Source organism: Hemitrygon akajei, chromosome 11 (assembly GCF_048418815.1).
Source record: "Hemitrygon akajei chromosome 11, sHemAka1.3, whole genome shotgun sequence".
NCBI lineage: Eukaryota > Metazoa > Chordata > Chondrichthyes > Myliobatiformes > Dasyatidae > Hemitrygon > Hemitrygon akajei.
The window spans coordinates 162,514,926-162,634,888 of record NC_133134.1 but is presented as its reverse complement, the minus strand read 5'-3'; the positions used below and the strand labels follow the sequence as shown (position 1 = coordinate 162,634,888).

Below are 119,963 nucleotides of genomic sequence, written 5' to 3'. Positions count from 1 at the left end.
TGGCAGTCAAGGTGAAGGATAATGCAAAGAGCTTCTACAGGTATATTAAGAGCAAAAGGATGTAAGGGATAAAATTAGTCCTGTTGAAAATCAGCATGGTCTGCTATGTATGGAACCAAAAGAAATGGGGGAGAACTTAAATGAGTTTTTTGCGTCTGTATTTACTAAGGAAACTGACATAGAGTCAATGGAAATACAACAAACAAGTAGTGGGGTCATGGAACATATACAGATTGAAGAGAAGGAGGTGCTTGCTATCTTGAGGCAAATCAGAGTAGGTAAATCCCCAGGACCTGACAGTGTATTCCCTCTATACTTCAAGACTTCAAGCAATGTACCGAGTCAGCTGTACTTAAAATGGGCCTTCCCACCGAGACTCAAGGCAATGCTTTTGTCAGTTCAATCTCACCAGTACCCATCTCCAGGCTAGTAGGTGTGACACTCTGAAGCCAGTACAATCTTCTGGCCTTCAATATCTGTTAATGAAAACAGACATCCCACCCTGCAAGAGCTCATTTCAGGGAGGTGACACCCCTGCCCCCCACCAGTCGACCTCCATGGGTGTATTTAATACTTTGTTTAGTGATTTTGTCTAATCTGTAAACCAAGTTTTGGTATATGCAGAAAATATGACATTAAAATATGTACTTATAATATTATATTATCATGGAGTCATTTTTTTATTCCATTACAACTTTAAGCAAGTCTACAGGGAGTTTGGCCTCATCACGTAGGACATCAATAGAGTAGCTCCTTAGTAGCTAGCCAGCTAGTTTAAATAATGTTAGCTATGCTAATGAATGCACGACACCTGTTAAACTCACCTCAACATGTCTTTTACAGTCATTTAACCCACCACGGGCAATAGAAAAGTCACTGTTGCGAACAGTGCAGTGAGCAACACTGTCATTATTTTTGACCCCTATTAGGCAGGGGTACACTCTAGTGTAGTCTGGGGTGAAGTATGTTTTATATTTTCTTTTTTTGGAACACTCCACCATGGCGCTGCAGGACACTAAACTGAACTGATGGACAATGAAAGAGAGAGAGAGGTCGACTGTAAAGCCCACCCACAGAGAAAGCTGATAGGTCTACTTAGCACAAAGAGAGACCAATCAGGATGCTCCCTCTCACTCTCGCTTTTCCTCTTCCTCTCACTCTCAAAAAAAAATTGATTTCCGGGATATTATATATAATTTGCGGGCGTCAGGGAGTTGCTATCAATATGCGGGAGCCTCCCGGAACTGGTAGGGTGGGATGTCTGTGAAAAGCTTTGAGTGTGTATCAGTGCCACACAATACAGCAATATGTTTTCACTCATGGTGTGGATGTCATCTGTTTAGCCCAGAGGGGAGGAGACACTGGTAATAGCATGAGGCATGTCAATACTATCTCATTCACAGACAGGCCTGTCACATGACTGAGAGCACAGCACGTAGTCATGAGAACCATGTTACAACTGTACTGCTGTCACAAAGCAACAACATTCATGATGTTTGCAAGAGAATACGCTTGAGTGTTTCCTTGAATGATGACAGTTCCTTGTTGGATTGTACTCCTGTGACCAGTAGTAATTAGAAAAGGAGAAGGCCATTTGGACCCTCAAACCTCATGATTGATCTGATTTTGGCCTCAGTCCCTTCACTCTCCACCCTGAGGCCAAAATCCATCTGAGCCTTGAATCTATTGAATGGCCAATCCCACAGGTCTCCAAGGAAAACGTTCCAGAGACCCCGGAACCTCAGAGGGTGAAACAGTCCTGTTCACCGTCTTTAGTAGTAATCCACTTCATCTGACTGGTTGTGTTAAACGACACTGTCGTCACTGCTACAACACAAGAACTGTACCGACAAAGTTACACACAATAAGATATTGATCAGATTAAACCCGACTTTATTGCTATTCCACAGTCGTTAATGACATTTTGTAAGATTCAAGAAAAAGGCAAAACATTAAATATTTGAAAAAGAAAACCCAAATAAAGGGTAGGCAAAGAAGAGAAAATCTGCTGATACTGAAAATATGAGCAAACTACACAAAATGCTGGAGGAACCCAGCGGGCCAGGCAACATCTATGGAAAAAAGTACAGTTGACATTTCAGCATGAAACCCTGCTGGAGGTACATTTTTCCAGTGATCATATAAACTCCTCCAGGAGACACATCTTAATCAGGGCTGACGAAGCTGTATGATCCAAAGTCAGATGTCACAAAAATATTTGCCACTATCCAAAGTGAATTCAAATCAAAGTGAATTTATTTTCAAAGTACCTATATGCCATTCTTATGAGATTCATTATCATGCAAAGACCCCCTAAAGTGAGTCCACAGGTTGTGGGTTCAGCTCAGTGTCGGATAACTTCCCTCACCCTAACACTGATCTGATTCCAAAACCTATCACTCCTTTCAAAGACTCTTACTCATGTTCTCGATATTTACTATTATTGTTTTTTTTTGTAGTTACAGTACTTGTCTGTTTCACACCGGTTGTTTGTCAGGCTTCGTTCTCTGCAGATGTTCATTGATTCTATTGTGTTTCTTTATCTTTACTATGAATGCCTGCAAGAAAGTGAATCTTGAAATGAAGAAAAAATATAAGGAGTGAAATGACATTCAGTTGTCCAATCACAGAACACTTGTACATTCATACTCCCCTGAAATACCCCAATTAGGCAATTTATTACACAGTGTTGCAGCCTGTGCCCCACCAGAGATAATACTCTCCCACTTCCCACAATAAATTGTGCAGAGTGGCAGAATCCATTCTTGCAAAAATATTTCTTTCTCTCTCTCTTTCACTCCCTCTCTCCCCCTCCCTCCCTCTCACCCAACCCCCACCACCCCTTGGGCATGGGCCGTCTTCACCTGGGGAACACCTGAGCTCCAGTAAACAACTCACATTTATACAGTAGAGTTAAATTCACCTGAGACCATTTGGAGTGGGGGAGGGGGGGTCAAAATAACTTCAGCTCTCCATTAAATGTCAACAGGACTACGGACAGCATAATCAGAGACATTACCAGCTCCTCAGTAATCGATTGTACACCACAGTGTATTTCCATTGTCTACAAACCTGACCTGTTATCATTCAGACCACCCACAACATTCTTGTGTTGGCCAATCAGCGCATTCTCCTTTCTCCCACATGCTTTGCCAAAGCAACTAAATGAACTTCCATGCTAATGTGGGAAAGGATGGAGTGGGGAGCAGTTGTCCATCGTTCACACCCATCAGGAATTATCAGTGGGGACACCGGACTTCCTAGTTGCAAGTCCATCACAGAATTAGTTCTGTCCTTCCATTTCCCCAACTCCCTGAATTTCACAAAAGCCCAAAACATTTTTCTTCTTGACTGTGGATTTAATCAATCCTTTAGTCAAATGTACTACAGGTACTTATATATTTCTCAACATCACATTTACACAATGTTACAGCTAGAGGGTCAGACCCTTGTTCGGTCACAGAGATGGCCAGGCAACGTGCACAGCTTGCAGGCAATCTGGTAGGTCTGAGCAGTGACTGAGTATGGATTTCAGCAAGGCATTTGGTGAGGTACCCCATGCAAGGCTTATTGAGAAAGTAAGGAGCTATGGGACCTAAGGGGACATTCTTTTGTGGATCCAGAACTTGCTTGCCCACAGAAGGCAAAGAGTGGTTGTAAACGGGTTATATTCTGCATGGAGTTTGGTGACCAGTGGTTTGACTCAGGGATCTGTGTGTTCTGGGACCCTTACTCTTCGTGATTTTTATAAATGACCTGGATGAGGAAGTGGAGGGATGGGTTAGTAAGTTTGTTGATGACACAAAGGTTGGAGTTGTTGTGGATAGGGTGGAGGGCTGTCAGAGGTTACAGTGGGTCATTGATAGGATACAAAACTGGGCTGAGAAGTGGCAGATGGAATTCAACTCAGATAAGTGTGAAGTGGTTCATTTTGGTAGGTCAAATATGATTGCAGAATATAGTATTAATGGTAAGACTCTTGGCAGTGTGGAGGATCAGAGGGATCTTGGGGTCGGAGTCCATAGGACGCTCAAAGCAGCTGTGCAGCTTGACTCTGTGCTTAAGAAGGCGTATGATGTATTGGTCTTCATCCATCGTGGAATTGAATTTGGAGCCGAGAGGTAATGTTACAGCTATATAGGACCCTGGTCAGACCCCACTTGAGTACTGTGCTCAGTTCTGGTCGCCTCACTACAGGAAGGATGTGGAAACCATAGAAAGGGTGCAGAGGAGATTTACAAGGATGTTGTCTGGATTGGGGAGCATGCCTTATGAAAACAGGTTGAGTGAAGTGAGCCTTTTCTCCTTGGAGCAACGGGGGATGAGAGGTGACCTGATAGAGGTGTATAAGATGATGAAAGGCATTGATCGTGTGGATAGTCAGAAGCTTTTTCCCAGGGCTGAAATGGCTAACACAAGAGGGCACAGGTTTAAGGTGCTTGGGAGTAGGTACAGAGGAGATGTCAGAGGTAAGTTTTTTTTTTACACAAAAAGTGGTGAATGTGTGGAATGAGTTGCCAGCAACGGTCGTGGAGGCGGATACGATAGGGTCATTTAACAGACTTTTGGATAGGTACATAGAGCTTAGAGAAATAGAGGGCTATGGGTAAGTCTAGTAATTTCTAAGGTAGGGACATGTTCGGCACAACTTTGTGGCTGAAGGGCTTGTACTGTGCTGTAGGTTTTCTATGTTTCCATGAGTACAAGTGAGGAAACAGTGCAGCTGAACTGTAGGAAACTGCTTCCCAACTATGCCACAACAGGAGTTCAGTCAGCACCTGATTTTTCCCTCGTTACATTCTGCTGATGTACAGTAGATAATATTCTAGAATTTTCTGACTGGCTGCATTACCGCCTGATATGGAGGCTCCAATACAGAAGATCGAAAGAGGATGCAACTATTTGCAGAATCGGCCAACTCCATTCACAGGCAATAACTTATTGAGGACATCTTCAAATGGCGATGCCTCAGGAAGGCAGCATCCATCATCGAGGATCCTCATTATCCAGGACATGCTCTCTGCCCATTACCACCATCAGGGTGGAGGTGCTGGAGCCCGAAGAAGTGCAATCAACCTTTGAGGAATAGTTTCTTCCCCTCCACCATCAGATTACTGATTGGTCCATGAATTCTTGAACTCTAACTCACTATTTCAATTTAGCATTTTTTTTTACAACTGATCATAATTTTTAATTATGATTACATGGTACTGCTGCCACAAAACAACAGATTTCTTGATGTACGCGTGTGATAATAACCTGCTTATGTTTCTTTGAATTATGACAGTGCCTTGTTGGACAGAGTTGGGTATTCGGCTCCTCAAACCTGATGATTGATCTGATTTTATCCTCAGCCCCTAACTCTCCACCCTGAAGCCAAAATCCATCTGAGCCTTGAATATATACTCAGTGGCCACTTGACGAGGTACACCTCGACAAGAGAATGTGAATGCAAGTATCTGATCAGCCAATCATCTGGCAGCAACTCAATGTGTAAGAGCGTGCAGACATGGTCAAGAGGTTCACTTGTTATTCAGAATGGGGACAAAATGTGATCTGGGTGACTTTGACGTTGGAATGATTATTGATGCCATACGTGTTGGTTTGAGCATTTCAGAAACCGTTGATCACCTGGGATTTTCATGCACAACCTTCTCCAGAGTTTACAGAGAATAGTGCGAAAAACAACAAAACACCCAGTGTGCCGCAGTTTTGTGGTCAAAAATAGTTGGTTAATGAGAGAGATTAATGAGAATAGCCAGACTGGTTCAAGCTGACAGGAAAGCGATAGTAACTCAGATAACCATGTGTCATGACCGTGGTGTGCAGAGGAGCATCTCAACACACTACACATCGAGCCTTAAAGTGGACGAGCTACTGCAACTGACAAACGTGAACACACACTCAGTGGCCATCAGGGGCCCCCTCTGCCTGATACAGTGGCCACTGACTGTATTTGATGGCCACTTCCACAGTTCTCTGGCAAAAGAGATCCAGGAGATCTCAGGTTGTGAAAAAGTCCCATTTGTAGGTAATGACTGGATCTGATTGATTGTTAAATTGACTTTAACTGTCGTCACTGCTACAATACAAGAACTTACCAACAAAGTTACACACAATAAGATATTGATCAGATAAGCCCAACTTTATTGATATTCCATTGTCATTAACTGTATCTCCATATTATTCTAGACAAAACATTAAATATTCCACTATGACAAAGAAAACACAATTAATGTCTAAATGATTATGCAAACTCACTCCAGGAGAGACCTTTTAAACAGGGCTGATGGAGTCATGTGATCTAATATCAAATGTCACAACAATATTTCCCACTATCCAAGGTAAATTGAAAGTCAAAGTAAATTTATTATCAAAGTACATATTTACCACCAAATACAACCTGATTTTCATTATCCAATTAAATGAAGAAAAATATAAGAAAAAGGAGTGAAATGACATTCAGTTGTCCAATCACAGAAAAGTTGTACATCCATTTTACCCCTGAAATACCCCAATAAGGCAATTTATTGCACAGCGTTGCAGCATGTACCCACCAGAGATAATACCCTCCCGTCTCTCACAATAAATTGTGCAAACAGAGTGGTAGAATCCATTCTTGCAAAAATATTTCTCTCTCTCTCTCTCTCTCTCTCTCTCTCTCTCTCTCTCTATTCCCCCTTGGGCATGGGTCGGCTTCACCCGGGGAACACCTGAGCTGCAGTAAACAACTCACATTTATACAGTTGATTTAAATTCACCTGAATGCATTTCTGAGACCATTTGGAATGGGGGAGAGGGAGTCAAAATAACTTCAGCTCTCCATTAAATGTCAACAGGACCATGGGCAGCATAATCAGAGACATTACCAGCTCCTCAGTAATCGATTGTACACCACAGTGTATTTGCATTGTCTACAAACCTGACCTGTTATCATTCAGACCACCTACAACATTCTTGTGTTGGCCAATCAGCACATTCTCCTTTCTCCCACATGCTTTGCCAAAGCAATTAAATGAACTTCCATGCTAATCTGGGAAAGGATGGAGTGTGGAGCAGTTGTCCATCGTTAACACTCATTAGGAATTATCAGTGGGGACACTGGACTTCCTAGTTGCAAGTCAATCACAGTATTAATTCTGTCCTTCCATTTCCCCAACTCCATGACATTCACAAAAGCCCAAAACAGCTTTCTTCTCTTAACTGTGTATTTACAAAATTCTTTAGTCAAATATACTACCTGTATATTTCTCATCATCATTATATTTACACTAACTTAAGCTTGTGAGAAGACTGTGGGTACAGATGGCTAAAGTTATGTAACGCCCTGGTTAAGACTTTTACTGCTATGCTGTAGGTATTTCATTTCAGTAGTTCTGTAACAGCAGTCTGTTTGGGTCTGAGCTGAGTAAGGGGCTTTACTGTTCAACTTAGGAATCTGGCGCCTGCCAATCAAGATGATGGGAGAAGGTTCTAGAAAACGCTGGGCAGAGAGTTTTTGGTGTGGATTGAGGTTTTTGTTGGCGGCAGCTGGGTGAAGACAAGAGGGAGACAGGCTGAGGATTTTGTCCCTGTTACACGAGGTGCTTTATGCAGATGAATGGCTTTGAGGAGGAAGGACCAATACTGCCGTAGGAAACCCGTTTGTTCGAGATGGATTACAAGCATCATTCAGAAGGTGCCATTTGTATATCAAAGACAATGGTTTCTGGGAGGTTTGAGTTCCACTGTGCACACATGACAGTTTTGGTATAATGGGCACTTTTGTGTTTTTTCTTTCTTTCCTTTAATAGCTGGTTGCTTAAGTTAACATTCTTAAATATACTTCTTTATAATTCTGTGTAGTGTATGATGTTATTTCTTGCTGACGGGCGATTGCTGGGGGCAGGAAATCACACAGCATTGACACAAACTGGGGTTTGGGTGGGCTAGACATCTCAACATCACGGATTTGGCAGGACCAAAAGTCATACACACCATCGACACAAGGAGCCTGAGAAAGATGTGTTTCTCGCTGTGGAGTCCAGTGGCTGTTAGTGACGGTCTAACGAGTTATTTCTAGAGACACACAGTAAACAGGGGATGAGTGGCTGGAGGGAAGGGTGAATGGACAAGGGAATCGCAGAGGCAGCGATCCCTGCAGAAATCAGAGAGTGGGGGAGGTAAAGATATGTTTACTGTGAATGCTGTATTCCACACTCTGCAACGTTCTGCATGGTGATACAAACTACATGGTTTACAATTTGAAGTTAGATACCAACTGGAACAGGGAGCAAGCGATCAATAAGATACTGTGTTGAAAAAGGAAACAATTCTTCTCAACTAACTTGTTCCTAAGTCATTTAGATTTCAATTTCTTTGCATGAAGATTTCTTTTCAACTTTGAAGCAAGCGCTCTGTAAACTGGGAATCAGAAAAGAACCAAGGAAACTAGGAGATTAAACCAACAAGGACGAGAAATAAAACAATTGCATGATAACTTCAGCAAGGCCTTTGACAAAGTTCCACATGGAAGGTTAGTTAAGAAGGTTCAGTCGTTAGGTATTAATGCTGGAATAATAAAATGGATTCAACAGTGGCTAGATGGGAGATGCCAGAGAGTAGTGGTGGATAATTGTTTATCGGGATGGAGGCCGGTGACTAGCGGGGTGCCTCAGGGATCTGTTTTGGGCCCAATGTTGTTTGTAATATACATAAATGATCTGGATGATGGGGTGGTAAATTGGATTAGTAAGTATGCCGATGATACTAAGGTAGGAGGTGTTGTGGATAATGAGGTGGGTTTTCAAAGCTTGCAGGGAGATTTATGCCGGTTAGAAGAACGGGCTGAATGTTGGCAGATGGAGTTTAATGCTGAGAAGTGTAAGGTTCTACATTTTGGCAGGAATAATCCAAATAGAACATACAGGGTAAATGGTAGGGCATTGAGGAATGCAGTGGAACAGAGAGATCTAGGAATAACAGTGCATAGTTCCCTGAAGGTGGAGTCTCATGTAGATAGGGTGGTGAAGAAGACTTTTGGAACGCTGGCCTTTATAAATCAGAGCATTGAGTACAGAAGTTGGGATGTAATGTTAAAATTGTACAAGGCATTGGTAAGGCCAAATTTGGAATATTGTGTACAGTTCTGGTCACAAGAACTGATAAGAAAGATATCAATAAATTAGAGAGAGTGCAGAGACGATTTACTAGGATGTTACCTGGGTTTCAGCAGTTAAGTTACAGAGAAAGGTTGAACAAGTTAGGTCTCTATTCATTGGAGCGTAGAAGGTTGAGGGGGGATTTGATCGAGGTATTTAAAATTTTGAGAGGGATAGATAGAGTTGACGTGAATAGGCTGTTTCCATTGAGAGTAGGGGAGATTCAAACGAGAGGACATGATTTGAGAGTTAGAGGGCAAAAGTTTAAGGGAAACACGAGGGGGTATTTCTTTACTCAGAGAGTGATAGCTGTGTGGAATGAGCTTCCTGTAGAAGTAGTAGAGGCCAGTTCAGTTGTGTAATTTAAGGTAAAATTGGATAGGTATATGGACTGGAAAGGAGTGGAGGGTTATGGGCTGAGTGCAGGTAGGTGGGACTAGGTGAGATTAAGAGTTCGGCACGTACTAGGAGGGCCGGAATGGCCTGTTTCTGTGCTGTGATTGTTATATGGTTATATGATGCACAGGAAATTCCTCACCCTTCCTACTTGAAGAGCTACAACATTATCTACTTAAACAGCTTAAATCGCTCCACGCCTGACGATGTGATTGATCGTCACTCCTGGACTGGTACCAACATTGACGCAGGGTCAATATCATCATGATCCTGCAGGTAGACACAACATGCAATGATTAACCACCATTCTAAATGGAAAAGAATATCACATCACGTTATTTAAACTTCAAAAGGGCTTAAGAAAAACAATTTCCTTGCACTTCCATACCATGCTGCCACACATCCTCCAAATCCACACTGCTCTCACCTTTCAACGAAAGCCCCTTCCACCCCCTCAGGTTTCAAATCCCTCCCACCCACCCACCTCCTCCTTGCCATTATTTCTGAGGAAGGAAAGGGGACATTTCCACAGTCTCCTTGCATGACAAACGTCAATAAAACCGACACTAATATTCCCGGAGTATAACAGCCAAGGAGAGAAAGGATTGAGAACATCTGCAAGAGGCAAATGTCTCAGGATGATGAGATCATTCAGCACCTCATCCCTGTTCCTGTTGTTGCCATTTGGCAGGAGGCTCAGAGCAGCGAAAAGCTAATTTGTGGCATCTATATGCAGGGTATGTATGCCCATGATAGTCACATGACTTTACAGAACTGAAACAGGCCCTTTGACCCATCCAGTCCATGCCAAACTATTAAGCTGCCTTGTCCCATCAAACTGTACCCGGACGACCCTTTCCATCCATGTATCTATCCAAATTTCTCTAAAATGTTAAAACTAAGTTTGAATCCACCACTTCATTCCACACTCTTACTCTTCATTCCACATTCTCACACTCTGAGTGAAAGAAGCTCCCCTTCATGATCTCCTTAAATATTTCTCCTTTCACCCTTAACCCATGACCTCTGGTTGTAATCTCACCCAATCTCAAAAGTCTGCTAGCTTTTACCCTATCAACACCCATCATAATTTTATCTTACGACTTTGCAGAAGCTATTACAGTAACACTGTGGCATCTTACTCTTCTTACCCATGGCTTGGAAAACTTCGTGGTGCGACACCATTCAAAAAACCGTCCCTTTGCAGCTTCCACACTCTTCTTGTCGGTCTTCTTACAGAATACTTGGATTAGCAGTTCTAAAAACTTCTCTGGTAGTATCTGAGATACCTGGGTGGGCACCAGAGAGAGAGAGAGATTAATACCCACAACCATGAGGAGATAAACAAACATATGAAGTAGTTGGCCACACAGTCCCTCGAGCCTATTGAACTTTCCAGTAAGATCATGACTAATCTGTTGTAACTTCCAATCCACCATCTTGACTACTCACAGTGACCACCCACCAGTTTATCATGCCTTTGTCTTGAAAATACTCAAGTTCTCTGCTTCAAAAAAAAAGTTCCAAGGATGCATGATCACTGAGAGAAAAGGCTTTACCTCACCTCTTAAATGAGCAACCATCTATTTTTAAAAACTGGACGCCTAGTTCTACAGTTTCAAAAAGAAAACATTCTTTCCACTTCAACCCTGGTAAGCCCTGTTGTACTGTATGTTTCAAACGATTCTCCTCTCACATTTATAAAGTCCGGGAAATGCATGTTCAGCCTGTCCAGACTATCCTGTTATGACAACCAGACCACAATGAGCTTCCTAGAGCAACCGAGCAAGGTTCAGATCGCAGACACACCAAGTACAGGCTGAATCCCAGGGAGATGGCCAATATCTCCAGAGACGATGATGGCTGGGAAGCAAACTGAAAACAGTGGAAAGCCCACAACGAGAGCCCCAGTCACAACCCCAACAGTGGCCGGTGCAAGGCTGGAAGGAAACGAGTTCACACGCTGCTTCAGTGGCCAGACGTGTTTATACCTCCGATGCTCGGGAGGTTACCTGCTCTCTTCTGATTTTGAAGGCCTTGTCAGGGTCATTCTTGCAGTAGAATCGAACATTATTAATGGGGTTTTTCTCTTGCATCCCGTAGTTCATTGGAATAACCTAGTGTGAGAAATTTTAGTTATATTTATTCATGGTAAAATACAAATTACTCTCTCATAAATAGCCACAAAATAAAACAAACTGTATTTTTTATGACATTGGTCACAAGCCCATCGATTATGACAGTTACTCTTTTGATAGAAGTGCAGCCTGTTAGTTCCACAGCGCAGGCTCAATCCCAAACTCCTGCACAGAGATTATACAATTTCCCTGTGAATACGCAAATTTCTTTGAGGTGCACCAGTTCCTCCCACATCCCAATGACAAGGGGGTTAAATGTCTGTGGTAAATTACACCTACAGAGCGGGTAAGTGATAGGATCTGGGGGGAAATGAGGGAAGATTCAAATGCCACAGAGTCAGTAACCTGGCTTTAATCCTGACCTCAGGTACTGTCTATGTGGAGTTTGCATGCTCTCCCTGTAACCAAGGGGAATTCCTCGGGGTCTCAGATTTTCTCCCAAATCCCGAACTGTGCACATTTGTAAATTAGTTGACCACTGTAACATACCCTTGGTGTGCAGGTGAGTGCTGGAATCTGTACTGAGTTAATAGGAACATGTGGAGAATAAAATAGATGAGGGTAGGATTAGGTAAATGGGTACCTGATGACTGATCAAAGGTCTTGGTTCCATAATGGCACAATCTGCCAGATGTATGGAGAACTCTCCTCTCCATCATTAGCAAGCCAGTACTCACATTTACAATGAGATCTTTTGCCTCGAGCTTAACGTCCACTTGTTCTGAGCGAAGAGCTTCAACCACTTTAGCCTTCAGATTAACAATCTCCTCCTGATGGAGAGAGAACAGTTCAAGTGAGTTTGATTAAATTTGTAAATGTACAAATAAAATCCAATGTACAATAAAACATCGCCTGCAGTCTGTGACAGTAAACACCTACAGGGATTTTAATGTTACAAATGACTGTCCAGGGAGAGGAAAAGGTTTTTGGGAGCATATGCCCAAATTCTCTCAAATGCCATTATAATTTTGAGCAGAAATTATCAATGATTGATGAATTAGTAACAATAATTATGGACTTTTTTCCGCAAGGAAATATAATGCTTATTTATGTGCATTCATTGTGTAACGCCCTGGTTAAGATTTTTATGATGCTCTAGATATTTCATTTTAGCAGTTCTCTTCTTCTTGTTCTGCTTCTTCTTCGGCTGTCCATCAATTTTGATGTTGACTGAGGCCTGGGCAAGGTTGTATGGAAGACCGGCAGTTGCCCATGCACAAGTCTGTCCTCTCCACACCACTGATGTTGTTGAAGGGAAGGACATTAAGCCGATACAGCTTGGCACCGGTGTCATCGCAGAGCAATGTGTGGTTAAGTGCCTTGATCAAGGACACAACACGTTGCCTCAGCTGAGGCTTGAGCCAGTGACCTTCTGATCACTAAACCAACACTTTAGCCACTTGGCCACGCGCCAACACAGCAGTTCTCTAAGACCAGTCTGTTCTGCTTTTAGCATGCTTGGGCTTGAGCTAAAGTTAAGAGGCTATATTATTCAACTTAGGAATGTTGTGTCAACCAATCAGGATGGTGGAATTGGGAGAAGGTTCTAGAGAACACTGCCTGATAGGTTTTTGTGATGGACACAGTGGTGTGGGTTGAGGTACTTTCTGGGGGGAGCTGGGAGAGGACAAGAGGGAAGATGGCTGAGGACATTGTCCCTGTTGCACAAGGTGCTTTGTTCAGATGAAAACTTCAAGGAGGAAGGACCAATACCCCCCTGAGGGAGCCTGTTTGTATGAGATAGATTTTGAGCGACATTTGGAAGACGGTGTGTGCTTTCATGCAGACTGTGGTCCAGCACGTGAGTTAAAGACAACTTCAAGATGAACTCCAACGGATGTGCACATTTTGACTGGGTTAACTGTAATCGGCCCTTTCTATCTTTTTTTTTCTTTTCTCTACTAACTGTTTGATAAAGCTGACATTTGTAAATATTGTAATTGTATGGAGTGCATGATCTGTTATTTCTTGTTGACAGATGATTGCATGGGGGCAGTATTTGCACAGTATTCACACAGATCGGGGTTCCGGTGGTTCAGACATCCCAACTTCCCAGTTTTGGTGGGGCCCATATACAGAGTTTGAGACAGGTGGTTTTCTCATTGGTGAGTCCACTGGCTGTCAGTGAGGGGCTAATGATACTTGTTAAAAAGAGGTTTCAATTGTTTTACTATTAATAAATGTATAACAGAGAGAGATTGGGAAAAATGAAGCATTTCAGAAAATCTGTTCAAAAATTATTGTAGAAGCAATATATCAGTTCTCTCTCTGCTTTGCACTTCTGTGCTCTGGGGTTTATTATGTTTATGACGGTAACTGGCTACATGAGTGGGGGTGTGGTAAATTTACGGGAATAAATTACGCATTCTTGTTTATTTCATTGCAGTTTAGAGGTATGGAGAACTCTCCTCTCCATCATTAGCAAGCCAGTACTCACATTTACAATGAGATCTTTTGCCTCGAGCTTAACGTCCACTTGTTCTGAGCGAAGAGCTTCAACCACTTTAGCCTTCAGATTAACAATCTCCTCCTGATGGAGAGAGAACAGTTCAAGTGAGTTTGATTAAATTTGTAAATGTACAAATAAAATCCAATGTACAATAAAACATCGCCTGCAGTCTGTGACAGTAAACACCTACAGGGATTTTAATGTTACAAATGACTGTCCAGGGAGAGGAAAAGGTTTTTGGGAGCATATGCCCAAATTCTCTCAAATGCCATTATAATTTTGAGCAGAAATTATCAATGATTGATGAATTAGTAACAATAATTATGGACTTTTTTCCGCAAGGAAATATAATGCTTATTTATGTGCATTCATTGTGTAACGCCCTGGTTAAGATTTTTATGATGCTCTAGATATTTCATTTTAGCAGTTCTCTTCTTCTTGTTCTGCTTCTTCTTCGGCTGTCCATCAATTTTGATGTTGACTGAGGCCTGGGCAAGGTTGTATGGAAGACCGGCAGTTGCCCATGCACAAGTCTGTCCTCTCCACACCACTGATGTTGTTGAAGGGAAGGACATTAAGCCGATACAGCTTGGCACCGGTGTCATCGCAGAGCAATGTGTGGTTAAGTGCCTTGATCAAGGACACAACACGTAGCCTCAGCTGAGGCTTGAGCCAGTGACCTTCTGATCACTAAACCAACACTTTAGCCACTTGGCCACGCGCCAACACAGCAGTTCTCTAAGACCAGTCTGTTCTGCTTTTAGCATGCTTGGGCTTGAGCTAAAGTTAAGAGGCTATATTATTCAACTTAGGAATGTTGTGTCAACCAATCAGGATGGTGGAATTGGGAGAAGGTTCTAGAGAACACTGCCTGATAGGTTTTTGTGATGGACACAGTGGTGTGGGTTGAGGTACTTTCTGGGGGGAGCTGGGAGAGGACAAGAGGGAAGATGGCTGAGGACATTGTCCCTGTTGCACAAGGTGCTTTGTTCAGATGAAAACTTCAAGGAGGAAGGACCAATACCCCCCTGAGGGAGCCTGTTTGTATGAGATAGATTTTGAGCGACATTTGGAAGACGGTGTGTGCTTTCATGCAGACTGTGGTCCAGCACGTGAGTTAAAGACAACTTCAAGATGAACTCCAACGGATGTGCACATTTTGACTGGGTTAACTGTAATCGGCCCTTTCTATCTTTTTTTTTCTTTTCTCTACTAACTGTTTGATAAAGCTGACATTTGTAAATATTGTAATTGTATGGAGTGCATGATCTGTTATTTCTTGTTGACAGATGATTGCATGGGGGCAGTATTTGCACAGTATTCACACAGATCGGGGTTCCGGTGGTTCAGACATCCCAACTTCCCAGTTTTGGTGGGGCCCATATACAGAGTTTGAGACAGGTGGTTTTCTCATTGGTGAGTCCACTGGCTGTCAGTGAGGGGCTAATGATACTTGTTAAAAAGAGGTTTCAATTGTTTTACTATTAATAAATGTATAACAGAGAGAGATTGGGAAAAATGAAGCATTTCAGAAAATCTGTTCAAAAATTATTGTAGAAGCAATATATCAGTTCTCTCTCTGCTTTGCACTTCTGTGCTCTGGGGTTTATTATGTTTATGACGGTAACTGGCTACATGAGTGGGGGTGTGGTAAATTTACGGGAATAAATTACGCATTCTTGTTTATTTCATTGCAGTTTAGAGGTATGGAGAACTCTCCTCTCCATCATTAGCAAGCCAGTACTCACATTTACAATGAGATCTTTTGCCTCGAGCTTAACGTCCACTTGTTCTGAGCGAAGAGCTTCAACCACTTTAGCCTTCAGATTAACAATCTCCTCCTGATGGAGAGAGAACAGTTCAAGTGAGTTTGATTAAATTTGTAAATGTACAAATAAAATCCAATGTACAATAAAACATCGCCTGCAGTCTGTGACAGTAAACACCTACAGGGATTTTAATGTTACAAATGACTGTCCAGGGAGAGGAAAAGGTTTTTGGGAGCATATGCCCAAATTCTCTCAAATGCCATTATAATTTTGAGCAGAAATTATCAATGATTGATGAATTAGTAACAATAATTATGGACTTTTTTCCGCAAGGAAATATAATGCTTATTTATGTGCATTCATTGTGTAACGCCCTGGTTAAGATTTTTATGATGCTCTAGATATTTCATTTTAGCAGTTCTCTTCTTCTTGTTCTGCTTCTTCTTCGGCTGTCCATCAATTTTGATGTTGACTGAGGCCTGGGCAAGGTTGTATGGAAGACCGGCAGTTGCCCATGCACAAGTCTGTCCTCTCCACACCACTGATGTTGTTGAAGGGAAGGACATTAAGCCGATACAGCTTGGCACCGGTGTCATCGCAGAGCAATGTGTGGTTAAGTGCCTTGATCAAGGACACAACACGTTGCCTCAGCTGAGGCTTGAGCCAGTGACCTTCTGATCACTAAACCAACACTTTAGCCACTTGGCCACGCGCCAACACAGCAGTTCTCTAAGACCAGTCTGTTCTGCTTTTAGCATGCTTGGGCTTGAGCTAAAGTTAAGAGGCTATATTATTCAACTTAGGAATGTTGTGTCAACCAATCAGGATGGTGGAATTGGGAGAAGGTTCTAGAGAACACTGCCTGATAGGTTTTTGTGATGGACACAGTGGTGTGGGTTGAGGTACTTTCTGGGGGGAGCTGGGAGAGGACAAGAGGGAAGATGGCTGAGGACATTGTCCCTGTTGCACAAGGTGCTTTGTTCAGATGAAAACTTCAAGGAGGAAGGACCAATACCCCCCTGAGGGAGCCTGTTTGTATGAGATAGATTTTGAGCGACATTTGGAAGACGGTGTGTGCTTTCATGCAGACTGTGGTCCAGCACGTGAGTTAAAGACAACTTCAAGATGAACTCCAACGGATGTGCACATTTTGACTGGGTTAACTGTAATCGGCCCTTTCTATCTTTTTTTTTCTTTTCTCTACTAACTGTTTGATAAAGCTGACATTTGTAAATATTGTAATTGTATGGAGTGCATGATCTGTTATTTCTTGTTGACAGATGATTGCATGGGGGCAGTATTTGCACAGTATTCACACAGATCGGGGTTCCGGTGGTTCAGACATCCCAACTTCCCAGTTTTGGTGGGGCCCATATACAGAGTTTGAGACAGGTGGTTTTCTCATTGGTGAGTCCACTGGCTGTCAGTGAGGGGCTAATGATACTTGTTAAAAAGAGGTTTCAATTGTTTTACTATTAATAAATGTATAACAGAGAGAGATTGGGAAAAATGAAGCATTTCAGAAAATCTGTTCAAAAATTATTGTAGAAGCAATATATCAGTTCTCTCTCTGCTTTGCACTTCTGTGCTCTGGGGTTTATTATGTTTATGACGGTAACTGGCTACATGAGTGGGGGTGTGGTAAATTTACGGGAATAAATTACGCATTCTTGTTTATTTCATTGCAGTTTAGAGCTTGGGACTGGTGGAGCTCATATTGTTTGCTGACTGCTGAGGTAATGCTCAATAATGCTTAGTTGCATGTTTGCCAATTGCTAATAAAGGATCAAATGAAAGGTTCGACTTTTGGAGCAAGCATTGGAGCTGTGGACACGTCACCTAAGTATAACAGTCCATATGGTTGCAGGTAAGAGGCAAATGTTCTGTTTTGATTTTGGATTAGTTTTGCCACGACTTTTCTGTCAGCAAAATTTTTCAGTAGTTACACCAAATGAACATCAGCTTTTGGATATGCTGAGAAATTAGAAGCACTACAGCTTGGAGCAGCTTGTTGATTCATGTTGCGTATTTTGGATTTTGGATTTGAAACAAAGCATTGAATGATCAGTGTTGCTGTGTCTGACTGGTTTGGAGTGAAAAGCTCTATAGTGTTTTCCTGAAGTGTTTTGACCCTTAAGTCTGTGAGGGACTGGGTGGCTTTGTTTGGAAAAAATGCAATCAAATCATTAGAAAGAAGTGACATAGGGTGGAATGGTTTAGAATCATTGTAGATCGAGCTCAGAAACTGCAAAGGTAAAAAGACCCCAAACAGTAGCAAAGATGTGGCTTACAAGTTACAACTGGAATTAGAAAATGGATGCCAAAAGGGCAAGGTTACGATAGTCATGGGGGATTTCAATATGCAGGTAGATTGGGAAAATCAAGTTGATGCTGGATTTCAAGAAGGGGATTCTGTAGAATATCTGCAAGACGTCTTTTTAGAGCAGCTCATGGTTGAACCCACAAAGGGGATCAGCTATTCTGGATTGGGAGTTGTGCAATGAACTGGAATTGATTAGAGAGCTTAAGGTAAAGGAACCTTTAAGAGCCAGTGATCACAATTGATAGAATTCACCCAGCTATATGAGAAGGAGAAGCTAATGCCACATATGTGAGTATTACAGTGGAGTAAAAGGAATTGCGGAGTTATGAGAGAGGAGCTGGCCAAAAGTGACCAGCCTATGTGGACCTCTGGGGCACCTATTTAGCGGCGATCTCGAGCAGCAGCAGAGCTCAATGGATACGACTAAATATTCCCATTACAGCCAGTTACAGATGGGAATCACAAATACATAGAAACATAGAAAACCTACAGCACAATACAGGCCCTTCAGCCCACAAAGTTGTACCGAACAAGTCCCTACCTTAGAAATTACTAGGCTTACCCATAGCCCTCTATTTTTCTAAGCTCCATGTACATATCCAAAAGTCTCTTAAAAGACCCTATCGTATCTGCCTCCACCACCGTTGCTGGCAGCCCACTCCACGCACCCACCACTCTGCATAAAAAACTTACCCCTGACATCTCCTCTGTATCTACTTCCAAGCACCTTAAACCTGTGTCCTCTTGTGGCAACCATTTCAACTCTTGGAAAAAGCCTCTGACTATCCACACGATCAATGCCTCTCATCATCTTATACACCTCTATCAGGTCACCTCTCATCCTTCGTCACTCCAAGGAGAAAAGGCTGAGATTACTCAACCTATTTTCATTAGACATGCTCCCCAATCCAGGCCACATCCCTGTAAATTTCCTCTGTACCCCTTCTATCCTTCCTGTAGTGAGGCAACTAGAACTGAGCACAGTACTCCAAGTGGGGTCTGACCAAGGTCCTATATAGCTACAACATTATCTCTCAGCTCCTAAATTCAATTCCATGATTATTGAAGGCCAATACACCGTATGCCTTCTTAACCATGAAGTCAACCTGTGCAGCTGCTTTGAGCATCCTATGGACTCAGATCTCAAGTTCCCTCTGATCCTCCACACTGCCATTAATACTATATTCTGCCATCATATTTGACCTACCAAAATGAACCACTTCACACTTATCTGGGTTAAACTCCATCTGCCACTTCTCAGCCCAGTTTTGCATCTTCTCAATGTCTCGCTGTAACCTCTGACAGCCCTCCACACTATCCACAACACCTCCAACCTTTGTGTTATCAGCAATCTTACTAACCCATCCCTCCACTTCCTCATCCAGGTCATTTATAAAAATCACAAACAGTAAGGGTCCCAGAACAGATCCCTGAGACAAACCACTGGTCACCAACCTCTATGCAGAATATGACCCGTTTATAACCACACTTTGCCTACTGTGGGCAAGCCAGTTCTGGATCCACAAAGCAATGTCCCCTTCGATCCCATACCTCCTGACTTTCTCAATAAGCCTTGCATGGGGTACTTTATCAAATGCCTTGCTGTAATCCATATACACTACATCTACTGCTCTTCCTTTATCAATGTGTTTAAGCACATCCTCAAAAAATTCAATCAGGCTCGTAAGGCACAACCTGCTATTGACAAAGCCATGCTGACTATTCCTACTCATATTATACCTCTCTAAATGTTCATAAATCCTGTCTCTCAGGACCTTCTCCATCAACATACCAACCACTGAAGTAAGATTTATAGGTCTATAATTTCCTGGGCTATCTCTACTCCCTTTCTTGAATAAAGGAACAACATCCGCAACCCTACAATTCTCCGGAACCTCCCCCATCCCCATTGATGATTCAAAGATCATTGTCAGAGGCTCAGCAATCTCCTTCTTCGTCTCTCACAGCAGCCTGGGGTACATCTGATCTAGTCCCGGCGACTTATCCAACTTGATGCTTTCCAAAAGCTCTAGCGCATTCTCTTTGTTAATATCTACATGCTCAAACTTTTCAGTCCACTGCAAGTCATCACTAGAATCACCAAGATCCTTTTCCATAGTGAATACTGAAGTAAAGTATTCTTTAAGTACCTTTGCTATTTCCTCCGGTTCCATGCACACTTTCCCACTGTCACATGTGGTAGGTCCTATTCTTTCATGTCTTATCCTCTTGCTCTGCACATACTTGTAGAATGCCTTGGGATTTTCCTTAATTCTGCTCACCAAGGCCTTCTCATGGCCTCTTCTGGCTCTCCTAACTTCCTTTTTAAGCTCCTTCCTGTTAGCCATATAATCTTCTAGATCTTTAACATTACCTAGATCTCTGAACCTTTTATAAGCTTTTCTTTTCTTCTTGACTCGATTTATTACAGCCTTTGTACACCACAGTTCCTGTACCCTACTAGAACTTCCCTGTCTCATTGGAACATACCTATACAGAGCTCTACACAAATATCCCCTGAACATTTGCCACATTTCATCCGTATGTTTCCCTGAGAACATCTGTTTCCAATTTAAGCTTCCAATTTCCTGCCTGATAGCCTCATAATTCCCCTTACTCCAATTAAACACTTTTCTAACTTATCTGTTCCTATCTCTCTCCAATGCTATTGTAAAGGAGATAGAATTATGATCACCATCTCCAAAATGCTCTACCACTGAGAGATATGACACCTGACCAGGTTCATTTCCCAATACCAAATCAAGTACAGACTCTCCTCTTCTAGGCTTATCTGCATATTGTATCAAGAAATATTCCTGAACACACCTAACAAACTCCATCCCATCTAAACCCCTTGCTCTAGAGAGATGCCAATCAATATTTCAGAAATTAAAATCTCCCATCACGACAACTCTGTTATTATATGTCCAAAATCTGTACAGTTAGTAAAGATGTTGCAATGCAATTGAATAAACTATCACTGCTTAAAACCAATGGAAACAAAGCTGACTGTAGCCACACTTCTCACTGGATTCATGTTGGAAACGTGGCTGCAGGTCAGGAATACAAGTGTGTTTAAGAAAATGGAGCTTTAGACTCACAGTATCAACTATCCTGCTGGCAAACATACAGTCTCCAGTAAACAAAATCGAAGATCTCAGAGCTAGGGTGCTGGATCAGAGGAACGTTAGGACCTCATGCATCCTTTGCTTCCTAGAATCCTGGTAAACCCCTTCTATACTGGATGCAATGATTCAGATTGACAGGTTTAATATACACCGTCAGGATAGGACTATTGATGTCTGAAAAGCAGGGGTGGAGGTGTGTGCCTCATGATCAACTTCTCTTGGTGCACAAACATACAGTGTTGACCCAACTTTGCTCACCAGACCTGGAATGTCTTGCAATTAATTGCCACCCATTTTACTTGCCACAGGATATTTCTGTGATCATTTTGGAACCAGTGTACTTTCCACCTCAACCAATGTCAAACAGACTTTAGATCATCTGAGCAATGGGATCAATATGCACGAAACAGCAGACACTGATGCATTCACCATCATTTTGGGGGATTTTAACCAGGCCAGCCTGAAAAACTCACGAAATAATTACCATCATCAAATCATTTGTAGTACAAGAGGAAACAACACATTGGACCATTGTTACACCATCATCAAGAATGCCTTCCATGCTGTTTCATGCGCTCACTATGGAAAGTCTGATCATCTGGCTGTACTTCTACTCCCTGAGTGTAGGCAGCACCAGTAGTGAGGACCCAGAAGCTATGGACAAGGGAAGATGGGAGTGGTTGTAGGACTGCTTTGAATCGGTAGACTGGACTGTATTCGGAGATTCATCTGTGAATCTGGATGAGTATGAAGCAATTGTTACCGACTTTAGTTCACCTGGAAGTAGTATTCTAAAGGCAGGATGATGCAACCCTGGCTGACAAGAGAAGTCCAAGGCAACATAAAAGCCAAAGAGAGAGCATTTAATACAGCAAAAATCAGTGGGAAGTTAGAGGATTGGGAATCTTTCATAAACCAACAGAAGGCAACTAGAAAGTCATAAAGAAGTAAAAGTTGGATTATGAAATTAAGCTTGCCAATAATATTAAAGATGACACCAGAAATTTCTTCTGATAGATCAAAGTGTAAAAGAGAAGTGAGAGTAGATATTGGACCACTGGAAAATTATGCTGGGGAAGTAGTAAATGAGGGACATCGAAATGGCCGATGAACTGAATAAGTATTTTGCATCAGTCTTCTCTGTGGAGGACACTGGCCGTAGGCTGGAAGATTGAGAGTGTTGGGGACAGAAGTGAGTGAAGTTGCCGGATTTAGGGAGAAGGTGCTTGAGAAACTGAAAGGTCTGAAGATAGATAAGCCACGTAGATCAGATAGTGTACACTCCAGGGTTCCGATGGAGGTGGCTAAAGAGATTGTAGAGGCATTAGTATTGCTCTTTCAAAAACCGATGGACTGTGGCATGGTTACAGAGGACTGGAAAGTTGCAAATGTCACTCCACTCTGCAAGGGTGGGGGAGGCAGAAGGAAGAAAATTACAGGCCAGTTTGTTTGACGTCAGTGGTTGGGAAAATGTTGGAATTGATTGTTAAGGATGTGGTTTCCGGTACTTGGAGGCACATGATAAAATAGGGTGTCGTAGGCATGATTCCCTTCAGGAAAATTTTGCCTGATAAATTTGGTGGAATTCTTTGAAGAAATAATAAGCAGGATAGACAAATGAGAATCGGAGTATGTTATCTACTAGGATTTTCAGACCGTTTTGACAAGTGAGGCTGCTTAACAAGTTAAAAGCCCATTGTATTACAGGAAATATGTTACCATGGATAGAGCATTGGTTAATTAGCAGAAGGCAAAGAGAGGGAATAAATAGAGTTTTTTCTGGTTTGCTGCGGTGACAAGTGGTGTTCCACGGGGTGTGTGTTGAGACTGCTCTCTTTAATTTGGATGAAGGAATGGATATCTTTATGGCCAGGTTTGCAGACAATATGAAGATAGGTGGAGGAGCAGGTAGTTTGCAGGAGCAGAGAGGCTACAGAATGACTAAGACGGATTGGGAGAATGGATTGGTGGATGAAATACAGTGTTGGGAAGGGTATGGTCATGCACTTTAGTGGAAGAAATAAAAATGTAGACTATTTTCACAATGAAGAGAATATTCTGAAATCTCAGGTGCAAAGGGACTTGGGTGTCCTCACGCAGGACTCCCTGAAGGTGAATTTGCAGGTGAAGTTGGTGGAGAGGAAGGCAAATGCAATGTCACCATTCATTTGGAGAGGATTATAATATAAAAGCAAGAATGTAATGTTAAGGCTGCTAATGTTAATGTTAAAGTGCTGGTGAGGCCTCATTTGGAGTTCTGTGAGCAGTCTTGAGCCCCTTATCACAGAAAGGATCTGCTGTCATTGGAGATGTTTCAATGGAGGTTCACAAAAATGATTCCAGGATTGAAAGGCTCATCATATGAGGAGCAAATGAGGCTTTGGGGCAAAAATCACTGGAATTCAGAGAATGAGGGGAGAGCTCAGTGAAACCTAACAAATGTTAAAAGGTCTGCACAGAATAGGCTTGGAGAGGATGTTTCATCTGTTGTGGGAGTCTAAGACGAGAATAGAGGTATGTCCATTGTGAACAGAGATAAGGAGGTATTTCTTTAGCCAGAGTGTGGTGAATATGTGGAACTTATTGCCACATGCGGCTGTGAAGGCCAAGTCATTGGGGTATATTTGGGGCAGATGAGTCAGTGCCTGAAGGGATATGGGAGAAGGCAGGAAATTGAGAGAAATGCATCAGCCATGACAACATGGCAGAGCAGGCTTGAATCAAGAGTGTTGGAATGGTGCAGGAACATGATGCTGAGGTAGAACAGCCATAATGTTGAATAGCAGAGTACCTCAAAGGGCTAAAAGGATGACTATTACACCTGACTCTTCCAATCTCAGCTCATTTCAAGGGAAGGTTCACTGCCTTCTGGTTGTTGGAGTTGAGGCAGAGAATACCAGCCCGTAATAATTACCTTTTTAATAGTTTTCCCTTCTTCAGCCTGTGCCTGCCCTTCTTCAGCCTGTGTCTGCCCAATACATTTGTACAGTTTGCGGTTTATAATGTTGTTCAGGATTGTCCGTGCTTCTTCCAGCTCAGGTTTAGAGGAATTCAGAATCTGTTCAAAGATACTGTCTGTAAAAACAAAATACAAGATCAAAGAAAAACATTATAACAACATGTAATTGCATTGATCTAACAAACTTTTGTTTCTGGTTGACTTAAAGCGAATTAGGAAGATAAATGTGTGATTCGTCCCTATTAGCAATAGAGTTCTACAGTTATACAGCAATTCAGCACAGACCCAGGCCTACCTTGTTCATGCCAAACTGATATTCTGTCGAGTCACTTTGGCCCGTACCTGTACCATAATCTTGTAAGGAAAAAGTTCAATGTGATTCCTACTTGGTATACACTAAAATAAAAAGTAAGTCTAAAAGACAAAATGGTGCTAATTTGCAGTGGGATTATTTAGGAGAGTACAAGAGACCCTGTCCTCACCAAAGTTTGAGAAAATTAAGGGAGTACACGTGTACAGCCATAACAGTGGAAGATGGTGAAAACATGACTTTCACTGGAAACTGAATTCATGGTGCAGGTATCAAACACATGGAAAAGTAGCAGTGTAAGGGGCTTTTACGGGTATAAAAGGGGCACCTGTTTGGTGCAAGAGCTGAATGTTTTGTCCAAGGCTAGACCACGGCTGGTGGTTAGCATTGTGACAGGGAACAGTACATTGAGAGAGTCAGAGTATGTCGAGTCAGAATTAGACAGATTAGAGAGAGGAGAGGCTGCGTGAAAGTCTGTCGGCATTCCACAGATCAGCTCATTTAGAGGATGATACCTATTATTTTTATTTCTGCATTGCTATTACTTACTGCAATTGAGATTTGTTTTAAATTCTAAAAATTATTTTGAAATTCGTTATGTGCTTTTTCCTGGTTCAGGTCAGGGTTTCACATATATAACCATATAACAATTACTGCACGGAAATAAGCCATCTTGGCCCTTCTAGTCCATGCTGAACGCTTATTCTCATCTAGTCCCACCGACCTGCACTCAGCCCATAACCCTTCATATATATTCCTAAACCAATGAGATGACACACATGTGCAAGGCCACAAGTAAACACGATTGGAACTAGCACAAACACATTGAGTTTAGGAGCTGAGAGGTAATGTTGCCACTATATAGGACCCTGGTCAGACCCCACTTGGAGTACTGTGCTCAGTTCTGGTCGGCTCACTACAGGAATGATGTGGAAACCATAGAAAGGGTGCAGAGGAGATTTACAAGGATGTTGCCTGGATTGGGGAGCATGCCTTATGAGAATAGGTTGAGTGAACTCGGCCTTTTCTCCTTGGAGCGACGGAGGATGAGAGGTGACCTGATAGAGCTGTAAAAGATGAGTAGAGTCATTGATCATGTGGATAGTCAGAGGCTTTTTCCCAGGGCTGAAATGGTTGCCACAAGAGGACACAGGTTTAAGGTGCTGGGGAGTAGGTACAGAGGAGATGTCAGGGGTAAGTTTTTTATGCAGAGTGTGGTGAGTGTGTGGAATGTGCTGCCGGCAATGGTGGTGGAGGTGGATATGATAGGGTCTTTTAAGAGATTTTTGGATAGGTACATGGTGCTTAGAAAAATAGAGGACTATGGGTAAGCCTAGTAATTTCTCTGGACGGGACATGTTCGGCACAACTTTGTGGACCGAAGGGACTGTATTGTGCTGCAGGTTTTCTTTGTTTCTATGTTCCTATTATGATGAGTAAACCAAGCTGAGATGAGTCCAGAGTTGACCCCCCCCCCCCCCGTGAACTATGCTGCAGATGTGAGAGAGAGAGAGAGAGAGAGAGAGAGAGAGAGAGAGACAAAGATTTAAAGTTATGGCTCCATGGCTGATTATTTACTTTTGCTTGTGTGGATTCTTAATGAGACAGGACGGCTGGTGCCCTGCAAGGGGAGATAAAAAGCAGGTCTGCGAAGACACAAGCAGACACACCATGGGACACTGAAAGAGCGTTGTGCACCCACGTGAAGGTGGGGGTTTGGAGGATCGATTCAGGGGAATCGATCAGTGGCTCTCAGTGTGAGAAGGTGCGACTGGTGGGGACTTGTGTGCGTGTCCACCCTTGCCTGGGTGACAAGCCTACCACTGAAGAACGGTCGTGCCCGGTACGGGGTCACAGTCGGTGACCATAACTGCAATAGGAAGACAATAGAAGGTTCGACAGCAATGGCATCACCTCTCGCTCTCTCTCTCTCTCTCTCTCCAACAGTACACCAGCAACTACCTTGACCTAAACTAAACTGAACTGAACTCTGCATCATCGTAAGACTATTCATTTACCCCTAGACTTTGAAAGAGCTTGGTTTTGATTCCTATTTCCACACTTCTGTATATATCATTGCTAACCTGTTTCATATATTTGCATTTTATAGTACTGTATTACTTAGTTTACTAATAAACTCTATTAATTAAAGTAATACCAGACTCCAACGTATTATTCCATTTCTGCTGGTTTGGTAACCCGGTCACGGGGTACGTGACACTATGAACAGCAGTACAGAAATCAAAATATTACTTATCATCCTCTAAATTAGTTGAACTGCAGAATGCTGACAAACAACAACGGACTCAGTACCGATCCCTGCGCCACACTAGTCACAGGCCTCCAGTTAGCGAGGCAACAATTTACAAACTACTCTCAGAGTTCACCTATGAAGCCAATGTAAAATCCAATTTACTAACTCATCCTGAATGCCAGGAGACAGGACGTCCTGTTGTTAACAGTCTCCTCTGAGTTCTGCGTCCAAGGAGTTTGTACTTTTCCAAACAAAAAGGAATAATTTTACATTCATTTAGAAAAGTGGTTAGTGATGTACATTTTTCTGCTTAAAATCTCTCAATGTTATAGTTTTAGACTGCAGACCCTGCGACCAACCATAACATGAAAAATGAAGTCAAGCAACTCTTGGAATTCAATTCCATGGCACAGCATGTTTGTCAATGGAATACCCATCCGCTGAGTACATTGCCCACAGATGTGGACTTTTGTAAGGGAATCAAGGAATACAGAGATGGTGCAGAGATAGAATTTCTGCCATGGTCTTCAATAGTAGAGAATGTTCAATGGGCCAAATGGCCTTCTGTTACTCTGGATTCTTACTTTCTTCACTTGTTTGAAGAGAAGGTCTCACTGCCTTCTGCCTGGAGGAGTAATCAGAAGGTACAGTGATGTGTACGTAGTGAAGTTCCGGAACAGCCACTGTTCCTCAACCATTTGGTTCTTGAAGCAGCTGACACAAGCCTAGTCACCCCATTTACCAATACTATGACCAGATCGATTGTGTATAATTTGCTTTATTTTGCAGTTACTGCCTATTACCCAGCTGGTGTTTAGGGCAGCAAAGAAGGTCCATTGTCTCTGTCTGTCCATGGCCATCTTCTCTATTGTGCCCCAGATGTAACTCAGGGTCCTCATTTCTGCCTCAGTGATGTGGCATCAAGTTGTCTTTGGTCTCTTGTGTTTCCTCCACCCTTCAGGGGTCCAGTGAAGTTCTGTCTTGATGATGAAGTTGGCCTCTCTTATCATCATGTGCTAAATCCATCTCCAATGTTTCCTCATGATGATTGTGGCCAGGTCCTCTTGATGACACTGAAAGAGAAGGGCATGGTTGGAGATCCTTCTTGGCCAGAAAATACAGAGTTCGTTCCGGAGGATCATTGTATGAAATGATGACCGTTTGGCATTGAGCTCACCTGGAAGTGAAGTTCTGCTGTCCCCAATGACACAAAATTTTACTTTGTCGGACATTATAGCATTCAAACCCTGCCACAGCTGTTGAACATCCCTCTTTGATTCCAGTCTAGTCTGGAATCTCCACTTTGCCTGAGAGACAGCTTTGCAGAGATCATACCTGCACCTTTTGTAGCATTCTCGATCTCCAAACTTGAATGCCTTTAATCCGGCTCTCAGAGCATTCCAGATTTCATTGTTCATCCAGGGCTTCTGATTGGCAAAAACCCTGAAGGATTTTGTGGGGACACACTCATCCATTGCTGTTTTAATAAAGTTTGTAATGACTCTGGCATAGTCACTCAGCACTTCAGATGAGTTCCAACACGGCCCAGTTCACTGACTCAAGGCAATCCTGTAGCCATTCCTCTGCCTCCCGAAACCACCTCTTACTTGTCTTGATCTCTGGAGTCTTGCTCTTTAGTCACTGCCTGTATTCACGTAGCAGAGGTGCAGCCAAATGATCTGACTTGCCAAAACATGGTCTCCGGAATGAACGATAGGCATTCTGTGTCATAGTGTAGCGGTAGTCTAGTGCGTTGGGACCTCTGGTGCAACAGGTGACATGCTAGTGATAATTGGGCAGAGTTTCCTTCAAACTGGTTAAAGTCACTGACTATAACTTACAATGCATCGGGATGGTCCGTTTCTTCTTCACAGACAGCTTCATGCAGTTTCACAAATGTTTGCTTACAGGATCATGGATGAGATCTCCATGTGGAATGGTCTGCATTTAATTATTAATTGCCCACATTCAGGTGACAAGAAGTTGAAATAAGCCCAATGTTGATCCACTTAAGAGAATTGACTAAAAAGCTTATGCTGACACCTTTTCCCTTCTCAGAGTTGAAGGTTTGATATATTCTGAAAATTATAAAATCTTCCGCTTGTACCACTGCGTCAGGGGTGTCTACATTTAACCAGGTTTCAGTGCAACAACAACTGAGATCTGCCTTATCTGCCTCTGAGACAGCAGCCTTGTCCTGAGATTGTCAATCTTATTTTCCAGTGACTGCACATTCGCCAACAAGATGCTGGGTAGAGGAGGCCTCATCCCCCTGCACTTCAATCTGGTTCGAATTCAATCTCTCCTGCCATGTTTTCAGCCATGCCGTTGACCCTTAAAGGCGCCACTGCCCTTAACCGGTCCATATTCAACTGTCAAACGTGAGCTCTGAAGATCATTGATGTCATTTCATTCTCTGTTGTTAAGAGGAAATTTATATTCTGCAGATGCCGTAAGAGTGGTTCAAAAGGAGTATATTTAAGAGGAAAACTAGTACAATTTCCTGCAGCCCGCTGAGAGTCGCCAATGTACACCAGTGCTATCTTGGAGTGGCCCGTTGATCAGCCTGTTCTTGTCACGTCTGCTGGGTGAGCATCATGTCCGTTTATGGATTTCATGTTGTGGAAAGAGGGACCCTCCTTTGACCAGATAGTTCATGGCACAGAATTTTAACAGTCTTTCACCGTTGTTATTCATTGTTTCAGATCCATGGTGCCTGTGACCCTAGTGAAATGCAAGTTGATAGAACATAGAAATCTACAGCACATTACAGGCCCTAGTTATTCCCCACTTTGGGGTTTAGATCTCCCATGACGATCGGAAGTCCACGGCATGTTGTTAACTCTACCTCCGATTGCAGTTGCTCATAGAAACTTACTTTTCTTCAAAATCACTATCATTAGTCGGAGCATAGCACTGGATCACAGTCATGTTCACTTGCTTCCCTCTTAGCCTGACTCTCATCAGTCTACTGTTCATTGGTTTCCACTCCAGCAAGCACTTCTCAATGGCTTTCTTCAAAATGACAGCTACACCATCATGATGCTAACCATCTTCCCTTCCCGAGCATAAAACTGTTTCAGCAGTCGCTGACTTCAGTCTGAATAAAGGAAAGAATAAACAGGAAAAAGGACAGAGGGGGAGCAGTTACTGGGAGTTTGAGAATTCCACGTTCATGTGCCAGGATGTAAATTACCCAGATAGACTACGGGGTGCTATTTTATATCAAAATGCAGCAGGCTATAGTGAGGACGTTTGCCCAGAAAAACCTGCAAAACAGAACTTGATCTTCAAATAAACAGCAAAAGAATGGCGGGCAACAGGGGAAAGACTAGGGCAGTGGGATTTATTGGTGGACACTCACAAATAGGTAGCAATAGCTGGATGGTCTTGTCCTGTGAAGTGAACATTGATGATTAAAGAGTAAATTCTGGTGAAACTTAAGGACAGAAGTACTCACCTGTGAGTTTGGTGTAAGCCTCCATGTCATCAATGGCTGTTGACATTCTATACTGCTCCCCACCTGTGCCGCTGATCTGGATGTGTGGATCTGCCAACACCATTGCTTCTGTGATCCTAATGGATGAACATGTTGAGAATCGTGTCAGTATTGTTGTCCACACAACCTCCTTCTGATGTTGACAGCAAACACAAGAAATGGATGTGGGAATGGCCTCAGCTTACTTGGGCTATGGGAGAGGAAGGGTAAGGAAACATGTGTTCAGATTCACCACTCATCAGCAACACCCGAGTGAACACTGCAACAAACACTCCTCGTTCTGGTTAGTAAAGGGTGTGACCACATTATCTGCCAGTTAGTAGCCATAGGTTGACCCATGTGGTTACAGTGCCTTTCACACAAGCCAGTGCCTTTCACCAGCACAAGGGCTGGGAGAAGATGAGTGGGTGGACACAAGGGTGTAAAATGAGTGAAAGCACCGTACCAGCCACACTGCAGGAATACTCACATGCTCTCAATGATGTTGACCACTTTGTGCTGATAGGCCCTGCGATGCAAGGCGTTACGTGTGTAAAACATGTTGTACAAGTCGCCAGCTACCTGTAGAACAAGATGGAAAATGAGAGATTACTTCACCCTGTGTGTGTCAGGAACAGACCCCAGGCATTGAGTATCAACATGCAAGTTAGTCACTGATATCATGATGATACTTTTATCCCAGTTAGCAGATCAGACAGATGCCAATATCTCTGCTCCATCACATAACCCCATTCATTCAGGGATTTTAATCTCAAATTATTATCCAACAGCCATTCCTGTAAACTGACCGATGTCCCAACACCACTCTTAAACCTCTGTACTTCTGTTATTTGTGCCCCTCCTCCCCATTTTGCTTAATTTTCCATGTTTAACTTTAAATTGTTTTTATATCTGCAGATGAATTTCTAAATGATCAGCAAGTTCTGAAAGAGTGAGAACATAGACCATTACACCACAGTGCCAACCATTGAAACTACTCCACACTCAATCCAACACTTCCCTCCTACATAACCCTCCGTTTTCCTTCCATCTGTGCCTATCTAAGAGTACCATAAATATCCATAATGTATCTGTCTCGAACACAACCCCTGACAGAGCAGTCCACCCACCCGCCACTCTCCCAGTAAGCCAAGCCTACCTCTGACACCCAACTATATTTCACTACAATCACCTTAAAATTATGCCCCCTTGTATTATCCATTTCTGCTGTGGTAAAAAGTCTCTGACTGTCCACTCTCCCTATGCCTCTTATCATCTTATATACTTCTATCAAGTCATCTCTCATCCTCCTTCATTCTAGGAGAAAACCATTACCTCGTGGCTCTGGAACTCAATCCCACAACTACTGAAGACCAACAAACCATATTCCTTCCTAATAATCCTATCAACTAGTGCAGCAACTTTGAGGGCTATGAATGTGGATTCAAAGATCTCTCTGTTCCTCCTCACTGCTAAGAATAGAACCATTAACCCTGTACTAGTTATGGCTACCCTAAAGTTTAAATCTTCTCTTCTACCGTAGTTCAATGAGACCCATTCTCACTGATCCCCCATTGTGATCTCAGCTGTTCTTTGACTGTTCAGCTCTGCACAGCCAGTTATCACATAGAAACATAGAAATCTACAGCACATTACAGGCCCTTCGGCCCACAATGTTATGCCGACAATGCAACCTACTCTAGAAATTGCTTAGATTTTCCCTAGCGCATTGCCTTCTATTTTTCTAAGCTCCACGTACCTACCTAAGAGGCTCTTAAAAGACACTATTGTGTCCGTTTACACCATTACTGCTGGCAGTGCATTCCATGCACCCACGACTCTGTGAGAAAAAGCTACCCCTGACATCCCCTCGGAACCTATTTCCATGCACCTTAAAACTGTGCCCCCTCATACTAGCCATTTCAGCCCCGGGAATAAGCCTCTGGCTATCCATATGATCAATGCCCCTTATCATCTTATACACCTGTATCAGGTCACCTCACATCCTCTGTCGCTCCAAGGAGAAAAGGTCAAGTTCACTCAAACTATTCTCATAAGCTATGCCTTCCAATCCAGGCAACATCCTTGTGAATCTCCTCTGTACTCTTTCTATAGTATCCTCATCCTTTCTGTAGTGAGGTGGCCAGAACTGAAAACAGTACTCCAAGTGGGGTCTGACCAAGGTCTTAAATAACTCTAACATTACCTCATGAATCTTGAACTCAATCCCACGGCTGATGAATACCATACGCCTTCTTAACAACGCTGTCAACTTGCGCAGCAGCTTTGAATGTCCCATTGATACAGAACCCATGATCTCTCAGATCCTCCACATTGCCAAGAGTGTTACCATTAGTATTATATTCTGGCTTCAAAACCTCTCTCTGGTGCTTCTCTTCATTCCCTTTCTCCATGTTCCACTCTCCTCTCCTATCAGATGTCTTTTTCAGCCTATTACCTTTTCCACCTATTAGTTCCCAGCTGCTCACTCTATCCCCCCGTCCCCACTCACCTACCTTCCCCCCACCTGACTTCACCTATCACCTTCCAGCTTGTACTCTTCCCCTTGCCCCCCCCCCCCCCCCACAGCTTCTTCTAATTTCCTTTCTGGTCTTGATGTAGGGTCTCAGCCCAAAACATTCATTCTTTTTTTCCCTCTGTTGAAGATGCCTGATTTCCCTAGCACTTTGTTGGTGATACTCTGGATTTCCAGTATGTGTAGAATCTTTTGTGTGTACTTCTCCGTGATGTTAGTATAACAACCTTTGAGATAATATTTCTGACTCACAATATACAACCATTACAATGAGTTCAGGCTGGATAAGCCAAGAATTTTCAAACCAAACTTAAAGAGACCCTGCTGCTTCTCAAAACATTCATCACCTTATCTCGAAAGCATATGACCTTCATTCTGTCGACTTCACAGACTCGAGCATACTTCAGGATGCGTTGATAGTCAAAGTTGTTCGGGATTCCAAGATGGTAACTATCCCTTCAGAGACATGAAAACACATTAATAGCAGCCACTGTCATTTCTTTGGTAACTGATTTATTGTGACATGTACAGTGAAAAGCTTTGTTTCACTTGCCATCCAGTCAGATTATCCTAAAAGACAACTTTGTCAAAGTAGGAGAAAAGGAAAAGCAATAAGAGAAGGCAAAATATAGTGCTACAGTTACAGAGCAAGTGCAGGCAGACAAATAATGTGGGAGGGCTGCAACAAGGTAGATTGAGAGATCAAGAGTTCATTATCATTCAACAGGACTTTTCAACAGTGTAATAACAGTAGAATGAAGCTGTCTGAACATGGTGATGCACCATCAATAACTCACGCTGAGACTTAGGAAGTGAGATATCGGCTTTTATTGACTGGAAGAACAACACTACATCCTGGGAAAATGAGGGAGAGCAGCAGACCAGTCGCCTTTATACAGGGGTCTGTGGGAGGAGCCACAGGAGCAGTCAGCAGGGTCTGTGGGAGGAGCCACAGGAGCAGTCAGACAGGTATATCTAGTTCACCACACATGGTGGTACGGTCTCAAACTTTTCCATATTCTGCTCAACGGAAGGAGAAGACGAGAGAATCTCCAGGGTGAGGGGCTGTAGCTGCAGACAGAGTCCATGATGAGGAAGCAGGTTTCATGTTGGCCGGAGCTGTCTCTGCAATTCCATGCAGTCTCAGACAGAGCATTTCCATATCAAACTGTGATCCAGTCAGGATGCCATGGTGCATCAACAAAAATCTGTGAGGATCAGTGGGGAACAGGTTGAATAACTTCAGTTTTCTGAAGAAGTAATGGTGGGTGTAACACACACACACACACACTCTCACTCCCACCCACACACACACACACACTCTCACTCCCACCCACACACACACACACACTCTCACTCCCACACACACACACACACACACACACACACACACACACACACACACACACACACACACACACACACACACACACACACACACACACACACACACACACACACACACACACACACACAAAATCTGGGTAACACACACAAAATGTTGAAGGAACTCAGTCGGCCAGGCAGCATCTCTGAAAAAGAATACAGTCGATGTTGCGGGCTGAAACTCTTTGGCAGGACTGAACTTGGCCATTTCTGATTTTCAATCATTAAGCTCCCAGCAGAAACGATTAAGCCTGGTCCAAATTAACTAAGCCATGTTCCTGGTAAGCTCACACTGAGAAAAGTCAGAGATGATGTAACACTCAAAGGCAGTTGATGAAGACTACAGAGAGGCCTACATACCTGGCAAAGTAATCCCACTTATCGACATCAATCCCAGTTCGCTTATTGGCAACGATTTCATACAGAAAGCTTTTCTCCTGAGAACGACCCTTGTACGGCCACTGGGGAGATTAGATAGCAGAGTTAGTGATGAGCAGCACACAGGGAGTGAAGATGGATCCACCACTCAGGCTCTCCCTCATTCCCTCCACATCACACAGACCGAGTGCAACCCCAGTGGGAAAACCAAACCGTACTGGCCCAGGATGAGAGGTAGCACCTCGCCCAACAGATCAGCAACAGGAACCAAAGGGGCGAACTGTGAGTGGAGATGGGGGTGCGGGTGAAGTCCTTAACGGAACCTACTCTGTACTTACCAAGGAGTCATGGAATCAGAGAGCACTGCCGCACAGAGGCAGGCATTTCAGCCCATCTAGCCAGTGCCAAACTGTTATTCGGCCTCGTCCCATTGACCCACACCAGGATTAAAGTCTCCAGCCTCCCTTTCAAGTTCAAGTTAAAGTTTGTTGTCATCTGACTATATATTTACAACCAAATGAGATCATCTGCCTCCAGACCATGGTGCACTCACAGATCATATACCTCACACACCACATAAAACAAAATATTACCATGAGTAAATTAATAAAATATAATCTGAAGTCTATGTAGTGTGCAGCACAGATAAACAGTAAACGTCTTGCTGTTGGTGTGACGAGATCTCATTGGTGGCAGGTATTCATCGGTCTCACAGCCTGAGGGAAGAAGCTGTTACCAGGCTGGTAGTCCGAGTCCTGATGCTCCTGTGCCACCTTCCTGACAGAGGGGTTCAAAGAGATAGTGGGATGGGTGGTAGGAATCCTCAACAAAGCTTTGGGCCCTTCATATACAACACCCCTATAGGGGGGAGGGAGCCCTGGAGTGTGTTTTATTATAGATGGGAGGGGGGATAAGTACTACTTTGATTTGTTCTCCCAAAGTGCACTAACACTTATTTGCACTAAATTCCATCTGCCATTTTTCAGCATATTTTCCAGATCCTAGTGCAAGTTTCGACAGACGTCCTTGCTATGCACTAAACCCCCAATTACGATGTCATCCACGGATTTGCTGATCCAGTTTTCCATCTTATCATCCAGACCATTTATTTAGATGACAGGCATCAATGGATCCAGTGCCAATCCCTGTGTCACACTCATCATGGGCCTCCGGTTAGAGAGGCAATCATTTACAAAATACTCCCAGGATTCACCTATGAAGTCTATGTAAAATCCATTTCACTAACTCGTCCTGAATGCCAGGAGAATGAACGTGCTTCTGATAACAATCTCCTTTGAGTTCAGAGAATTACTGGAAGCCTTGATAGCCGTCTTCACTATCCACTATGTCATCTGCAAATATCATGATAATTTTTCCCACATTATCATCCACACTGTTGATGTCACTGTTGAAAAGGATCTTGGCGATTGTAGGGATGACTTGCAGTGGACTGAAAAGCTGGATATTAACTGAAAAGTGGATATTAAGAAAGAGAATATGCTGGAGCTTTTGGAAAGCATCGTTGGATAAGTCACCGGGACCAGACGAGATGTACCCCAGGCTACTGTGGGAAGCGAGGGAGGAGATTGCTGAGCCTCTGGCAATGATCTTTGCATCATCAATGAGGACGGGAGAGGTTCCGGAGGATTGGAGGGTTGTGGATGTTGTTCCCTTATTCAAGTCAAGTCTCACCATGTTCAATGTTCTCTTTTCCATGTTTGTATGTAGGCTTAACATCTTCATTCCCTGCAGCCCATCCACTAGCTGCCCTGGCACTCTGGTTCCCATTCCCCTGCGACTTTAGTTTAAACTCCCCAGAGCAGCACCAGCAAACCTTCAAAAAAGGAGGGTGCTGTTGTAGTCTTTTTCTAACTGCCAACGGGACATCAACCGTCTCAACTTCACCACACCTTGTTCCAATTCCAACCTCACTCCTTCTGAACACTCTGCTCTCCACTGCCTCCGCACCAATTCCAACCTTACTATAAATCCTAACCTTGTGGCTAAAGGGGTCGGGGGTATGGAGAGAAGGCAGGTACAGGGTTCTGAGTTGAATGATCAGCCATGATCATACTGAATGGCGGTGCAGGCTCAAAGGGCCAAATGGCCTACTCCTGAAACTATTTTCTATGTTTCAAAAACCCACTGATAAGGGGGGGGGGGGCGCTATTGTAGTCTTTTTTGGTGTGGTATACTGCATCCGGTGCTCCCGGTGTGGCCTTCTGTATATTGGTGAGACACGACACAGACTGGGAGACCGTTTCGCTGAACACCTATGCTGTCCTCCAGAGAAAGCAGGATCTCCCAGTGGCCGCACATTTTAATTCTATGTCCCATTCCCATTCTGATATGTCTATTCATGGCCTCTTCTACTGTCAAGATGAAGCCACACTCAGGTTGGAGGAACAACACCTTATATTCCGTCTGGGTAGCCTCCAACCTGATGGCATGAACATTGACTTCTCTAACTTCCGTTAATGCCCCCCTCCCCTTCTTTCCCAATCCCTTATTTATTTATCTATCTATCTATTTATTTTCCCTTTTTTTCTTCTTTTCTCTCTCTGTCCCTCTCACAATCACTCCTTTCCTGCTCTCCATCTCCCCCGGAGCTCCCCTCCCCCTTTCTTTCTCCCTAGGCCTCCTGTCCCATGATCCTTTCCCTTCACCAGCTGTGTATCCCTTTTGCCAATCAACTTTCCAGCTCTTAGATTCATCCCTCCCCCTCCTGTCTCTCCTATCATTTTGGATCTCCCCCTCCCCCTCTCAAATCTCTCACTATCTCTTCTTTTAGTTAGTCCTGATGAAGGGTCTCGGCCCGAATCGTCGACTGTATTTCTTCCCATAGATGCTGCCTGGCCTGCTGTGTTCCACCAGCATTTTGTGTGTGTTGCTTCAAAAAAGGATATTCTTCCCCCTCCAGTACAGGTGCAAACTCGCCTCTCTATACAACTCTCACCTTCCCCTCAAGAGAACCCAATGATCCAGAAATATGAAGCCCTCCCTCCTACACCATCTTCTTAGCCATGTGTTAAACCACATTATCTTCCTATTTCTGTCCTCACCTGCACGTGGCACTGGCAGCAATCCTGAAATCACCCCCATGTAGAAGCTCTCCTTTAAATTAGCACATAAACCCTTGAACTCTCCCTATAGGACCTTGTCACCCCTCCTGCCTATGTTATTTATGCTGATATCGGACATGATCTCTGGATGTTCACCCTTCCCCATAAGAATGCTTTTGACTTGTTTCAAATGTCCTTGAGAAGGAATATACAACCCGGAACCACATTCTCACCACGAGAACCTCCTCTCTGGTCCTCTAGCCAATGGCTCCACACTTATGTCTGAGACTGACTCATCATTGCCTCCTCAATTCCAGGTCTACTAATACTGGACAAGTCCAACGACGGCAGTGACAGCTACATCATGCAAATGAATAGTAGTGATCAGGGGGCAAAAACAGTAATTTAATTATTTAGCTCTCTTTTGTTTGGGTGTACATAAACCAAAGTAAAATTTCCAGCTTATACTCCAATTCCATAGTTCAACAGTGTCACTCACCTCTGAGCCCTCAGAAGCATCGTCTCTTTCTGGACCATTGATCAGTTCCTTTATAAAATCCACATCAACAGGCAACACCAGACCATAGCTTTGCAGGTCCAAATTATTAGAGAAAATCAAGTGTTCGAACATCCTAATTGAAGCATCCTCGTGCTGAAGCAACAACACATCAGAGGAAAGAGTGAGTCATCATTTTATGCAAATGACTGATATTAAAATTAACAATTTTAACTGGATCAGTGGTCTAGTTTACTGCATTAACGCCCATGGACAGCAAGTTGATGTCACACCACACAATGCCAGCAGCTCATGTTCATATCGATATAAATTTTTGTCATGTCACTGTCACACAACATGAAAACAGGCCACAAAGTACACTCCAGATGTTGTCAAATCAACACGTACAAACAAGCTGGAGGAACTCAGCAGGTCAGGCAGCATCCGTGGAAACGAGCAGTCAACGTTTCGGGCAGAGACCCTTCGTCAGGACTGAAGAAGGAGGGGGCAGGGACCCTATAAAGAAGGTGGGAGGGAGGGTGGAAGGTGCCAGGTGAAAAACCAACCGGAGGAAAGATCAAGGGGTGGAGGAGGGGAAGCAGGGAGGGGATAGGCAGGAGAGGTGAAGAAGGAATGTAAGGGGAAAAAATATTCGATGTTCTTGCAAGCATAAGTGCTACACCTGTCCCTACACCTCCTCTCTTACCACCATTCAGGGCCCCAAACAGTCCTTCCAGGTGAGGCAACACTTCACTTGTGAGTCTGTTGGGGTAATCTATTGCATCCGGTGCTCCCGGTGCGGCCTCCCCTACATCGGCGAGACCTGACGCATATTGGGGGACCACTTCGTCGAGCACTTCCACTCCGTCCGCCACAACAGACAGGATCTCCCGGTTACCACCCACTTCAACTCTCCTTCATATTCCCATTCGGATATGTCCATACATGGCCTCCTCTAATACCATGATGAGGCCAAACTCAGGTTGGAGGAGCAACACCTCATAAACCATCTGGGTAGTCTCCAGCCCCTTGGTATGAACATCGAATTCTCCAACTTCCGGTAATTCCCTCCCTCTCCCTTCCCCCATCCTACTTTCACTCTGCCTCCTCTTCTAGCTGCCTATCAGCTCTCTCATGATTCTGCCTTCTTCTACTACCCATAGTGCTTCCCCCTTAGAATCCTTCTTCACCTCTCCTGCCTATCCCCTCCCTGCTTCCCCTCCCCCACCCCTTGATCTTTCCTCTGATTGGTTTTCCACCCTCTCCCCACCCTCTTTATATGGCCCCTGCCCCCTCTTTCTTCAGTCCTGACTAAGGGTCTCAGCCCAAAACGTTGACTGTTTGTTTCCACGGATGCTGCCCGACCTGCTTGGCCCAACTGCTCCATGCTGACCAAGATGGCCATAATAGCAATTCCCATTTGTCAGTATTTGGCCCATAATCTTCTAAACCTGTCCCATCCATCTACATGTACAACTATCTTTTGGAACTTATTAAATTGTTCCTTCCTCAACCACTTTCTCTATCAGCTCATTGTACATACATGCCTCTCTCTGTGTAAAAAGCAGTTGCCCAAGTTTCTATGAAACCTCTCTCCTGTCACCTTAACCCATGCCGTCTAGTTCTTCAATTCACCCTAACTATGCTACTATGATCTTATACACCTCTGTATGATCAGCCCCTTTTCGCCTGTCCTTTAATCAATAAAGTCCCAATCTGCTCAGCCTCTCTCAATCTCTCAAGTCACAGTGACATCCTTGTAATCTTAGAGGCATTTATTCTGAGACCAGGTTGACGAAAACTGAACACAACATTCCCAATATGGCCTCACCAACATGTTGCACAACATGTCCAACGGCTATACTCAAATCCCTGAATGATGGAGGCGGGTGTGTGAAATGCCTCCTTCACCACACAGTCCAGCTGTCACCCCACGTTCAAGAAAACCATCTTATTGCCCAGATCTTATTCCAGCAACAGATGGTAAACACCACCTCTAACCACAGCTGTCTGCTTCAGGGACGGCCAAGACTAAGGCTGACTGCTCCAGAGGGCAATAGACAACAACATGGCTGCAACTCCAGAGTCACAAATGGACCAGGCTCTGAGCATCATGACCATGGCTTTCTGTCCCAGATCTGATCCACTTCAAATTGGCCTACCACTGTGAACCTTTGGATTTCTTGCCATGTAACCAACCTTCATGTTACCATTTCTTCCACATGGCACAAGCAGTTCTATATCACTGAGCCATACCCGTTGGAAGCTGGGTTGAGACATCTCACTCAGAATGCATGGGACGCGGATATACACTCAGTGACCACTTTATTAGATACTTAATTATGTGGCCATTCAGTGTATGTTTGTGGTCTTTTGCTGTTTTAACCCATCTACTTTAAGGTTTGACATCCTGTGCCATTCAGAGATGCTCTTCTATAGTGTGGCTATTTGAGTTACTGATGCCTTCCTGTCAGCATGAACCAATCTGGCCATTCTCCTCTGACCTCTCTCATTAACAACGCATTTTTCCCCCACAGATTTGTTTCTTTGGACCATCCTCTGTAAATCCAGAAACCATTGTGTGGTACCCCAGAAGTGGTAGAAGAGTCGTTGTGACATTCCCTTCACTGGAAATCTGCCGCTCCACTCTGAGTGAATCTCCCTAAAAACAAGGTCTGCATTGATGGGATTCTGGTACCTAACCCACTGCCTCATCTCTGCTAATACACACCGTTACTCAAAGCATACGGAGAGAGTTACCTTCCATTTCAGATCTTGCCGCATTTCGGAGATAAATTGTCCATCAAACAAGTGTGAAAATGGTCCATGACCTGGGAAATGAAACATCAGTGTTACAGTGGAAAGACTCTTAATTGAACAGAAGGGACAGAGAAGGACTCAGGATTAAAATCTCATCAGCATAAGGTCACCCTGAAAGAGCAATACACTTCCAGCAAATCACTGCCTCGATTACTGTGACCTGCACCGTCATTCCTTGGAGACCAGGAGCTGGGTTTGAAGTCTTTCTCCGAGACATCCCTCTTTGCACTGAGCCCAATCTCTGAAGTCAACAAATAGCCCAAACTTTGCAAAACTATAAAAGGGAGGTTGCTGTCCCACCAACTGCTCCCATGCTCCTGTAGTGCCTTCACCTGCGAGGTACATCGGCCTCTACACAGCTGCCCCCTCACCTAGATCATGGCAGAGTCCAGCGATCTGAACACACAGGATATCCCGATCATCAACCTGAAGTTCTGGTTGGCGCCTAGCCAGGACTTTCACCAGTTCTCCTGCCAGATGAGCCACACTGCAGGGCAAAGAGACAGCCATCAAATACAGACACACAAACTGCTTTCAAATACCATTTACCCTAAATGTCCATACTTGATACAAGTATAGATGCTAATAATTGCCTTGTCATAGTCTCTGCTGTTTACTAATACCAATGATTATGGTGAGATGTTGAACAGGTTGGGACTTTACTCATGGGAGGAAAGAAGAATAAGGGTGATCTTATAGAGGTGTATAAACCAGGAGGGGCACAGGCAGGGTAAATGCATTGTCTTGAGGCATGGGTTTAAGGTGAGAGGGGGGAGCTTTAATAGGAATCTGAGTGGCAGTCTTCCTCACTAAGAATGTGGTTGATAGATGGCATAAACTGTCAGAGGAAGTGGTTAAGGGAGGGACGTTAATGAGAACCAGCTTCAATTCTCTCCAGGTTAGAGGTCCATTGAAAGGGGGATGTTCATAAACACAGTGTCGACACACAGCTTGGTTCAGTCTCGCCTTCTCTGCTCCGATCTCAGTTCTGCATTTTACCTGGTGATCACCACTTTGCTTCACACTGTCCCGTGGCCTCCGTCCCACTCAGTAATACGGGTCACTGTCTGCCTGACAGAGAATGCATTCTCACACAGTCAACATCACAATCAAGGAATTCACATCATATTACTTCAGAGTTCTGTTAGAGCATTTCACGGATGTGTTGGTTGTCCATTGCTTCTGACGATGATGTAACCTGTTTGGGAACAGTTTTACAGTAAAAGAGCCATTGCCCTGGGACAGTTCCACTCTCTTGGCCTCAATAATCCTGGTCCAATGGTATGAAAGATCGTTACGACTGGAGACTTTCTCAGCTGCGGTGGATGGATAGCCGTGTCACCTTTTGCCCGTGTCGTGCCCTTCGCTCTCCATGAGGCGTTGCAGCACCGCCTTCTTGGCTGTTGGATCTTGTAATTGATCTTATCTGCCCAGCCCGCCAGAACTGGCTTCAACTGCTGGCGTAGGCACGTCCGCTATCTTACCGGGGTTGGACCTTCCCGGCTACCCTCAAACAAGAGAAAACCTGTAGATGCTGGAAATCCAAGCAACACGCACAAAATGCTGGAGGAACTCATTAGGCCAGGCAGCATCTACGGAAAAATGTACAGTCGACGCTTCGGACCAAAAATCATCGGCAGGACTAGGGAACAGAAAAGCTGAGGAGCAGATTTAAAAGGTGTGGGGAGGGGAGACAGAACCACAAGGTGATAGGTGGGAACTTCCAGCTCTTTAATTCATCCTTCCCCCTTCAGGAATCACCTATCGACGCACTTTGCTTTAGATGGAAGACCTACGTGTGACAACTCATCAACTGACCAAGCTAAATTCCTGGGGTGTCCTTACCCAATGGGTTGCTTGAATCTCCCCGAACCCTTACGTGATGGGGTACTCAAATCTCCCTGAGTTCTTACCCGATGGGTGCTCGAATCTCCCGAGTCATTACCCGATGGGTGCTCAAATCTCCTGAGTCCTTACCTGATAGGATGCTCAAATCTCTGCGAATCCTTAACCAATGAAGTGCTCAAATCTCCCTAAATCCTTACCCGATGGTGTAATCGAATCTCCCTAAATTCTTACCCGATGGGGTGCTGGATTCTCCCTGAGTCCTTACCCGATGGAGTGCTCGAATCTGTTGTGGGAGGCCCCGGGATACACAAAGTATGCCCCCCCGAGCTGCTTAATGAAGCGGAGACGCTGGAACTGCGGCGTGTCTATGATGTCGACGAGCAGTGGATGCATCTCAATGTGGCCGTGGATCGGGTCGTTGAACACCTGTGGGGGAATTGAAAGGTCTCAGCTCACATCACAAGGCAGCTTTCTATCCCTCTGTCAAAGACAATGCCTGACCAATTGTATATTGTGTTTTATTCCCCTAAATAAACCAGTGAGCCTAACATCTGTAGTGAGAAAGTTATTGGAAGCTATTCTAAGGAACTGGATGTACAAGTAATTGAATAGAAAGGGACTGATTGGGAATATTCAACGTGGCTTTGTGCATGGAGGGTCATTTCTAACCAATCTTGTAGATTTCTTTGAGGAAGTTACCAGGAAAGTTGATGAAGGCAAGGCAATAGATGTTGTCTACATGGATTTAACAATACCTTTGACAAAGTCCTGAATGGGAGGTTGTTCAAGAACGATCAGTCGCTTGACATTCAGGATGAGGCAAAAAAATTGGATTGGACATTAGTTTCATTCAAGAAGCCAGAGGGTGATTGAAGTTGGTTGCCTCTCTGACAAATGGCAGGGCAAGGTGGTGAGATAGCAATGCGGGACAAAAAACGGCAGATGAACTTAATGGGTACTTCACATCTGTCTTCACTGTGGAAGACACTAGCAGTGTGCCAGAGGTCTGTGAGTGTCAGGGAGCAGGAGTGAGTGCTATTGCTATTACATAGGAAAAAGTGCTAGGCAAACTCAAAGGTCTTAAGGTGGATAAGTCACCTGGGCCAGATGGACTACATCCCAGAGTCCTGAAAGAGGTTGCTGAAGAGTTAACAGATGCATTGGTCATGATCTTTCAAGAACCTCTTGATTCTGGCATGGTTCTGGCTGGACTGGAAGAATGCAAATGTCACTCCACTTTTCAAGAAGGGAGGAAGACAAAAGAAAGGAAATTATAGACCAGTTAGTCTAACCTCAGTGGTTAGGAAAGTGTTTGAGTCTGTTATTAAGGATGAGATTTTGAGGTGCTTGGAGACGAATGATAAAATAAGTCAAAGTCAGCATGGTTTCTGTAAAGGGAAATCCTGCCTAACAAATCTGTCAGAGTTCTTGGAGGAGGTAACAAGCAGGGTGAACAAAGGTGAGGCAGGGGATGTCATTTATTTGGATTTTCAGAAGGCATTTGATAAGGTTCTTCATGTGAGACTGTTTAACTATAATATCCTATGGTGTTACAGGAAAGATACTGGCATGGATAGAGGAATGGCTGACAGGTAGGAGGCAGCGAGTGGGAATAAAAGGGGACTTTTCTGGTTGGCTGCTGGTGGCTACTGATGTTTATCAGGGGTCAGTATTGAAACCGCTGCTTTTCACATTGTTTGTCAATGATTTAGATAATGGAACTGATGGCTTTGTGGCAAAGTTTGCTGATGATAAGAAGATAGGCAGAGGGGTAGGTAGTGTTGAGGAAGCAATGTGATTGCAGCAGGACAAATTGGAAGAATGGGCATAATAGTGGCAGATGGAATGCAGTGTTGGGAAATGTGTGATAATGCATTTTGGTAAAATGGGGAGAAGTTTCATACATCAAAGGTGCAGAGGGACTTATTCCTCACGTAAGACTCTCAGAAGATTCATTTACAAGTTGAGTCTGTGGTAAAGAAGACAAATGCAATGTTGGCATTTATTTCAAGGGGAATAGAATATAAAAGCAAGGAGATAATGCTGAGGGTTTATGAGACACTAGTCAAGCCACACTTGGAGTATTGTCCACAGTTTTGGGCCCCGTATCTCAGAAAGAATGTGTCATCGTTGGAAACCACCCAGAGGATGTTCGCAAGAATGATTCCAGGAATGAAGGGGTTAACATATGAGGAGTATTTGGCATCTTTGACCTGTACTCACTGGAATTCAGAAGAACATTTGAAACTGACCTAATGTTGAAAGGACTAGATCAGGTGGATGTGGAGAGAATGTTTCCTATAGTGAAGATGTCTAGAACTAGAGGACACAGCCTCAGAATTGAGGTGCAACCCTTTAGACCAGAGGTAGGGAGGAATTTATTTAACTAGAGAGTAGTAAATCTGTGGAATACTCTGCCACAGTCTGCGGTGGAGTCCAAATCAAGACATATATGTAAGGTGGAAGTTGATCATTCTTCATCGGTCAGTGTATAAAAGAATATGGTGAATAGGCAGGTGTATGGGGTTGAGTGGGATCCAGGATCAGTCATGATGGAATGGTGGAGCAGACTCGATGGGCTGAATGGCCTAATTCTGTTCCAGTGTCTTATGGTCTTGTAATGCTATAACAACAACCTCTGACTGAATGTCAGCAAAACCACAGAAGTAATTATCATAGGTGGAAGTGCCTTATCATAGCTGTAGTTCCATGAGTAACTCCTCATCGGAGGATCTGAGGTGGAGAGGGTCAGTAGCTTTAAATTCCATGGCACTGTCATATCAGAGGACCCGCCCAGGGACAAGCATGTCAGTACCATCAGAAAGGTGGCACAATAGTGCCTCTACTTTCTTAGAGGTTTGCACAGAAATTTATTATGGTTGAATGACAATAAACTTGAACTAGGTTTGGCTTGTCATCTCAAATTTTGATGAACTTCTATAGATGCACAGTGGAGAGTATTCTATCTGGTTACATCATGGACTGACATGGAGCCCAGCAATGGAGATGTCTACAGAAAGTGATGGATACAGCCCTGACCATCACTATCAATTCATCCCCAACTTAAGACCACAAGATTTAGGAGCAGATATATGGCCATTTAGCCCATCAAGTCTGCTCCCCCATTTCATCATGGCTGATCCATTTCCCTCTCAGCCCTAATCAACTGCCTTCTCCTTTAACCCTTCATGCCCTGACTAATCAATAATTTTTCAACCTTTGCCTGAACTATCCTTAAAGTCAGCTTCCACAGCATTCTGTGGCAAAGAATTCCATAGATTTGCCACTCTCTGGCTAAAGAAATCCCTCCTCAACTCCATTCTAAAAGGATGCCTGTCTATTCTCAGGCAGCATCTTCTGGTCCTAGACTCGCCCACCATAGGAATCATCCTTTTCACATCCACTTAATCAAAGCCGTTCCTCTTTCGATAGGTTTCAGTTAGATCACCCTTCATTCTTGTAAATTCTAGAGAGTGGAGGCCCAATGCCATCAAACGCTCATCATATGACAAGACATTCAATCCTAGAATCATTTTTGTGAACCTCCTTTGAACCGACTCCAACGTCAGAACATTTTTTCTAAAAAAGGGGCCCAAAACAGCTCACAAGGATAGTAAATGTTGTTCTGCTGTTTAAGAAAGGCTCTAAAAATAATCAGGGAATTATAGGCAGCCAACCAGAAAAGGTTCCCATTATTCTCACTCTTTGCCTCCTGCCAATCAACCAATGCTCTAACCATGCTTGTGCCTTTCTTGTAATACCATGAGCTCCTAACTTGTTAAGCAGCCTTATGTGTGGCATCTTGCCAAGGCCTTCGAAAAACCCAAGGACATAACATTCACTGATTTTCCTTTGTCTATCCAGCTTGTTATTTCTTCTGTGACAGGGTTCAGAAATAACCCTAGTTTGGAATGGGGTCCAGAATTGACCCTATGAACTGTGCTGCTATTAAGAGAGAGAGAGGGAGGTGTCCAATGCAGTGAGAGAGAGAGGGGGAGAGAGACAGAAACTGCTCGAAAGATTGATGTTATGGTCTCTCTGAAAGTTGTTTACCTTTCCACAAGGACATTTGCCTGCTTGTTAAAGTTCCTGCAGAGAGAGGAGGGCGGAGCAGGTTGATGGACAGCTGGTGTCCAACATGTGGACATAAAAACCAGGTCCACTGGGACACCATGACACACACGGTTTCGGATGCTGAACGAGCTTTGTTGCACCCACAGGCAGGTGGGGTTTTTGGAGGATCAATTCAGGGAAATTGATCAGTGGCTCACGCAGTGTGAAAAGGTGCGACCGGTGGGGAATTATTTGTGTGTCCACCCTCGCCTGGGTGATAATTCCATCACTGAAGAATGGATGTACGTGTTATGGTCACAGTCAGTGACCACAACAGAATTTCAGAAGACAACGGGAAGATTGACAGCATCAGCTCACCTCTCACCTCTCTCTCTCCAATGTGACTCAACTAACTACCTCAAACTGAACTGAATTCTCTTCATCATCGTAACACTATATTCATTCACCCCTTGGTTTGAAAGAGCCTAGTTTTGTTCCTATTTCCACACCTATGTATATATAAATATATCATTGCTAACCTGTTTAAGATATTTGCATTTAATGTACTGTATTGCGTAGTTACTAATAAACACTCCTAGTTAACAGTAATACCAGACTCCAATGTGGTTTCCATTTCTGCTGGTTCTTTAACCCGGTCACGGGGTACGTGACACTCAAAGAATTCCAACAGGTTTGTCATGCAAGATTTCCCTTGTGGAAACCATGCTCACACATGCCTGCAATTACCCGAAAACCACATCCTTTTCATTCAACTCAGAAGAGGTCCCAATGATCCATATTCCTGAATCCCTGCCCCCTCACCAGTTACTCAGCCATGCATTCATTTGTCAAATCATCCTATTCTTACCCTCACTAGCATGTGGCACTGGCAGCAATCCTGAGATTACTATCCTGGAGGCCCTGTTACTCAGCTCTCTACCTAGGTCCCTAAAATCTCTCTTGAAGACCTCCTTTCTTTTCAGACCTACACCATTGATGCCAATATGTACTGTTATGTGTGAAGCCAAGCAGAACTGCAGAACGGATGCTGCTAATGAGAGAGAGATGACGAGAGAGAGAGAGAGAGAGAGAGAGAGAGAGAGAGAGAGAGAGAGATAAGGGAGAGCCATTCAAAATGCTAATAAGAGAGAGATAACGAGAGAGAGAGAGAGAGAGAGAGAGAGAGAGAGAGAGAGAGATACATAATTCACACACATTTGATTTGAACATGAACTGCTCATTAACACTCCTGCTGAGACAAAAGGAAGTGGTGAAGTTTGATGGACAGTTGATACCCCATTGGGGGGGGGGGGGGGATAAAATAGCGGGTTTGCTAAGACGCAGGCAGACATGCCACGAGACCCTGGAGAGAGCATTGTGCCCCCACAAGTTGGTGGGAGTTTGGAGGACTGATTCGCGGGAATCAGCCAGAGGCTCACAGGGTGTAAAGGTACGACCGGTGGGGACCTGTTGTGTGTCCACCCTTGGCTGGGTGACGGGTTCACCACGGAAGAACGGTCACATCTGGAACGGAGGGGTCACAGTCGGTGACCACAATGGGACAAGAAGACCACGGAAGTTTTGCCTGAAATTTCATATATATATATATATATATATATATATATATCTCTCTCTCTCTCTCTCTCTCTCTCTCTCTCTCTCTCTCTCTCTCTCTCTCCCACAACAACTACCTTGAACTACACTAAACTAAACTGAACTCTGCTTCACTTGAAAATTGATCATTTACCCCTAGACTTCGATAGAGCTTGGCTGATTCCTATTCCCATATTTCTGTGTATATTATCATTGCTAACCTGTTACATTTGTATCCTTGCATTTAGTGTACTGTATTAATTTACTAATAAACATTATCAGTTTCTAGTAATTACAGACTCCAACGAGTGTTCCATTTCTGCTGGTTTGACAGCCCAGTTATGGGGTACGTAACAGTACAAAGACTTCTGGCTGCTCACTCTCCCACTCTAGAATGCTGTGGACCTCCAAGGCAAATACATGCTTGATAGAGCTCTTTAGAAAAGCATATAATTTAGATAATGGTAGTAGAATCATTTCAAGCATGTATAAGGGGTTGTCAAATCTTAAAACACATTCAACTTCATACATTAAAACAAAATGGGAGAAGGAAGGAGGGATAATTATATCTGAGGAAGAATGGACAACAATATGGAGATATCAATGGAAGTGTACCAGTTCACAGAAATGGAGGGAGTTTGGATGGAAAAACTTGATAAGATATTTTATTACACCCTCTCAGAAATCCCATTATGATAGTAACCTCCCTGTTTGCTGGAGAAATTGTGGAAATCAAAATGCAAATCATTATCATATTTTTTGGGACTGCCCTGTTATCAAAAAATATTGGAGGGGGATACACAATGCCCTGCAAGACATCTTTAAATGTGAAATACTCTTGGAGAGTAAGACCATATATTTTGGATATATACCTCAAGAATGGTTGAAAAGAGATAAATATTTAATGAATATACTGTTGGTGGCTGGTAAAAAGACTCTTACTAGGAAATAGTTATCACAGGAGAGCCCAACTTTAAATACATGGATGGAAATTACAATGGACATTTACAAAATGGAGAAGATAACAGCATCTGTTAATCATAAGCTGGAACAATTTGATTCATACTGGAAAAAATGGTTTAACTACATAATGCCTCATAGGCCTGATTTTATTCTCACAAATCAATGAATCTGTTGTAAAAAAAAAGATCACTCCCTACTTGTACATAGTTTTTTCTTTTTTCTTGTTTTTTCTTTCTGCCCTTTTCTATAAGTGTATACCTCAGATAAATACTTTGTGGAGATTTGTGATATATATGATTATATGATATATATGTACAATGTCTGAAATACATCTTATGGAAATGTTTGTTTGATGATAAACTTCAATAAAAAAAGTTACAAAAAAAAGAATGCTGTGGACCTGATCCAAGACATCCCTGACTGGGGTACCTGGGAGGCAATGTGCCATCTGGGCGGCTATCTCATGTCCACAGTCATATTGCAGTCCTCTGCACCTCTCTTCTCTTCTGAGTCACAGCACCAGACTCCGTTAGAGACCCAGTTACTATGACTCCCACCGGAGTTTGTCCCCATCAACAGTATCCAAAGTGATATACCTATTATTGAGAGGAACAGCCCCAGGGATAATCTGCGGGTACTCTACATAGACAGCCCATTTCCCATCCTTCTCCTGACAGTCACCTGCCTCTTGCAACCTAGGAATGACTACCTCCCTGTAGCTCCTATCCATCACTTCCTCAGTCTCCTGTACGAGCCAAATGTCATCGAGCTGCAGCTCCAGTTGCTCAACACATTCTCTGAGGAGATGCAGCTCGATGCCACTGGTGCAATGAAGTTATCCAGGAGGCCAGAGGTCTCCCAGAATTTCTACGTCTCACACAAAGAACCAAACACAGCCCCTGGAGCCATTCTCACTGCACTAACTGTGTCCTAACAGACAAGGAATGAGCATGGTCTCCTGGGGAGGAACAGCTTCCACATTCTCATTCGCATCACCACCTTGTTTGACCCTTTCCAATATTCTTACCAATGGAAATGTCTTTTCCGTCGAGTCTCTTCATTTACAAAAGCTCCAACCATGTCACCTTCTATGGGGTAATGAGCCCCTGCTTTAGCTGACAGTTCACTTTTCACTGGATAATGCAGCTTATCAGCCCCTTATTCATCCCCAGATGCCCATCAACTTCAACCAGCTTCTAACCTGCTTCAAACCTCAGCACTTGTGTGACTGAACTAGAGTGAAAGTTCACGGAAGCTTGTGACGCTTTCATGCCCCTGACAGATTCTTACCTTTCCTTCAGCATTGCTCTGCTGGTTGAAACTCATACCGTTCCTGAATTTGTCTTGATCTCTCAAGGAGCTAGATGAAGAATGCAACCGTAACCAGAACAGTTAACTCTCTGGTACCGAGTAGGTCTTGAATTTATAGTAAACGAGGTATGCGGAAATAGCTTAAAGCACATGATGACATCAATTTAAGAACTGGTTCTAGTAGCAATGATTACAAATTGTCAAGTTATGAGGAAATGTAAACACTGAGAACTACCGACAAAACAAACTTCATTCTTGCTATTGTTTAAAGGGCTTCTATTAAAACACATCCAGGAATGAGGCAGAGCAGGAGGATAGGACAATGTTTTTTGTGATTGTGGAAAAGCTTCTCCGGAACCGTGAGCTGGGCGCGCTGGATCAGACAATAAGAGTTGGAGAGCAAAATGAACCTTTCCTCATCACACAGAGGTCTGAGGTGCTGAGCCTCAACTTTTTGGTGAACAAAACATAAAGAACTAGAAGGCTGGAGGCAGCAAGTGGGAATAAAAGGATCCTTGTCTGGTTGGCTGCCAGTGACTAGTGATGTTCTGCAGGGGATGGTGTTGGGACCACTTCTTTTTATGCTGTATATCAGTGATTTAGATGATGGAATAGATGGCCTTGTTGCCAAGTTTGCAGATGATACAAAGAGTGGTGAAAGGGAAGGTAATGTTGAGGAAACAGGTAGGCTGCAGAAGAACTTGGACAGATTAGGAGAATGGGCAAGAGAGAGGCAAATGAAATACAGTGTTGGAAAATGCATGGTCATGCACTTCGGTACAAGAAATAAATGTGCAGACTATTTTCTAAACGGAGAGAAAATCCAAAAATCTGAGGTGCAAAGGGACTTGGGAGTCCTTGGGCAGAAGACCCTAAAGGTTAACTTGCAGGTAGAGATGGTGATGAGGAAGCAAATGCAATGTTAATATTCATTTCAGGAGGTCTAGAATACAAGAGCAGGGATGTGATGCTGAGGCTTTATAAGGCACAGATGAGGCCTCACGTTGAGTATTATGAACAGTTTTGGGCCTCTCATCTCAGAAGAGATGTGCTGGCATTGGAGAGGGTTCAGAGGAGGTTCACAAGGATAATTCCAAGATCAAAAAGATTATCATATGAAGAATGTTTGATATCTCTGGGTTTGTACTCGCTGGAATTTAGAAGGCTGGGGGCTATCTCATTGAAACCTTTCAAATGCTGAAAGGCCTAAACAGAGCAGGTGTGGAAAGGATGTTTCCCACGGTGGGCAAGTCTAGGACAAGAGGGCACAGCCGCAGGATAGAGGGGCTTCCATTTAAAACAGAGATGCAGAGAAATTTCTTTAACCAGAGGATGATGAACTTGTGGAATTTATTATCACAGGCAGCTGTAGATGCCAGAAATGGGGCTGAGGAGGGGAAAAAGGATCAGCCGTGATTGAATGGTGGAGCAGACACGATGGGCCAAATGGCCTTATTCTGCTTCTTTGCCTGATTGTCTAAGGGCTGGGCATGGAGCAGTTGTGGGGGATCACTGCTGGTGTAGTGGTCACAGACAGATTATGTCAATGTTCCCATGGTGTGAAACCACCATCACTTTGCATATTAGGACAATGGACCATCTCATGTGCTCTGATTGCAAAAACAACAATAAAATTCTTCTCTTGGTATGGTGCCATTGGTAACTTTGTTTATGTTCAAATTCCTTATTAGCATAATAAATCACCAATAACATTCTGATAATGCAGATTTTAATAAAATAGAATCTACATCATAAGAGTTTACAATACTTCTGATTTAGTAAAATAACTGGCTGACTGTTGGAGTTTGTGATCTGTTGTTTAGCGCCTGTGATCTACATTTTTGGTGGTATGTTTTCAGGCCGATTGAGCGATCTGGTGCTTTGCTGTCTTCGAGAGTGCTCCTTGATGCTTCAAGTGAAGCCCGGAAATGGGGCGTGAGCCCGTGATCGATTCCATTTCTCACTGACCTCCCAGATTAAAGTCCTGAGAAAGATTGCAATAATTGAGGTGGGTGCGGACAATGAACGGGTGCTCAGCGTGTCTACCAGCCTCTTGCTCGCTGCTCGCAGGGGAAGGTGTCTGTGTGTGACCGTCTCTCTCTCTCTCTCTCTCCCCCTCCCTCTCTCTCTCTCTCCCCTCTCTCTCTCCCCCTCTCTCTCTCTCCCCTCTCTCTCTCTCTCTCCCCACTCTCTCCCCCTCCCTCTCACTCTCTCCCTCTCTTGCTCTCTCTCTCCCCCTCTCTATCTCCCCTCTCTCTCTCTCCCTCTCTCTCCCTCTCTCTCTCCCCCCTCCCTCGCTCTCTCCCCCCCTCTCTCCACTCTCTCTCTCTCTCTCTCTCCCCCTCCCTCTCTCTCTCTCCCTCCCTCTCTCCCCTCTCTCTCTCCCCCTCTCTCTCTCTCTCCCTCTCTCCCTCTCTCTCTCTCCCTCCCTCTCCCTCCCTCGATGCTGTCGGGTGATGGTACTTGAGCAAGGTTTAATCAACGTGGTTTGTGGGCTGGACTCTGTAGTTCATGTTATGATGTGTTGCTGGTTTCTGGTCACTACTAGCTTGTTGCTATTTCGGAAAATTTTGTATCAGGGCAGCCTGCAGATAGTGAACATGGAGCTGAACTGAATATGTTGTTTATGTGATTTGTTTTTTTTTAATATGTGTGTGGGGGGGTACTGAAGTTTTTCTTTAAATTGGTTCCATGTTTTTTTTTGATTTCATGGCCGTCTGTGGGGACGACAGATCTCAGGGCTGTATACTGTAACACAGGAACAGAGAAACATAGAAAATCTACAGCACAATACAGGCCGTTCGACTCACAAAGCTGTGCCAAACATGTACTTACTTTAGGAATTACCTAGGGTTACCCATAGCCCTCTATTTTTCTAAGCTTCATATACCTATCCAGGAATCTTTTAAAAGATAACCCTGTTATTATTACACCTTTCCAGAATCTGTCTCCCTATCTGCTCCTCGATGTCCCTGTTACTATTGGTTGGTCTATAAAAACCACCCAGTAGAGTTATTGACCCCTTCCTGTTTCTAACTTCCACCACAGAGACAAAGTAGGCAATCCCTCCATGAGTTCCTCCTTTTCTACAGCCGTGGCATGACCTCTGATGAACAGTGCCACACCTCCACCTCCTTTGCCTCCCTCCCTGTCCTTTCTGAAACATCTAAAGCCTGGCACTCTAATTAGCCATTCACGCCCCTAAGCTATCAAGTCTCTGTAATGGCCACAACATCATAGCTCCAAGTACTGATCAATGCTCTAAGCTCATCCGCTTTCAATCTTTTCAATACACTCTTTAAAAATAAATGTACTTATGTTCTCTGATTCTCTGAATCAACTAAATGTTACCCTATAATCCTTCATTTGCATCCTGGTCTCGATATGCCAAAAGGCTCTGGTCCTATGCAGTGGAAAGGGGAGCAATGCTGCTCAAAGAGTTTCCTTGCCTGTGTTGACTAAACACTATCCGTAAACTGTCTTCGTACAGCTATTATCTGCAACCATTGCCTTGCTGTACCTTCCACACTCCTCCCTTCTGTTCTGTAAAGGACAACTCAAATCTTATTGAATCTCAACAGCACAGTCTCTGAAACCCTGAGACAGTTTCACCAGGGGCAGTTCACTGTTGTGATGGAGGTGGCTGCTGTGTGGGCCATCACTGTACAGAGTTCCCTCAGGCAAGAGATTAAAACAAATATCACAACAAGCAGGAATCGGAACAGAGTTCACAGCCTCGGAATAGTGGGACATCCCTTTAGGACAAAGATGAAGAAGACTTTGTTTAGCCAGCGGGTGGCAAATCTGTGGAATCCATTGTCACAGATGGCTGTGGAGGCCAAGTCATTGGGTATATTTAAAGCAGAGGTTTATAAAGTCTTGATTATTGAGAGCAGGGAGAAAGATGGAATCCTCATCTCTTTGTTTATCTGCACTTGAGGATTCATGGGTCCCATATTTGTTGTTGTTGTTAAGTGCCATCGAGTCACCATTGACTCATGGTGACCCTATGGATCGTTGGCAACGTGGTAATGCTGGCATTGAGATAAGGTTCTGCAAAGTGAGTCCAGGGAGTAGGGTGCTGTGTTAAAGGGCAGGACCTCCAGGATTGTCATCTCAGGATTGCCCCATGCAAAGTGAGTCCAGGGAGTAGGGTGCTGTGTTAAAGGGCAGGACCTCCAGGATTGTCATCTCAGGATTGCCCCATGCAAAGTGCTCATGAGGCCAAAAAAAAGATTGTACAATTTAATGTGTGTCTAAGAAGTTAGTGTAGGAGGGAGGGCTGAAGATTTTAGGATCATTGGGCTGTCTTCCAGGAAAGGTAGGACCTGTACAGAAGGGACGGTTTGCACTTGAACTGGAGGGGGATGAAGGTTTGCTCGTGCTGCACTGTGGGGCGGGGGTTTAAACCAGAGTTGCAGGGCGATGGGAACCAGGGTGCCAGAACAGTTAGTGGAGACATTTTTTTGAGAGAGATGGGAACCAGCATTGGGAATGGAAAAAGAGAGGAGTGTTAAGGGATAAATTACTAGACTAGCTTGAATTCCTCGTTCTGATTGTTTGCAAAAGCCCTGTTCTCTATGCTACTCCTAATTGACAGGGTATCCTTTCTAAAACACATGCTTCGCTCAGTGGTCTGAGGGAAGGAATGATTCCTACTGAATAATGGTTTCACTTTCAATTCTCTGTACACTCTCAGATGAAAAGTTGGCACAACCCCGTCCTATCTGACAAAGGGTGTGACTTGTGAAAGGTGTAGTCATCTGGGGAGGGATGGGTAGGGCGTTAATGAACTGACAGGAGGAATGAAGCTTCACAGCAGAGGCAGTTGTTGGATTAAACTGTAGAATAGTTACTTAACTTGATATTTCTTGTAGCTTTACTATGCTTGGTTAATTTTTGATATAATCTCCAATATATATCAATACCCAGCACCTGGCCTGACACCTTGCCCTATTGTCCTGTTTATTATTTATTGTAATGCCTACACTGTTTTGTGCACTTTATGCAGTCCTGGGTAGGTCTGTAGTCTAGTGTAGTTGTTGTGTGTTTTTTTTTTCTGTTGTTTTTACGTAGTTCAGTCTAGTTTTTGTACTGTGTCATGTAACACCATGGTCCTGGAAAACGTCTCATTTTTACTATGCACTGTACCAGCAGTTATGGTCAAAATGACAATAAAAGTGACTTGACTTGACTTCTAATAGTTCAATGAATTTTCTAGTAATTACAGTACAGCTGCCTCAATATTTGGGCCTGTACTCACTGGAACTTAGAAGAATGCGTGGGGATCTCGTGGAAATCTACCGTGTGGTGAAAGGACTAAATAAGGTGGATATGGAGAGGATGTTTCCTATCGTGGAGGTACCCAAAACTAGAGGGCCCAGTCTCAAAACTGAGGGGTGACCTTTTAGAACAGAAGTAAGGAACAAGTATTTTACCCCAAGAATGGTGAATCTGTGGAATGCTCTGCCCCAGGCTGCAGTGGATGCTAAGTCCATGGGTATATTTAAAGCAAAATTTGATGGATTCCTGATTGGTCGGGCATCAAGAGATATGGTGAGAAGGAAGGTGTTAGGTCAGCCATGATGAAATGGTGGAGTGGACCCATGGGCTGAGTGGCCTTGCCCTGCTCCTATGTCTTATGGAATTTGAAGCTGCCCACCCTTTCACTGTTGACTGCTCGATGAGGATTATTCCTGTACCTTCCCCCTCCTGAGATCCACATTCAATTCGGTTGTATGTAGAAAGGGTCCAGGCAGATGGTACGTAAATGGTACTACATAGGGCAGTTAGCACCACCCCTCCACTCCTTTGGTTCAACCAAAGATTCCACTGCTGACCACCCAGTAAGAACTGGACCATCCCTTCCTAATGTTCACATTCAATTCGATCACAGCTTTGCGTGTTTGGATGCACAGCAAGACTAGGCAGCAGGGACAAATATGGTACTATGTAGGCCAGATAAGAACACTATTCCACATCACTGGGTGAAGCTAAAGGTCCCATTTTAGAATGAAGGAGATAAGTATCGCTAATGTGATTTGGAGAGTCATCAGTGGTATAGACATTGCTCCTCCTGTTACTCAAATCAAGTCCCAGCTCACCTGGTTGCAGTAGAAGACTTCACTCTGATCCTCAACCTCAGGGCTGGGGATTTATACAATCTGTTCTAAGAAGGTTGATAACATCCTTCAAAGCATTTTCATCTGCAAAAGTCATTTCTGTGCACAGTGCAGTCTCATACGCTCTTCACAGCTCTGGTCTGGTTATCAAAGTAGAAAATAGAATCAAACTGTACATTTCAGGGGTATATTCAATGGCAACCCACCTTCTCAATGTATGTCGGCCCCCTAAAGCACAACCAACAACCTTACTGGTTAGATGGTAACACATTAATCTGTGAGAACTAAAATGACAAGTGTGTTAGTGTCATGACGCATAGAACACACTAAACTTATCACAAGCAGTGATCAGAAAGTTTAGATAGTCAGTCCTTGTCAAAAAGGGTTTTCTGGCCGTCGGTTCTCTGCTTTGTGACACTGTTTCCTTAACGTGCGATGTGTGGATCCTCATTGGCTTCACCTGCACCTTCAGAGCAATGTACCAAGTCAGTTGTACTTCAAATGGGCCTTCCCACCAAGGCTCAAGGCAATGCTTTCGTCAGTTCAATCTCATCACTGTCCTGTCTCCCTTTCTTTTCACCATCTACACCTCGGACTTCAGCTACAACACAGAGTCTTGTCATCTTCAGAAGTTTTCTGATGACTCTGCCATAGTTGGATGCATCAGCAAGAGAGATGAGGCTGAGTACAGGGCTACGGTGGGAAACTTTGTCACATGGTGTGAGCAGAATCATCTGTAGCTTAATGTGAAAAAGACTAAGGAGCTGGTGGTGGACCTGAGGAGGGCCAAGGCACCAGTGACCCCTGTTTCCATCCAAAGGGTCAGTGTGGACATGGAGGAGGATTACAAATACCTGGGAATACGAATGGACAATAAACTGGACTGGTCAAAGAACACTGAGGCTGTCTCCAAGAAGGGTCAGAGCCGTCTCTATTTCCTGAGGAGACTGAGGTCCTTTAACATCTGCTGGACGATGCTGAGGATGTTCTACGAGTCTGTGGTGGTCAGTGCTATCATGTTTGCTGTTGTGTGCTGGGGCAGCAGGTTGAGGGTAGCAGACACCAACAGATTCAACAAACTCATTTGTAAGGCCAGTGATGTTGTGGGGGTGGAACTGGACTCTCTGACAGTGGTGTCTGAAAAGAGGAGGCTGTCCAAGTTGCATGCCATCTTGGACAATGACTCCCATCCACTCCATAATGTACTGGTTAGGCACAGGAGTACATTCATCCAGAGATTCATTCCACCGAGGTGTAACACTGAGAGTCATAGGAAGTCATTCCTGCCTGTGGCCATCAAACTTTACAACTCCTCCCTTGGAGTGTCAGACACCCTGAGTCAATAGGCTGGTCCTGGACTTATTTCCACTTGGCATGATTAACTTATTTTTATTTAATTATTTATGGTTTTATATTGCTTTCTTTCTACACTATTCTTGGTTGGTGTGACTGTAACGAAACCCAATTTCCCTCGGGATCAATAAAGTTTGTCTGTCTATCAGTACCCATCTCCAGGCTAGTAGGTGTGACACTCTGAAGCCAGTACAATCTTCTGGCCTTCAATTACCAGATGGTACTTTTAAGAGTGTGTATCAGTGCCACACAATACAGCAATATGCTTTCACTCATGGTGTGGATGTCATCTGTTTAGCCCAGAGGGGAGGAGACACTGGTAATAGCATGAAGCATGTCAATACTATCTCATTCACAGACAGGCCTGTCACATGACTGAGAGCACAGCACGTAGTCATGAGAACCATGTTACAACTGTACTGCTGTCACAAAGCAACAACATTCATGATGTTTGCAAGAGAATACGCTTGAGTGTTTCTTTGAATGATGACAGTTTCTTGTTGGATTGTACTCCTGTGACCAGTAGTAATTAGAACAGGAGAAGGCCATTTGGACCCTCAAACCTCATGATTGATCCGATTTTGGCCTCAGTCCCTTCACTCTCCACCCTGAGGCCAAATCCATCTGAGCCTTGAATCTACCGAATGGCCAATCCCACAGGTCTCCAGGGAAAACGTTCCAGAGACCCCGGAACCTCAGAGGGTGAAACAGTCCTGTTCACCGTCTTTAGTAGTAATCCACTTCATCTGACTGGTTGTGTTAAATGACACTGTCATCACTGCTACAACACAAGAACTGTACCAACAAAGTTACACACAATAAGATATTGATCAGATTAAACCCAACTTTATTGCTATTCCACAGTCGTTAATGAAATTTTGTAAGATTCAAGAAACAGGCAAAATATTAAATATTTGAAAAAGAAAACCCAACTAAAGGGTAAAGAAGAGAAAATCTGCTGATACTGAAAATACGAGCAAACTACACAAAATGCTGGAGGAACCCAACGGGCCAGGCAACATCTATGGAAAAAAGTACAGTCGACATTTCAGCATGAAACCCTGCTGGAGGTACATTTTTGCAGTGATCATATAAACTCCTCCAGGAGACATATCTTAATCAGGACTGATGAAGCTGTATGATCCAAAGTCAGATGTCACAAAAATATTTGCCACTATCCAAAGTGAATTCAAATCAAAGTGAATTTATTTTCAAAGTACCTATATGCCATTCTTATGAGATTCATTATCATGCAAAGACCCCCTAAAGTGAGTCCACAGGTTGTGGATCTGTTCTGAAATTGTTAGGTTGCTTTCAAGAAAACTATGAAATAATGCACTGCCGTCTGACAGCGTTTTCAGAAGTCTCCGGTTACTCCGTCCACACTGATCTGCCTGAGCAGCGTTTTCAAAAATAACCCACCCTGGAAAACGTTTCTGAAAAACTCTGGTTTCGGGGGACGAAAACGCTATTTTAGCGTGGACGGAGGGTAAATACGAAAAGAAAAAGCTTCGGTTACGGATTTATCCGGCGTAGTGCGGATATAGCCTTAGGCTACTAAAACGGCGTTTTCCTCCCCCGAAACCAGAGCTTTTCAGAAACACTTTCCAGGCTGGATATTTTTGAAAACGCTGCTCGGGCAGATCAGTGTGGACGGAGTAACCGGAGACTTTTGAAAACGCTGTCAGACAGCAAAGAGACTGAAGCCAGAAGAGTTAGAAATGTACTCACCAGATACTTTGACCCATAACTTACTGAATAAATAAGTATACTCACTTTGCCCTGTTTTCTGTCCTTGCTCGTATGCAGGTGGTTTACCTATTTATGCAAGTACTTCTCTGACAATAGATGTGCAGCAGCCTAATGTCACATTGTATGGAAATACAAGATAACACTGATGCAGACATGTTTTATACATTTAACAAGGTGCTTTAGAGTTAGTCAGTTTTTCAATGTTCGTCGTCAGCCGGGTCAATCTGTGCTCTCCCTGTCAGTTGCCACCGTACGCTCCAGTATCTGTTTTTTTTAGTTTTAATTTCTCCTGCGCGAGAGCCAACAGCTGCCCTTCGTTTTAAGTTTTTCTAGTCTGTAACTACACAAACGCGCACTTTCACAGCGAGATTCAACACCAAACATGTCGCTTGTTTTCGGTAGATGTGTCCTGCGCATGCGCAGCAGGAGGAGATTCGCCGAAATCTCCGTTTCAGTGTGGATAGAGATATTTTCAAAAACACGTAGTGTGGATGCCTATCGTTTTTATACGAAACTGGCGTTTTCAAAATTATCCGGTTTAGTGTGGATGTAGCCTAAATGACAACAGGGGCATGGTGTAGCGGTGTGCTACACGCAACGCTGAAATAATGACACGGAGTCGGTGAGCTGCAGTTGCAAAAGAGGTTTATTCAAACTTCGCGGCCTCTCTTTAAAGCCTTCCTGTTCCCGCCCTCCCCGGGTGGGAATGCTGTAGGGGGCACATATTCACAGTCCGGTCCCGCGCACGGGCTTTTCCCCTTGCTGGTGAAGTAGGCCTGGCGCCCTCTTTGGGACCGGCCTCAATGCCGGCGCGCGCTGCTTTGTGAGCCGGTTCGAGTGCGCTGGGAAGTGGGTCGCCACATAACCGCCCCCCCAGATCCGGCGATATACCCCCCAATGTCCACAGTCTGGGTCTGCCTCTGCGCCACGGTGCCTGAACCTCGACCGGCTGCACCAAGTCCACATGGGCCGGTTTGAGTCAGTCCACTGTGAAAACCTCCTCTCTCCCCCCAATGTCCAGCACGAACGTGGACCCGTTGTTCCTGAGCACCGTAAATGGCCCCTCGTAGGGCCATTGCAGCGGTGGCTGATGCCCACCCCTTCGGACAAACACAAACTCACAGTTCTGCAGGTCTTTGGGTACGCAGGTTGGGTTCTGCCCATGCTGTGAAGTGGGTATGGGGGCCAAGTTACCGAGCCTCTCGCGTAGTCTGTCCAGGACTGCTGCGGGTTCTTCCTCTTGCCCCCTTGGGGCTGGTATGAACTCTCCTGGGATGACCAGGGGTGCGCCATACACCAACTCAGCCGACGTGGTGTGAAGATCCACTTTGGGCGCCGTGCGGATTCCGAGCAGGACCCAGGGAAGCTCGTCCACCCAGTTAGGCCCTTTGAGGCGGGCCATGAGAGCCGACTTCAGGTGACGGTGGAAACGCTCCACTAGTCCGTTCGACTGTGGGTGGTAGGCAGTTGTGTGGTGCAGCTGTGTCCCCAAAAGGCTGGCCATAGCTGACCACAGGCTGGAGGTGAACTGGGCGCCTCTGTCAGAGGTAATGTGGGCCGGTACACCAAAGCGAGATACCCAGGTGGCAATCAGTGCCCGGGCGCAAGATTCGGAGGTGGTGTCGGTGAGTGGGACCGCCTCTGGCCATCTTGTGAACCGGTCCACGATAGTGAGGAGGTGCCACGCTCCTCGTGACACTGGCAGGGGGCCCACGATATCCACATGAATGTGGTTGAAACGCTGGTGGGTGGGGTGGAACTGCTGCGGCAGGGCTTTGGTGTGCCGCTGCACCTTGGCTGTTTGGCAGTGCATGCACGTTTTGGTCCATTCACTGATCTGCTTGCGGAGTCTGTGCCAAACGAACTTGTTGGCTACCATCCGGACGGTTGTCCTGATGGAGGGGTGCACTGAGTTGTGAATGGAGTTGAAAACGCGTCGCCGCCAAGGTGCCGGAATGACAGGGCAGGGTTGGCCGGTGGTGACATCACAGAGTAGGGTCCTCTCACCTGGGCCTACGGGGAGGTCCTGGAGCTGCAAACCGGAGACTGCAGACCTGTAACTAGGGATCTCCTTGTCTGCCTGCTGCGCCTCCGCCAGTGCCTCATAGTCTACCCCTTGGGACAGGGCTTGGATGTTAGGGCGGGAGAGGGCGTCCGCCACGACATTGTCCTTTCCCGAGACATGCCGGACATCCGTCGTGTATTCGGAGATGTAGGACAGATGTCGCTGCTGGTGGGACAACCAGGGGTCGGATGCTTTTGTGAACGCAAAGGTAAGCGGCTTGTGGTCTGTGAACGCGGTGAAGGGCCTACCTTCTAAGAAGTACCTGAAATGCCGGATTGCCAGGTATAGCGTCAACAGTTTCCAGTCAAAAGCACTGTATTTGAGCTCGGGTGGTCATAGGTGTTTGCTGAAAAACGCCAGGGGTTGCCAGAGACCCTCGATGAGTTGTTCCAGCACTCCACCGACTGCCGTGTTAGATGTGTCCACTGTGAGGGTGGTAGGGACGTCCATTCTGGGGTGCACTAGCATCACGGTGTTTGCCAAGGCTTCTTTGGTTTTAATGAAAGCGGCGGCAGACTCCTCATCCCAGGTAACGTCCTTGCCTGGACCCGACATCAGGGCAAACAGGGGCCGCATGATTCGGGCAGCTGAAGGGAGGAAGCGGTGGTAGAAATTCACCATACTCACAAATTCCTGAAGGCCTTTGATTGTGTTGGGTCGGGGGAAATGGTGGACCGCATCTACCTTGTCGGGCAGAGGGGTTGCCCCGTCTTTAGTAATCCTATGGCCCAGGAAGTCGATGGTGTTGAGCCCGAACTGGCAGTTGGCCGGGTTGATTGTCAGGCCGTATTCACTCAGTCGGGCAAAGAGTTGACGGAGGTGGGACAGATGCTCCTGACGACTGCTGCTGGCTATGAGGATGTCGTCCAAATAGATGAAAGCGAAGTCCAGGTCGCGTCCCACCGCGTCCATTAACCGCTGAAACGTCTGTGCGGCATTCTTTAGGCTGAACGGCATGCAGAGGAACTCGAAAAGGCCAACAGGGTGATGAGTGCCATTTTGGAGATGTCGTCCGGATGCATTGGGATTTGATGGAATCCCTGGACGAGGTCTACCTTGGAGAAGATCCATGCGCCGTGCAGGTTTGCTGCAAAGTCCTGAATGTGCGGCACAGGGTAGCGGTCCGGTGTCATAGCCTCGTTCAGCCTGCAGTAGTCGCTGCATGGTCTCCAGCCCCCTGTTGCTTTGGGCATCATGTGCAGGGGGGAGGCCCATGGGCTGTCAGACCGCCGTATGATCCCCAATTCTTCCATCCACTTGAACTCCTCCTTCACCAGGCGGAGCTTTTCTGGGGGGAGCCTTCGTGCGTGGGCGTGGAGGGGTGGTCCTTGGGTCGGGATGTGGTGCTGTACCCCATGTCTGGGTATGGCTGCCGTGAACTGCGGTGCCAGAACCGATGGGAAATCTGCCAGGACCCTGGTGAAGTCGTTGTCGGACAGCGTGATGGAGTCGAGGTGTGGGGCCGGCAACTGGGCTTCACCCAGGGAGAACATTTGAAAGGTCTCGGCGTGGATCAGTCTCTTCCTGGGCAGGTCAACCAGTAGGCTGTGAGCCCCCAAAAAATCCGCTCCCAGGAGCGGTTGGGCTACGGCGGCCAGTGTAAAGTCCCATGTGAACCGTACAGGTGCCGTAGGTCCTTACTGTGCTGCCGTTCGCGGCCCTCAGGGTGGGACCCGGTTCTCTGTTGCGGGTGTCGTAACTCGTCGGAGATAAGACACTGATCTCGGCTCCGGTGTCAACCAAAAAGCGGCGTCCCGACTGCTTGTCCCACACATACAGGAGGCTATCCCGATGGCCAGCCGCCGTAACCATCAGCGGTGGCTGGCCCTGGTGTTTCCCGGGAACTTGCAGCGCGGGCTACAGCGGCGGGCTTCTGCGCCCCACCGCTGGTGGTAGAAGCACCATTGTTCGTTGGTCTCCTCACCCCTGCCTCTGGGGTTAGCAGGCTCTGCGGCCGGGCCTGGTCTGGTTTGCTGCTGGGAGCGTGGCCTGGTGATCTGTGTGACGGATGCCCCACTCTCCTTCTTGGCTTTCCACAGCACGTCCGCCCGGGCCACCACCTTCCGGGGGTCGCTGAAATCTGCGTTGGACAGCAGCAGGCGTATGTCCTCGGGCAGCTGCTCCAGGAGTGCCTGCTCAAACATGAGGCAGGGCTTGTGACCTCCGGCCAGGGACAGCATCTCGTTCATCAAAGCCAACGGTGGCCTGTCCCCAAAACATCCAGGTGCAGTAAGAAGGCAGCTCGCTCGTGCCGTTAGAGTCCGAAAGTCCTTATGAGCTTTGAATTCTGTGTATTTGCCATCCGCTGGGGGTGATTCTATGAACTCCTCAACCTGGGCGGCTGTCTCCTGGTCGAGGGAGCTCACCACGTAGTAGTAACGTGTGGCCTCTGAGGTTATCTGCCGAATGTGGAATTGGGCTTCTGCTTGCTGGAACCATAGGTGAGGTCGCAGCGTCCAGAAGCTTGGCAGTTTTAACGAAACTGCATGAACAGATGCGGAGTCGTTCATCTCCGGTCCAAATATTGTTTGGGCCGTTAGGGTCACCAATTGTAGCGGTGTGCTACACACAGCGCTGAAATAATGACACAGAGTCGGTGAGCTGCAGTTGCAAAAGAGGTTTATTCAAACTTCGTGGCCTCGCTTTAAAGCCTTCCTGTTCCCGCCCTCCCTGGGTGGGAATGCTGTAGGGGGCGCGTATTCACAGTCCCGTCCCGCGCGCGGGCTTTTCCCCTTGCTGGTGAAGCAGGCCTGGCGCCCTCTTTGGGACCGGCCTCAATGCCGGCGCGCGCCACTTTGTGAGCCGGTTCGAGTGCGCTGGGAAGTGGGTCGCCACAATGGATAGAATAAATCAGAGACATTACCAGCTCCTCAGTAATCGATTGTACACCACAGTGTATTTGCATTGTCTACAAACCTGACCTGTTATCATTCAGACCACCCACAACATTCTTGTGTTGGCCAATCAGCACATTCTCCTTTCTCCCACATGCTTTGCCAAGCAACTAAATGAACTTCCATGCTACCCTGTCTCAATTCCTCGGCCTCCGCCACATCTGCTCTCAGGATGAGGCCTTTCATTCTAGGACAAAGGAGATGTCTTCCTTTTTTAAAGAAAGGGGCTTCCCTTCGTCCACTGTCAACTCTGCCCTCCATCGTGTCTCCCGTATTTCACGTACCTCTGCCCTCATCTCATCCCCCCGCCAGTCCACCAGGGATAGAGTCCCCCTGGTCCTCACCTATCACCCTACCAGCCTACAGATCCAACGTATAATCCTCCGTAACTTCCGCCACCTCCTACGTGATCCCACCACCAGCCACATCTTCCCCTTCCCCCCACTCTCGGCTTTCCGCAGGGATTGCTCCCTACGCGACTCCCTTGTCCATTCATCCCCCCCATCCCTCCCCACCGACCTCCCTCCAGGCACTCATCCCTGCAAACGGAAGAAGTGCTACACCTGCCCCCACACTTCTTCCCTCACCACCATCCGAGGCCCCAGACAGTCCTTTCAGGTGAGGCACCACTTCACCTGCGAGTCAGCTGGGGTGATATACTGTATCCGGTGCTCCCGATGTGGCCATTTATACATTGGGGAGACCCGCTGCAGACTGGGAGACCGTTTCGCCGAACACCGGCGCTCAGTCCTCCAGCAGTGGCGGGATCTCCCTGTGGCCACACACTTCAATTCCACAGACCCCTCCCACTCCGACATGTCTGTCCATGGCCTCCTCTACTGTCAAGGTGAGGCCACACGCAGGTCGATGGAGCAATACCTTATCTCCCGCCTAGGTAGCCTCCTAATTGCCAGCATGAACATTCAACTCACAGACCTCCGTTGATACCCCTGCCCCCCCTTACCCCCAACCCTATCTATAATTTTAGTCTGGTTCTCTTTCTCTCTCTTTTTCCCCCCTCACTATAATCTCCCCCCAGCCCTACCTTTCTTTCTCTTTTATTTCCCATAATTCTCCACCTTCCCCCTAGCCCATTTCCCTTCAGCCTATCACTTCCCAGCTCTCTACTTCATCCCTCCCCCCACTTCTTATCCCCCCCTCGACCATCCCATGTTACTTCCCTCCTGATGAAGGGTTTCGGCCCAAAACATCGTCACTACCTCCTCCCATAGATGCTGTCTGGCCTGCTGAGTTCTGCCAGCATTTTGTGTTTTTATTTATTTCTAGCATCTGCAGATTCACTCATGTTGCCTCAGATAGTCAGTACTTGTCATAAAGTTTTTCTGGCAACTGGCTTCCTGGTTTGGTGGTGGTTTGGTTTGGTTTGTGTGGATGCATATCAGCTTCGTTTAGACATTCAGAACAATATATCTAGTCAGCATCACTTGAAATTCCCACCGAGACTTGAGGCGATTCTTTCGATGACAGGATCTCACCAGCACGCTTTCTCCGTCCTGGTGGGTCTGACACTCTCTAGTAAGCACGATCTCCTGGACTTCAGTCCCTATTGATGGGAAACCTTTAATAGTTTGTATCAGTACCACACAATACAGCAACATGCTTTCACTCATGGTGTGGATGTCATCTGTTTAACCCAGAGGGGAGAAGCCACTGTTAAGAGCATGGTACTATCGCACGTGGATTTACGCAGTTTGGAGCACAGCACATTCTGAGCAGAGCCAGTGGAACCCCGCTGGCCACTTCAATCCAGTTTCCTCCAGCAATTTAGTCAACCTGTTTTTCAGGGCTCTGGTCTGACTTTCAACTTCATTTGTAGATTGTGGGTGGTAAGGATAGGTGAAGTGATGCTTACCCTGCAAGACTTTGGTCAATTGCCTGTGGAGTGTGGCCGTTACCATTTGAGGTCTTCTCAGGGATTCCAAACAATGGATGAAATTCTCACAAGGAAAGGTTAGCAACACCTAGAGCATAATTTCTACGAGTGGGTAATTTCTACAATTTATCACACCACATAGCCACAGACTGTGAAATGGTCATGACTACAGAAAACTTTTAACATCCTGTCCCAAGTCCAGCTTCCCTTCAGGAACTGATACAAAACAGGGACAATAGTCCTTTTTGAGAATATGGCAGTCTGTTTCCAATGATCAGAAGTGCCATTAAATGCCTAAACAAATATAAGACATTCAGAAAATGTGCAAACCATATGACAAAATCAACCTGAGAACTGGTTGATGTCGCAACCAGTAAAAGATTCCAAGGTAAACACTGAGAAATACTTACAAAACAAACTTCATTCCTGCTTGTGTTTAAAGGGCTTGCAATTTAAACCCATACAGGAATGAGGCAGAACAGGAAAATGTTTTCCATGCTAGTGTGCCATAAGAGGTAGAACGAACACGTAGCTAAGATAATGACCTCTGTGAGTGCAGGATTCCAAATTAATAGTCAAAGGAACTCAGCAGGTCAGCCAACATCAAGTTCAAGTTCAGATTTATTGTCCTTTGACCATATACAAGTCTACCACCAAATCCAGACCAAGGAGTCCAACACAGTACATATAACCCACACGCAACACATAAGGTAATATTAGCACAGATAAATTAATAATTAATAAGGTGCATTTATGACACAAGCCAAAATGTACACAATATAACACTAGTGGTGCTTCGTACGTGATCTGGTCTGGGTGGTGACAAGGAGGTCAGTCAATGTCAATGTGATACCTCCTGCCTGATGGTAGCTGGTCAAAGAGTTTCTTGGAAGGATGGGAGGAATATATAGGCTGCGCTCCTAATAAATATCTTGGATGTTTAAAATTAATGAATATTTGTGGACCTAATTAACAGTCAGAGAGCAGAAGAAACCTTTTTTTCATCGTGCAGAGGTCTGAGCATAAATATTTTGGGAACAGAACAAAGAGGAACACAGGGCTGGGCTTGGGGCAGTTATGAGAAATCAGTAGTGTTGCCAAACTGACCACATTGGCAGAGCTGGAAAGGGTCAGCTCAGGATTTTTGTACTGAATGCAAAGAGAACAATAGGCTTTTCCTCTTGGTATGGTGCCAATACAACTGAAGTAACCACCCATGTTGAGTCAAGCGAGAAAGCATCAGAGGCAGAAGTGACACACACCACTTTAACAAGTGACAAAGCATGAGGGAACAATGGTGTAAGAGTACGTTGATGAACTAATGGACCAATAAATGTGTCCCATCAAGCTTCAAGTACAGGTGAGCACAGAGATGAGGATTCCAGCTTTCTTTCCGCTGCCCACATTTCAGAGAAATTTTCTTGATATGTTGGACCCTGAAGTTTTTGTGATAGGGCGGATCTTCGAAGTCAAGAATGGGGCATAAAATTTACTGCTTATGGCTGTCTTACTGAGTGATACAAGAGCAAAGAAGAAGGAGAAGCGTTGAGAAAAAAAAGAGACCAATTTAAAAATACGTCATGGTCTTCTCATTCCATACTGAGTTAAACAAAACTCTATTGATCTGTGGTGAACTAGATATACCTGTCTGACTGCTCCTGTGGCTCCTCCCACAGACCCCTGTATAAAGGCGACTGTGGGCTGCTGCTCTCCCTCATTTTCCCCAGGATGTAGTGTTGTTTATTCTTCCAGTCAATAAAAGCCGATATCTCGCTTCCTAAATCTCAGTGTGAGTTATTGATGGGGCATCATGATCACAGTTAACCAATAATATAGACAGATTAGAGTAATGTGACACTGTTCTGACTGTGATCAAAGTCATCGGAGAGACATTAAAGCTGCTGATAAAGAAATCTTTCTTCATTACAGCAAGCTGGCAATCTTTTGGAAATGCTCAATGTAGAGTCTGTCAAACCCAAAAGTACATCAACGTAACCAAGGGCTCGATCCTCCAGACGTTTCTCATAACTACTTCTTTCACTTCCTTTTCTGTCAAATGTGTTTCTGCCACTGTTGGAGTCTTTCTTCCATGGCCTTCTGTCCTCTCCTGTCAGATTCCCCCTTCTCCAGCCCTGTATCTTTTCACCAATCAACTTCCCAGCTCTTTAATTCACCGCTCACCTCCCCACCCCCCGGTTTCACCGATCATCTACTGCTATTTGTGCCTCCCTCCCCCACCTTCTTACTCTGACTTCTCATCTATTTTCCACAGTTCTGATGAAGGCTCTCAGCCCGAAATGTTGACTGATTACATCACAGTGGTGCAGCCTGTGCCCCATCAGAGATAATACCCTCCCACCTCTCGCAATAAATTGTGCAGAGTGGCAGAATCCATTCTTGCATCTCTCTGTCCGTCTGTCTCTCCCTCTCTCTCTCTCTCTCTCTCTCTCTCTCTTCCCCTCCCTCCCTCCCTCCGCCCCCCCCCCCCCCCGGACAAAGGCCGGCTTCACCTGGAGACCACCTGAGCTCCAGTAAACAACTCATAATGGAACTGAATTCACCTGAGACCATTTGGGATGGGGTAGGAAGTGTCAAAATAGCTTCAGCTCCCCACTAAATGTCAACAGGGCTGTGGATAGCATAAATCAGAGACATTACCAGCTCCTCAGTAATCGATTGTACTCCACAGTGTATTTGCATTGTCTACAAACCTGACCTGTTATCATTCAGACCACCCACAACATTCTTGTGTTGGCCAATCAGCACATTCTCCTTTCTCCCACATGCTTTGCCAAGCAACTAAATGAACTTCCATGCTACCCTGTCTCAATTCCTCGGCCTCCGCCACATCTGCTCTCAGGATGAGGCCTTTCATTCTAGGACAAAGGAGATGTCTTCCTTTTTTAAAGAAAGGGGCTTCCCTTCGTCCACTGTCAACTCTGCCCTCCATCGTGTCTCCCGTATTTCACGTACCTCTGCCCTCATCTCATCCCCCCGCCAGTCCACCAGGGATAGAGTCCCCCTGGTCCTCACCTATCACCCTACCAGCCTACAGATCCAACGTATAATCCTCCGTAACTTCCGCCACCTCCTACGTGATCCCACCACCAGCCACATCTTCCCCTTCCCCCCACTCTCGGCTTTCCGCAGGGATTGCTCCCTACGCGACTCCCTTGTCCATTCATCCCCCCCATCCCTCCCCACCGACCTCCCTCCAGGCACTCATCCCTGCAAACGGAAGAAGTGCTACACCTGCCCCCACACTTCTTCCCTCACCACCATCCGAGGCCCCAGACAGTCCTTTCAGGTGAGGCACCACTTCACCTGCGAGTCAGCTGGGGTGATATACTGTATCCGGTGCTCCCGATGTGGCCATTTATACATTGGGGAGACCCGCTGCAGACTGGGAGACCGTTTCGCCGAACACCGGCGCTCAGTCCTCCAGCAGTGGCGGGATCTCCCTGTGGCCACACACTTCAATTCCACAGACCCCTCCCACTCCGACATGTCTGTCCATGGCCTCCTCTACTGTCAAGGTGAGGCCACACGCAGGTCGATGGAGCAATACCTTATCTCCCGCCTAGGTAGCCTCCTAATTGCCAGCATGAACATTCAACTCACAGACCTCCGTTGATACCCCTGCCCCCCCTTACCCCCAACCCTATCTATAATTTTAGTCTGGTTCTCTTTCTCTCTCTTTTTCCCCCCTCACTATAATCTCCCCCCAGCCCTACCTTTCTTTCTCTTTTATTTCCCATAATTCTCCACCTTCCCCCTAGCCCATTTCCCTTCAGCCTATCACTTCCCAGCTCTCTACTTCATCCCTCCCCCCACTTCTTATCCCCCCCTCGACCATCCCATGTTACTTCCCTCCTGATGAAGGGTTTCGGCCCAAAACATCGTCACTACCTCCTCCCATAGATGCTGTCTGGCCTGCTGAGTTCTGCCAGCATTTTGTGTTTTTATTTATTTCTAGCATCTGCAGATTCACTCATGTTGCCTCAGATAGTCAGTACTTGTCATAAAGTTTTTCTGGCAACTGGCTTCCTGGTTTGGTGGTGGTTTGGTTTGGTTTGTGTGGATGCATATCAGCTTCGTTTAGACATTCAGAACAATATATCTAGTCAGCATCACTTGAAATTCCCACCGAGACTTGAGGCGATTCTTTCGATGACAGGATCTCACCAGCACGCTTTCTCCGTCCTGGTGGGTCTGACACTCTCTAGTAAGCACGATCTCCTGGACTTCAGTCCCTATTGATGGGAAACCTTTAATAGTTTGTATCAGTACCACACAATACAGCAACATGCTTTCACTCATGGTGTGGATGTCATCTGTTTAACCCAGAGGGGAGAAGCCACTGTTAAGAGCATGGTACTATCGCACGTGGATTTACGCAGTTTGGAGCACAGCACATTCTGAGCAGAGCCAGTGGAACCCCGCTGGCCACTTCAATCCAGTTTCCTCCAGCAATTTAGTCAACCTGTTTTTCAGGGCTCTGGTCTGACTTTCAACTTCATTTGTAGATTGTGGGTGGTAAGGATAGGTGAAGTGATGCTTACCCTGCAAGACTTTGGTCAATTGCCTGTGGAGTGTGGCCGTTACCATTTGAGGTCTTCTCAGGGATTCCAAACAATGGATGAAATTCTCACAAGGAAAGGTTAGCAACACCTAGAGCATAATTTCTACGAGTGGGTAATTTCTACAATTTATCACACCACATAGCCACAGACTGTGAAATGGTCATGACTACAGAAAACTTTTAACATCCTGTCCCAAGTCCAGCTTCCCTTCAGGAACTGATACAAAACAGGGACAATAGTCCTTTTTGAGAATATGGCAGTCTGTTTCCAATGATCAGAAGTGCCATTAAATGCCTAAACAAATATAAGACATTCAGAAAATGTGCAAACCATATGACAAAATCAACCTGAGAACTGGTTGATGTCGCAACCAGTAAAAGATTCCAAGGTAAACACTGAGAAATACTTACAAAACAAACTTCATTCCTGCTTGTGTTTAAAGGGCTTGCAATTTAAACCCATACAGGAATGAGGCAGAACAGGAAAATGTTTTCCATGCTAGTGTGCCATAAGAGGTAGAACGAACACGTAGCTAAGATAATGACCTCTGTGAGTGCAGGATTCCAAATTAATAGTCAAAGGAACTCAGCAGGTCAGCCAACATCAAGTTCAAGTTCAGATTTATTGTCCTTTGACCATATACAAGTCTACCACCAAATCCAGACCAAGGAGTCCAACACAGTACATATAACCCACACGCAACACATAAGGTAATATTAGCACAGATAAATTAATAATTAATAAGGTGCATTTATGACACAAGCCAAAATGTACACAATATAACACTAGTGGTGCTTCGTACGTGATCTGGTCTGGGTGGTGACAAGGAGGTCAGTCAATGTCAATGTGATACCTCCTGCCTGATGGTAGCTGGTCAAAGAGTTTCTTGGAAGGATGGGAGGAATATATAGGCTGCGCTCCTAATAAATATCTTGGATGTTTAAAATTAATGAATATTTGTGGACCTAATTAACAGTCAGAGAGCAGAAGAAACCTTTTTTTCATCGTGCAGAGGTCTGAGCATAAATATTTTGGGAACAGAACAAAGAGGAACACAGGGCTGGGCTTGGGGCAGTTATGAGAAATCAGTAGTGTTGCCAAACTGACCACATTGGCAGAGCTGGAAAGGGTCAGCTCAGGATTTTTGTACTGAATGCAAAGAGAACAATAGGCTTTTCCTCTTGGTATGGTGCCAATACAACTGAAGTAACCACCCATGTTGAGTCAAGCGAGAAAGCATCAGAGGCAGAAGTGACACACACCACTTTAACAAGTGACAAAGCATGAGGGAACAATGGTGTAAGAGTACGTTGATGAACTAATGGACCAATAAATGTGTCCCATCAAGCTTCAAGTACAGGTGAGCACAGAGATGAGGATTCCAGCTTTCTTTCCGCTGCCCACATTTCAGAGAAATTTTCTTGATATGTTGGACCCTGAAGTTTTTGTGATAGGGCGGATCTTCGAAGTCAAGAATGGGGCATAAAATTTACTGCTTATGGCTGTCTTACTGAGTGATACAAGAGCAAAGAAGAAGGAGAAGCGTTGAGAAAAAAAAGAGACCAATTTAAAAATACGTCATGGTCTTCTCATTCCATACTGAGTTAAACAAAACTCTATTGATCTGTGGTGAACTAGATATACCTGTCTGACTGCTCCTGTGGCTCCTCCCACAGACCCCTGTATAAAGGCGACTGTGGGCTGCTGCTCTCCCTCATTTTCCCCAGGATGTAGTGTTGTTTATTCTTCCAGTCAATAAAAGCCGATATCTCGCTTCCTAAATCTCAGTGTGAGTTATTGATGGGGCATCATGATCACAGTTAACCAATAATATAGACAGATTAGAGTAATGTGACACTGTTCTGACTGTGATCAAAGTCATCGGAGAGACATTAAAGCTGCTGATAAAGAAATCTTTCTTCATTACAGCAAGCTGGCAATCTTTTGGAAATGCTCAATGTAGAGTCTGTCAAACCCAAAAGTACATCAACGTAACCAAGGGCTCAATCCTCCAGACATTTCTCATAACTACTTCTTTCACTTCCTTTTCTGTCAAATGTGTTTCTGCCACTGTTGGAGTCTTTCTTCCATGGCCTTCTGTCCTCTCCTGTCAGATTCTCCCTTCTCCAGCCCTGTATCTTTTCACCAATCAACTTCCCAGCTCTTTAATTCACCGCTCACCTCCCCACCCCCCGGTTTCACCGATCATCTACTGCTATTTGTGCCTCCCTCCCCCACCTTCTTACTCTGACTTCTCATCTATTTTCCACAGTTCTGATGAAGGCTCTCAGCCCGAAATGTTGACTGATTACATCACAGTGGTGCAGCCTGTGCCCCATCAGAGATAATACCCTCCCACCTCTCGCAATAAATTGTGCAGAGTGGCAAAATCCATTCTTGCATCTCTCTGTCTGTCTGTCTCTCCCTCTCTCTCTCTCTCTCTCCCCCTCTCTCTCTCTCTCCCTCTCTCCCTCTCTCTCTCTCTCTCTCTCCCTCTCTCTCTCTCTCTCTCTCTCTCTCTCTCTCTCTTCCCCTCCCTCCCTCCCTCCGACCCCCCCCACCCCCCCCGGACAAAGGCCGGCTTCACCTGGAGACCACCTGAGCTCCAGTAAACAACTCATAATAGAACTGATTTCACCTGAGACCATTTGGGATGGGGTAGGAAGTGTCAAAATAGCTTCAGCTCCCCACTAAATGTCAACAGGGCTGTGGATAGCATAAATCAGAGACATTACCAGCTCCTCAGTAATCGATTGTACTCCACAGTGTATTTGCATTGTCTACAAACCTGACCTGTTATCATTCAGACCACCCACAACATTCTTGTGTTGGCCAATCAGCACATTCTCCTTTCTCCCACATGCTTTGCCAAAGCAACTAAATGAACTTCCATGCTACCCTGTCTCAATTCCTCCGCCTCCGCCACATCTGCTCTCAGGATGAGGCTTTTCATTCTAGGACAAAGGAGATGTCTTCCTTTTTTAAAGAAAGGGGCTTCCCTTCGTCCACTGTCAACTCTGCCCTCCATCGTGTCTCCCGTATTTCACGTACCTCTGCCCTCACCCCATCCCCCCGCCAGTCCACCAGGAATAGAGTCCCCCTGGTCCTCACCTATCACCTTACCAGCCTACAGATCCAATGTATAATCCTCCGTAACTTCCGCCACCTCCTACGTGATCCCACCACCAGCCACATCTTCCCCTTCCCCCCACTCTCGGCTTTCCGCAGGGATTGCTCCCTACGCGACTCCCTTGTCCATTCATCCCCCCCATCCCTCCCCACCGACCTCCCTCCAGGCACTCATCCCTGCAAACGGAAGAAGTGCTACACCTGCCCCCACACTTCTTCCCTCACCACCATCCGAGGCCCCAGACAGTCCTTTCAGGTGAGGCACCACTTCACCTGCGAGTCAGCTGGGGTGATATACTGTATCCGGTGCTCCCGATGTGGCCATTTATACATTGGGGAGACCCGCTGCAGACTGGGAGACCGTTTCGCCGAACACCGGCGCTCAGTCCTCCAGCAGTGGCGGGATCTCCCTGTGGCCACACACTTCAATTCCACAAACCCCTCCCACTCCGACATGTCTGTCCATGGCCTCCTCTACTGTCAAGGTGAGGCCACACGCAGGTCGATGGAGCAATACCTTATCTCCCGCCTAGGTAGCCTCCTAATTGCCAGCATGAACATTCAACTCACAGACCTCCGTTGATACCCCTGCCCCCCCTTACCCCCAACCCTATCTATAATTTTAGTCTGGTTCTCTTTCTCTCTCTTTTTCCCCCCTCACTATAATCTCCCCCCAGCCCTACCTTTCTTTCTCTTTTATTTCCCATAATTCTCCACCTTCCCCCTAGCCCATTTCCCTTCAGCCTATCACTTCCCAGCTCTCTACTTCATCCCTCCCCCCACTTCTTATCCCCCCTCGACCATCCCATGTTACTTCACTCCTGATGAAGGGTTTCGGCCCAAAACATCGTCACTACCTCCTCCCATAGATGCTGTCTGGCCTGCTGAGTTCTGCCAGCACTTTGTGTTTTTATTTATTTCTAGCATCTGCAGATTCACTCGTGTTGCCTCAGATAGTCAGTACTTGTCATCAAGTTTTTCTGGCAACTGGCTTCCTGGTTTGGTGGTACCACTGGCTTGACGTATGATGTGTGGATGCATATCAGCTTCGTTTAGACATTCAGAACAATATATCTAGCCAGCATCACTTGAAATTCCCACCGAGACTTGCGGAAATTCTTTCGATGACAGGATCTCACCAGCACGCTTTCTCCTTCCTGGTAGGTCTGACACTCTCTAGTAAGCACGATCTCCTGGACTTCAGTCCCTATTGATGGGAAACCTTTAATAGTTTGTATCAGTACCACACAATGCAGCAATATGCTTTCACTCATGGTGTGGATGTCATCTGTTTAACCCAGAGGGGAGAAGCGACTGTTAAGAGCATGGTACTATCGCACGTGGATTTACGCAGTTTGGAGCACAGCACATTCTGAGCAGAGCCAGTGGCAGCCCCGCTGGCCACTTCAATCCAGTTTCCTCCAGCAATTTAGTCAACCTGTTTCTCAGGGCTCTGGTCTGACTTTCAACTTCATTTGTAGATTGTGGGTGGTAAGGATAGGTGAAGTGATGCTTACCCTGCAAGACTTTGGTCAATTGCCTGTGGAGTGTGGCCGTTACCATTTGAGGTCTTCTCAGGGATTCCAAACAATGGATGAAATTCTCACAAGGAAAGGTTAGCAACACCTAGAGCATAATTTCTACGAGTGGGTAATTTCTACAATTTATCACACCACATAGCCACAGACTGTGAAATGGTCATGACTACAGAAAACTTTTAACATCCTGTCCCAAGTCCAGCTTCCCTTCAGGAACTGATACAAAACAGGGACAATAGTCCTTTTTGAGAATATGGCAGTCTGTTTCCAATGATCAGAAGTGCCATTAAATGCCTAAACAAATATAAGACATTCAGAAAATGTGCAAACCATATGACAAAATCAACCTGAGAACTGGTTGATGTCGCAACCAGTAAAAGATTCCAAGGTAAACACTGAGAAATACTTACAAAACAAACTTCATTCCTGCTTGTGTTTAAAGGGCTTGCAATTTAAACCCATACAGGAATGAGGCAGAACAGGAAAATGTTTTCCATGCTAGTGTGCCATAAGAGATAGAACAAACACGTAGCTAAGATAATGACCTCTGTGAGTGCAGGATTCCAAATTAATAGTCAAAGGAACTCAGCAGGTCAGCCAACATCAAGTTCAAGTTCAGATTTATTGTCCTTCGACCATATACAAGTCTACCACCAAATCCAGACCAAGGAGTCCAACACAGTACATATAACCCACACGCAACACATAAGGTAATATTAGCACAGATAAATTAATAATTAATAAGGTGCATTTATGACACAAGCCAAAGTGTACACAATATAACACTAGTGGTGCTTCGTACGTGATCTGGTCTGGGTGGTGACAAGGAGGTCAGTCAATGTCAATGTGATACCTCCTGCCTGATGGTAGCTGGTCAAAGAGTTTCTTGGAAGGATGGGAGGAATATATAGGCTGCGCTCCTAATAAATATCTTGGATGTTTAAAATTAATGAATATTTGTGGACCTAATTAACAGTCAGAGAGCAGAAGAAACCTTTTTTTCATCGTGCAGAGGTCTGAGCATAAATATTTTGGGAACAGAACAAAGAGGAACACAGGGCTGGGCTTGGGGCAGTTATGAGAAATCAGTAGTGTTGCCAAACTGACCACATTGGCAGAGCTGGAAAGGGTCAGCTCAGGATTTTTGTACTGAATGCAAAGAGAACAATAGGCTTTTCCTCTTGGTATGGTGCCAATACAACTGAAGTAACCACCCATGTTGAGTCAAGCGAGAAAGCATCAGAGGCAGAAGTGACACACACCACTTTAACAAGTGACAAAGCATGAGGGAACAATGGTGTAAGAGTACGTTGATGAACTAATGGACCAATAAATGTGTCCCATCAAGCTTCAAGTACAGGTGAGCACAGAGATGAGGATTCCAGCTTTCTTTCCACTGCCCACATTTCAGAGAAATTTTCTTGATATGTTGGACCCTGAAGTTTTTGTGATAGGGCGGATCTTCGAAGTCAAGAATGGGACATAAAATTTACTGCTTATGGCTGTCTTACTGAGTGATACAAGAGCAAAGAAGAAGGAGAAGTGTTGAGAAAAAAAAGAGACCAATTTAAAAATACGTCATGGTCTTCTCATACCATATTGAGTTAAACAAAACTCTATTGATCACAGTTAACCAATAATATAGACAGATTAGAGTAATGTGACACTGTTCTGACTGTGATCAAAGTCATTGGAGAGACATTAAAGCTGCTGATAAAGAAATCTTTCTTTATTACAGCAAGCTGGTAATCTTTTGGAAACGCTCCGTGTAGAGTCTGTCAAATCCAAAAGTACATCAACGTAGCCAAGGGCTCAATCCTCCAGACGTTTCTCATAACTACTTCTTTCACTTCCTTTAAGTCTTCTTTTTCTGTCAAATCCAAAAGTACATCAACGTAGCCAAGGGCTCGATCCTCCAAACGTTTCTCATAACTACTTCTTTCACTTCCTTTAAGTCTTCTTTTTCTGTCAAATGTGTTTCTGCCACTGTTGGAGTCTTTCTTCCATGGCCTTCTGTCCTCTCCTGTCAGATTCCCCCTTCTCCAGTCCTGTATCTTTTCACCAATCAACTTCCCAGCTCTTTAATTCACCCCTCACCTCCCCACCCTCCCAGTTTCACCGATCATCTACTGCTATTTGTGCCTCCCTCCCCCACCTTCTTACTCTGACTTCTCATCTATTTTCCACACTTCTGATGAAGGCTCTCAGCCCGAAACATTGACTGTTTACTCTTTTCCATCGATACTGCCTGGCCTGCTAAGTTCTTCCAGCATTTTGTCTGTGTTTTCTGACAATGTCCGCAGGTTTTCATGCAATGAGTTGCTGCCAAAGGATTGGCTGATTAGATAGTTGGCATGTGTGTACCCAACACAGTAGCTGCTGAGCATTGATACAAGGCTCCGTGGATTTTGGCTTCAGGGTGGAGAGTGAAGAGGCTGAGACCAAAATCAGATCAATGATGAGGTTTGAGGAGCCGAACAGACTACTCCTGCTCTGATTACTACTGGTCACAGGAATGCAATCCAACAGGGAAATGTCATAATTAAGAAAAAGACAGAATCATGTTTATTTTTAGGCTGGGCAGCTCTGTGAGGTTCCTGTTTGTTAACTTCTCAAGCGCCTTGAACACCATACAGCCCTCATTGCTGGGGGCAAGCTCCGTTCAATGCAGTTTGGCACTTGCATTGTATCCTGGGTAATGGACTGTCTGACTGGAGTTTGTGCTTGTGTGGCTTCAGAGCTGTGTGTCAGGAATGGCTATAAGCAGCACTGGGGCCCCACAGGGGTCTGTATTGGCTCCCTTCCCCTGTTTACCCTGTATACCTGGGACGTTAGATACAACACTGAGTCATGCCATGTAGCAGAAACTCCCTGATGACTTAGCAATAGTTGAGGGAGGACAGGAGGATGAACACAGGGTCCTGATGGAGGACTTTGTCAAACGTGCAAGCTGAATCATCTGTGGCTCAGTATCAGTAAGACAGAGGAGATGGTGATGGACTTTAGGAAGACTAAGCCCGCACTGCTCCCTGTTACTATTGATGGTAAGAATGTAGATGTGGAGAGGACCTACTGAGGGTGCACCTGGATGACCAACACACAGAGGCTGTATACAAAAAGGGCCAGAGTCGCCTCTACTTCCTGAGGAGACTGAGGTCCTTTGGAGTGTGCAGGCCTCTGTTTTGTTGCCAATACAACCTTCTGTGTGGTGGTGTGCTGGGGCAATGGCGTCAACACGGATGATGCCAATAGGCTCAATAGCCTGATTAGACAGGTTGGCTCTGTTTTAGGAGTCAAACAGGACACACTGGAGGCTGTGGTAGAACAAAGCACTGTACTGAAAATCCCGGCAATTCCGGACAATGTTTCTCACTTTCTGCATGCCACCTTGGCTGAACACAGGAGAATTTTTTAGTAATAGACTAAGACAACTGTGCTGCTCCACAGAGACACTATATGAGGTCATTCTTACCCTCGGCCGTTAGGCTCTGTAATGAGTCAACCTACAGCCGGGGAAGTGACGATCCCTTCTGTTAGACTGTTTGAGGTAACTTATTTTTTATTCTTTCTACTTCTTTTCTAATATATATATATATATATATATATATATATATGTGCACTGCAATTTCCTTTGTGATCAATAAAGTATCTATCATTTCACATACATACATCATGAAATATATTGTTTTATGGCTGCAGTACAATTTAATACATAGAAACACGGAAAAATAGAAAACCTACAAGCTTTTCAAGCTGTTTCAAGAAAACAGCCCTCAAGTTTTCTAAGCTCCATGTACCTGTCCAGGAGTCTCTTAAAAGATCCTATCGTTTCCGCCTCCACCACCACCAGCAACCCATTCCACGCACTCACCACTCTGTGTGTAAAAAAACTTACCTCTGACACCTCCGCTATACCTATTTCCAAGCATCTTAAAACTGTAGCCTCTCATGTTAGCTATTTCAGCCCTGGGAAAAAGCCTCTGACTATCCACACGATCAATGCCTGTCATCAACTGATAGGTCAACTAAAGTTGCTACAAAATCAAAAGTAACAAAATTAACTTTATCATTAATGAAAGAATTAAACCTGATTGATATATGGAGAAAAATGAATCCGAGAGATTATTCATTTTATTCAAATAGACATAAAACTTATTCAAGGATTGATTTTTTTTATTATCAAAAAATATTCAAGATAGAGTGAAAAGTGTGGAATATAAAGCAGGAATACTATCAGATCATTCTCCCCTTGATAATGACAATGATAATGATGGATAAGGAGGAATCGATTTATAGATGGAGATTTAATTCAATTTTATTAAAAGTCAAGATTTTTGTGATTTTATGAAAAAACAAATTCAGTTCTTTTTGGATACAAATTTACATTCAGTAGAGGATAAAATTGTATTATGGGAATTGATGAAAGCATATTTAAGGGGTCAGATTATAAGTTATACATCTAAAATCAAGAAGGAATACGCAGCAGAAATAGATCAGTTGGAAAAAGATATTATAAAGTTAGAAAAAGAATCTCAAAGACACATGACAGAAGAAAAACAAAGACAACTTGTTAACAAAAAATTACAATACAATACACTTCAGACATATCATACAGAAAAAGTAATTATGAGAACTAAACAGAAATATTATGAACTAGGTGAAAGATCACAAAATTCTTGCTTGGCAGTTGAAAACAGAACAGGTTTCTAAAACAATAAATGCAATTAGAACAAGTGTAAATAAGGTTACTTATAAGCCTTTAGAAATTAATGAAACTTTTAAAAAATTTTATACTGAACTATATCAATCAGAATCAAAAAATAAGATTACTGAGATAGATAAATTTTTATCACAAATAACCCTTCCAAAATTAAATTTCGAAGAACAGAAAGGATTAGATATGCCTTTTACATTAAAAGAGGTTGAAGCAGCTTTAGGATCACTTCAGAGTAATACATCTCCAGGAGAAGATGGTTTTCCTCCTGAGTTTTATAAAAAATTTAAAGATTTATTAATTCCTCCTTTTATGGAATTAATATATCAAGTGGAAAGAATGCATAAACTCCCACAATCTTTTTTAACAGCGATCATAACTGTACTGCCAAAAAAAGATAGAGATCCTTTAAAACCAGCATCATATAGGCCTATTTCTTTGTTGAATACAGATTATAAAATAATAGCAAAAATTTTATCTAATAGAATATCTAAATATTTACCAAAATTAATACATATGGACCAAACAGGTTTTATTAAAAATAGACGATCAATGGATAATATAACCCGGTTAATTAGTATAATTCATTTGGCACAAAAAAGAGAGGAAATGAGAGTGGCAGTTGCTTTGGATGCAGAAAAAGCATTTGATAGATTGGAATGGGATTTTTTATTTAAGGTATTGGAAAAATATGAATTAGGAAAATCTTTTATACAATGGATTAAAATTCTAAATACTAATCCTCAAGCTAAAGTAGTTACAAATGGTCAGATTTCAACACCATTTTGTTTAACAAGGTCAACTAGACAAGGCTGCCCATTATCACCTGCTTTATTTGTATTGGCAATAGAACCATTAGCTGAATTAATTAGAACAGATTCAGATATTGAGGGCTTTAGAGTTAATCAAGAAGAATATAAGATTAACTTCTTTGTTGATGATGTTTTGATTTACTTAACAAACCCATTGCAATCTTTGCAAAGATCATCTTTTAGATTGGAAGAATATGGGGAAGTATCGGGTTATAAAGTAAATTGGGATAAAAGTGAAATTTTACCCCTTACCAATGGAAATTATAATCAATGCCGATTAGCAACTCAATTTCGATGGTCAATAAATGGGATAAAATATTTAGGTATTAGAGTTAATAATGATGTAAAAAATTTATATAAACAAAATTATTTGCCATTATTAAAAACAATAAAAGAAGATCTTGATAAATGGATGATATTACCAATAACATTAATAGGTAGAGTTAATGTTGTAAAAATGAATATATTTCCTAGATTGCAATATTTATTTCAAACTCTACCAATACAATTACCTCAGAAGTTTTTTCAAGAACTGAATAAATATGTAAGGAAATTTCTTTGGAAAGGAAAGATGTCAAGAATATCATTGGAAAAATTGACATGTAAATTTGATTTAGGAGGGTTACAACTTCCAAACTTTAAGAATTATTATAAAGCAAATCAACTTAGATTTATTGCGTCTTTTTTTGATGAAGAAAAACCGGCATGGATTAGAATAGAATTAGATAAGATAGGAGAAAATACGCCAGAAGATTTTATATATAAATGGGAATCCAAATGGATACGGGAAAAAAAAGAATCTCCTATATTAAGACATTTGATTGATTTATGGAATAAGGTAAATATGGATGATGAGATAAAGAAATCTTTATTAGCAAAAAGGACTTTAATTCAAAATAGGCTTATTCCTTTCACAATGGATAATAAACTTTTACATAATTGGTTTCAAAAGGGGATTAAATATATAGGTGACTGTTTTGAAGGAGGTATATTGATGTCGTTTGATCAATTAAAAATAAATATAAAATATCAAATAACACTCTTTTCTGTTATTTTCAATTAAAAGCTTATTTACGAGAAAAGCTGGGACAAACAATGTTGATACCAAAACCTAGTGAAATAGAAATATTAATTCAGAAAGGAAAAATTAAAAAATTTACATCTTGTATGTATAATTTGATTCAAAAGCAGACAATTAAATTAGGAATTCATAAATCAAGACAAAAATGGGAATCTGATCTGAATGTTAAAATTGATGGAAAAAATTGGTCAAGATTATGTTCTGATAGTATGAGAAATACAATAAATGTTCGACTTAGATTAATACAATATAATTTTTTACATCAATATATATATAACACAGAAAATAAATAGATTAAATTCAAATATGTCTGACCAATGTTTTCGATGTAAACAAGAAATTGGTACTTTTTTACATTCTACTTGGTCTTGTTCTAAAATTCAACCGTTTTGGATTAATTTAAGATTTTTATTGGAACAAATTATTGGAGTACAAATTCCACATACTCCATTGCTATTTTTATTAGGAGACATTGAAGGGACAATAACAAAATTTAAATTGAATAAGTATCAGAAAAAATTTATAAAAATTGCTTTGGCAGTAGCCAAAAAAGTTATTGCAGTTACTTGGAAATCTGATTTAAATTTAACTATGGATCATTGGAATAATGAAATACATAGTTGTATTCCATTTGAAAAAATTACATATAATTTAAGAAATGAATATGAGATATTTTTGAAAATTTGGCTCCCATACTTACAAAAGATAGGATTAAATACACAGGTCCTTTGAAGATAAAATTATAGTAATTGGGGAAAGTGAAAATAAATATCAAAATTATTTTGAACTCCATGGAACATGTGGGGATCCTCCGATATCCAGGCAATCTTTCTTCTCTTTTCTTTCTTTTTTTTCTTTTTCTTTAGATAAGGGTTAAGGGGGGAGGGTTAATATCACTTTTCTTACCATTTCATTATTACATTTATTCTTGTAATTTCTAAAATTAAATAAATAAATAATATTTTTTTTAAATGCCTGTCATCAATTTATACACCTCTATCAGATCACCTCTCATTCTCCGTCGCTCCAAGGAGAAATGGCCGAGTTCACTCAACGTATTCTCGTAAGGCATGCTCCCCAATCCAGGTAACATCCTTGTAAATCTCCTCTGCTCCCTTTCTATAGTTTCCACGTTCTTCCTGTAGTGAGGCGACCAGAACTGTGCACAGTACTCCAAGTGGGGTCTGACCAGGGTCCTATATAGCTGTAACATTACCTCTCGGTTCCTAAATTCAATCCCAAAGATGATGAAGGCCAATGCACCGTATTCCTTCTTAACCACAGAGTCAATCTGAGCAGCAGCTTTGAGTGTCCTATGTACTCGGACCCCAAGATCCCTCTGATCCTCCACACTGCCAAGAATCTAACCATTAATACTATATTCTGCCATCATATTTGATCTACCAAGATGAACCACCTCACACTTATCTGGATTGAATTCCATCTGCCACTTCTCAGCCCAGTTTTGCATCCTATCAATGTCCCGCTGGAACCTCTGACAGCCCTCCACACTATCTACAACACCACCAACCTTTGTGCCATCAGCAAATTTGCTAACCCATCCCTCCACTTCCTCATCCATGTCACATAATAAAAATGGTTTAAAAGATGCAAAACTGAAATAATCAGTGTTCATGAGTTGAAATCTGATCGTGGAGGGAAAGAAACTTGTCCTAAAATGTGAAGTGTGCATCTTCAGCCTGTTGCAATTCCTCCCTGATGGTAGAAGTGAGCAGAGGGCAAGTCCTGGGTGATGAGGGCTCTTGATGGTGGATGCTCTCTTCTTGAGGCAATGCCCTCGATATCCTCAAAATGCTGACAAAGTCTGCAAACATTTGCATCCTCTTTCGATCTTGTGTATTGGAGCGTCTATAGCAGATGGTAATGCAGCCAGTCAGAATATACTCCACCGTACATCAGTAGCATGAAACGAGAAAAACCAGGTGCAGACCAAACTCCTGGGAAGCCGTTTCCCACAGTTCAGCTGCCCTGTTTCCTCACTTGTACTCAGTCACTGCTCCGACGTACCAGATTGCCCGGCCATCTCGGTGACTGAACAAGGATCTGGCCCTCTCGCTGTTTGCTGTAATAGTGTGCCTCCCTCCAAGCTTTTCTGTGACATTCTCCTATTGCAGAAATACCAGATTATCTGCTGCACAATATGGGAATGTGTGTTGTGTGATGGAGCACCGAGTAGAGAGAGAGAGATGGGAGAAGCAGTAGTGCAAACACTCCAGAATAGAGCAAAGTGTCCATCAATGTGTGCTGGCTGCCTGAGTGTTGATCGCTGGCGGATCATTCTGCTGCCCAAGGGGGAGACTGTGTGACCAGCCACTCTGCCTGGAGAATGTTACCAAGGCTTTCTGCATTTTGGATATGGATATTGGTATGGACTTGAACTATAACCAGATCCAGAGTTAAACTGTTGTTATATTCTGTGTTTTCACCAGATCTTTCTTGCTTTTGGGGGGAATTTGATATTCCTGTTCCGTTTCTGTTTGTACTTTTGTGTGGGAGAGGATGATTTGGGCAAAGATGTTCCTGTTCCATTTTTTCATTTTTTTTCGTGGAGGAGGGGGGGATTTTGGGGTTGATGATCATGTTGCTGTTCTTTTCTTTCTGGGTTTCCTGGCTATCTGGAGAAGAAGAATTTCAGAGTTATGTACTTTGATAATAATGAACCCTTGAACCTGTTTGTTACTGATGACCTCTGGTTCTCATTTTACCCAACCTCAATGGTTAAAAAAAAAACTTGCATATATTTTCCCATCTGTACCCAACATAATTTTTATTCCTCTCCAAGATCTTCCCTCATTGTCCTACATACTTCTTGAAAGCGAATTGTGCAGATGATATAGAGAGCCTGCAGAGAGATGTGGATAGGTTAACTGAACGGGCAAGGTTCTGGCAGATGCAGTACAACGTTGGTAAATGTGAGGTCATCCACTTTAGAAGGGAAAATGAAAGAGCAGATTATTATTTAACTGTTGGAAAATTGCAGCATGCTGCTATGCAGAGGGACTTGGGAGTGCTTGTGTATGGATCACAAAAGGTTGGGTCGGGTTACAGTAGGACTCAAGTACAGACCAATGAATACTCTTTTACCAGGATTTATTAGGGAGCACAAGGGCAACAGTCTTTCAAAAACAGGAGGCAGGCACAAATCCAGAAGGGCAGGCGGAGGTCTTACCCGGGAAAGGCAGTCCGGCGAGGGCAGACGATCCAGAGCGCTCAGGCAAAAATCAGGTTCCAAAACAGGCAAAATCTAGAAACACAGAATCCGGCAAAATCAGTGGCAGCAGACGCGATGGCAGGCTAGAACGACTCAGGTCAGAGCTGGGACAAACTGGCAGAGAATGTGAGTCAAGGCAGGGTTTAAATGGACCGGGTAATGAGTGAAAACAGAAACAGGTGGGTGCCAGTGAGGAGATAAGTGGGTAATTGGCGTAAGTCCAATAAGGAAAGGGGCTGGGTCAAAACCCACATGGCCAGGTGAAAGGAGGCAGAAATTAAGGGCTGTCATGGCCCAGAGCTATCAGCAGAGGCCCTTCGACCCAGTGTTCAGGCCGAATCTTTAACAGTACCCCCGCAGCCCCCCCCCCCCCCCCCCCCCCCACGGGCGTCTCCAGACACCCTTCTTGCCGGTACGGGATGGCTTCTATGAAAGTCCCTGATGAGAGAGGGATCCAGGATATCCCGAGCGGGAACCCAACACCATTCCTCGGGGCCATAGCCCTCCCAATCCACAAGGTATTGCAGTCCACGGCCCCTGCGTCGAACGTCCAGCAATCGGCGCACAGTGAAGGCCTCCGAGCCAGCGATGGGATGGGGAGGGGGCTTCGGGGCGGGACAGAGGGGGCTGCAGACGAAGGGCTTAATCCTTGACACATGGAATGTAGGATGGACCCTGCGAAGGGTAAGGGGTAGTTTTAGACGAACCGCCGAAGGGCTGATCACCATGGTGATGGGGAAAGGTCCAATGTAATGTGGCGCCAGCTTGCAGGAGTCCACCTTTAAGGGGATATCCCGCGAAGATAACCACACTTTCTGACCCTGGCGGTAACGGGGGGCCTCGATGCGGTGACGGTCTGCTTGCTGCTTCATTCTGGCTGTACACTGAAGCAGCGCCTCTCGGGCTCGCCTCCAGGTCTGTGAACACCTCTGGACAAACGCTTCGGCTGAGGGAACGCCCACGTCCTCCTCCTGAGGTGCGAATAAGGGGGTTGATAGCCAAGACAGCACTGGAATGGTGATAAGCCCGATGAAGCAGAAGGCAAGGAATTGATGGTGTACTCGACCCAGGGAAGTTGCCGACTCCAAGAGGAAGATTCCCGAGACGTCACACAACGGAGCATCACCTCCATCTGCTGATTAGCCGGCTCGGTCTGGCCATTACTCTGTGGATGAAACCCAGATGAGAGGTTAACCCTGATCCCGAGTAGTTTGCAAAAGGCTCTCCAAAAGTGGGAGGTAAATTGTGAACCTCTGTCAGATACCACTTCAACTGGGAGACCGTGAATATGGAAAACATGCTGAATCACCAGGTTGGCAGTCTCCTTGGCAGAGGGCAGCCTGGGAAGGGGAACTAAGTGGACCGATTTGGAAAAACGATCCACTATGGTAAGAACGGTGGTGTTACCGTCGTACGGAGGGAGTCCGGTGACAAAGTCCAGTGCAATGTGTGACCAAGGCCTTCTAGGAACAGGTAAGGGTTGCAGGAGACCAGTGGGTGGTTGGCTGGAGGTCCTGTTCTGTGCACAGACTGGGCAGGCAGAAATGAAGCTCTCGACATCCTTCCTCAGGGATGGCCACAAAAATCTTTGTCTGATGAAGGCCGTCGTGCGTCTGATGCCCGGGTGACATGCCAGTCTGGAGGTGTGTCCCCACTGGAGAACCTGGGAGCGGACAGACTAGGGAACATACAATAGATTAGCGGGACAAGCACCAGGAACAGACTCACCCTGTTGGGCCGACCGGACCACAGATTCAATCTCCCACTGTGCTGCGGCGACCAGACATTGCTTGGGGAAAATGGTCGTAACCTCGGGCACCTCGTCGGTAGTGGGAAACTGCCTGGAGAGCGCGTCAGGCTTGCTGTTCTTAGAGCCAGGGCGGTAGGTCAGGATGCCCCTGAAACGGGCAAAAAACAGGGAGCACCAAGCCTGGAGGGAATTGAGGCATTTGGCAGAACGGATATATTCCAGGTTCTTGTGATCCGTCCAGACTAGAAAAGGGGTAGTCGTTCCCTCAAGCCAATGCCGCCATTCCTCAAGGGCAAGCTTAACCGCCAACAACTCTCGATCGCCGATGTCATAGTTGTGTTCTGCAGAAAAAAATTTGTGGGAAAAAAGCGCACGGGTGTAGCTTGTCGTCCTCTGCTGAACGCTGTGACAGTATAGCCCCTACTCCTACATCAGAGGAGTCAGTCTCTACTATAAGCTACCTGGTAGGATCGGCCTGACGTAGGATAGATGCCCTTGTGAAACGAGTCTTTAGATCAGCCGCTGGATTCCAGGCGAACTTCGACTTGGAGGAGATCAGGGCAGTCAGCGGGGCGGCCAGGATGCTGAAATTTCGAATGAATCGGCGATAGAAGTTGGCAAACCCAAGAAAGCGTTGAACATCCCTTCGAGAGGCGGGTTGTGGCCACTCCTCTACCGCCTTGATCTTCTGAGGGTCCATCTGGATTCCTCCAGCGCTGATCACATATCCCAGAAACGAAGTTGAACTCCGGTGAAATTCACACTTCTCCGCCTTCACAAATAACTGGTTCTCCAGGAGTCGTTGGAGTACCCGGCGGACATGCTGGATGTGTTCAGAGAGGGACCTAGAAAATATCAGAATGTCATCCAGGTATATGAATACAAATTGGTTCAGCATGTCTGAGGACGTCATTCACCAGGGTCTGGAACACAGCAGGACCATTAGAAAGTCCGAAAGGCATCACCAAATATTCATAGTGCCCGGAGGGCATATTGAACTCGGTCTTCCACTCATCCCCCTCCCTTATGCGGACCAGATGGTAAGCGTTGCGGAGGTCGAGCTTGAAGATAGACGCACCCTGGAGTAATTCAAATGCAGATGACATAAGAGGAAGAGGATAGCCGTTCTTAACGGTGACCTCATTGAGTCCACGCAAGGGCGCAGGGACCCGTCCTTCTTGGCTACAAAGAAGAACCCTGCGCCTGCTGGGGAGGAAGAGGGACGGATAATTCCTGCAGCCAAGGCCTCCTGGGTATACTTGTCCATCGCCTCCCTTTCAGGGAGAGACAGGGAATACAGACGGCCCTAGGTGGCGAGGTTCCCGGAAGGAGATCGATAGAACAATCATAGGGCTGATGCGGGGTTAAGGTGGTGGCCCGAGTTTTGCTGAATACCAGCTTTAGGTCCCGATATTCTGGGGGTACAGAGGACAGATCGGGAAACTCTTCTGCAGGCAGAGGAGCCGGACTTGGAGTAGAATGAGCAACACGCAGACAATGATTTAGGCAGAAGCGACTCCAGCTCAACACCCTGTTATCAGACCAATCAATGTGTGGACCCTGCTGAGCTAGCCATGGGTGGCCTAACACAACTTCAGCTTTGGGGGAATCTATTACATGAAAAATAATGCTCTCCTGGTGATTGCCAGAAATGAGGAGACTCACCGGAGTTGTAGAGAGGGTAATCAAGGCCATTTTAACCCCGGTTAAGCCGCTGGCCTCCAGGGGTTGCTTCAGATGGGAGAGTGGCATCCCGAGTTTGGCCGCAAACCTGGAACTGATAAAGTTTCCCTCAGCCCCGGATCGATGAAAACTGAAACGGTGTGTCTCCTCCCTTCCGCCAATATAAAAGCAGGTAGCAGGGTTCGAGTGACGGGGGAAGGAAGCACTGCTCGCCCTTAGTCCCCTCTTTACGAGCGAGCGTTGGCTTTTACAGGACAACTGGACACAGTGACCAGCCTGACCACAATACAGACAGGAGTTGGTACTGACTCTCCTCCTTTCCGAAGGAGACAGACGGGCACGATCAATCTACATGGGCTCCATGGGGGTGACTGAGGACTGGGAGAAGGAGATGTGGGTGCGGGCTGGGAAAATGTCAGACGTCCCCTGGTGGTTCTTCGTGACCCCCGGATCTCACGCTCCCGCTGACGCTGTTCTATGCGGCTGTCAATCTTAATGGCCAAATCGACCAGCTCTTGGAAGCCAGCAGGCAGGTCGCGGGTGGCTAGTTCATCCTTAACCTCTTCGCTCAGCCTATAGAGGAACATGTCAGATTGGGCTGCCGAACCCCAGTTGGTAGTGGCGGCTAGTGCGCGGAACTCAATGGCGTAGTCCGAAACAGAGCGGGTACCCTGACAAATCCGCAACATTTCCCTTGCTGCTTCTCGCCCCTGCTGAGAACGGTCAAAGACTCTTCTCATCTCCTCACAAAAGTGACTGGTTGACAGAGGCGAACTGCGCTTCATGTCTCCCTAACAACACTCCCTGTCGGGGGAGGGCCTCACGCACCAGGTTGGGGTCTGCTGAGTCCATAATGGTCAGTTTGTTCTGTCAGGTTGGGTCAGGTTACAGTAGGACTCAAGTACAGACCAATGAATGCTCTTTTACCAGGACTTATTAGGGAGCACAAGGGCAACAGTCTCTCAAAAACAGGAGGCAGGCACGAATCCGGAATGGCAGGCGGAGGTCTTACCCGGGAAAGGCAGTCTGGCGAGGGCAGACGATCCAGAGCGCACGGGCAAAAATCAGGTTCCAAAACAGGCAAAATCCAGAAACACAGAATCCAGCAAAATCAGTTGGCAGCAGACGCGATGGCAGGCTAGGATGACTCAGGTCAGAGCTGGGACAAACTGGCAGAGAATGTGAGTCAAGGCAGGGTTTAAATGGACCAGGTAATGAGTGAAAACAGAAACAGGTGGGTGCCAGTGAGGAGATAAGTGGGTAATTGGCGAAAGCCCAATAAGGAAAGGGGCTGGGTCAAAACCCACATGGCCAGGTGAAAGGAGGCAGAAATTAAGGGCTGTCGTGGCGCAGAGCTATCAGCAGAGGCCCTTCGACCCAGTGTTCAGGCCGGATCCTTAACAGGATCGCAAAGGGTTGGTTTGCAGGTTCGGCAGGCTGTCCAGAAGGCAAATGGAATGATGGCCTTCATTGCCAGAGGAATTGAATCCAAGAGCAGGGAGGTCATGCTGCCACTGTACAGGGTGCTGGTGAGGCCACTTCTGGAGTACTGCGTGCAGTTCTGGTCTCCGTACTTGCGGAAGGATATACTGGCTTTGGAGGTGGTGTAGAGGAGGTTCACCAGGTTGGTTTCAGAGCTAGAATATGATGAGAGATTGAATCACCTGGAACTGTGCTCACTAGAATTCAGAAGAGTGAGAGGAGGTCTTATAGAAAGATATAAAATTATGAAAGGGATCGATAAGATAGAGGCAGGAAAGTTGTTTCCACTGCTAGGTGAGACTAGAACTAGGGGACATAGCCTCAAGATTTGAGGGAGTAGATTTAGGACTACTCCTAAAGGGAAGGGATGACAATGTGATAATAACAAACCAAAATCAAAGTTCAAACTGAATTTATTATCAAAGTACATGTACTGTATGTCACCATTTTCTTGTGGGCATACTCAATAACTCCATTAACCATAATAGAATCAATGAAAGACCGCACGCAACAGGACAGACTAATGTGTCAAAGACTGTACAAATACAAAGAGAAAGAAAAGAGTAACAATAATAACAATAAAATAAGCAATAAATATCGAGAACATGAGATGAAGAGTCCTTGAATGAGAGTCCATAGACTGTTCAGGGTTGGGGTGAGTGAAGTTATCCACTCTGGTTCGAGAGCCTGATTGTTGAGGGGTAATAGCTGTTTCTGAACCTGGTGGGGTGAGCTCTGAGACTCCTGTACCTTCTTCCTGATGGCAGCAACGAAAAGTGAGCATGACCTGGGTGGTTGGGGGATGGGGTGGTCCTTGTTAATGGATGCTGGTTTTCTGCGCGTAGATGGGCTCAAAGGTCAGGAGGCCTTTACCCGTGATGGGCTGGGCAGTTTCCACTACCTTTTGTAGGATTTTCCATTCAAGGCATTGGTGTTTCCATACCAGGCAGTGATGCAGCCAGTCCACGTACTCTCCACCACACGTCTATGGAAGTCTGTCAGAGTTTTAGATGTCATGCCGAATCTTCGCAAACTTGTGCTTTCAATACAAATACCACCTCCATGTACCATTGGAGATGACTCTTTTGAGCTGACATCCAGCTGATGATGGTTTTGGCTGCCGCCAACTGGTTCCAGACACAAATAACGACAGCACTTGGTTTAAATAGATAGATAGATAGATACTTTATTCATCACCATGGGGAAATTCAACCTTTTTTCCAATGTCCCATACACTTGTTGTAGCAAAACTAATTACATACAATACTTAAATCAGTAAAAATATGATATGCATCTAAATCACTATCTCAAAAAGCATTAATAATAGCTTTAAAAAAAGTTCTTAAGTCCTGGCGGTTGAATTGTAAATTGTAAATGAAATAGAAGGTGCAGATAATTCTGGAAATATTCAGCAGCCCAGGCAATATACATAGAAGAAGAAGAAAACATTTCAGTTGGATGAAATTTTAATAGATTTTTTCCAGAATGCTATCTTATATCTGCCCAGTGCTGTACACGCACAGCAGATTGCCCAGCCTATCTCTGCCCAAAAAGTCGGAAAACGAGGTAACAGTTTGCAAATATATAGATCGCTTCATAACATTTGCGGCGCCCGCTGACAGAACAGTGCATGTGTGACTGGAGAGGCGCGGAGATTGAACCCGAACCGTAACTCCAATAGTGCAAAGTTTGCGATCAGCCTTGGAGTTGTGGTGGGTAACGGTGCTTGGGTCTGTCGATGTTCTGTGGGGAGTAATACACGGATGGGGATTGGAACCCGGTCACTATGGAGTACCCGGCCTAAAGGCCTTGAATCGGTGGATTAGATTGTATTCGGGGATTCACCTTCGATTCTGAATGAGTGCACCATAGCTGGGGCTGACTTCGTTAAAACCTGCGTGGATCACTGTGTGCCTAGGAGAACACACTGCACATAACCAAATCAAAAGCCATGGTGAACCAGGACATTCATAGTCTGCTGAGGGTTAGATCTGTGGCATTCATGTCGGGAGACCCAGATCTGTACAAGAAAACCAGGTACGACTTGCGGTGAGCTATTTCAAGAGTTAAGGAACAATTCTGAGTGAGGTTGGAGGCAGAATCGGATGCACGTTAACTCAGGCAAGCTTTGCGGGTCATTCATTACTCTCTATAAATTGAAAGCTAACTCCGTGAACAGCAGTGACGCTTCACTCCCAGATGAGCCCAACGCCTTTTATGCTCACTTTGAAAGGGAGAATAAAACTGCAACTATGCGGATTCCTGCAGCACCCGGTGATCTCAATCTAGGAGGCTGATGTTAGGCTGTCTTTAAGGATGGTGAACTTTTGCAAGGTGACAGGCCCCGATGGAGTACCCGGTAGGGCTCTGAAAACCCATACCAACCAAAATGCAGGAACATTCAAAGACATTTTCAACCTTGCTGCTGTGGTCGGTAGTTCCCATCTGCTTCAAAAAGGCAACAATTAGGCCAGTGCCTAAGAAGAGTTGTGTGAGCTGCCTTAATGACTATTGCCCAGTCACATCTCCAGTGATGAAATGCTTTGAGGAGTTAGTTATGGCTAGAATTAATTCCTGCCTCAGCAAGGACCTGGACCCACTGCATTTTGCCTTTTGCCACGATAGGTTTACAGCAGGTGTGATCTCAATGGCTCTTCACACGGCATTGGATCTCCTGGACAATACAGATGCCTAAAATACAAACAGGCATTTGTTAATACAAATACCTTTGTCAGGGTGCCTTTTGTTGTGTTAAACGCTGAGCTATTGTCAATCATTCCTACAGTTGTGTTCAAAAAGTTCCCAAACCTGGGTCCCTCTCCAAATAGATCCTCGACTTCCTCACTGGAAGACCACAATCTGTGCTGGTCGGAAATAACATCTCCACCTCGCTGGCAATCCACACTGTTACACCCCAAGGATGTGTGCTTAGACCACTGCTCAACTCTCCCTATACCCATGACTGTGTGGCTAGGTATAGCTCAAATACTGTATGTAAATTTACTGATGATACAACTATTGTTGGTAGAATTTTAGATGGTGACGAAAAGGTGTACAAGAGTGAGATATATCAGCTAGTTGAGAGGTGTTTCAGCAAGAAACTTGCACTCAACAGTATTAAGACCAAAGAACTGATCGTGAACTCAGGAAAGCCAAGGCTAGGGATCTCACACCAGATCAGAAGTGGAAAGAGTGAGCAATTTCAAGTTTCTGGCTGTCAATATCTCTGAGAATCTATCCTGGACTCAACATCTGGAATATGTTTCAACAACAAAGAAGGCACAACACCAGCTATGGTTGATTAGGAGTTTAAGGAGATTTGGTATGTCACCAAAAACTCTTTCTATAGATTTCTACAGATGTGCCATGCAGACCATTTAAACTAACTGCATTACTGTCTGGTATTGAGGGGGAGGGGTGGGGCTACCGCACAGTACTGAAATAAACTACAGAGTGTTATAAACTCAGTCACCTCCATCATGGGCACTAGACTCCGTAGTATCCAGGAGATCTTCAAGGAGCGATGCCTCAAAAAGGTGGCATCCATCATGAAGGACCCCCATTCAACATTGTTCCCATTGCCACCATCATTGAGCTGGTACAAAAGCCTGAAGGCACACAGTCAGTGGTTCAGGAACACCCTCTTCCCCTCTGCCATCTGATTTCTGAATGGGCATTGTAGTTATGAACACTACCTCACTACTGTTTTTCCAAAGACAACAGATTTCACAACTTATGCCAGCAAACCCGACATTAAATCCGATTCTGATAATAGTCATCTTAGAATCAAAATCATTATCACTGACATATGACATGAAATGAGTCTCCCCACCATCTATGCCATGATTTCTTCTCTCTACTACCATCAACAGAAGGTACAGAAGTCTTAGGTCCTATTCAGTAACAGTTATTAGCTTACAACCATTAGGCGCCTAAACCGTCATGGATAACTTTACTCACCCCAACTCTGTACACTGAACAACCTAGGACTCACTTTCAAAGAGTCACGTTCTCAGTATTATTTAGTTTCTATCTGCATAATTTGTCTTCTTTTGCACCATAGGCGGCCTTAAGCATCTGGGGGCCCGTTTCAAGAGTTAATGTGGGGCCCTACCCCCGCTTCCCAAAAAGAAAGAAAGGAAAAAAGCGAATATTCAAGTTGGTTTGCATCAATAATGGTATAATTTCAGACTTAAATGTTGATGCATTATATGCACTTTCAGCATAAAGGACAGACAGCTCAACATGATCCAAACAATTCTCTTAATTAAAAACTGAAACAATGACATTTTTTGCTTTGGAGTGAGAAGCCTTGCCCTTTTCAGCAACGAGTCTGCATTGAATGGCACTATGTGTTAGGTATCAGCTGACATAAGAACAGCTTAAACAATTTCCCTCTAATTAAATTAATAACAAAAGCAATGTCATATTTAATGAAAATTCACACTTTATTTATTCAATGAACAGTGTCTGAAAGTTAACTACTGGAAGTTTACAACAAACTGCGTCTCACGCTTAAGTGCTGAGAATGCTTTAATGAGCTCATCTTTGTCCAGCGATCTTGTTATTTCATGCTCAATTGATATCTGAGCAAGAGCTGACAGATGCTCCTGGAGCATGGTTGTCCTCAGATGCGTTTTGATGAGCTTTAGCCTCGAAAAACTTCTCTCTCCACTCGCTACAGTCACAGGCACTGTCAGCACGAGTCTTAGAGCAATGGTGAGGTTAGGATACAGTTCAACCAGATTGTTGCTGTAAATGTAGCTCAGGACCTGCAGGCCTGTGGTTTCTTTTGCAGGCTCAGCACTGACAGCAGCCGACACCTCAGCATCCACATCACTAAGTGTCCTCTCCATGGTTACGCAGCTGTCTTTCAGTGTGCGACTTCGGGTGGCTTTTTTCATTTCCTCTCTTCCATAAATGAAGCCAAACAGACTGTAAAATGACTCCATCAGCTTGAAGCGCTCACTAATGCCAGTGATGGCAGAGTCCACTAGTGGAAGGAAAACTTCTCTCTTGTACCGTTCCTCGGGTGCCACTGGCAGGGAAGGATCTGCACGTTGGGACTCGGACTGGAACTGGCGTTTTGGTTTTCTGATTCGTGCAGTAGGAAAGACCATTGACATCCCTGTCTCTTCAGCTATGTCTCTGGCATCTGTTTGGGCGGATGAAAGGCCGTTCTCTCTGTATTCCTTGAGAAATTTCAGAACATATTCCACCTCGCGCTGTAGCACATCGATTCCCTCTTGTGGGCTCTGGAGCAGCTTGCTGACACGATTCACCTCATGTAAAACGTTGTACCAGAGGATAACAGTCAGCAGGAATTTCCATGACATGATCTCCTGTTCTAGGCCTCTGGCTGCAGATGTGGTTTCACTGTCACCTTTCTGTGTGGCATGTTCAGTCAGTGACAGGAGCGCATTGCCAACATCGGGAAGCTGGTAGCGCGGGACTTTCACACTTTCCACGCGGCACTCCCATCGCGTGTTGGATACGGCCTTGAGGGTCATCAGTGGCACGTTCTCCTTGAAAAGCTCCCATGTCTGTGTCGATGAGCTGAATAGTGTGTATAGACGTTGCAGCACCCCAAAGAAGCTCACAGACTCCACTGTCGACTTTGCAGCATCGACAATGACTAGGTTTAGGTTGGCTGGCACATGGCATGAACAGTGCTTTTTTGTTAATATCTAGCACCGTCTTCTGCACCCCGCTATTTCCCCCCGCATATTGCTCCCGTTAACATATGCCTGTCCCCTGCTTTTTGAGATATCTAATCCTAACTTCTCCATAAGAAAACGTCGGTTAGGCCTGCACCTGTTGTGTCAAGCACTGGTAGGAAACCGACAAAATGCTCACTGACAGTAGCTCCGACATTTACTTGGCATGTGACAATGGGCAGGGTCACAGACAGCTGCTCCATGTGTTCAGCGACCATTATCACCGAGTAGTAACGTGATTGTTTTACTCCCTCTGTTATCTCTTCCAGTGTCTTGTCTCCAATAAGTGTGATTAACTCATTTTGTATGGTTTTCCCCTTGTAGTGGTCAGCAATCTCTTTTTTTCTCTGCTCGTCTGACATGTTCGCTCATCACTGGGTCTAACTCAGCAAGCAGCTCCACCAGACCTAGGAACTTCCCATTATTTGGTTCATGTAGGGTGGAATTGTGGCCACGGAAAGCAAGGTTTCATTCTGCAAGGGGACAGACTATGGCAACGAACCTCTTCGTGACATCATTCCAGTGTTATTTTCCAGCATTTGCATTTCTTGCTACGTGCTGTCAATGGCGCTGCGCGTTTCCAGCTCGCGCCAGCTCTCCATGTTGGCACTTGACTTCTCGTGAATGTTGGCATTTGACTTCTCGTGATCCTGGAGTGTGAGAGTGAGTCGCTCCCACACTCTGAAACCTCCGCAAGTGAGACTGTGATTTCGCTTGCCAAATAGGGTACAGCAGAAACAGAAGATTGAATCAGATGATTCTGAGTACACTAACCATGACCTACGAATGGTTTCTCCAGTTTTCATCTTCATACGATATCTGTCCTTGGTAAAACGACGGTGTGATTGGCTCTGTGGAAAGTTAATGTCCTCTAATTGAACGGGACCTCTCCTAACAACGTCGATCCGTTGGTCACTGGTAATATGCGTTGGCCAATGTGCCGGATCGTTCTCTGTGAATGTTAGTGGGGCTTTCTCTCTGTCTGGTGTGCTGGTGTGCTGGTGACGGCATCTCCCTCACCTGTAGGACTGTCATCATGCTGTGATGCTTGTTCATCAAACAATCATTATCATCATCTGTTTGAGTAGAATTGTTCTTCTCATTTTCATTGCTCTGATGATCAACATCTCCTGTACCGCTTACACTGTCACTTGGCACTGTGACGATGGCGCAGCGGCAACTGCCTGCAGTCGGCGGGCCTTTTACAGATGCTGGACCAAAGAAAGATGTAACTTTTGGGAGACTATTTAGAAGCTTTGTTTCGTTGTCTAATATTTTCCATTTTTCAGCACCGCTAGGATAAGAGCGTTTCATTTTCCTCTCATTGAAAAGTAGCCTTCTTAGCTAGGAGCAATGTTTACAGTATTTTCTCAGGTGTCAGTCAGCGAGTGCCCACTGGTGGTTCGGCTGACCACCAGGAGAATATTGTGGCGTCTGGGAGCCGTGCATTAAATCTTTGCATGTCAGTCGGGGGCCCCTGGGAGGGCGGGGCCCGTTTCAGTTGAAACGGCTGAGGCATAGCTAAGGCCACCTATGTTTTGCACTTCGGTTCTTTGTTATTCTTTGCTTATATATAGTTTTTCATAAATCCTATTTTATTTCTTTATTCCTGTAAACGTCTGCAAGAAAATTAATTTCAAGGTAGAATATGATAACATATGTAGCATTCGTGCCCCCAATTTACCCCTGTTCACTTAGGGTGAACCGCCATCACCCCCCCAATAGTGCAATACTTCGGTGTGAATACGGTGCAATGCCCCCTCAGTACACACTTGCAACAGAAATATCAGACAATACACCAAAGGCGAACAAATAATCACAACTTTATAGTTATTTCTTAGTGATGGGTTAGTAGGAACAGATAACCTAAAGGCGCCAAATCAGTAAGTTTATCAGTTTGTTGACATAATATTTTAATACATTGGAGCTCACTCCTCCGGTTCCATCCACAACGAATTTCCGAGCCTTCAGCCACCGTCGGAACCGGCGACGTCCAGTATCCGGCGCCCTGGAACCGTTGTCCACCCCTCACACGTCCGTCCTCCTCGCTCGCCTCCTGAGAAAAGACCACGAACTCCCGCTCAGCTCACTCATACAAGATAGCAAAACAATTCTCCATTGGCTTGTTCTCCCCTTATCTGCAGTTATAACCCAAACATTCCAGATACAGAAACCCATTACAGCATTAATTAACATTACAGAGAAGCCATTTTGTTAGCCTGAACAGTTAACACCACAGTTAATGGTACTGAGAACCCTACACATATATAGGGCTATGTATATACATGCTATGTATATACACATATATATTTTGATTCTGATTTAGCGGCAGTATAGTACCAAGACATGAAACTGCTATCATTACAATAAATAAATAGTGCCAAAAAGAATAACAAGGTAGTGTTCATAAATTTGTGGACTATTCACAAATCTGGTGGCGGAGGAGAGGAGCTGTTTATGAATTGTTGGGTGCGAGTCTTCAGGGTCCTGTACTTCCTCCCCGATGGTAGCAACAGGAAGAGGGCATGCCCTCAATGTTGAGGTCCTTAGTGATGATGCTGCTGTCTTGAGGCATCCCCTCCTGAAAGTGGTGGGGAGGGTCGTGCCCGTGATGGAGCTAGCTGATTCGGATTCTGCGTGGAATGAGTTACTCAGTTGGCATTTCTGTCAACCAAGAGGTCCATCTAAACTAGTTCCATTTGCTTGCATTTGGAGAGAGTGAGAGCGAATGAATACGTACGTAGAACAGAGAGGGAGAATAAACATGAGAGAGAGAGAGAGAGAGAGAGAGAGAGAGAGAGAGGAGAGAGAGGAGAGAGAGAGATAATGTTGTTGGTCACTGACCTCTTGTCAGAACTGCATTTTCTCTTGCCCGATTTGCTGATTATTCCCACCGTTTTATGTTTTAATTCAGATTTCCATTTTCTTTTCTTCCTCATTATGTAACTGGGTTTTGGATAAGAAACAAGACCTGGCCAATTGGTCCTGGTGTCTGTTCTGATCCAAGCTTAGCCTAAACATCACTTTGTTGCTCTTTCTGTCTCCTCGAGACATTTAGTTCAGATGTCACACTCCATGATTCGGAATCAGTTTTACCCCTCTTCCATCAGATTTCTGAATGATCCGGGAACACTTCCTAACCCGCCAAAGGTAATTTGAATTGAACCAAATGGTTTATTGATCATTACAGAATGTGTCTCCGGTGCCTCCTGCTCATTCTCCTCTCCCTTCCCCCTTCCTGCTCCCTTTCCACTCAATCCACAATAGAGACTCGTAATAGAAACAGATTTATCATCACTCACATATGTTATGAAATTTGTTTTTTTTTGTGTGTCAACAGTACAATGCAATACATAAAATTAAACAGTACTCTTTTAATATGTGTGTAACACTGAGCTGTTTATTCTGTTCTGGGTCATACAACAATGTAACCTGATCATATGTTATTTTGTGATAACTGGCCAAATGTAATGGAAACCCAGTGGGCCATGTTGGGTCAGGCAACAGTGCTAACAGTGCTCCAAATCAACACCTTCAGAGCTGCATTGAAACTCTCAGTTGCAAGTAAGATGAAGGCACTGCAAATAGGTGTGAAATGCTTTGATTAAGACCATGAGACATAGGAGCAGAATCAGGCCATTTGTGTCCAATAGTCTGCTCGGCCATTCCATCAAGGCTGTTTATTACCCCTCTCAACCCATTCTCCTGCCTCCTCCCCGTAACCTTTGATACACTGACTAATCGAGAACTTACCAACCTCTGCCTTAAATATACTCAATTAATTGGCATGCACACCCACCTATGGCAATGAATTCCACACTCTCACCACCCTTTGGATAAAGAATTTTTTCCTCATCCCTGTTCTGAATGGGTGCCCCTCTATTCTGAGGCGGTGACCTCTGGTCCCAAACTCTCCCACATCAGGAAACATTCTCTCCACATCCACTGTGTCAAGGCCTTTCAATAATCGATAGGTTTCAATGAGATCCACCCTCATTCTTCCAATCTCCAGCAAGTACAAGTTTGAATTGTACATTTGTTGTGTACTGCACAAACCTCCTTTGTACTATGCTTTCTTGATTTAAAAAAACAATACAAATATTGCTGAGGGGAAATTGCTTCTCGTATGTTAACCCTTTCATTCCTGCGATCCTTTCCGTGAATCTCCTCTGGACTCTCTCCAACGCCAGCACGTGTTTTTCACACATTCTTTGCTACTTGTGTGATTCCTTCTTTTGCTTTGTGCATTGGGTGTTTGATGCTTTCTTTGAAAAGGTTCTATTGTGTTTCATTAATTCGTGGCTGTCTTCAGGAAGAGGAATCTCAGGGTTGTATACTGCATACGTACTTTGATAATCCATGTACAAACGTTTGTACTTGAATTTTTTTGTAGATAAGGGTTGCACAGCTGCTCACAATACTCCAAGTGCAGTCTGATCAATGCCTTATAAGTACTCAGCATCACAGCCTTGCCTTTGTATTCTGGTCCTCTCCAGACATTGCATTTGCCTTCCTCATCTCCCACTTAACTTCATGATAACCTTTGGGAACCCTGCACAGGACTCCCAAATCTCTCTGCACTTCTGATTTTTCAATTTTCTCACAATTTAGAAAATAGTCTAACCTTTTATTCCTTATGCCGAAGTCCACGACCATACACTTCCCAACACTATATTCCACCTGCTACTTCTTTGCCATTCCGCCAAGCTGTCTAAGTCCTTCTGCAGACACCCTGCTTCCTCAACACTACCTACCCTTCCACCTATCTTTGTATTGTCTGCAAACTTGGCCATAGAGCCATCAATTCTGTCATCCAAATTGTTGACATATAACGTGAAAAGAAGTGGTCCCAAAACCCAACCATGCGGAACACCACTAGTCACCAAGTCAAGTCACTTCTCATTCTCATTTCGACCATAACTGCTGGTACAGTACACAGTAAAAATGAGACAACATTTTTCATCATGAATCATGATGCTGCATGAAACAATACAAAAACTACACTGAACTACATAAAAAAAACACAGAAAAAACTACACTGGACTACAGACCTACCCAGGACTGCATAAAGTGCACAAAACAGTGCAGGCATTACAATAAATAATAGATAGATAGATACTTTATTCATCCCCATGGGGAAATTCAACATTTTTTTCAATGTCCCATACACTTATTGTAGCCAAACTAATTACATACAATACTTAACTCAGTAAAAATATGATATGCATCTAAAGTCACCCTCTCAAAAAGCATTAATAAATAGCTTTTTAAAAGTTCTTAAATACATTGAATGGTAACTTAAGCTCAGTCCTAACCCCGGCACTTTAACATATCTTACTCCTGGCGGTTGAATTGTAAAGCCGAATGGCATTGGGGAGTATTGATCTCTTCATCCTGTCTGAGGAGCATTGCATCGATAGCAACCTGTCGCTGAAACTGCTTCTCTGTCTCTGGATGGTGCTATGCAGAGGATGTAAACAAGACAATAGGCAGAGTAGAGGGCAGTAAGTTGGTGTCAGTCCAGACTCTGGGTTTTGAGGAGTCTGATGGCTTGGGGGAAGAAACTGTTACATAGTCTGGTCATGAGAGCCCAAATGCTTTGGTGCCTTTTCCCAGATGGCAGGAGGGAGAAGAGTTTGTATGAGGGGTGCGTGGGGTCTTTCATAATGCTGTTTGTCTTGCAGATGCAGCGTGTAGTGTAAATGTCTATAATGGTGGGAAGAGAGACCCCGATGATCTTCTCAGCTGACCTCACTATCTGCTGCAGGGTCTTGCGATCCAAGATGGTGCAATTTCCGAACCAGGCAGTGATGCAGCTGCTCAGGATGCTCTCAATACAACTTCAGTAGAATGTGATGAGGATGGGGGGTGGGAGATGGACTTTCCTCAGCCTACGCAGAAAGTAGAAATGCTGCTGGGCCAACCAGAAGAGGCTCCCTTTATTCTCGCTCTTTGTCTCCTGCTGAACAAACAATGCTCTATCCGTGCTAGTACCTTTCCTGTAATACCATGGGCTCTTAACTTGTTAGGCAGCCTCACATGTGCCAACTTTTCAAAGTCCTTCTGAAAGTCCAAATAAACAGCATCTACTGACTCTCCTTTGTTGATCCTGACTGTTATTTCTTGAAAGAATTCCGAAAGATTTGTCAGGGAAGATTTTTTTTCATAAGGAAACTATGCTGACTTTGGCCTACTTCATCATATGCCTCCAAGTACCTTGAAACCTCATTCTTAATATTGGACTCCAACATCTTTCAAACCACTGATGTCAGGCTAACTGGCTTATAATTTCCTTACTTCTGCCTCCCTCCCTTCTTAAAGAGTGGAGTAACATTTGCAATTTTCCATTCCTCAGAAACCATTCTGGACTCTAGTGATTCTTGGAAGATCATTAACAAATCGTCCACAATCTGGTCAGCTACATCTTTGTGAACCCTGTGATAAAATCCAGTTGGTCCAGTTGTCGTATCAACTTTCAAGTTTTCAGTTTCTCAAACACCTTCTCGTTAGTAATAGCAATGACACTCACTTCTGCCCCCTATCACTCTTGCACCTCTGGCATTCTACCAGTGTCTTCCACAGTGAAGACTGATGAAAAATGCTTATTAAGTTCACCCACAATTTCTTTGTTCCCCAATACTATCGCCACAGCATAATTTTGCTGCAGTCAGATATCTGCACTCACCTCTGTTTTACTCTTCATATGCAGTATCTGAAAAATCTTTTAGTACCCTCTTTAATATTAGGATCATAGGACCATAAGACTATAAGACCATAAGATATAGGAACAAAATTAGGCCATTTGGCCCATTGAGTTTGCTCTCCCGTTTCATCATGGTTGATCCATTTTTCCTCTCAAACCCAATCTTCTGCCCTGCCCCTGTATCTCTTCATGCTCTGTCTATTGTCTATTGACCAATCAACACTCTAGCAATCTCTGCCTTAAATACACATAAAGACTGGGTCTCCACAGCTGCCTGTGGGAATGAATTCCACAGATTCACCACTCTGTGGCTAAAGGAATTCCTCCTCATCTCTGTTCTAAAAGGACGCCCCTCAATTCTGAGGATGTGTCCTCTGGTCTTAGACTCCCTCACCAAAGGAAACATCCTCTCACATCCACTCTATCAAGGCCTTTCACCATTCGATAGGTTTCAATGAGGTTGCCCTTGTTCTTCTGAATTCTGGTGAGTACAGGCCCAGATCTCTTCATAAGACAAGCCATTCAATCCGTGACTCATTTTTGTGAACCTTCTTTCAACCCTCTCCAACGTCAACACATCCTTTTCTAAGATAAGGGACCCAAAACTGCTCTCTATACTCCAAATGAGGCCTCACCAGTGCTTTATAAAGTCTCAACATTACATCCTTGCTTTTATATTCTAGTCCTCTTGAAATGAATGCTAACATTGCATTTGCCTTCCTCACCACAGACTCAACCTGCAAATTAACCTTTAGTGAACCAACTCCCTTTGCGCCTCAGTTTTTTGTATTTTCTCTCCATTTAGAAAATAGTCAACCCTTTCATTTCTTCAACCACAGTGAATGATCATACACTTCCCGATATTGCATTCCACCTGCCATTTCTTTGCCCATTCTCCTAATCTGTCTAAGTCCTTCTGTAGCCTCCCTCTTGGAATCCCTGTTAGTGTCCTTTTACAATCAACTTTGGCCGGCTCCTCTCTCATGCCTCTGTAATTCCTAATACTCCACTGTAGTACTGATACACCTGACTTTGGCTTCTCCCTCTCAAATTGTAGGGTGAATTCTATCAAATTATGATCACTGCTTCCTGAGAGTTTCTTTACCTTAAGCTCCCTAATCAAATCCGTTTCATTACACGACACCCAATCCAGAACAGCCTTTCCCCTAGAGGGCTCAATCACCAGTAGCTCTAAAAAGCCATCTTGTGGGTATTCTACAAATTCCCTCTCTTGGGATTCAGCACCAACCTGATTTTCCCAATCTACCTACGTTGAAATCCTCCATGATTATCGCAACATTGCCCTCTTTAAATGCCTTTTCCATCTCCTGTTGTAATTTGTAGCTCACACCTTGGCTACTATTTAGAGGCCTAGACCTCCCATCAGGGTCTTTTTACCCTAATGGTTTCTGAACTCTACCCACAAAGCTTCAACATTTTCCGATCCTACATCATCTCTTTCTAAGGATTTGATTTCATTTACCAACAGAATCACCCCACCACCTCTGCCTACCGGCCTGTCCTTTCACTACAATGTGTATCCTTGGAGGTTAAATCCCCATCTATGATCTTCTTTCAGCCATGTCTCAGTGATACCCACATCATACCTACCAATCTCGAACTGCTACAAGATCACCTACGTTATTGTGTGTACTGCGTGCATTCAAACATAACACCTTCGGTCCTGTATTGATCACCCTTTTCCATTTTGTCCCCAAGTTACACTTCACCTCATCCCACTGACTGCAATTTTGCTCTGTTGCCTGCCTGTCATCCTTCACAGTCTCACTACACACAGCATCAGCTGAATACCAACTGCCCCTTCCTCAGTCTTATCACTCCAGTTCCCATCCTCCTGCCAACTTAATTTAAACCCTCCGCAACAGGTCTAGCAAACATTCCGGCAAGGTTATTGGTACTCCTCAGGTTCAAGTGTAACCCGTCCTTTTTGTACAGGTCATAACTTCCCCAGAAGAGATCTCAATGATCCATAAGTCTGAAATCTTGCCCGCTGAACCACTCATTCATCTGTAATATCATCCTATTCCTGCCCTGACTAGCATGTGGTACTGGGAGTAATCCAGAGATTACCACCTAGGAGGTCCTGCTCCTCAGCCTCTTCCTAACTCCCTATACTCACGGCACAGGACCTCTTCCCCTTCCTGCCTATGTCATTGGTGCCAATGCGCAATACACCCTGGATCCCAGCACCTTGAGAGCTGGGGGAGAGGGGTGTGAATAGAGGATTCTGTGACTGTGAAGGAGAACACACCATCCCAGCTTTTCCTTCCCAGCCACAGAATCTCCAGTCCATCCCCCTAACTATCGAGTTTCCTATCAGTATTGCTCCGCCTGGCTTTGCCCTGCCCTGCTGAACGTCAGAGCCGGCTACCGTGCCACTGGCCTGACAGCTGCTTCTATGCTACACTTATACTAACGTTTTTATTATTGTGTTCTTTATCTAATCGTGCTTTTTTTTGTGCTGTATCAGATCCAGAGTAACAATTATTTTGTCCTCCTTTACACTTATGTATTTGTAATGACATTGAAATCAGCCATGATGGAATGTCATAGAAACACAGAAACATAGAAAACCTACAGCACAATACAAGCCCTTCAGCCCACAATGCTGTGCTGAACATGTACTTACTTTAGAAATGACCTAGGGTTACCCATAGCCCTCTATTTTTCTAAGCTCCATGTACCTATCCAAGAGTCTCTGAAAAGACCCTATCGTATCCGCCTCCACCACCGTCGCCGGCAGCCCATTCCACACATTCACCACTCTCTGAGTAAAAAACTTACCCCTGACATCTCCACTGTACCTACTCCCCAGCACATTAAACCTGTGCCCTCTCACATTAGCCATTAACTGCAGAGTCTGCAGAGCAGACTTAATGGGCCGAATGGCCAAATTCTGCTCCTATGTCTTATGGTATTTTGATAAATCGGTTGTTAGCTAGAATAGGAAAACGAGAGAAGTAGGAATATGGGCAGCATGGTGGCAGAATGGGTAACACGACAATATTACAGCTTGAGACTTTCTGGAGTTTGGAGTTCAACCCCAGCGTCGCCTGTAAGGTGCCTCTGTACGTCTTCCCTGTGGAATGCTTGGGTTTCTTCCGGATGCTCTGGATTCCTCACACCAGCTAGTCAATTGGTCATTGTAAATCGTCCTGTGATTAGGTTAGGGTTAATCGGGCTTGTGGGTTTGATGGGATGGCTCAGCTCAAAGGGCCAAAAGGGCCAACTCCGCTCTGTATCACTAAAGAAATAAATAATATAATAAATTAAGAGTATAAATAAAGCAATTCTCAGCAGCAGTAGGGGCGCAGCTGCAAGGATACTGGTTGGGGTTAAGAGGGTCAGTGGGATATAAATCTGTCAAACCTCATCCTGATCCTGTGCGAGACCTTTGTTAGCGTGAGATTGAGAAGGCCTGTGACCCTGCTGTTGATGTGTCATTAGCCTGGAGGTTTCTGGGGGTACCGCTCTGACTGTTCGCAGTGATTAATAACTCAGCAATACAAACATTTAAGGACAGGGGAGGGCCCTCGATGAGATTCCATTACTGAATGAAGTCACAGCTGATTTGCATCCCTGGCCTCCTCCACCCACTTTCTACACTTATCGAAGTTCAAAGTAAATCTATAACCGAAGTACGCACAGTACGTGTTAGCATCTTCTTCCTTGAGGTTCCCTTTCTTGCAGGCATATACAGGGGAAATAAAGAGATACAACAGAATTTAATGAAAAGCATCTGGTTCTCCAGCGACTTCCAGGAAAGGCTGGATGGCAAGTGAGGAAGGGTGGTGGTGCTGGAAAGGCAGCTGACCTCCAGGAAAGACTGGCACGGGCACACAAAGCTGCCAACTTGGTGTGCAGCACTCACAAGAGGGAACCATACGAGTTATAGATTAACTAAATATGCTATACCCCCCCAGAGTCTCCCAAGAGATGGGCAGGGTGAGAGACTCAGTGGGGTGGACATAACGGCCAGGATTGGAAATACGATAACGAGAAGGTTCAAGCAAACAACACTGACTGGGGAGGCATTCATTGCAAAGTGCACTGTGGCAAAATCTGCAAAAACATCAAAGGCCTGATGATACACCAATGTAGGTCCAGCTGTGGAACGAAGGCGACTCAACATCCGGTGAAATGATGGAGGACTCCAGCCGGGAAGCACCACACAGAGCTTAAGACCTCTCCACACCTGAACGACCCAGTGCCAAAGAAGAGATCGAGTGAGTCCCCCCTCGGACACCCTAATCCATTCATCAAGGAAAGAGAAGATCGGATGGCCTAGATCATCAGACAATGTATCTTGGAAGCAGTTTGATGATGACCTGGATTGCACCTTGGAAGCTACATTGGTAGGACCTGTCTACAGGAAAATTGACTCCCTCACAGCCATTGTGTTCAACTTTGCTAAAGAGCAATTCAGCACAATGGAAATCATAAAAATAATAATATTAATAATAAATACATAAATAAATATTGAGAACATGAGATGAAGAGTCCTTGAAAGTGAGTCCATAGGTTGTGGGAACAGTTCAGGTTTGGAGTGAGTGAAATCTCTGAAATGTTACATGGTTGACGGGAGTAGGCAATTTAAATGGTTCGGTAGGGACTGGATGGGCCGAAGAGCCTGTTTCTGTGCTGTACTTTTCTATGACTCCAAAACTAATTGAAGATTCCGCTGGCAGCTTGTTCTACACTCGCACCTCCCTCTGAGTGTTCACCCTAAAACTATGACTTCTAGTTTTAGTCTCAGCCAAAGTGAAGGGAAAAAGGCGAATGGTTGAAGAGAAGCGGAGGCCAAGTCTTTATGAATATTTAAGGAAGAGGTTGATAGATTCTTTAAGTAGGCAGTAAAAGATTTAGCACATGGAATATTCCAGCACAGGAAAAGGCCACAATGCTGCTTAAACCGAATACCTGCCTGCACAAGATCTCCGTCCCTTTATTCCCTGCCTGTTCGTGTGTCTGTCAAAATGCCTCTTAAACGTTGCTATGGTATTTGTTTCCATCACTTCCCTTGGCAGTCTGTTCCTGGCACTTCACACTTGCTGGATTTTAAAAAAACTTGCCCAATGAACAAATTTGCCATATGAGGGCTTTTCTTGAATTGAATTGATTTTATTACTTACTGTAGCAGGAACAACTATAACTAGACAAACTTTATATGGCTATGAATCATTATATAGATGATGAACCTCAATTCCTTCAACAACCTCTATTCATCTTACCCTGGGGGGGGGGTCAGCGTCTAATAATTATGAGGTGGGTGAACAGCTCATGTGTTACGGATTTCTCAGCGAGACCGTCAGAGTGCTAAACAGGAGTTGCAGTGTATGACTCTTCAGCTCTCCTCTTACCCCTCCTCCTCACCTGCCCTCACCTCCCTTTGGTTCACCCCCACTTCCCTTTCTCCCATAATTGACTCTAGACACTAGACACTAGAACACTACAGCACAGTACAGGCCCTTCAGCCCTCTAAGTTGTGCCAACCCATATATTCCTTAAAAAAAAGTACTAAACCCACATACCCCATAACCCTCTATTTTTCTTTCATCCATGTGCCTGTCCAAGGAGCTCTTAAATACCCCTAATGTTTTAGCCTCCACCACCATCCCTGGCCAGTCATTCCAGGCACCCACAACCCTCTGTGTAAAAAACTTACCCCTGATGTCTCCCTAAACTTCCCTCCCTTAACTTTGTACATAAGCCCTCTGGTGTTTGCTATTTATACCCTGGGAAACAGGTACTGACTATCCACCCTATCTGGGCCTCTCATAGTCTTGTAGACCTCTATCAAGTCCCCTCTCATTCCTCTACACTCCAAAGAGAAAAGTCCCAGCTCTGCTAACCTTGCTTCATATGACTTGTTCTCCAATCCAGGCAACATCCTGGTAAATCTCCTCTGCACCCTCTCCATAGCTTCCACATCCTTCCTGTAATGAGGTGACCAGAATTGAACACAATACTCTAAGTGCGGTCTCACCAGAGATTTGGAGAGTTGCAACATGACCTCTCTACTCTTGAACTGAATCCCTGTTAATGAAGCCTAGCATCCCATAGGCCTTCTTAACTACCCTATCAACCTGCGCAGCGACCTTGAGGGATGTATGGATTTGAACCCCAAGGTCCCACTGTTCATCCACACTCTTAAGTAACCAACCATTAACCCTGTACTCAGCCTTCTGGTTTGTCTTTCCAAAATGCATCACCTCACACTTGTCCGGATTGAACTCCATCTGCCATTTTTCTGCCCAACTCTGCAGCCTGTCTACATCCTCTTGTAACCTTCGACAACCTATAGCTCCATCCACAACTCCTCCAATCTTCGTGTCATCCGCAAACTTACTCACCCATCCTTACACCTTTACATCCAGGTTATTTATAAAAATCACAAACAGCAGGGGTCCCAGGACAGATCCTTGCAGCACTCCACTAGTCACCGACTTCCAGGCAGAATACTTTCCTTCCACTACTACCCTCTGCAGCCAATTTTTTATCCAAACAGCCAAGATTCCACTGATCCCATGCCTCATGACTTTCTGGATGAGTCTCTCATGGAGGACCTTGTCAAATGCCTTGCTAAAATCCATGTAGACCACATCTACCACCCTATCCTCATCAATTTCTTTTGTTACCTCTTCGATAAACTCAATTAGGCTCATGATGCACAAAGCCATGTTGACTATCCTTGAGTAGACCGTTCTTCTCCAAATGCTCGTAGATCCTATCCTTCAGAATCCTTTCCAATAGTTTGCAGACCACCGACATAAGACTCACCGGTCTATAGTTCCCAGGATTCTCCCTATTACCTTTTTCAAACAAGGAACTACATTTGCCATTCTCCAATCCTCCAGCACTTCCCCTGCAGCCAAAGAGGATTCAAAGATCATAGCTACTGCTCCAGCAATCTCTTCTCTCACTTCCCACAGCAATCTGGGGTATATCATGTCCGGCCCTGGGGATTTATCAATCTTGATGTTTTTAAGAAAATCCAACACTTCTTCTTCCTTAATCTCCACATTGTCCAGCACACAGGCCTGTTCTATTTCGACCACACCCTGATCAACATCCTTTTCACTTGTGAATACTGAAGCAAAGTATTCATTTAGGACGCCCTAACCTCCTCCGCCTCCAGGCAAATGTTGCCTTCTTTTTCCTTTAGCGGCCCCACCTTCATTCTTGTCATCCTTCTGTTCTTCACATACGCAAAGAATGCCTTGGGGTTCTGCTTAATCCTACATGCCAAGGCCTTCTCATGCCTCCTTTGAGCTCTCCTAAATCCTTTATTAAACTCCTTCCTGGCTACCCTATATTTCTCATGAGCCCCTCCTACTTCCTGCTTCTTATATCTAACATATGCTTCCTTCTTCCTCTTGACGAGTTGCCTCACGTGTTTTGTCAGCCACGGTTCCCTTTTCCTACCATTTTTTCCTTGTCTCAGTGGGACAAACCTATCCTGAACCCAGCGCAAGTGGTCCCTAAACTTCCTCCACATTACTTCTGTGCTTTCACTCTTGAATATTTGTTTCCAATTTACTCTTGCTAGTTCCTGCCTCATCCCTTCATAGTTAGCCCTTCCCCAGTTAAGCACTTTCCCATTTTATCTGTTTTTATCCTTTTCCATAGCTATGCTGAAGCTGACGGAGTTGTGGTCACTCTCACCAAAATGCTCCCCCACCAAGAGGCCTGTCACCTGACCAGGTTCATTACCCAGAACTAGATCCAGTATGGCCTCTCCTCTTGTCGTCTGGTCCACATACTGCATCAGGAATCCTTCTTGAACACACCTGACAAATTCAGCCCCATCTATCTCCCTTGCAGTCAGGAGGTACCAGTCAATATGAGGGAAGTTGAAATCACCCATAACTACAACTCTGTATTTCCTGCACCATTCTAAAATCTGCCTGCTTATCTGTTCCTCAGTGTCCCGAGGGCTATTTGGGGGCCTATAGACTACTCCCAGCACAGTGATTGATCCCTTCCTATTTCTGACTTCCACCCACACCGACTCAGTGGACACTCCCTCTGCAGCATCCTCCCTTTCTATAGCCGTGATACTATCCGGGATCAGTAATGCTACTCCCCACCTTTTTTACCTCCCATCCTATTCCTTTTAAAACACCTAAACCCCGGTACCTGCATCAGCCAATCCTGCCCTTCCTCCAGCCAAGTTTCAGTAACGGCCACAACATCGTAGTTCCAAGTACTAATCCATGCCCTAAGTTCATCCCCTTTATTCCTAATACTCATAGCGTTGAAATAGACACATCTCAACCCCTCTAACTGGCTACATTTATGCTTTGTCCCCTGCCTGTCCTTCCTCACCAGCTCGGAACACATAGCACCATGCCCTTGTCCTTCTACCCTAATCTCTGCTCTGACATTCTGATTCCCACCCCCCTGCCAAACTAGTTTAAACCCTTTTCAACAGCTCTAGCAAACCTGCCCGCCAGGATATTGCTCCCTTTCCAGTTCAGGTGCAGCCCGTCCTTTTTGTACAGGTCAGACCTTCCCCAGAAGAGATCCCAATGATCCAGAAATCTGAACCCCTTCCCCCTGCACCAAGTCTTCAGCCACGCATTCATCTGCCATAACTTCCTGTTCCTACCCTCTCTGTCTCGTGGCACAGGCAGCAATCCCGAGATAACCACCCTTGAGGTCCTGCTTTTTAACTTCTTTCCTAACTCCCTATATTCCTTCTTCAGGACCTCATCCCTACTCCTATCTATTTCACTGGTCCCCACGTGGACCATGATATCTGGCTGCTTACCCCCTCTCCTGAGAATACCGAGAACTCGATCCGAGATATCGCAGACCCTGGCACCAGGGAGGCAACAGACCATCTGGGATTCTCGATCTCTCCCACAGAACCTCTTTTCTGTCCCCCTAACTGTTAAATCCCCTATCACTACTGCTCTCCTCTTTTCCCTCCTTCCTTTCTAAGCTGAGGGTCCAGTCTCGGTGTCAGAGACGCAACTGCTACAACTTGTCCCTGGTAGGTCGCCCCCACCAACAGTATCCAAAACAGTATACTTACTGTTGATGGGAACGGCCACAGGGGTGCTCTGCTCTTTCTGTGTATTCCCCTTCCCTCTCCTGACAGTCACCTAGCTACCTGCCTCCTGATTTTTAGGGGTGACTGTCTCCCTGAAACTCTGATCCATTACTGCCTCCGCCTCCCGAATGATCTGAAGTTCATCCAGCTCCAGTTCCCTAACTCGGTTTGTCAGGAGCTGCAGCTGGATGCACCTTTTGCAGGTGTAGTCATCAGGGACAATTGCGCTGTCCCTGACTTCCCACATCCCGCATACGGAGCACTTGACTGCCCTAACTGCTGCCTCCATTACCTACTCCTAAGTTAATTAAATGAATTAAAGAAACTTACCTGGCCTTACCTCACTGGGAGCAAGCTCGTCCTCCACCCTCTGCTCGCCGAAGCCTCTCGAGCCAAAGCCTCAAAGCTCCACTCCTTCACTGGCCCACTCACTCACTGGCCGCTCGCCTCTCCTCTCCTATCCTATCAGATTCCTTCTTTGCCAGCCGCAGAAAATTACAGCACAGAAATTGGCCCATCAGCCCATCTACTCTGTGCTGAACCATTTAAACTGCCTACTCCCATCGACCTGCACCGAGACCATGGCCCTCCATACCCCTACCGTCCATTTATCTATCCAAACTTCTCTTAAATGCTGAAATAGAGCTCGCATGCACCCATTGTGCTGTCCGCTCATTCCACGCTCTCATGACCCTCAGAGTGAAGAAGTTTCCTCTCCTATTCCCCTTAAACTTTTCATCTTTCACCCTTATCTCATAAGCTCAGGTTGTAGTCCCACCCAACCTCAGCTTGCCTTATCTACACCCCTCATCGTTTTATATACCTTTGCCTTTCCCATCTACCAACTCCCAGCTTCTTACTTTATTCCACCTCCACCATCCACCCACCCACCTTCTCCCTCACCAGGTATTACTCATCACCTTCTAGTGTGTACTCCCTCCCCTCCCCCTCCCCATCACCACCTTATCACCCCTTCCTTTTCCTGTCCTGATGAAGGGTCTCGGCCTGAAATGTCGACTGCTTATTCATTTCCACAGACGCTGCCTCTCCTGTTGAATTCCTCCAGCACTTTGTGTGTGTTGCTCTGTATTTCCAGTTTCTGCAGAATCTCTTTAGTCTACGATTGGAGCATAGACATGGGATTAAGTTGAAAACTGTCATTCCATAAATAAATTTCCTAAACACAAGAGATTCTACAGAAGCTGGAAATCCAGACGAACAAACACAAAGTGCTGGAGGAACTCAGCGTGTCACGCAGCACCTGCGGAGAGGAATAAAGGGTTGACGTTTCCGGCCGAGATCCTTCATCAGGACTCGATTCCCAAACTTTCAATAAAGAAGTAATATTACTTTTTTCTTGAACTATATACTCAATGGCCTCTTTATTAGGTGCACCTGCTCGTTAATGCAAATATCTAATCAGCCAATCATGTGGCAGTAACTCAATGCCTAAAAGCACGCAGACCTGGTCAAGAGTTTCATTTGTTGTTCAGTCCAAACATCAGAATGGGGAAGAATTGTGAGCTAAGTGGCTTTGACCATGTTTGGTGCCAGACGAGGTGGTTAGATTATCTCAGAAACTGCTGATCTCCTGGGATTTTTTATGCACAACATTCTCTAGAGTTTCCAGGGAGTGGTGCGAGAAATGAAAAAACATCCAGTGAGTGGCAGTCCTGTGGGCAAAATCGCCTTCTTAGATCAGAGGAGAATGGCCAGACTGGTTCAAGCTGACAGGAAAGTCAAGTCAAGTCAGCTTTTATTGTCATTTCAACCATAACTGCTGGTACAGTACATAGTAAAAATGAGACAACATTTTTCAGGACCATGGTGCTACATGACATAGTACAAAAACTAGACTGAACTACATAAAAAAAACAACACAGAGAAAGCTACACTAGACTACAGACCTACACAGGACTGCAAAAAGTGCACAAAAACAGTACCGGCATTACAATAAATAATAAACAGGACAGTAGGGCCAAGGTATCAGTCCATGCTTCGGGTATTGAGGAGTCTGATAGCTTGGGGGAAGAAACTGTTACATAGTCTAGTCATGAGAGCCCGAATGCTTCAGAACCTTTTCCCAGATGGCAGGAGGGAGAAGAGATTGTATGAGGGGTGCATGGGGTCCTTCATAATGCTGTTTCCTTTGCGGATGCAGCGTGTAGTGTAAGTGTGTAATGGCGGGAAGAGAGACCCCGATGATCTTCTCAGCTGACCTCACTATCCGCTGCAGGGTCTTGCGATCTGAGACAGTGCAATTTCCGAACCAGGCAGTGATGCAGCTGCTCAGGATGCTCTCAATACAACCCCTGTAGAATGTGATGAGGATGGGATTGGGAGATGGACTTTCCTCAGCCTTCGGAAAAAGTAGAGATGCTGCTGGGCTTTCTTTGCTATGGAGCTGGTGTTGAGGGACCAGATGAGAATCTCTGTCAGGTGAACACCAAGAAATTTGGTGCTCTTTATGATCTCTATCAAGGAGCCGTCGATGTTCAGCGGGGAGTGGTCGCTCCATGCCCTCCTGAAGTCAACAACCATCTCTTTTGTTCACATTCAGAGACAGGTTGTTGGCTCCGCACCAGTCCGTTAGCCGCTGCACCTCCTCTCTGTAAGCTGACTCGTCGTTCTTGCTGATGAGACCCACCACGGTCTCAGTAACTTAAATAATCTCACAGTGCTATGTAGAAGCACATTGCTGAACACACAACACGTCAGACCCTGAAGTAGTTGCAGCAGAAAGCCACAAACATACACTCAGTGACCACTTCATTCGGTATAGGTGATACACACTGAGTGTGTACCTTTGCAGAAATTACCTAAAATCCGACTAACAGGTAGCAGATGCAATGGTTCAGTGTACCTTATGACCTAGCATATCAATTTTCAGTGTTTTATTTCAGGGCTGCTTTGAAAATAGTTTAAATTCTTGTCTGCTCAAAATAGAAAAGCTGTAAACAGCTCAGCCTATTGGGGAAGCTTAAGGTAAAATGATGAAGTTAGTGTTAGTTACACATATTAAATGACATGTGGTGAACTACATATACCTGTCTGGACACGTCCCCTGCTGACTGTTCCTGTGGCCCCTCCCACTGACCGTGGCTCCTCCCACAGACCCCGGTATAAAGGCGATTGAGGCCTGAGCCCGGCCCTCAGTCTCCAGGATGTAGCATGGTGGTCAATTGCTGCTTGTTCTTTCTTCCAGTCAATAAAAGCCGATATCTCACCTTCATGTCTCAGAGAGAGTTATTGATGGTGCATCATGACAATTGATAATAGCCGCTGAAAATTGTTACTGTCAACTTCCCTCTTTGTTGAAGCAGTAAACAGAAGAACCTGATACAAACACAATAAAAGTTTTCATTCTATTATTACATTCCTTCCATACGGTAACATCGAAACTCTCCTACTGAACACCATCCTGATTCAGTGGGCACATGTGACTATGAGCAACTTTGCTCTCTGTGATTTCATCAGTCAGGAGGTACAAACACCTCCCCAAATTCAGGATCAGTTATTACCCTACAACCATCAGGCTCCTGAACTGGTGGGGACGACTTCACACTGCATAACAATAAATTTCATGACATATGTCAGTGATATTAAACTGCACACACAGAATTCTGGAGGAGCTCAGCAGGTCAGGCCGCATCTGTGGATAAGAGTAAACAGTCGACATTTCGGGCCAGATCTCTTCATCAGGACTGGTGAAGGGTCTCGGCCTGAAACGCCGACTGTTTACACTTTTCCATAGAGGCTGCCTGACCTGCTAAGTTCCTCCAGCAGTCTGTATGGGTTGCTTTGAATTTCCAGCATCTGCAGATTTTCTAGTGGTGTGATATTAAAACTGATTCTGATTCCGATTCTCCGCAACTTTGAACCGATTCCACAACCAACAGAAATACTTTCAAGGATTCTTTACAATGCGTGTTCTCAGTTTTTTTCTTTTTTGGAGTCATAGAACACTCCAGCAGAGAAACAGGCCCTTCAGCGCATCTGGTCCATGCCACACTATTAATCTGCCTTGTCTCATCAACCTGCATCAGCCCATAGCCCTCCGTACCCCTCACATCCATGTACCTATCCAAATCTTGCTGACATATTTTATTTGCTCGTCTATTTTTTTGCACATTGGTTGTCTGTCGGTCTATATTTATGCAGAGTGTTTAATAAATTATATTAATTTCCTTATTTTCCTGTAAATGCCAGTAAGAAAATGAATCTCAAGGTAGTATATGGTAACAGAATCACAATTCAGTAAGACTGAGGGCCCTGCATACACAGCACCTCTGATAAATTTCCACAAATTGTTTCTTTTTTAGCAGCTCATTTGAAAAAATTATTACTGATGATTTTCTACCATATATAAATTCTCACCCCCACCTCAAAACTGCCTTAGAAAGCAAAGCAATTTATGATTCAGAATCAGTATCAGGTTTAATATCACTGGCACACATTGTGAAGTTTGTTGCTTTGCAGCAGCTATACAGAGCAATGCATAATAAAAAAGAGAGATATATTAAAGTAAATAAAGCAAAAAAAAGAAAAAAATAGTGAGGTAGTTTACATGTGTTCATTATTCATTCAGAAATCTGCTGAAGGGAAAGGAACAAAATAAAAAGTTTGGAACCATTCATCATTTGAGAACTTCTTCACAGAGACAGTGTATACATTGGCAACTCTAAACACTGTCCGCCAGTGTTTATTTGTTCACTGATGCCCCTGATTCATCTTGTTAGGAAGAAGAGAGAGAAATCATTAGAGTGATAGAGAGCACTTCTTGTGTTACAATGAGGCCACGCTCACTGTGTAGGAGCAAAACCTTATATTCCGGCTGGGTAGCCTCCAACCTGATGGCATGCTGAATTCCTCCACCATTTTGTGTGTGTGGCTGATGGCATGAATATTGCAGAGAATGTCACGAGTTCAGGCTTTGCCTTGGTCGCCAATTTTACACCCAAGGTAGAGCTCGTAGGCTTTCTTAATAAGAGGAGTCATGCTCCGTCTTTGAGATTTGAGCGTACATTTGTCACAAATATAACAGAAAGCATCGCAGTTGTTGCAATGTGGGTGAGACATTTTGCAATCACAAGTATTCCTGAAAATACAATTTCTTTACTATAATGAGTACACACAATATGCTATGCACGTAAAGCATGCGCATCAATGTGACTACAGACGGATATACTGTACATGTAAACACCGTGCAGAGAACAGTCTGTGTGTGTAGCTTTTATAGCCTTTCTAAAACCTGTCCTGCTGAGCAGCATCTGCCCAGCCTAAGCACACCCAGGCATGCCCGGCCAAGACAGAAAATGTTTCAGCTTACATCGTGAGCACCATTTAATTGACTGAACTGAAGTAACAAATACAGACGATTACAAAAACAAGGTGCATGATTGGAAAATATTGTGGTGATTTTCGTGACCAGCAGCCCAAAATCCTAAGATACATCCAAACTATTTGCTGTCCAGTGTTATCAACTGATCACTCGCTTCCTCATGAAGTTTTGTACCATCTACTAACTTCCCAATCGTATCACCTCTGTTTACATCTCCTTTGTTAATGTATACAGGTCTTCCCACTTTGCAAGTGTCTGACTGAAGTACAGGCTACGTACGTAGACCAGTGTTTGGGAGACCGGCAGGAGATGGCAGATATCTTAAGCCCTGAGGGAATTTGGTTCACGGCCGTATTTCCTACTTACAAACTGTTCACATTTCGAACAGTTCAGAGGAATTGAACACCTGTTGTAACCTGGGGTTGAGAGGGTGAACAGTTTTAAGTTCCACGGCATAAACATCACCGAGGATCTCACGTGGTCTGTACATACTGGCTGTGTGGTGAAAAAGGCACAAAAGCGCCTCTTTCACCTCAGACGGTTGAAGAAGTTTGGTATGGGCACCCAAATCCTAAGAACTTTCTACAGGGGCACAATTGAGAGCATCCTAACTGGCTGCATCACTGCCTGGTATAGGAACTGCACTTCCCTCAATCGCAGGACTCTGCAGAGAGTGGTGCAGACAGCCCAGATGTGAACTTCTCACTATTCAGGACATTTACAGAGACAGGTGTGTAAAAAGGGCCTGAAGGATCGTTGGGGACCCGAGTCACCCCAACCACAAACTGTGCCAGCTGCTACCATCTGGGAAACAGTACAGCAGCATGAAAGCCAGGATCAACAGGTTCCAGGACAGCTTCTTCCACAAGGCCATCAGGCTGCTAAATTCATGCTGATAGAATTGTATCCCTATGTTATATTGACTGTCCTGTTGCACATACTATTTATTATAAATTACTTTGATTGCACATTGCACATTTAGATGGAGACGTAACATAAAGATTTTTACTCCTCATGTATATGAGGGATGTAAGTAATAAAGTCAAGTCAAATTTCAAAATTCAAAATGGCTGCATCACAGACTGGTATGGAAACACCACTGCCCTTGAATGAAAAATCTGACAAAGATTTGGAAGCGGCTCCGTCAATCATGGGTGATGCACCATCAATAATTCACTCTGAGACGTAAAAGCGAGGTATCGGCTTTTATTGACTGGAAGAAGGAACAAGCAGTGAGTGACCACCATACTACATCCTGGAGACTGAGAGGCCAGGCTCAGACCTCCATCACCTTTATACAGGGGTCTGTGGGAGGAGCCACAGGAGCAGTCAGCAGGGGTCTGTGGGAGGAGCCACAGGAGCAGTCAGCAGGGGGTCTGTGGGAGGAGCCACAGGAGCAGTCAGCAGGGGGTCTGTGGGAGGAGCCACAGGAGCAGTCAGCAGGGTCTGTGGGAGGAGCCACAGGAGCAGTCAGCAGGGGTCTGTGGGAGGAGCCACAGTCAGTGGGAGGAGCCACAGGAGCAGTCAGCGGGGGGTCTGTGGGAGGAGCCACAGGAGCAGTCAGCGGGGGGTCTGTGGGAGGAGCCACAGGAGCAGTCAGCGGGGGGTCTGTGGGAGGAGCCACAGGAGCAGTCAGCGGGGGGTCTGTGGGAGGAGCCACAGGAGCAGTCAGCGGGGGGTCTGTGGGAGGAGCCACAGGAGCAGTCAGCGGGGGGTCTGTGGGAGGAGCCACAGAAGCAGTCAGCAGGGTCTGTGGGAGGAGCCACAGGAGCAGTCAGCGGGGGGTCTGTGGGAGGAGCCACAGGAGCAGTCAGCGGGGGGTCTGTGGGAGGAGCCACAGAAGCAGTCAGCAGGGTCTGTGGGAGGAGCCACAGGAGCAGTCAGCAGAGGGGCGTGTCCAGACAGGTATATGTAGTTCACCACATTGGGTAAAGCCCTCCCAACCATTGAGCACATCTACATGAAACGCTGTTGCAGGAAAGCAGCAACCATCATCAGGGACCCCCACCACCCTGGACATGCTCTCTTCTCGCTGCTGCCATCGGGAGAAGATACAAGAGCCTCAGGACTCACACCATGAGATTCAGGAACAGTTATTACCCCTCAACCAGCAGGCTCTTGAACCAAGGGGGATAACATCACTCAACTTCACTTGCACCTTCATTGAAACGTTCCCACAACCAAATGCCTCATTTTCAAGGATTCTTTATCTCATTATCTCATGTTCTCAGTACTTATTGCTGTTTACA

General features: G+C 44.8%; 1 protein-coding gene across 1 annotated transcript; it reads right to left on the bottom strand.

Annotated features, from left to right (window-relative positions):
* Nucleotides 1-6,126: 6,126 nt before the first annotated feature.
* LOC140736211 (deoxynucleoside triphosphate triphosphohydrolase SAMHD1-like) lies at nt 6,127-50,906 on the bottom strand. Its single transcript, XM_073062122.1, has 16 exons — nt 50,770-50,906; nt 43,136-43,296; nt 41,394-41,509; nt 40,963-41,033; nt 38,206-38,358; nt 34,627-34,727; nt 33,228-33,336; nt 30,835-30,926; nt 30,327-30,442; nt 24,258-24,418; nt 15,872-15,964; nt 14,112-14,204; nt 12,352-12,444; nt 11,549-11,653; nt 10,688-10,825; nt 6,127-9,806 (listed from the first exon to the last, which is right to left on the bottom strand). The coding sequence occupies exons 1-16, from the start codon at nt 50,803-50,805 to the stop codon at nt 9,756-9,758; spliced, it is 1,689 nt and encodes a 562-aa protein (XP_072918223.1). The 5' UTR covers nt 50,806-50,906; the 3' UTR covers nt 6,127-9,755.
* Between the last annotated feature and the right edge of the window lie 69,057 nt (nt 50,907-119,963).

Coding starts and splice junctions, on each gene's coding strand:
- LOC140736211 (XM_073062122.1), bottom strand. CDS start 50,805: ATGAGTTTCAACCAGCAGAGCAATGCTGAAGGAAAG. Junction 15,965..24,257: donor AAGGGAAAACTATTAAAAAG/GTAATTATTACG, acceptor TCTCTCCATCAG/GAGGAGATTGTTAATCTGAA. Junction 11,654..12,351: donor CAAAAGATCTCATTGTAAAT/GTGAGTACTGGC, acceptor TTCTCACACTAG/GTTATTCCAATGAACTACGG.